Source organism: Strigops habroptila, chromosome 18, assembly GCF_004027225.2.
Source record: "Strigops habroptila isolate Jane chromosome 18, bStrHab1.2.pri, whole genome shotgun sequence".
Taxonomy (NCBI): domain Eukaryota; kingdom Metazoa; phylum Chordata; class Aves; order Psittaciformes; family Psittacidae; genus Strigops; species Strigops habroptila.
This window is the reverse complement of record NC_044294.2, coordinates 3,145,558-3,281,656: the sequence shown is the minus strand read 5'-3', so window position 1 is coordinate 3,281,656 and position 136,099 is coordinate 3,145,558. Positions and strand designations below refer to the sequence as shown.

Sequence of the window (136,099 nt, the reverse complement as noted above, 5' to 3'; positions counted from 1 at the left end):
GCTTTTCCCTGCCCGATGCCTTGATGGCCCGGAGCAGGACAGCAGCTCGCACCTTTTGCACATCCTGCTTGCACTTTTCTACTTTGTCCTGGAGCTTCTTCTGCTGCTCGGGGGTGTTGGACTGATCTGCCTTGCTGTTGGCTTCCCGGGTCATGGCCAGCTTCTCCTCCTTACATGCTAGGTGGTAGGCTTTCTTGGCTGTCTCCAGCTGTGGAGAGGAGAGAGAAGACACATTAGAGGAGCAGTCACAGCTCCCTGCCCATCCCTCTGCTTGCAGGGAGGTGCCACCCAGCTCTCCCAGCCTGGACCTGGCACCCAGAGCTGGAGCCAGGAGATGGAATGGGTACCCCAGGACATGCTGTGCTTCTCACCTCCTTGAGCTTCTTGGCCCAGGGCTTCTGGGCTTTCCTGAAGCCATCCTCAGCCTCTTTGGCCTCCTTGAAGCCTCCCATGATCTGCTTGTGGTAGGCATCCTTCTGCCAGTTCTTGACCTTCTCGAAGTCATCATTCAGCAGGCTGTTCTTCACGTCCTGGTGCAGCTCACTCACCTTGTCTGCCTCCGTCATGATGGCACCCCATGCCTTCTCCAGGCTGCCGTACTGGGGACCTGGGGGGAAGAGGGGACAGCTGAGCATCACCGCACAGCCCTTACCCTCTCCACCTCTACCAGGTGAAGGTGTGATGGTGCACTGGTTCCCGCAGGACCCGGCTGTCCTGGGGGAGCCATTTCTCAATGGCACCTTTCTCGATGAGCTGCCTCCACCGTTTGGACCAGTCGGTGAGCTGCTGCGCGTAGGACTTCTCAATCTTGGCCCGCTCATGCACGCAGTTCATGAGGTCATTGCAGAGACGGTGCCCATCATCGATCCGCTTCACTGTGCGCTTGTAGTTCCCCACCTGGGAGGGGGACGCGGACAGACAGGCATGGGAGCTGTGCCCACACTGCCCGGCTCAGCCCCAGTGGGCCTGCAGTGGGGATGGAGGTGGCACCAGGCACTTTGGGGGTTCAGGGATGGAGCCTTTGCTTTGGGGCTGCTCAAACCCAGCTCTTTTTGGTCCCTTCTATTGCTCTGCACCCCTTGGGGACAGCCAAGGGTGAGAGCTCCAGCAAGAACTGACTTGGATGCCCAAGCCACCATGGCAGGGATGCCTGCAGGCAGCACTTTCCCCTGCCACCCGGGGCCACCCTGGCTGCATTGATGGCAGTGGGGGCCCCATGGGAGCAGAGCATGGCTGGGACTCACCTCCCAGAAGCTGTCGGTCGTTTCCTCTGCGGCCGCCGCTGACTCGTCATAGGAACCCGACATGGCTCCTGGTGCTGCCTGGGGTGTCCGTGCGGGCACTGGGTGGCTCTCGGGCAAACACCAGCCTCATGCACTGCGGGAAGAAGAAGGGGAGTCATGGTGGGGGTTGAGCAGGGGACCCCCATCGCTCCTGCCCACAGCAGGTTGATGGGTCAAGCATCCGACTGCAGGGGGTAGGTAGGGATGGGGATGGTGACGGGCATGGGGATGGTGCCCATTCCAGCCCTGGACCACAGACTCCTCCAGCGCCTGCCACCCGCTTGGTGCCATCCAAACCTGCCCCAGAGCCGCGGTGCTGGGAGAGGACATGGTGGGGATGGCGGTGGGAGCTCACCAGCCAGGGTCATCAGTGAGGGGCTGTGGAGGGGGGGATGCACCACCCAAGAAATGCTCGTCTGGATATTCCACCCTAATCCGTCCTGATCTTCGGAAAAACGGCATCCCTGGAGCATCACGTGGCCCCGCTGCACGGCTTAACCCTTTGCCGCTTTGCCGAAAGCTGTGGCTGACGATGGCAGCTTGTGGGGATAGAGAGGGGGCTGTGGTGGCCATAAGCATCATCGGCATCCCCATCCTGCCCTGGATTCGGACAGTGCTCCCACAGGAAAGCGCTGGCCCTGTCCTGCATAGCACCTGCCACCGGGATGAGGACAAACTAGCCATGAACCGCCCCGGTTTCCTCCTGCTCTGTCCCCAAAAGGGCTGTGGGAGTGGGATCATGATCCCCACACACCATCCCTTCCCCTGGGGAGGTGGAGCAGGTGGTGGGAGACCTGGCCATCTATCCTGCCCTGTGTCTGGGAGTGGGCAATGGGGTGGGAGGCCAGAGCTGGGGGCACGGGGTCCTGGTGACCCAGTGCCCACCCATGGGGAGCAGACGGTCCAAGCTCTCCAGCTGTGCACACAGCTGGCCCCGAGGAGCCTATGGTCCAAGGCAGGACATGGCCGCAAGAGGATGGAGGGCTGAAACGGTTACTGGAGCGCGGCACAGGGCTCACTGTGCTGGAACTAACAGGCCCTGGCAGGGATTTAGTGATATAACCAAGGAGGCACCAATCCTGCCCGCCCTCCCCAGCCAGTTAAAAATAAACGCGTGACTGTCCCTCGCTCAGCTGCCGCGACGCTGACGGAGGGGGGACCGCAGCGATGCACAGCGCAGGCAGCAGCAAGCGCCAGCCTGGCACCCACCGCCCTCCCCACCCGACACAGACACCCATGGGCCGCCCCGGCGTGCCTGCAGCAGTGGCAAAGCACCCGGCGGCGCAGCTCCAACAGCACCCGCAGGGTGCCACGTGTGGCTGCCCTTCCTGCAAGCCCCGGGCATGGTGCAGCACTTGGCACCGGGGACTTGGCTTGTGTCTCTGGTCTGTGGCTCTTCATTTTGCTGCAGAGGCTGCGTTGGCAAGGCAAGGGCATCCTTGGGGTGACAGCCCCCATGCTGCTTAGGGCTGGGACAGGGACCCTGGGGGGGGAGCTCATCCATAGCTGAGTGTAGTGCCCTGGGATCTATGGGCGCATGACCCGGCCCCAGCCATCCCTGAGGCACTGCGGGACGTGGCTGCCACAGCTCCTGCTCCTCGGTGCCACCTGGTCAGAGCCACAGCCTGGGGGTTATTTTTGGCTCTGCATCACTCCCCAGCTATTGCTGCTGCCTTGTCGCTGCTCTCCTGCCACACACCCCCTGTCGCATGCGTGTGCCCCCTGTGCTTAGGCTGCCCTGCGGCACACACCAGCCCCGCGCCCGCTGCCGCAGCCCATCGCTTCGCATCAAGGCGGCTGCGGTGATGCCCGGTGCTGGCAGCCGAGCCGAGGGGTGGCGGTGAGCTGCCAGCCCCAGCCACGCGCTGCTGCTCGGGCACCCTCGGCCAAGGGGGCTTTGCAGTGCCCCCCCTACAGCCCCATGTTTCCACGGGGCTGCTGGAGAGAAGCCGCAGAGCATTTGGCATCAAGTGATGGTGAAGTTTGCCCCAGCTCCTGCGTGCCCTCGGGTTGCTCCCGCAGCAGCCGCCCCCCTGCATCTCTGTCCCCATCAGCCTGCTCAGTGCTGAGCACTGGCGCAGCTCATCTCACACAGCTCCTGCTGGCGTTGCAGGGGGGGTCTGTGCCCTCCATGGGGGCCAGGGACACGGCTGCCGACCCTGCGCAAGCAGGAGGTGCTGCAATGCAGAGGGCTGGTGCTGCCGACACTGCGGGCACCAGAGCTGCCCGTACCCCACAGCCAGCAGCGCCCTGTCCCCACACAGCCCAGGATTGCTGTCCCTGCCCCTGGCAGAGCAGCTGCAGAGCTTTGGGCCAAGCACTGCTTGGGGAAGGGCGAGTGGGCCCGAGGGGAGCAGCAGGGCCCCCATCTCTCCCTGCTCTCTCTGCCTTTGCCACAGCTTTGCCTTAGCCATAACACCGCCGTTACATGTGCAACCCCCAGTGCAGTGGCCTTGGGGTGTGCTGTCAGATGGGGGTGCCCCATCCTGGGCTCTGGGGTCCCCAGTGAGGTGCCAGGCACCAGCCCCAGCCCCAGGGATGCTGCAGCCGGGAGGCAGCTTGCTCTGCCTCCAGGTTTTTTTGGTTGCCCTGGCCCCAGCATCTCTGCTGCAGCCAAAAAGCAAGGGATGGGGATGTGACACAAGGAACAGGCAGCTGCCTGAATGTGTCCCCATCCTGCCTGCTTGCACATTGACTGAACCTGGTGGGGACCCAGGGCTAGAGGGGCTGCAGAGCCTCCTGGTACAGTTTCTCCTGCTGCAGAGAGCCCTTTGCCAAAGCAGGATGGTGGTGGATGTGCTGCAAGGAGCACCCTGTGCTCCCATCCCTGTCCCCATTCTGTCCCAAGGCAGGAGGTTCACACTTTGCACTGAATGTGAGAGGGCCGGGTGCGAGCCCTGCTGTAGGAGGGGAGCCAGGGAGCAATCACTGGTGAAAGCAGCCAGGGAGAGGGACGCCCCACTGCGGGAATCACAGCAAGCAGGAGCTCCCTGACACCAACATAGCACAAACCAGTGCAACACGCGAGGCTCCTCTGGTGCAAAGCCCTTCCGCAGCCGCAGCATCCCGACACAGAGCCACAGGCCAGCCAAGGGCTCTGGCTGGAGCACATGAGCTGGGGATGGGAAGGTAGTCTGCTGTGTGCTGTTGCCTTGTAGTTACCCCGGCCCTCCCAGTAGTAAAGCCAAAGCTCAGCAACTGGAAAGGACCCAATGATCTGAGCTGGTTTGCTTGCAATCAAACACTGGGACTAACCTGGCCTGTCAAATCAAACCATCTATGGGGCTGCAATGTGAAAGAGTTGCTGCATTTTTGCTCCTTTTGTAAGCATGAGGCTGAGGATGAATGCAGGGGTTTAGGGGAAGAGAGCCAGGCTGGGGTTCCATGGGGAAGGTCATTGCTCTCCCTTATCTTGGTACAGGGCTGGTCGAGGGTCTGTCAGGGAGTGCAGCACCAAATGCCACCGCAACACATCACTGCTATGGCCACATTAAAACCGTCCATGGGAAAGACAAACGGACTAGAAACAGCCAAAAAAGCCCAGGGCAGCCTGGCAGCAGCATCTCCCACCGCATCGCGGCAGCTCTGGGGCTGCCGTGCTGCTGCATCAGCTGCTGGTGGTACCCGACCTCAGCACTGCATCCACTGCAGGCACCAGCGCCTACGTGCTGCTCCCGTTGTGGCCAAGTACGGGTGGGTGAGATGCCCCTGGCACGGTGGCAGGTCCTCAGGCAAAGCTGGTGACACCGATGCACTCTGCAAGAGGCTTTGCAGCAGCCGGAGCTGCCGTCTGGTTTGCTGCTCAGCTCTGACCTGGCCGGGTGGCTGAGGGTTTCCCACCGGCACAGGGCTGGTACGTGAATCCATGGGGCTGGAGCAAGGGAAAGCCTCCCACAGGGCTGGCGAGGGTGGCAGCAGAGGGGGTTAGCTCTGGCATGGCTGAACTGTCCTCCCCCTCCGGAGCCAATATGGACCCTGCAAGGAAACGGTTAAGCGGGTGCTGCTGATTCACGTTGGCACCGGGCAAGGAGGCAGGAGCAGGAGCGTGAGGAGGCAGGAGCTGCGAACCCAGGGCTCAGGCTGAACAGCCGGGAGGGTCGTGAGCGGCCAGATCACCCGTCCTGCCCCCTCATTATCAAAATGAGCCCAAGGCCAGGCGGGAGGTGAGCCTGGGCCCTTCCCGAGCTGCCGGCTCCATGCAAGCAGGCTGCAATCAGGGCCTCATCCTTCATCCCCTGGCAAAACCCTTCCAGCTGCTACACAAACAGGGTTGGAGCCCTGGGGCAAACAGCCAAATCCTGTAGCCAGAACCGCGGCCAGATGGGAGAGGATGGGAGTCACCCACACGACGGGTGCTTCTCCATGGGATTTAGGCCAGGGCAGTGCCGTGGGGCTGGTCTGGACTCGGCACACGCAGTTGCTGGAGCAGTGCACGAGGTGGCTGTGAGGGCAGCAGGTCCCTGGGGGTAGCACATAGGGAATGGTGGGAAACATCTGGGAACCACTTCTCCAATGAATCCTGCGTGGGATGCGCCTGTGGCGCCTGCCTTTTTCCAATTGGGGGTGCCTGCGCTGACGAGGGGGAGCTGAGGATTGGAGGGGGACTTGCCAGGTCAGGGCATGCAGGCTCCCCAAAACCAGAGTGTTTGCAGAGGCGTTCAGTGAACATTACACGGGGAGCCACATGCAGATGGAAGGACACCACCTCACCGTCTGGGGTGGGGGCCACGCTGCCGGGTTGCAGTAGGTGGGAGATGCATTTCCTCCAAGCCCTGGCAGAAAACAGCTTTGCATTTCATGTGTGCTCTGCAGAGACCTTCCCCTTCCTCCTGCACTCCCCAGAGTTACCCTGCTCAGAGCGCAGGACACCCATCCAAGCCTTCCAAGGATTTCATAAGCCTTATGCAAAGATTTCTGGAAATATGCATGGCATTTGCAAGTGCTTCTCTCCAGGGAAGCTGCAGCCCAGCTCAGGTACAGCTGAGGATGTGCCAGGAATGTGGACAGGCACCACAGCAAGGTGCAGAAGCAGGATTGTCAACCCCATGCATACGCTCAGGCCTGGGGGAGATGGGGCTGAGCCTCAGCTTGTAGGGTTTCCACTTGCTTTCCAACTCTGCAGCCTCTCTCAGCCTGCCACCTTAGCTTGCCACTGTAAACAAGGATGCTCGGGCTCTCGAGCGGGGATTTTTGTGGTCCCAGGGGCAGGGTTTAGGCAGAAATCCAAATATGAGGTTTGCAATTAAACCAAGAAGTAGCAAACGATGGTGGCGGAGTATACGGCGGTGCTGTCCCCTCGCTTCCGCATCAGGGAGGGGGGACATTAGAGTGTCTCACACTGGCACAGGAAGGGGGTGTCCCATCGCCTGTATCTTGGCAGCTCAGACCCAGGGCTGGCAGTGACAGGAGGCAAATGGGGCTGCCAGGAGCAGGGCGATGAGAAGGGACGATGGGATTACAGCTGCCCGTGGTGGGAGGAGGAGACGTGGAGCCGGAGGGGGCTCAAAGAAGGGATGGGAAAGCGCGGGGGGGGTCGGGGGATTGGAAGGGGAAGAGCAAGAAGGAAGCTAGGGTGACAAGAGGGCCATCGGTGATGGAGTGAGGCACTCGTTTGGGCAGGGGGACACAATGACACTGACAGCACAATCCCCCCCATCATTTGCAGCTGGGGAAACTGAGGCACAAACCCGGGAGTGCGGTGGCGGCGCAGAGGGGGTGTCCCCTGCCCTGGCACCCCAGGAGGTGCACAGGCAGGATGAAGGTCATGTCCCCCCCGCATACCTAGCTTGCAGAAGGGCCCGGGGGACACCGTGTCCTGCGGGGGGCTGCAGGGGGGGTACCAAACCCACACAGCGCTACCCGGCCTTGCGCAGCATCCCCCCCCCTCCTTCCCCACATCCCCGCAAGGGTCCCCGGCGCGCCGCAGCCCCATTCCCACCCGCAGCCCCATCCCCACAGGGGACCCCCGGCACCAGCGTCCCCTTCCCCCCGCAAAGCCCCGCGGGGGACGGCGCTTACCTGGGCCGGGGCCCGGGGCTGCGCCGGGCTCGGCGGGACGGGCCGGTCGCGCCGCTCCGCTCCGCTCCGCACCAGCCGCGGGGGCGCGCACGGCCGCGGGCACGCGCCCTGCCTGCAGCCGCCCGTTGCCATGGCAACCGGGATGGAGCCGCTGCCCGCAAAGGCTGGAAGAGCCGCCGGGGGAAGGCGGGGGCGCGGGCAGACCATGGCCCGCACCTCGGGGAAGAGCGGGGGATGCTCCACGCTGCACCCCCGGCCGAGTACAGCGCCCACCCACTACATGGGGTGCTGCGGGAGCACCGCGGCCGCTGCGGGCCGCAAACGGGGTCCTTCCCCCTCAGGCTGCACCGCCGGGAGGCTCTTTGGGGAGCTGAGTGAGGGTACCGCCGGGGTACCCTCGTCCTGCTGCTCCTTCGGCCCCTGTCCCTCCTGCACAGGACAGGACAGAGCAATGCGCTCCCTCCTCTGCTCCCCTGGGCGCTCTGCCACCTCCATGGCCCCGGGAAGGGGGTGCAGGGAGGGATTTAGGGCTGAGACGCAGTTTTTGCAGGAACAAACACCCCAAAAACGCCTTCAGAGAAGCAGCCGGTGCCGCCTCCTTGCCAAATGTGCCAGCTGGGAAAGGCTGGCAGGAGAAGCAGAGACTGTCCTTTCCACCCAGCAGGGCTAGGGAAGGGGTGATGGGGTGATAGGGGCTGCACCCCCCAAAGGCTTCTTTGAGGCCATGGAGCCAGGCAGCTCCCTCCCTGCTGCCATCTGCCTCCTCCTGAGCACAGGGGCTTGTGCCTGGGGTCACTGGGGCTTGGCACAGGATGCAGGTCCCAGAGTGGAGCAGAAGGCTGGAGCCCTCCTGCCCCACGGCTGGGGCTGCTGGGGAGCCAGGGGGATGCAGGTGGGGGTGCAGACAGGCTCTCCCGCTCTCAACTGCCCCAGTGCACCGGGTCTATGCTTGCCCCAGCTCGCGGGTGATGTCAGGGAAATTAAAAGCCAGCAGGAGGGGAAAGCTTCCAGCCGAGTAACCGAAGCCACCCACAGAAGCCACAATAATGAGGCTGACGGGGGCCGCTGCCGCCAGGATCGGGTTGCCCAGAGAATGTGACCCAGCCCCAGGAGACTCCGACGCCGGCTCAGCTTTCCCCTGACAAGCGCCTTCCACAGCTTAATGAAGCTCGGTGCGGCAGAAAGGGCCCCGAAATATTTCATTCCCGGCTGCAGCTGGCAGCAGTGCGTGGGACCACAGCAATGTGATGCTCCCCGATCCCAACATGGGAGCAGGCATAGACTGTGGTGGTTCCTGCCGGTGCCAGGGGATCTTTGCCCATTGGCATTTCAGAGCAAGGAACTGGAGGGTGCTGATCAACTGGGCATCATCCTGCGTGCAAGGAGTTGACAGTTCTCAGCGCAGGGTCGCTGCAGTGCAGAGGAGCAAATGTTCTTGGGATTTGCTCTTCAGGAGGGTGACAAGGGGGCCTCAATGATTTGGGAGGGCTTTCCAGTGCTGATAGCCCCATTGCCACCAGCTTTGTGGTAGATGTGGCCCATGCAGGTAGGACTGACTCATGTCTCCTTCCCCAGCAGCTCAGTGCTGGTAGCAGGCAGGAACCTGCCTCCAGAGTACGAGGCTCTTGCAATGTCGGCTGGTTCCTCCACCACAAACTCGGCCACGACAAACTTTTCCCTGGCTCTCGCCATCCCATTGCTTACTACTCCTCACGATAAGTCATTTCCCCTCCTATAAAATAAGTTTCCTTGTGGGAAGCAGCAGCCAGTATTGGCAGGAAATAAGCCCTGATTTATCATGTCACTTGCCACTCTGAAATTACGGCTCTGTGAGCACCATGGCAAGCTGAGAGCAGCAAATCAGCCCACACTGTGCTCTTGCGGCTGCCAGCAGCCTGCCTGCGCAGCAAGCTGGTGCGGGCAGGGGAGGAGAGAAATGCCACCAGCTATCAGCCGCTCTGCCCATCACCCGGCCACAAATACCAGCTTTTACATGAATAACGGGGGGGAATTTCAACAGGGGCCTGATCCCATCTGCCTCCCCAGCAAGGAAAGCAAAATGCATTTCCTAAACCACGGCAGAGCTCTTGGTTACGGTGCTTTCTGCTGAGCCGGCTGGCACTGGGAGCAAGGGGAAAGCCCCCAAGTCCATGGGTGCTCCAGGGAAGGCTGCTTGGGGTGGGGGGCAGAGAAGGATCCCAGCATCCCGCTTATCCTGAGCCCATCCATGGCCTCCCGCTGCCCCTTCCCACTCGATGGCAGGGGCAGAGAGGAGCATTACGGCATCTGGCTGCCCTCGAGGCTTATGGGGCCGGATGGGACCAGTGCCCCCGTGCTCACCCCATGCCCAGGATGTGCCCCCACCGCGGATGTGCCGCCGGTCCCAGGAGCCCTCTCGGGCTTGCTGGGAGAATGCAAGTGAAGCTATTTTGCATCTCTAATTAGCAGTGAGGATAATTGGCCGCTCTGCAGCAATCAGACAGAAAGGCAGCCATTGTGGAGGGCCCCAGCGCGGGGCAGGTGCTGCCAGACACCCAACTCCCACCAAAACAATCCCCTTCTTGTCTGCTCATGACCGGCCTTGGGGGCATCCCCCCGAGCCCTTCCGGGGAAGGGGCTGGGGACGGGACATAAAGGCTCTATTCATCCTGGGATGCTGCGGGGAGCTCGGTGCGGTGCTGGGGCCTCGCTGCCTCCTTCCCCCCATGCCGTGCCACGCTGAGGGCAGCCAGATGCCGGCTCGGCTCCTGCAGGAAGCTGCCGTTTGGATGCGGCCTCTCCCTATCCAAGACTCATCTGCAGAAGCCCGGGAGGGTCCTGTGTTTGCCTTCAAGGTGTTGCACAAACACCAGCTGGTTTGGCCACCCTGCCGGGACAAAGTCTGTCCCTGGGCAGAGCTGCTCGATAAGGTCTCCTCCTTCTGCCTCCCGTGCCAGAGGAGCCCAGCTCCATCCCAGCCCTGGCACGGGGTGGTGCCTGTCCTCAACCAAGGCTGAGGACACAGGATTTCTGGAAAGCAGGATTCCCACACAGGGCCAAACCCAGGCTTTGGCTCGCTGTAGGACGTGGCCCCGGTGCAGATGCACGTTACTGATGTTCCCTTTCTTGCCCTGCCCCTGTGCACGTCATTTGTTGATGCCTGCCAGCTGCCCAGGCTTGCCTTCCTCAATCCTTTTACAGTTAAACCCAGCTCCCGTCCTGCTGCAGCCCCTTCGGTGGCCACACACACAGGGAGAGATGGAGAGGAGGGGGCAAGTCATGGACCAGTGCAGACTCCAGGCCAGAGTCAGCACCATCAGCAGCAGCCGAGACAGTGGCAAAGAGACCACAAAACCCCAGGAAGTGGAAAGGACCCCCGGGGTTTCAGGCAGGGTTTTGGGATCAGGCATGACGGGAGCCGCAGTGTGGCACCGAGTCCCCGTTTGGGGCCGGTGCTGCGGTCTCCTGGCTGTGCTGTGGCAATGGCCTTGCTCCAAATGCGTGGCTTAGGGATGGGTTTGCCTGGGGAAGGCGGTGCGGGGCCGATGGAAGCCAGAGCAGCCCGAGGGGCTGCCGGGGAAGCTCTAATCCGTTTAGCAAAGCGCTTGCTTTGCCATTTCCGAGGCAGGTGCCAGAGGAGATGCAGGCAGAGGCGGGCAGTGCGGCAGGACAGGCGGACAAAGGCAGCAATCCCGCTCCCTGGGATGAGCCGGGAGATGCATTCCTCCCGAGAGTTGCTGCAGTAACCCAGGGGCTGCTCCTGCCCCCAGCTCTATCCCTGCTTTCCCAGAGAGGGTGAAAAGAGGCAATAAAATGGTAGCAAAGCCCCAGGACGGCACGGGCAGCTCCAGCGCCTTGGGATGTGCTGCGTCCCTCCTGCCCCAGGGCTGCACCAGCTTCCAATTCTGCCTGGGCAGACACAAAACACACAGGCACAACCCTGGAGGGAGAGGAGATGATCCTCCCCCAGCCCCATGCACCCCACAGGGACCCCACTGCTCCCTGCAGTGGTCCCTGCGACCACTCTGCTCACCTTAGTGCGGTCCCAAAATCACAGCTCTAATGCCCCGTGTGCCTCCAGAGCAAACACCCCGGCGCAAGCGCGGCCTGGGGGGGTGAGCGCTGGCCCCTGGGGAGGCAGAGCCCCCCGGCAGCGCCCAGGCTCAGCCTAAGCCGCCTTGCAGAGCCTCAGCTCCTGCCAGCTGCCCCAGTGCCGCGGTGCCGTGCCCTGCGGCTGAGGGGATTAGGGAGCTCTGGGGGGGCTCTGCCATGAGCTCGGCCTCAGAGCACCCGGGAGCTGGGCAGGGGCTGCTGGTGCAGCTGAACCCCTTCGACCGTGGGGCTTGGAGCAGGAGCCTCGGCTTTGCACCGGGTAAGACGATGTCAAACGTATCCCAGAGAGGTGAGGGGGGGATGCCAGCCCCCAGACCTGGCCACAGGCTGTCCCTGCTGGGGTCCCAGCCCTTTATGCATCCGCGGGGGGCTGGAGGGACCCTACGCCCAGGGCTGAGAGTAGCTGATCCACCAGCGGTGCCAGCCCCAGCCTGGCAGGGCGAGCGCAGCCCTGGGGCATCCCTGGCCCCACAAGTCAGTGTGTGGGGCCAGAGTTACTCCCCGAACCCCCCCGGGAGCCCTGGGTGGGCTATGGGGTGATGGGCACAGCGTGCAGAGCAGGGCCATGCAAGGGCTGATGTGTGCTGCGTCCCACAGCCCCATGGTGCCACCTCTCGTGACACCCCAGGAGCTCTGCCCCCCGCCAGACCCTCGCCAGACCCCCTGCCTCTCGCTGCCGGCTCACTCCAGACTGTGGGTGCCCTGGGAGGCGCAAACAACCGGGTAGGACCTGTGGGATCCACAAGCGCCTTCCCACCCGACGGAGACGCCGCAAGGCCAGGAAGAACAGGCGAACCCGAAACTGGGGGACACACACACTGGAGATGGATAGCGAGCCCCACTCAGTGGAACCCAGCAGGAGTTGGAAAGTGCCTAAATTAAGCCAGGGAGCTGCTCTGCTAAAGTGGGGTTCATTTCCCAACAAGCGACCATTGGCACAGGTTAGGAGCCCATTTCAACCCCCCCACCAGCCAGGGACCACCGGAGGAGACTCAGGGCGACCACACGGTCATAGCGCACCGAGCCCCGGCATCCCATCGCTACCTGGGGACAGTGCCACTACCATTCCCGTGTGTGCCAGCAGCCCTCGCTGCAGCAAGCCCCGGCCAACCCACCGATGCCAACCTCCCGCCTGGCCCCAAACCTGCCGGGAGCCGCACCTTTGGTACCTTTGGACGTGGGGAACGCGGCAGAGCGGGGCTGGCGGTACCTTTGGACGTGGGGAACGCGGCAGAGCGGGGCTGGCTGCCTCTCGCCGGGGCTGGCTCTGCACATCGGTAGGAAGGTCACGGCAGATGGGGAGGAGGGGGGTAAAGATCAGCATGGAGATTAGGGAAGCATTTTTAGCCAACCAATCGCCGCCCCCGTGTAACGACTCCTTGGCCGCACAAGGTGAAAACGCGACTGTGGAGATGGAGATGGATGGGAATAAGCCAGGAGCCCCGTGGGGCCCGGCTGGCGGTGGCGGCGAGGGGGTCTCCGTGCTCCTCTCTGGGTGTTCATCCCCTCCTTGCCCTGCAAGCCTGCCTTCCGCTCTCCCCAACCGGAGGCAGGTCGGGGGGTGCCCTGTGGCAAAGCTCCCCTGGCTCTGGGGTGTTCGTGGGGTGTTCAGACCTCCGAACAGGGCAGAAGCAACCCTGCTCTATACGGGGGGACATTGCACAGCGTGGCCCTAAGGGAACACAGCTCTGGTCCCCCCCTTATCACCCTGCCTGGAGCCACCACGTCCCCCCTGGCTGGGGGGCTGCCCCCCACCTTCTGGGGGGGCATTTCGGGGCACGAAGGGGCACTCCGCGTGGCTCCAGCGAGCTCCGAGCCCTTTGCTTGGGTGTGTGAGTCGGGCAGGGAGCAGCCCGGGGCGCGCCGCAGCCGCAGCCCGGCTCCAAAGGGCACTGCCACGGGGATGGGCTGCGGCGGCGGCCGCGGCGGAGCAGCGGGCACGGAGCGGGACTGCCCCCCGCAACACGGCCGGAGGGAGGGGAAGCCGAGGCGGGGGGATCCATGGGGCTCCTCGCCCCGGTGCCCGGGGTGCGAGCGGGCAGTGCCCCATGGCCGGGGGCTGAGAATGCGACACGATCGCGGGGTGGGGGGGGAAGACGCGCCCGTCAGGCACCGCGGAGGACACCCCACGTCCCATCTGCGCGTTCTGCTCAGGCACCGCCGCGGTCACCCTGGTCTCCAGGGGACCTTCGGGAGGCCGGAAGCGGCCGCGCGGCGCATGCACCCTCCTTTCCGCTCCTGGGGCCGCCGCCGCAGCCACGGTGAGGCCGCGCTCGGGGTCCGCATCCGCCTTGTATCGGCGCCATCCCGCGGCGGCGGCGCGGGGCCGCTGCTGGGCAGTGGCGGGAAGGCCTGGCCCGGGTCCCCCGCGGTGCGATTTCCGCCATCGGAGGCTCCGGGCACGGGTTTATGGGGCGGGAGCAGCCGCGGGGCGCTAGGCCGCGGCGGGGTCCCGCTCCCGGACAGCCAGGCCTGGGCGCTGGGACGGCGGCGGGAGCACCGGGGGTTCCTCCTCCCCGAGCACCGGCAGCGCGGCCGTTCCCGCTCCTCGGGTCAAAGCGTCCCGTTGCCGGCGCCCAGCGCGGAGCGGCGGTAGCAGCGCGGGTCCGCGGCACGGTTGTGGGTCTCGGTGCTCTTCCAGACCCCGCTCCGAGAGGGGAGTGTGAGCGGCTTCCCCCCGTCCTGAAGCAGGTGGCTCGGGTCTGGAGCTGGAACAAGCCTCCCCCTGAGCTGCAGCTCTGCCGCGCTGTGTCTCGGCTGGTAGCAGGCAGCTCGCAGTCTGTAACGCGCTGATGTGGCTTGGTGTGAATGTGCAAACGTTCCGATTGCTGCTTCCCTGCACAGGAGAACCACGGGAAGGGATGCCCGGCAGCTCAGGTGTCGAAATTTGGGTGTTTGTCTTTCCTTACAAACTAGCACCGTTGTTTTGTTGCTTGAGGTAGACTCCTGAATGCGTTTACTTTCAGTTGGCAGCATTTACTGTCTGCCTCTCATCTCTTGTTTAGATGTTGATGCCCAAGAAGAACCGAATTGCCATCTATGAGCTCCTTTTTAAGGAGGGAGTGATGGTGGCCAAGAAAGATGTCCACATGCCGAAGCACCCCGAGCTCGTGGACAAGAACGTGCCCAACCTCCATGTCATGAAAGCCATGCAGGTACGGAGGCGAGGGGGGGCACGCCAGAGTGCTCCCTACCTGTGAACCACCATCATCAGCCATGAGCAGATAAATGCTGTCAGAAGCATTGGCTGTTTCTTTCCTGTGACAGTTATTTCCCATTTTCCTGATTTTTGTCGTTTGTTCTTTGATTTATCATCCCCCACATACAATATTTTGTGGATCCGCATTTCTAGTTCCATTTCTGAAGCTGTGTGTGTGGTAGCCTTGTGTTTTTTCACAGGGTAGAAACGATGCTGTAATTTAGACCTGTGCGTGTGAGCTTTTATCTGTTCCTAAATTCTCATTCCCCACACCCCCCCCTCTGAGCTCTTGTGCTCATAAAAACATCTGGTGAGGGTGTTGATCAGAGGTGTTGAACGATGATTGGGCTCAGCTGTGAAGTAACGGAGAATTCTCTCTCTAGTCTCTGAAATCCCGAGGTTATGTGAAAGAGCAGTTTGCGTGGAGGCATTTCTACTGGTACCTGACCAACGAGGGCATCCAGTACCTGCGCGATTACCTTCACCTGCCCCCTGAGATCGTCCCCGCAACCCTGCGCCGGAGCCGCCCAGAGACAGGCAGGCCACGGCCCAAAGGTGAGCCGAGAGGGAGCTGTGCTCGGGAGGACAGGCAGGTTGAGTGTGCTGGTGCAGGTGTAGTGCAGAGTCAGCTGAACATCAGCTTCCGGAGCCGAGCAGTTTCTGTTGTTGTGATTTTTGGACTTCTAAACATGAACACATTAAGGAGATGTGTAGGTTTTATTGCTTCATTATTTGGCACTCATGGCCACTGGCCTGCTGAGAGGGGGCTAAGGAAAGCTGTGAGACTGACTGGGTGAGCTGCTGTGTGTGAGAGACTTGGCCTCTGGTGACACTGGTGCCTGGAAGAGCAGGCCCCCTGGAACTGCAGGCTCTGGGTTGAGGCACCACTTGGTTCCTAGGCATGGCTGAGGTCTGGGATGAGGGATGTCTCTGGCTGCTGGGGCTTTTCTGAAGTGGTTCTTGTCGTTTGGGAAGAGCCTGTTGCAAACCTTCCCTGTCGTTTGGGACGGAGGATGGTGTGTGTGTGTGCTGCCCACCTAGCGCAGCGGGAGCAGAGAACCTTGTCTCTGGCTGAGTTATACTTAGGAGAACTGCCTGGAAGGCTGGTGTGTAAAAGTTGAGTGGCTTTGGTTGGGGTGGGTGAAATGGGGAATAAACTTGGGGTGCAGGATTCACTGATGGAGCAAAAGCCAAGTGCTGGCTGCTGGATGTGCTTCATGTGGGAGTTCAGGCATGGTACCAGCGGGCAAGTTGGATATCCACAGTTCTGGCTTTATCCTGTGTGCTTTTGGGCAAGTCCCATTATTAAAGCTGTCTTCTCTTTTTTAAAGGTTTACAGCAAACACGTGTGATTTGTTGGGTGTGTAGTTGGTTTTGATTTCTTGGTGGGTTTTTTATACCCCAAAGTGAAGGACATGGTGGTCATGCAAGCAGATGTGCTGCTGATACAGACTTCTCACTAGCCTGCAGCTGCCTCTGCATGGGTGCCTCCCTGCAAAATGTCTTGTAGACCCACCTGCAGATGGCTCAAACCTATTTCCAGAAGGTTTTCTGCTTGCAAATAGCAATATTAAATGATAAAAGTTTGGGTTGCAAACCTGCCTGTCTAGGCCACACAAGGCAGAGGAGTCGCTTTTTCTTTGGGGGTGCATGGTATTGGGCTGTGAATGGCTTGTGAACCGTTTTGATACCCTTTGTGGTGAGCAGAGTCATAGAATAGTGCAGTATAAATAAACTTGAGGTGGATGTGCTGAGGCCACCATGCCCCTTGGTTCAGTTCTGAAGAAGTTACTGTGTTCCTAGCTAGTAATTCAGAGTAGGAAGGATGATTATGTTGCTTGTATGTGTTTAGAGATGCTCTGCCAAAACCCTTACACTTGGTTTTCCTGGTTTCTTCTGTCCAGCAGCAGAGAAGAAAACACCACAGTGCAGAGCACGGGTAGTAAAATTGGTCAGAAGATCTATGGGGAGATAAAAACTGGAAACTTAGAGAAAGGGGGGAGAAAATCGCTGCAGCTGTGGTGGGCAGAACAGCATTGCCAGGATTCTAGGGGCAAGAAATGTTTCTTCTCCTTAAAGGCAGGTGATAGTAGGTTTGTCTGCCTTGTATGGAGTTACCTCTTGTGTTTACTAAGAATAATGTCGTAGGATGTCACCTTGCCCTTAAAGAAAGACCCACTCTCTGAAGGGGAGCCCTGCATGACAGAGCTCTTTCTGGCATACAGTAGGAGTCCACTCTTCCTGCTTCTGAGCTATGTCATACCCCACTGGCAAAGTACTGGATGTTGCACTGGGGCTGGAGGCTGTGGGCACAGGGTGCTGAGGAGTTACCTCTGTTGCCTGCAACTTGTTCTTTAGCCTAACAAAACTGTAGCATCATGTGCTTCAAAGGAAAGAACTGCATTGGAATGAGGAAGATGGTGGTTTCTTTGATCTCTGAGTAGCTTTGGATGTTACCAAATTTCTTCTTCAGATGCTGTGTTTATCCAACAAGCTGCAGAAATTGCGTCTCCAGTGGGAGTGAGGGGCTTACAGTTCTTGGCTGAAACTTGCTCAGGGTTTCTGCAGAGAGGCAGCTTCACTGCGCAGCATTGCAGCCCTTCTCAGTGCAGTGCCAGTGACCTCACGTGGTCCACACCTTGGCAGGGTTAGCTGGTAGGGCTGCTCAAAGTGGCTGTTTCTGTGGGGATCACCTGGCTGCAGCAGACTAAGAGTCACAGAGTGTGTGTGCATGGTGGTGCAGAATCCATGCTTCTGGGTCTTGCTTGACCTCTTGGGGTTTTGGGGCCTTTCCTCTACTTCATGCAGTGCTCCTGACTATCTCCAGTAAGGCTTGGTACAGAAGCTGGAACAGTTAGTCTAACACAGGTTTCAGACTCCTGTGTGTTTGATATTTGCCATTTGTTTCTGTAACAGATGTAATTGAACTGTTAGAAATGAAGAATGGGCAGATGTGAGGTTTAAAAAGAACTCCAAATCCATTGGCTGGAGGGTTTGCCCTGATGGTTTAACCTGACAGAAAGGAAGGATGTAGAAGCCCTTGTAGGATAATTTAAATCTGTTTGCATATCAGTGGGTGGTGTTTCTCTTTGTAATGAAAGCATCCATTATAAGAACTGTTTTTTTATGTAGGAAAACTAGTGCCTATAGTATAAATGAAGCCTGTAGAAGTGCATGGTTCATGTTTCTTGCTGCATGTTTAACCCTGCTGGCAGCAACCTTAAATGTGTTTTACCCTTGAGCAGGAAGACCTCAGCCTGGTGCTGTGGGAGCCTGTTTGATGCTGAGGGTGAGCTCTGGAAGAGTGGGGTGGCAGTTCCACCACGGCTGTTTCTTTCTCGCAAGTGTTCTGTCTGATACTAATCTGAGGTTACATAGATCATCTCCTCTTAGTTTTGTTAATCTATTCCATTGTGGAGGATTTGTGATAGCGACACTGCAGCTGTATTGTAGGCTGGGATCAGAGTGTCACGCGGTTTGACTGAGCTGGGAACAAGCTTGTTGGATGTGACAGATTCCCTGATTTTTTGTATTTCTGATTTTTTTTAATCATCATTAATTTTTGGCCCTTGTTTGAAGACTGTTGAGATAGTGCCATAAATCCATTTTTCACATTATTTCACTTCAACCCAAGCACAGGCTGGTGCTCTTTGCCAGATTTCCTCCTTAAAGTGAAGTTTTCCTTATTGCATCACTCTTTTGTTGAGGTTTATACACACTGAGCTGTCCCAGCTGCAGCTCTGCTGGTAGATCTAATGCTTAACTGGAGGGCTCTTTTTCCACCTTGAGATGCAGGGTCACCAGGGAATGAGCTTGTGTCCTGGATAAGAACTACATTTGATGTTGCTGGTTTAACTTTCAGGTCTGGAAGGAGAACGTCCTGCACGCCTGACTCGGGGAGAGGCTGACAGGGACACGTACAGGCGCAGCGCTGTTCCACGTGAGTGTCCGTCCTCTTGCTGGGTGAACATCGGGCTGACCCTGCTCTTTGTGCAGCTTATCTCTCTGGGAGAATTGTCTTCAGTATTGGCCCCTTTTCAAGAAAAATAGGGGAAAATTAGACTTAGTGCACCATAGGCACTTGCACAACAGTGCACCTGCATCTGCTCATAGATAGGAGTCTGATCTTGAGTTTTGTCAGGCTACACCATGGGCTCTTCTCTGGGGTGGTTTCAGTAACTCCTTTAACAGTCTCAGTAACAGCAGTTTTACTTGGCTGTATTTAGCCTCAATTTTAGTCATCTTTGGTAAAGTTTTGATTCCAAGCAGGAGCACTGCACTCGGGGAGTGGATTCTTTGGTTAGTGACTCATTCTTCTTTTTCTTCAGCTGGTGCAGACAAAAAGGCTGAAGCTGGTGCTGGAGCAGCAACTGAATTCCAGTTTGTGAGTATTTGCAGTCAAGATTTGCTTCCTTTATTGAGACTTTGATTAGGAGAAACTGGCTGGGTGATACCTGCATGCTCTTCAGTGTGGTGCTTCTCATATATTTGGCTCTGATTGTTTAAGAGAGGCTGGCAGCTGTGCTACCCTTTATGCCCAGCTCCCTTCTGCATTCCTGTTGGGGAAACTATGTGGTGGCTGTCACACTGCTGTGACAAGAAGCCAGTGACATGTTTGAGAAGCAAGCTGAGCTCTGTGGAGGAAACGCATGATTTCAGGCTTCAGAAATGGAAGAGTTCTAGACATGATCCACTGAGCTGTTTAGGATGGGTTGGTTTTGTTCTTTGTATTGCTCACCTGGTTAACCTGTGTCAGGAAGCTAGTCTCAGATCAGAGTTAGGCTGTGCTTGGAGCAGGGCGTACCTAGCAATGTAATGCAGAATGAAGGAAAGACAGTTAGCTCATCTGTGATGTTGGTGCTTCTTGCTGCTGTGTGTTTGCCACTGTCACTTGCTTAATACGGTGACTTCTAATGCTCTTCCTTTTCTGTTGCAGAGAGGTGGATTTGGTCGTGGACGTGGTCAGCCTCCTCAGTAGAACTTCCTGCTCATGTTTTGTGTATAATAAAATAGGTGAAAATGCCACCTGAGTTGCATCACTGTGTCTTAATTTAAGTGCATAGATCTGGAGCTTGCGTAGCAGAGAAGTGACTCAAACCTCTGGCATGTGAAACAACAGTGGTGAAATAACTTGTGATTAGACAAAAGGTTATAGGGAGGGAACTTTGTAGGTTTGGTGGTTGCTGGTGTGTGGAGGTGTTAGTTACGGGGGAATGAGGAGCTTTGGTTCACAGCAGCACTGCAGGCAGTTCTACTCTGCCCAGGAAGATGCTCATTTCTAGTAATTCCAGTGATGCAGGAAAGCAGGGCTGAGACACTGCTGGTTTTCCGAGAGAAAATTCAGCCGTGTCAGCCCCTGTGTGTTGGACACGAGCAGTGCAGGCAGGCGAGCGCGTCCTTTATCCCAGTTCTGGATCGCGGCGCTAATTCCTTGTGGCTCCGGAGCGGTGGGTGTTGGTGACAGGGAGGCGCAGGGCAGGCGCCCTGCAGTGCGCTGCCCACCAGCAGGTGTCACTCGCTGGCTAATGACGGGTTGATGCTAATTGGGCATGGGTTTCTGTAACCCGGTAAATGGTGTAATATCTTAGATGCGAATCCAGGGGGAAGGTAGTTTGTTCCAGCCCTGGTTTGGGATGAGGGAAATGGTGGGCATGAGATTGGTTTATTATTATTTCTTTCTGGGGGAGTTGGAGGCTTGGGTGTTCCAAATCTTTTACCTGATCCATCTGCCTCCACTGAAGTTTGTAGATTACGATTTAGCTAAACCTAATCCAGACTAACCACCTGAATCTCAGGTGACTGGATTTAGCCAGAATGCACTTCACAGCTGAGCTTTTCATGGGAATGTGCATTGAAGAAGCTCTTTTTTTCAACTTTGCTAGTAAGCTGCTGGGTTGTCCAGGTTTACTGGGGCTTTTTGTTTCTTATTATTTTATCCTCCAGTAGAGCAGCAATGTTTACTCTTGCTAGTATTCATTTAGAGTCGTGATTCTGTTTGGAAAGCAGTGATGTGTTAAGCAAAACGTTTAGCTTAATGGAAAAGTAGGCAACTATTTCACATCACTGGGAGTATTCCCGCGTGTGGTGGTTGGTATGAAATGCTACCTATTTTCTAAAAGAATATTTGACTTATTAAAGGGAAGGTTTAAAGGGAAGATCCAAATGAGCGAGTAAAAATGGCTTTTGTTTTGGGGTGAAGAACCCCAGTCTAAATAGACTCTTCCACAAGGTAAGTATTACCTCCACAGTCTTAATCTGCCAGTCTCTGAACCTGCTGCTGTGGGGTAGAGAGGGGAGCCCCTCCTCATCCTCCTGTGAGTGTTCAGCCACCTGAGCTGATGGGGGACATGTCTGGCCATGGCACTTCCTTTCCAGAGGGATTCTCTGCTGGGTGCTCTCTGGTGGGATCCGGACCTTTGTGTTCCACCCTGCACGGAGTCAGATTATAAAGGCTCCAAGTCCTACCCTCTGTGTCTGTCTCCTGTTGTGGAGCGGAGGATGCTGACGCCAAACCAGTGCTGGGCAAATGCTGTTCAGGGACGTGCTCTCCTTGGCCAGGGTTTTCCTCCTGGGGGAGCACACAAAGCTGGGGCTGTGGCACCCCTCGACCTGCGCCTGCTGCCGAGTCCTGAGGGGGGTGTCTTTGCAGTGGGGTGATGCTGATCCTGGCTGCTCGGCCCTGGAGTGCCTGCGGTAGTGGGGGGCCATGCAAGTGACCCCCCCTCCCCGTGATGCGGCTCGGTGCAGAGGACCTCCCCGCGGTTTCGGGGTGCGGAGCCCGGGGGCTCCCCGCCGCGTCCCGTCCGTCCCCCTCCCCCGTTTTGTTCCGCTCCCGCCGCGGGGTACAATGGGACCCCCGTAACCGCGCTCCGCCACTGGCGTAAGCCGCCCCCCAGCCTTGCGCAAGACGGGCATTCTTCCCTTCCCAGCGTCTGCGCGCTTTGCGTAGCGCCGCTGTCAAAGCGGAGCCATGTGCGCGGCGGACTCCGGGGGCCGGCCGTGTCCCGGCGCCTTTTGCGTAACTGCCAGGGCGCCCAGCACGCAGCCGCCCGCGGGCTTACGAACCGCCGTCTTATTCTCGAAGGCGGCCTGCGCCACTGGCGCAGAGGGCTCGCGTCGAGGTGGAGGCGTGGTGGCGCCGTCTGCGCGGGGGGGGGGGAGCGATTCTGGAAGCCGAGCTGCGCTGTCTGCGTGGCGGGCGCGCCGTGAAGCAGCAGGGGCTAGTGGCCACCTCCTCCGCCCGGCGGCTCTACGCCGTTTGCGTAGCGTGCCCCAAGATGGCGTCGCGGTCGTCGTCGGCGGTGGCCGGAGCGCTGGCAGCGGCGGCGGAGCGGCTGGAAGTGAAGGGAGGGATGAGGCGGGCGAAAGGCGGCAGCGCGTAGCGGGCGGCTCCCGGCTGCGGGAGACAGAGCGAGACCGAGAAAGAGACTGTCGCGGGGAGGCGGCCCCCCCGCTCCGTGCCCCCCCCCTCCTCCTCCTCCTCTCCCCGTCCTTCCCCGCCCGCCCCTCGCGGGAGCCCCGGCGGGTCCTGCCCGCCCTCGCCCTCTAGGCCGCGGGCCTCGCCGCGCTCCGGCCCGACCCCGCCGCCCCTCGGAGCGGAGGATGATGAAGCTCAAGTCCAACCAGACGCGCACCTACGACGGGGACGGCTACAAGAAGCGGGCGGCCTGCCTGTGCTTCCGCAGCGAGAGCGAGGAGGAGGTGAGGGCCGGGGGCCGGGGCAGGGATGGGGGGCGAAGCCGGGGCCCCGCAGCACTGGGGGCCGCTGGGGTGCGTGATTTGGCTGCAGCGGGGCTTTTTCCTTCTAGGTTGAAATGAAGCGTCGCTGTAAAAGTTGGTGTTTCCTTTTCTTCTTTATTTCTCTCCTTTAAACATGAGAAAAAGGCTTAGTGAAAGGCTCTGTGTGGTGGGGTGGTGGAACAGTCTGGTAAGGAGCGCTGTGGCACGGGATGGGGTTTGGCAGCGGCGTGGACCGACCACGCTGGCAGAACTTCAGTCCAGCACATCACATGAGATGGGAGAGGAAACCTGACCTTGGATTTATAAAAAGAAACTGGGATAAAAGGGGACTGATGGAGTGCCAGAAGTTGCTGTCCAGAGAGGCTTGGGAGGAAGTGGGAATTAAAGGTGGATTGGTTAGTTGGAGAACAGCTGTGTTGCTAAGATGTTGTGTTGTCCGTGAAGTTACAAAGAGAAACTTCACTTGGACGTGCAATTTTTCGTTATCCTTTTCGTTTTGATATCCCCTTTTTTTGGAGGGGGGCTTGGAGGGCTCATGGCCATGCTGCTTCTGGAGTCAGGTATACTTCATTGACTGGTTCCTGAGTGGCTGTGCTAAAGCCTTTGTTCTCCTGATTATCATATTTGTAGCTACAGGAAATCGGAAGGGAATGCAGACAGTTCACTGCAGGAAAGTAAATTACCATACTGTCCAGTTATTATTTAATGTGAGGAAGGAGGCTTGACAAACCCTCTGTAGCTGTGCTGTCATGGTGAAGTGTGTCAACATTACAAGTATAAACGGTCTGAAATGAAAACAGTATGTTTTGGTGTGGTGTTTGTTATAGCTGGTCCCTTCCCACTGACTTTCAGGAAATTTATGGTACTTTGAACAAACTATGAAGAAGAACATAATCACATTGTGTAAGGGCACTGGAACTAACCAGCATGGGTGGTTGAAGGCATCTGAGTTAGTGGGGTTTTACGCAGTTTGTGAGGCAAATGTGGCAATTCTTCTCAAGAGTTAGATGTTTGACCATGTTTGATTACAGTGTGGTTGAAGATAGAAATGTAATTTTAATGGTTACTCGATGCAGTCAGCCTTTGACTTGTGATTACTCTTTATTTTACAACATCACACGGGCTTCAGCTTACCCCGTGTCTGTTACATCTTCTGGGCAGTGGAACTGGTGTGCTGAGCTCTTATGGTGTTGGTGACACAAAGGTTTGTTAACGTGGTGGTTTCACAGTACTGACCAAAGATGGTTGAAGAAGGAAAAGTAAACTCATTCCAAAGAGCCATGGAGGCTCTCGAGCATCATTTTCTCCCTTGAGCTTTGCTCATGGTTGATGTTTGGCCTTGTCTCTGATCTCCCCAGATCATCAGCTGCTGTGTTGTAGTGTCCTGTGACACATGAAGGAGCATTAACTGCTTTGTAAGTGGTGCAGTATGGAATGTAGACTGATGTCCCAAATACATGTGCTGCTTTGTAAGTGAGCCACAGAAATGGTGAAGCAATGAATGACAGTTTTGTTTTATGTCGAAGTGGCCTCCTGAAGACATCACACAGCCTTCCAACTGCCGTATTTCTGTAGGGTCTCTATGTGTGTAATGCAGAGCTGAAACTGCATCCTGTGTTCTCATCTCGCCGAGTGGACTTTTTCAACAGATGCATTTCAGAACGTGACCATCGAGTCACACCGAATGGGCTCCCTTCACAGATACTGCTCTCGATCTTGGTCAAAGGGTTGAGAAGCCATTTAAATTATGCTTGTATCAATTACTGACATCAGCAAGCAGGAAACCTTGATTTTTATTCATTTATCTTTCTCATTATTTCTTACCTTTCTTCTAATTTGTTGGCACTTAGTTAAACTTTAATTTGAGAGAAGCCTACTTGTCTAATCTTATTGCTCCTTGCTCTTTTTCAATGACAAGAAAGGTGTTGCCTGTACACATTTAATTATATACTTCAGCATGTCTATGGAAGATTTCTTGGTTGTTGGGGTTTTTTTTTCTCTTGGAGAATAATAACTTTTTTTTTTTTGGTGCCAATTGGTTATATTGGTTACTTCTGTTGGTTATATTGGTTACTTCTGTTTAAGTAGAAATTGAGATTTATTTGAAAGGCCTCTCCAGAGAGGGGGGAAAAACCAACCCCAAAGTATGTTAGTTACAGATCTATTAAAAGCTTCCTGTTAAAGAAATAAATAAGTAATGCATGTTTTGATAAAGAATTTAAACTTGCTGTATTAAAGTAGTATTTTTTTCCTAAGCTGTTTCTGGTTACTTTTAAGCACTCAAGGAATAGTAGACCTGAGCTCTTGAGTTTCTTTTTAATTTCCTGCTATGAATTTAAACCTCCACAAGTTTTCTCCCTTTGTGAAGCCTGAATTAGTTCCTTAATTAGATAATTTTGAAGGAACGAGAAGAAATAAGAAGAATCCTGTTTACATTTCCAGAGCAGGCTTTTTCTTTCTTTTTGGGTGTTTACCCCCTAACTTTCAGTTCATCAATTTAATTTACTTTACCATCTTAGCAATCGGTGGAGACAAACCAGCATGTCTTTGGTTAGGATGACCTTTGCAAAGAAAGGTTCTTAACGTAATAATACTTACTTTGATTCTTTTTGAGTTTCTAAGTGCTTTAGTTTTTCCTTATGCTGCTGGAGGTTGCACATTGTGTTGAGTTTGGAAGCTCCTACTTTTGGACATGAAAGAAGCTCTGGAACATTTCTGGAAGACCAAGCACTGGCTGAAAAGGTGTCTTTGTGACATATTCCTTTAAAAAGCAGTACAGGGAGAATTCATTTAAACATGAATCTCAAATAGAGCAAAAAAAAACCCCAACATTTCTTAATTGGCCTGTGTGGAAAAAAATCTGCATCTGTGTTGTTTCCTAAACAGCAAAGCCACTGCAGTGTGGTGCCTCTTTGGGCAGGAGGGAGAACAGGGGAAGCAGCGGGATTCATTCAGAGTGTGAACAGACTTCAAAAGACCTTTTGGCAACCGAACACCAGGATTCTGCTATTTCCATCTTTTAGAATAAACTCCCTTGATATTTGCTGCTTCTGCAGAAGTGGGGAGGGAAAACGTGAAGATCAAGAGATCCCAGCCTTGTGTTACCTCCGAAATCACTCCTCTTACTGCTTGTGATGTCAGTGCCTCTCAATATTGCTATTATGGTGTTATTTTTAAATAACACAAGTTGGGGTTTTTTTTTTTGTGTAGACCAGCTGTTTCAATGAGGAAATGTGCCAGAAAATTTCACTGATGTCTTACTATTAAGAAGCAGATGGAAGCCTGCTCCGCGGCAGCATCTCTGCTTTATACTTTAAAATAAATCAAAAGGAACCGTTTGGCTTTAAGTCCCGCACTGGTCCGGCTACAGGTTTCAGCATGCCTGCATTGTATCTGGTGAAAGGCCAAGCTGCTCATTAACGACTGGTATTTTTAAAGACTTTTTTGAAGGAAATGCTTTGGAAAGAATAGGATCTGGGGTTGGTCATCTTTTCTTAATTGTGAATGAAATCTAAATTGAGAGGAGCAAACAGAACTTTCACACAGGGCCTGGTGAGCGCCAACACGCTCATCAAAGCTACATTTATGTAGCCCCACAGCCTCGGTTGGGGAAAGTAATTTGAATGCAAACAAACCTTTTTCTTCTTGCTTCTGCTGGGTCAGTTTTAAACCAAGCTGTGATGTAATACAGCAGTTCTCAACTTTTGACTGTGGACTCTGTTGATGGTCACACAGTGTTCCTGGGCCATCCTTTGTGCGTTTGCTCCAGTATAAAAATAACAATAGCTAAACCCACTCAGAGTACTTCAGTGGTGGGATATAAAGGGAGCCCACATCGTGTGGTCGTTGTACTTTCCATGGAATACAGCCTCAGAATCTCTGTTCCGATGGCTCGGCTTGACTCTGTGTGTTCCCTTCAGCTACATAAAAGGGTTGTGGTGGAAACCCAATTAAAGTTCTCCCTGTCTGTTGCTAACACATTACCACATCTCCAGTAGGATATAGCCAGTAAATATTCCTCTTGCTTGTGCTTCTCCAGTTCCTCTCAGCTGTGCCTGTAGCAAGTTTCCTCCACCAGCAAGAGCATACACCTCTACAAAACCTAGCTTTCATCTTAAAAAGGGTTTAGCCTTTTCATGAATAAACAATTTTAGAAGCAATTCCATGGTCTCTTGTACTTTCCCAAACTGAGAAAGGATGAAAATTGTTAAACTTTCACTTAATTTCCTGGAAGCTGTTGTGAAACTGGAGAATTGAGTCAGTTTTGTTCTGCCACAGCTCAAGCAAGTGATGAATATGGAAAGAGGAGGGAGCGTGCTCCAGCCCTGGTTTGCTGAGGAGGACCCGGCAGCGGTGGCTGCTGTCGCTTCTCCTCTGCAGAACCCATCTTTGACAACTTCATCTCGGGTTCATTTACTGCCTGATCAGAGGCTGTAGCTGGTTTTCCTACCTGTCCTTCCTCGCTTTGTGTCCTGTCTCCCCTCTTTAGTGGGTGTTTGTTTTGGTTTGGTGTTTTAAATCCCATGCTCCGTTCTCTGACACGGTTCATCTTGGCACCGCTCGGACATGCTGCTGGAGCATGGAGGCAGGTACAAGCAGTTGGGGTGTTCCAGCAGGGGCTGCTGCCAGAGGACCTGTTTTTAGCATGGATGGGGTCTCAAGTTCTGGAAAAGCAAGTCTTTCTCTTCGCAGTTGAAGGAAAATAGTGGTATGGTTGGATTTTATTCTTATTTTATTGAGATAAGGAAAGTCTCTCCTGGTTTGGACATACCTCTGTGTGCAGTTGTCCGCAAAAATTGGACAGAACAAAACGAAGAAACTCTCAACTCTACCTTATGAACTGTGAATATCGGTGTTCAGGGGCTGTATGTAATACCCAGCAGTTGGGAAGCAGGTGCTCAGTCCCTTCAAGCAGTGGTTGTTCTTCAGTCCACCGCAGACACTGACTGCACAGACCTGTCAGGACCTTCCACATTTTGTGCACATTTATATCGGAATTTGTGGCTGTCTTTGTTGTGCAGTGGATAACACACACTAACTCTTTGTTCTCAGCCATTTCATGTTAACATGTGAAGTTCAGAGGGATACAGTTACCTACTGGGTAGGTTTTTTTTTTCCTTAAGATGCTTCTGATGGTTTGAATGTTACTTTAATTCATCTTGACTTGGGTGGTTACTTTTTCTTGTGTAAATAACATGTATTGATGTTACGCGTAGAATTAACTACTTACATCTGAAAAGCTTCTTGAGTTTGCATGGCTGTAGGGTTTCTGCATGTTTTATTTTATGAATAGGACTTGTTACTCATAGAATCATAGAATGGTTTGGGTTGGAAAGGACCTTAAGATCATCCAGTTCCAACCCCCCTGCCGTGGGCAGGGACATCAAACCAGTAAGTGTATAATACATATGCAACTGCTGGCATCCAGAGTCATTTGGTCTGTGTAAAAGGCCAAAATACTCATTTATTGATCCCCCCTTATTAAAAAGGGCAGTTTAGAAGCAGGCATTCCTTCTGGAAAAAATCTGCCTGGATGAGGTGTGTAAGTACGAGTGGCCAACAAACTGACTCTGGCAGGCAGAAACGGGCTGCCGGGGTTGGGGTCTTTCACTGGGAGTGCCTCCTTATCAGCCCTTTGCTTCTGAAACAAGTGGCTGCTGGTTCAGGCTTTTCAGCTGTTTCCTCTGTCTTGGCCCTGCTGTGAAAGGCACGTTGCAGATAATGGTTTTGGTTATCTAAACCATAATTCTGATGGAGGGAGAGGACTCCGGATTGTGTTCTTCAGCAAGTGTAAGCAGTCATTCTAAAGTCACAAGAAAACTGTAGTAACAGCAATATGACTGTGGTGTTTTGAAGCCAGAGCAGCATGTGATGATTTATGATCTGTTATTCTAAGTAGCAGCCTAAAAACCAACAGAACTTTTATTTTTCCTCTATGGTTATAGTATCGTAGGTGCAATCAAAACACTTGAAATGACTTGAACTTCTTCCAGTTCACCTCTTACTCCTGTTTCAAACTTGTGCTTTACTGTGGTCGAGTTCTGTAGGACGAATACTTTCCCCTTCTAGCTGTTGCCATGAATTCCCAGCCTCCAGTTTCTAGGTACCACGTTACAGGTTAAATCACATTATGCCATGGAGCAAGGTGTGAGTGAGTGTGCGTGTATCTAACACTTACCTAAGGAAACGTGTCCTGCGAGGACGTGCTGTAATGGTCAGGAAAGAGGGTTTTTATTGTGGCCTGCTGTTGAGGTTGTGTGTATTCCTGTCTTAGCTACTGTTGTGTTTAAAGCTGGCTGAAGCCTTGCTGACCACAGGCTGTACTTGTTACTGCTGTGTGCTAACTCCGTCACGTGCCCTGAATAGCAAGAGGGTGGGAGAAGCCTTGGCCTACGTGTTTAGACCATCCTGCGTTAGCAGTTTGGCAAAGCCCGTGTTTTGTTGTAGTGTAATTGAGGCTGTGTTTCTGCAGTTAAATGAGATTAATTTTTGCCTGGCTTTGCTAACTGCAGTGTCTCTTTTCCCCTCCTGTTCCTCTTGAACTAATTTGTCAGCGTATACTCTTCATAGTGTTTAAAAGTGGTTTGATGTGGTCAAATCGAGATCCCAGTTTTGTTAGATATAAAAGCATTAAGTGCAGTAACGGGATATTGGGATTGTGAAAACGTTTGTTAACTTTGAGTAAAGCATGAAAGGTCTTTATTATGCTGGACACAGAGCTGCACTGGCTACAATATCCTGCCTGGTCATAGGGAGAATTGCAGAGTCTCCAGCACTGCTCAGCTCCAAACTCCTGCATACAGAGACTCTTATTAAATTGAACCTTTCAAATAAAGACAGATTGTACAGGCAAAAATCACTGAAGTCAGCCATCTTCTCCCCCAGTCTCACTATAGCATGTTGTGAGACGTTATTTTCTTGTAGTCTATGTTCTGGTAAATAATGCTGAAGTGTGAAATGAGTTTAAATGTGCTTTAGTCACTATGCAAAATACATTTTGTGGCTTAATATTGATGGAAAGCACGAAAGAAAGTGCAGAGGCTGTTTCAGTAGCTATAGATTGGCTTCTGGCAGCAGGATGCTGGCTGGGCCAAACCCCATGTATTTAACATCTTGTCTTGTGTTTCTTACTGACTCTGCCAGCTCGGTTGTCCTTCGGCTGGCGCGTGTGGGTAGGACTGGCTCTGCCTGGAAGTCTGGAAGACAGCTCATTCTCTAACAACGTTGTGGCCCATCTTCTAATAATGCTGTAGCCCTTTTGTCTTTGCTGTGGAGCCTCTTTCTAGGAATCGTGTTCCATACAGCGTAGCTACTCTTGTTTTATTTATGGGTGGTGGTGGTTGTTTAAATCCACCATAGCATGAAAGAACCTGGGCATCCCTCAATCCCTGTTCTGTTAACTGGGAATGAATTCTCCGCCTCATTTTGGTTGCCTGGTTTCTGCTTTGCAGAACACCATTATTTCTGGGTGAGAAAAAAAGAAAAGAAAAGGACAAAGCCCAAACCAACTGATGTGCATACAAAGGTTTGTAAGGAGTTAGGTCGGTCCCAGCATTGTGTGTCAGGGACTCCCAGATTTATCCAGTGACTAACGCTTTTCCCTTTTCCCATGGAGCGCCGAGGTTTGCGTGTGGCGCTCCAGGCAGCCTTCAGTCTCTCAGCATGTTTCCTGTCTCCTCTGGGGAGAACTTGGTGGGCAGCTCTGGAGTTGTTTGGATTTGTGTGCGCTGCTTTGAAGGTTGCTTACCATGAGGCCACAATCCAGCACTGTTTAGGAGCCCCTGCTGCAGACTTCAAACTCTGCTTATTTTTCTAACCTTTCTCTTACTTGTTTGATCCTGCGTGAGAGCTGCTTCGGAGCTGCCTCGTGCCTTGCCACAGAGGCTCCTGTTGCTCATTTCCCTGCTTTGAAATGACATCATTGGCTTTCAAATCCTGGAAAACAGAACTTGGCCACGTGACATGATACCTGCAAATGCTGTTCCAAAAAGACTGCAAGACTTGGCTCCAAAATCTGCCCCTAAACCCCTTGGAAGCCAAGAGGCTCAGTCGCCATCTTAAACACAGGTGCCTGGTGAGAATAAAATGGAACATGAACCTTCCTTTGTGGTTTGGTCTGAGATAAAAAAAATAAGTCATGTCATTTTGGGTGTATTTTTTTATGACTATTTTGATTAAAATCTCTTCTTTAGCATATATCCAAATCAGTGATTTTATGTAATAAAGAAGTTAATGAGCAAAAATGGAGATATCAAGGACATACAAGGTGGTCCTTTAAAAAACAATGTACTCTTTATAGTTAGGATTGGAAATTTTCAGTCTGAGCAATTGAATAATGGGGTTTTTTTGTCATGTTATGTTATAAAATGAATGTAGAATTGCCATTCTCTGTTTTGTCCTCTTGGTGTAAGTTACCCTGATGCTATGTCCTGTGTTTGTTCTGAACTTAGAAGATAATTCTGGCTTGGCTATGGCAGCAACACGAGCTATTACACCTCTTCTGTACCTGCTCAGCTGGTATCTTTCCTTCCCCAGGTATTTTATGGTTGCCCGTTCAGCTATTGGGGGGAAAGATTTCTGCAGGGGAATGCAGTTCTTACCTTGGGGACAGCATTTGGGCTTTTGGAGAGAGGTTGTTCATCAGCACAGCTCATTTTACCGCCTTGGGGGCGGTTTGTAAAACATTTGAATGATGTTGTCTTGTGAGGAGGGCAGGTTTGTGACCACCTGAGGAACCTGAACATACAGGAGTCTATGGGACCAGATCAGATGCATCCCAGAGTCCTGAGGGAACTGGCTGATGTCGTTGCCAACCACCCTCCATGATATTTGAGGTGATGGCAGGCAGGTGAAGTCCCCGGTGACTGGAAAAAGGGGAACACTGTGCACCCCTGTTTACAGAGGACTGAAAGGAAGACCCTGGGAACTAGGCCCCTTTGTCTTGGGAGAGCTCATTGGTAGCAATATCCTGTTTAAAGTTGTTTTAAAAGAATGACCTTGTAGGGCATGTTTCCTGCTCTCTCTTGATGGGATTTCCTTTTTATTAAACAGGAAATAGTCTGATTACATAGAAGTGTGAGAATGACAGCTTTTTCCTTCCCAGTGAGGGTTGTTCATGTTAATTCTATTCAGAAAATGCTCCACTGCCAGAGCAGCTGAAGTTAATTTACTTTGCCTAAAACTGCTGTTTACACCTAAAAGTTCCTACTAGTGTGTTGCTAAAGCATTGTCTCAGCCCCAGCAGTCCAGCAGGCTTTCCTGTACGAGTCTTTGTGCAGGGATTTTCTTAGCAGATACTTTTTCTCACAAGTGGAAGGTGGCAGGAGTTCAATGGTGTGAAGTGTGCTGTGCTGGGTTTCCAAGATCTGTTTCTACAGCTTCTTCTGGTCTTTTTTTCCTGGTTTCTTTTTTCTTCAAGCTGGAACTCTGAATTGACATCGGAAATGACAAAGATGATGCTTCTTTACCTGCCAATAAAACATACTTGAAATGTCAGTTACTTTTCTTTCAACTTTGTCCTCAGAATCGCCTGCTGACATGAAGTTAGGAATTTCAGTGGAAGCTTTTCTATGTGCACCTCTGGTAATGGGTCAGGACAACATAAAAATCCAGCCCGTGGCACCCGGCTGCAGGCTGAGCCGTGAAGGCTCTGAGGATGAATAGTTTCCATTCCTTCTTCAGGCATGGCTATTGATCACATTTCATATGGGTTGGATGGTCGGGGGAAAGGAATTCAGTCTTCCTCTGGAAGGCCAAACACTATGGGATGGTACTATGAAGTAAATGCTGCTCCAGTGCAACCTGAGCCAGAAGGTACGTCAGGTAGTAAGCATCTCTGTTGGGCAACTGCAGAATTAAGGTGGCCCATTTGGCTTAATTCATTTCTAGTGTGCATCTGCCTTAGTTCAATAGATTGGGGAGCGCTCCGGGATTGAAATGGAGTTGTTTGGTAGATGATGCTTCTTCATGCATTGCAGGATTCAGGTGTAGGGTCTGACTGAAGCAGGAAGAGGAGGCTTTGAGACACTGTTGGTGGTGAGATTCACAGAAAATTGCTGATGGGAGGAGTGCTGACACTCGAGAACACCGAGTTCAGTTCCAGGCTTAGGAAAGGTTAGACCAGCAGTTGCCAAAATGTTTGTCGTGAGCTCTCTTCAGTTTCTGCCTTAAGCTTTGCTAGTCCTGGTTTGAGAGCCTTGGTTCAGACCCCCACAAGTGCCCCTTGTCTCCTCACCCTTGTGTGTTCTACTCTGTGGCCCTCCTCTTTCCCCTGCACTGAGCCTGGTCTGGGTGGCCCTGGAGAAGGAAAATCACATTGAAGGGTGGTCAGTTGGCAGATGAGCCTTTTCAAAAGAGAAGAAGAACTGGGAAACCCTGGAAATCCTGTGCTTGATTTCACGTCACAAGTTCAATTTTGAACTCTGTAGGTAGGTTTCCTCATGATAATTAGTGCAAATCTGTTCCTATCCTACTGGTAGATCAACATTGACACAGCAAAGCCTGGGATTTAAGTGTCTCGCACAGTCTAACTTCGAAATGTCTGGAGCTGTTACAGCTGGCCAGTAACCTAATTGGACTGGTATGTTGGAAAGTTTCTGGAGCAAGTCGCTTTGCCTCCAAGCTTTGTGCCAGTGAAATTATGAAGTATAGAACGATGCCTCTAATGAACAAGCTTTGTTCAGAGAGCTGAAAACCAGTATTTGGTTTTAGTTTCCATCTCTACTCCTGGGTGTATTTCAAGTAGATTTAGTAAGCCCAGCGCCTCGATATTCTTTGGGGAAAATTTTTAGCTGGTTGAGATTGTTGGGGTTTTTGTTTCTGGAAGACGACGAAACAAAATCTGAACTTGTACAGAGCAGAATTGCACTGGAATAAAACGTGTTTCAAGGAGAACTGCCACAAAGCATGCTTATGAAGAACTACCCCTGTGAAAATGGTTGAACCATTTTCCTGATTCAAAAGTCTCTCCTTCTATGCAGTGGTTTAACGTAGGGTTCTACTTTGTTTATATCTCACTGAACGACCTCATCTAAAATAAAACTACCCAAGTGCTGCCTCCAGAGCTGGGCTCTGGTGCCTGCTGCAGAAGAAGGGGCAAACAGGGAAGTCGAAAATTGTTAAAACAATTGCACATAAATATTTCAGTGGTACCAATAAAATTAAACGAAGGTTCCTCTGCGAAGGGAGGAGGTGCTGAGCAGCTTCTGTGCCATTTGCACTGTTGCATGATGTGTATCCCAAGCTGTCAAGACTATGTGTAGTGACTTTGAGTAGTGAACTCTTACACTGCAAGTGTTGTGATGCTCTATTAAATAGCAAATTGTTTCGGTATGCGGAGGCATAATTTATTCTGCGACACATCGGAGCAGTGAGGAGGTAATGGCAGAAATAATTCCGAGGGTTGGAGTGCCGAGGTGTCCCTGATAATGCAGTTTGCACAGCTGTCTGAGAGGGGCTAAGGAGGTTGTCTTGGGAAGAGCGCAGTGTTCTCAAGGACTTCTGTTGGCTTCGTGGTGTTTGGAGGTGTGGGGGAAGCAAAACCAACTCCTCCTCCGCAGGCAGGCTCTGGAGTTCACACATAGCTGTGCTCTGCTCCCCGCAGGTGCTGCTGGTGAGCAGTAGTCGTCATCCTGACCGATGGATCGTCCCTGGGGGTGGCATGGAGCCCGAGGAGGAGCCCAACGTGGCCGCGGTGCGGGAAGTCTGTGAAGAGGTGAGTGTGGGAATGGGAGGTTCTCAGTTTTGTTTTCTCTGCGTGAAGATCAGTTTCTTAAGAAGGCTTCAAAACACAGCTGGGCTTTTGTGGAGCTGTGTAATACGTAGGTAGGAGGTAGCCAAAATTCGTGATGTCTTCATGGTCTTGGGGTTTTTTTACTTGAAGCCGTTTCAGAAAGGAGATAAACACAGATCAATAGTCTCTATGGGGAAGGGTCATTTTTCTCTTAAAGCTGATAGAGCAGTTTTATTCTGCATAGGGAATTCAAACGCAGCAAATGGCAGCTGACTACCTTGTATGTAAAACATGTCTTCAGAATTCTGAAGATTATCAAATTGGAGAAATGCTTGAATTTGGAAACTATGAAAAGATTATATATGGATGACCAAGTAGGTTCACAATTATATAAGGCAGGATTAAAAATGCTTTCAAGAGGGTTATAAATCTTTGTGCTGCAGAACAGAAATCAAGAGCTAATTGATGGGACTTGGGAGGAAGCTTCTGCAGTGGTGGCTTTATTCAATTGTCTGGTATAGGAAGGTTTTTCTCTGAAGTCTTTGGAAGTACCTCCTGCTGTCTAACAAAATGCTGAATATTTGGGCCTTTGGACTAATCTAATGTGGCAGTTCCTGAGTTGTGTGTTTCTCTTCGGGTATTTTTATAATCCAGGAGTTTCCCAGAAAGATACGAACGATTACAGAGTCAAAAGTTGCTTTGGGGTTTTTTTAAGTGTCTTTAGGTCCCTCTTAGTATTGGGGATCTCTGCTTGCAGGTTTTGTTTCCAGCCTGTAACACAGCTCCTGCTTTCTTAGTAACTCGGCTATCTTACAAACACGTTACCAGCCAAAGTGAGTTGAACCAGAACAGTAGGAACACTTTTAGCTTCAGACTCCTGCTTTACCACGCAATCATTGCTAATAATTAAGCAATTTGATACAGAAGTCAAGGGTTCATTCAGGAGATGCACGGCTTTGCCTTTCAAATCCTTCAAATAAATGTGTATCAATGCTCCCCTCCCCTTGGAAGAGTCGCTCTCTTTCCATGACAGCGGTGGCTGAAAGGAGGCCTTGGCATGGGCTCAGCCTGCAGCGGAGAAACTGGTTTGGGCTGGCTCAGATAATCCCCTCTGGCTCAGCTGGTGTTCCCTGGCTCACGTGGACCGGTGCCGAATGAGAGTGTAATTCAAACTGTGGCAGCCTGGCAGGGTTGAGTCATTCCCAGCGAAGCACCTCTCTGCTGAGTGCCGCTCCGCACGCAGTAAACACGGAGCGCTCCAAAAGCGCAGGATCAGCCCAGCTGCTAACCTCAGTGGCACCTAGTCAGGTGGGGATGTGAAATGGAGCTGTGGGATGCTGTTACACGAAAGGCTTTCCTGAAAGTGGTCTGCACAGCAGCAGCCTGTCATGTGTGTAAAATCGCTTGAGCACTCGTACAGCTCAATGGTTAAGGCTGCTGACAGAGGTGGGGAGCATGAGGTGGCTCGGAGGTGTGCAGAGCCTTCCTGAAATAGGTTTGTGTTCCAGGACACTGCTTACATCTACACACAAAATTATAGTGTATACAGTTGTCTTAAACTCGGGGATGTGCATGGGGAGGGGAGTGTTTGTTATATTACAGCTGTAAGGGACTTGTGCAGCCAGTTGCCCAGCTTGAGCTATTGATTTGGCCAAGGAGGTGTTTTAGGAGACTGCTGGGCAACTGATGTGCGTGCTAGCTGGGAATCCTTGCTTATCCTTTCATGTGAATTTGGCTTTTCAGGTGGTTGTAACTGAGGCTGATCTCCAGTAGGTTTGATGTCTTTGCTTCTCTCCTGGGGACAGGCGTGCCTGTCGCTTGCAAAGGAACAAGAGGTTAGCTGAGCAGGAGGAGACTGCTGCTTGTGTTGGCAGAGGGAAAATCCAGTTTCCTGTGTGTCAATGAAAACAAAGTAATTTTTATCCTAAAAGGAGGTGTTTTGCATGCTGGTCAAAGTTGTGGAAGAAATTTGTGGACTTTCTTTCACTGGCTTTAGTATGCCTTTTCCAGTTTTTAATAAGAGACAGTTGGGAGAGCTGTATGGACTCATTACCCTTTCAGTTGCTTGTGGCCTTTGACGATGACAATAGGCTGGGTTTTCTCAATTCATTCTTTTGTGCATGGTATGCATTTTCTTTTTAGAATATGCTTTCCTAAACTGAGATTTTTAACTTGTGCATTCACTGTTTTCATGTTACCGTGTATGTATTTGAGTTTATCCATGTTATTGCTGGAATAATTGTCATGTAAAGAAACCTGACTTTTCCCTCTCTCTGATTTTCAAAGTTTTAGAAGATGAAAATGGAATATTGATTCTGAGTGAAACCTGTGATCCCTCTGTCCCAGTTTGAGTTAGAAGTCCTTGTCCTAGTTTGATGTAGTCCTTATCTATATTAATCTGTACCAGCAGAAGTATTAAAGTAGACAGGTACCAACACTTGTCATGCTTGCTGTTGTTGGCATAAAATCTGAAGTGACTTGCGTTCTTGGACATTGTTTTTAGGCAAAATGGCAGTAGACAAGCACGCTGGCTCTGAGTGAGAGCAGCCTTGCCAGCATAAACCCACTTATTTCTGACAGATTGTTGAAAATGATGTGGTCAGTCTTGCACAGCTGGAAACTCCAGGTATGTTCTAAGGTTACCATCAAGAACCGTGTGCCCTTTTAAATCAGGTGTTACTGCCAATGTAGCACATGTTTTGCTTCTTCATTCTTGGATTTTTTTGCTGTTGCATTCTCTCCCCAGAATTAGTTTCATGTTAGGGTTTTTTTATGGGGGTGAGCCACTGGTGAAGAACATGTTTTAGAAATAGATGCCTTAAATTAAACTTATTATAGAGTGACTTTGAAAAAAGCCTCCACACTCATCTGTTAAACCCAGAGACGTTTCATTTTGCACTTACAGCATCTTTCACATCCTGACCTTTAAGTACTTAGTAAATGTCAAGTTCTATAAAATTACGGGAGTGTTAGTCATGCTTTCTTCATGGGAATCAAAAGCCAGATAAGTTCTGTGATCAAACAGGCAATTGATGCCAATATAAAAAATAGCCCTTCATGATAGTACTTTGATCTGGTTGCGAGATCTCTTCTTTTCCCCTCCTAAACATGCTTTATAAATACTCTTTCCCTTTCACGTATTTTGTTAGTGATTTAGAATATGAATATTAATGTCTTTCAGTGCTAAAATAGGAGAAATTTTTTAATATTGTGAAGACCGTGGATAAATGACTGAGATGATGATGCTGTACTCTTCCTAGATTTAGTAATACAGTGCAAATAGTGGTCTGAATTCACTACTGTCTGTTACCCTGTACTTGAGCTTCATAAAAACGAGGGCAACATCTTAAAGTTCTTTGTCATGGTATTTCATTTCTATTTCACAAATGTAAAAGCATATATTGGTTGTAATGCGGTAAAGAATTGGATTAATAATTATAGCCCTCCCTGAAACACAGTAGAGACAGCAAGAAAATTTGCCTGGCAGGTCTGTAATTGGTGGCTTTAGGACTTGTCTGAGCTAGCAGGCTTCATGGGTGTGATTTACTGCCTTCAGTACTGCAGGTATTAGAGCAAAGATCTGGGTGTTTTACCACAGTCGTCTTGCCCAGCAGTAATCTGTAGTAGATGCAGGCTTTGAGCCTAATAGAGCAAAGTAAAATAGCTGAAATTCCAACCCACATTTTCCTTAGCTCAGATGGAAGGAAATAAAAGCTGTCCCTAGGAACAGATGGTGTTGCTGCAGGCTGCTTTTTGCATCTGACCCAAACTTATTTTCAGCTTTGAAACCTGAACCTGCTGTTCTTGGATGTCTTCTGTAATTTTTCTTTATTAAAACAAGTTGTTCCATGAGCAGCAGAACTAGTAAAGCTTCATTTCCTCCAGATTCTTGTTGCTTGTCCTGAACACCCATCCCACCCCTCTGGGCGTGCGGCAGCGGTTTGAAGCCATGTGTTTTGGGGCAGCTGGCTGTTACTGTGCCATCGGAGCCAGATCTATCTTTTCCTCCAGTGAGGTCTGCCTTGGATGCTGGAAACGGGTTTGGATCTGCAGAGCAGTGGAAAAGCAGCTCATTTTGCAAGCTTCCTTTTATACCTGAATGTGCCTCTTCCTAGGGAATGGTGTTGATGGATTGATTTGCTTTATTCTCACACCTGCAGATAGAACAGTTGGTGCTGGTTGGTTCGTTTAACAGCATCCTCCTAGGACATGTGTGTATTCTGAGGACTGCAGCACGGGCTCTGCGCTTGGTGGGGGAACATGTGCCCAAATAAATTGTGCTGTCTCTGCCAGACAGTGTTGTGTCCCACGAGGGCGGAGGATTCTCAATCCATTTACTAATGAGGAGAAAATTCCTGAGTCATCTGGTGCAAATTAGGATTTGGGTCCAGCTCTAATCCTGGGTGAGCCTGTGACTATGCTTTGAACTTGTCAAGCAAATGCTCATTCTCCTGCAGTGGAGTCAGGAGGATGCTGAGGGCTTGGCCCATAGCAAAGCAGGAGCTATGGAGCTGGCCCAAAGAGGAGCCTGGCAGCTATAGATCATTTTCTTGGATGTCTTGAGTAACTTTCATAGTAACAACTTGTGTGAGAATGTCAATTGCGCTTCCACGTTCGTTCGTTCCACTGAACAAAGTGTGTGGTGGCACAGAGACTGTGACTTTCCTATTTGTGTGTGAACAAAGTGCTTTATCAATAATAGGTGTATGACAATCCATTCGGGCTGTGCTGGATATCCTGTATGTTGTCTTTGAAATCCACTATACCAGTAAAATAGAATGAGAGCCATTGGATTCCAGCATGTAACAGCTGATGTGCTTTGCAGTCTTTGATAAGGACTCTCTTTATAAATTCAGCCCAGTATTTGTTTGAATCAAAGCATTAAATTATGTCACCGTTTACTACTGCATGTGAGAAATTCATATGTGAGGAAAACCTTAGCACTTTTCCGAGTTGTCTCAGTGATAAGTCAATGTAATGTGATTTTTCCTACAGCGCATGTTTGCCTTGGCATTGCTTTTTGTGCCTTTTTGGATGAATAAGACCAGGCAGAACAGAGAGGGATCCTAGTTTGCAGAGAGAGTGTTGTTTCCATCACCTCTCTGTTTAACCAGAACGAAAGGAAGGGCTCCTCACCTGCCTGTATTACTTCAAGCCCAGTTTTAGAGCTGGGAATAGAGTGCTTGGGAGACTGGTTGTGCAGTATCCATGCTTAGTTTCAAGGCTGGCTCGTTGCCTGGAGATAAATTTGTTTCTAGTCAGTTCACTAAACCATCACCACAACATCCCTGGCTTGTGATTCTGTGCCTTTACAGGTAAGTAAGGAGAGCAGAAATTCAGTAGCCTTCTCCAAGAACAAATGAAGCGAATTGGCTTAAAACAGTTATTTACCTGTAACATTTCATTACGTTTCACCTTTTAATGTATTTGTGTATGTATTTTGTGGAGGTGGAAGCCTTGTGTTCCTCTGTGTTACGGCTGGCTCCTTGAGACGACTGCTTAAAAAAATCATAAACAAAAAGCCCCACAGTTTGAGGAGTCCTTTGAATGAAATTCATTTGAAGTATTTGCCTTCCAGCTCACTTCTGAGAGAGATTAGTCCAGGTTAGCAGCAGCAGTTGTGCAGATGAGATGGAACTGCTCACCCGCAAAGGTCAGAGCCAGCTCTGTCCTGGGTGCTCCGGGGTGCGCATACGCGCAAACGCTGACCTTCATGGAATTGCTCTTTGACTCCAGAAATAGCCTGGTGGTTCACAGGCAGCGGTGCACCTATGGGCTGAGCAGGATGTCAGAAATACTGATGAGACAATAAATTTTGTGTCCAAAACCAACATAAAAGATTCAGTTGAAAAGCTCCTTCCTAGAAGCAGAGAGCAAGGAGCATGTTACAGAAGGGATTCGAGATTTCTAGGAATGCTTGTAGAAGGGGAAGCTGCAAGTCCTTTTCACTTGGGGCAGCTCTGCCATCAGCTATGGCAGCCAGATTTACCTGCCAAACGCAGCTGGGTTGTATGCCAGACTGTGTGTGTTCTTCTAGACCAGTGAAGTGGTGGAGCAAAAGCTCACCTTGTCTGTAGGACTTAAGTTCCAACCATTTACAGTCGGAAAAAGAAAGGAATGTAAATTACTGGGGGGAAAAAAGGAGGAGTCTGGGGGCAAAGAGTGGGAGAGCATTTTGTACACACGCATGATGCAGCACCAGCGAGCAGAGATGAGAAACAGCACTTCGAGAAGGTGACTGAGCCACAGCAGGGTGTGGATGTATAAGAAGTGACAGAAAATGAGATAAAGCTTGTAGATCCTTGGTAGTATGCAAACAGAAGACAAAACTGTTGCTTAGATCTTCTCTTGATTTGTGTCTGTGCTCAGAAGTCTTTCAATGTGCGTCTGTGTTTTGTGTTACATCAAAAATAGTCTTGCTCCCGTTGCGGAGGCCGCATTCCAGCATTGAAAGTATTTTGTGTTTATATTGGCTTGCTTCAACCGTGTGCAGGACACCCCTGAAGTACCTTGTAGCTGTTGTCTTGCTTTGATGGGGTAAATGGATGTCTTATACATGCTTCAAAGGGATTTTCTTAAACTATGATTTTAAAGGGGTAGAACTGCTGAACCCCAAAGCGAATTTTATCCATGCTTAGGCTATAATAAACTTTAGAGCTGGTCCTGATCATTCAGAGTATATTGGTATGCAGCTAGTAACTAATCATAGAACTTTCTTTTCCTCCCCATGGAATTAAAAATAGTTTGAATATAGAAAAAGAAGGAAAAATTCCTGGGAATTCTTGCATGGTTGGAGTTTGTTCTGCACTTCTGTCGCTTTTCTTGGGACCATGTTGTTTTAAGATTAAGAGAAATTTACGGCATTTGCTTCCTGCCCTAAAGGAACTGCTTCTGCACAACAAATAAGGGAATATGTACTGACACAGATACCTGTATTTGTATGTTGTTAAAGCATGTTTCTTTCTCTTTGAACTTTTCATAGGCTGGAGTGAAAGGGACGTTAGGAAGATTAGTGGGAATTTTTGAGGTAAGTTTCAGACCATGGAGGCTGTGAAATTTTGATGTAAGAAAAAAACTGTCTTGGAGCAAAACTCACTTCCTGGCGTGCTGTGAAGTAAGCTGGATAACTGAAAACTCCCCATTACATAGAACTGGCTGCTGATCTCTTCAGGGATACCCATCATCTGCAATTTCCACTCCAGTTGCAGTCACTGGTGTTAAGCCAGTGTAACAGGGAATGTTTCAGTGCCACGGAGCAGCCAGGAGCAGTGCTCTCCTTTGTTCCTCAGCACCCACTGTCACCCATTGCCAAACCTGTTGCAGATAGATACCCGCAGCGTGGTATCTATCCACCTAATACTGCTGTACACATGAGGAACTAGGCTTTTTGGCAGCAATCCCTATTAATTACTTTCAGACCTCTCATTTAAACACAATTTTGAATGTCAAAGAACGAGCTGTAGTGTGAGAGCAACCACACATAAGGTACCACAGCATCATCACAAGGCAGCTCGCGCCTTATAGTCACCACGTGCCCACCTGCCTTTTCTCCCTTGGTAGTTTTGTCCTTTCTCTGTTCCTTTTGCCTTCTAGAATCGGGACAGGAAACACAGGACATATGTTTACGTACTTATTGTCACAGAAGTGTTGGAAGACTGGGAGGACTCTGTCAATATTGGTAAGCTGTTTGTGCTTGCTAGCATTAACTGGTTTGATGCAGACAAAACACAGCTTAGCATCCCTCTGGGAGCTGCAATCCTTGTGAGAACAGCCAAGAAAAATTATAGTGGTGTATCCTTTGGTTGCTTGGGGAAAAAAACCGTGGTCAGATTGATGCTTTTGTAACCTCTGTGACCCAAGAGAAGTCAACTCAGCTGTACAGCTGCCTCTACAGCAATTATGTATTTAATTCTTGCACTTTAAGATCCTAAGCCAAGAGCGTGAAAAGCTGTCCTTTCTAAGGCTAGAAGAAAATACATGTGGGCAGTGTGGATTAATCATTCCCTGTTATCTTTCTGAACTCTTTGCATTTAAATCAGATTCCCAAATGCAAATGGAGCTGTTGTTCCACATGAGGTTTGTGAGTAGTGCTGTAGTGTCTGTGACTTGACTTTCCTCACGCTGTGTGTGGAAGAGTTTTTACGGAATGAGTAAGAAATGAGTGATGTCCACCAAAACCTGAGGTTCACGTGCAGATGGATAGAAATTTAGTGGTGATTGGTGTGTGTGTTGTTGTGGATTGTCTTAAAGTGAGTATCTGACTTGAATAGAAATTAGGGAAATAGGAAAATAAACGTGGGGCTTTTAAACTAGGAAACACAAGACCAGTTTGTTTGGACTGTGGATCTAGTGCCCTAAAGAACTACCTGGCATGGGGACAGAGGAGCCATCAGTGTAGTGTTGGGAGGAGGTGCCCGGGGTAATCTTGAGGAAAAATTTCCCAGTGTCTTTTGAACTGACACTTTGCTACACAGTGAAATGATTCTTGCCTTGTTGATGCACGTGATAATGATTGAAATCTATTCAACAGTAACGTTTAAACATAGAAAGCATAACTTTGTTTTACTGCATCTCCTGATTTTTCCTTTACTAACAGGAAGGAAAAGGGAATGGTTTAAGATAGAAGATGCCATAAAAGTTCTGCAATACCACAAACCAGTGCAGGCCTCGTATTTTGAAACCTTGAGGCAAGGTTGTTTGGCAAACAACGGCACTCCTGTCATGACCACGACGTACTCTGAGAGCTCTGTGCCTGACATCAGATGACTGAAGACGATCCCTGTGAGAGAGATTTCGAGAAACAGACTGAAACATGGATTTCCCTTCCCCGTCCCCTTTTTCACATGCCTCCTCTCTCAAGCCAGGCATGGGCAGCAGCCTGTGGCACAGCAAGTGGTGAGAGTGCTGCAATTTAGTGCAAGGTGGGATTATTACTATTTTTTTTTTTTCTTTTTGTTGGCTTTTTGGCTTTTTTTTTGGATCTGTATTTTGTAAAATACATTTTCGTGCATGAAGTGCCCCTTTCCCGTGACACTGCTTCCATGGCCTGGTGAGCGAGGCTGCCAGTCTGGCCTCTGCCTTGTGTTCTGAAGTGTCCCGTTTGTGTCAGCCCAGCCATAGCCACTTCTTTTGGGGGTTTTTTTTTTTGGTTTTTTAATTAAAAGACTTCAAATGTGAGATCAACTCTTTTAAGTCTTAGTCTGTACTGTCAGGTGCTGTTCCGACCTGTGGGGGGGTCACTTTCAGCGCATATGTATAAACTTTTTTTTTAGGTGGAGACTCTAACATTTTAATTTTTCAGGAATCGTTTTAATCCTGGTCTGCTCCTGCAGGAAAGGTTGGGAATTAATCTGTTTTGCCTTTTGTTCTTGTTTTTTTTTAAAACTACACGTTCTGTGACAGTGCTGGTGGCTGGGCCAGTTTACTCCCCATTCGGTATCTCCCAATTCAGTGCAGTGACACTTGAAGTTGAGGGCAGAGTTTTCATCACCTGCAGACATCCCTGCTGCTCCGTTGCTTCTCCTACAGCTTCTGCCAATGTTTCTGCATTTACATCAAAAAGGAGTTGGTCTTTCAACACTTGGCCAAAAAAAAAAAATGAATAGCCTCAGAAACGCTACGATAGAAACTGAATTCATTGTCTGTGGTAGGGATCAGGGATTGAGTGGGGTCAAAGCCTGACAAACTGGAGCGTCAATCACCAATGCTGTCCTGCTGATCCTGCTGCGTCCCGCTGGTGTCTCCTCTTGTCCACATGCCTTATACCGCGTGAACTGGATACCTGTAACTTGTGCTAAAGCGTCGGGTTGTATTTACTGAGTGTTGCTGCACGAACCCTCGGCCGGGTAACCACGTTGCGTCCCTGAAAACAAGTCCTGGGGGGAAGAATTCAGGTCTCTTGTCCTGTGGGTTCTGCAGCACTTACAGTTGCACCATGGAGCATGCTCGAAATGTGTAAACTCTCCCCCCGTGAAAGGTACAGCTGACTCCCGAGCAGAATTGTTAGTTGGAGAAGTACATTGTTTAATAGGATAGTTTCCCTGATGCATTGGCACACTTCACATTATTATTTTTTTGTTGTTTTTATTGATGTAAGTTTCATGCTGTCTTGATTTGCCAACAGTGTTGTCTAGTTGGGAAATAAAGGGGAAGGGTTGGGACTGGGAGGTGGGTTGGGACAGGTACAAGTTTTGGGAGGGGCATTAATTAATCCCTGGCTTGGGACAAGAAGGAGTTGCTGAGTTCAGTAACTTCTCCTTTGTCAGAGCAGAGCCAAGATGTGAAATTAAATCTGCAGTACTCTTTTTTTTTTCTTTTCCCTTTTTTCTATTTTTTTTTTCCTCCTTCCCTCCCCCCCCTTTATTTAACAAAAGAATATTCTAATAAATACTCACTGTTCCAGAGTTTTTCTCTCTTCCCAAGAAGCGCTCACAATATGAAAATCTGATAGAAATATCCATGGAGCCTGGGACAGGGGGGAATGGTATCTTTGCTGGTTTGGCAAGAAGCTGTTCATTTTAAGATCCTGTTCTGTTCCTTTACTTGTTCTTGCTTTCATCAGTGTGGAGTAGCAAGGCCAAAAGCAGTGCCAGTGATTGCTAACATGAAAAACCACGCAGAAGAAAAAGCTGAGGCATTATTCAAGAAGTAGCTTGAAACCGAGTGTCTGGAATTGAGCCTAAATTACACCAGTTCAATTCACTTCAACTTAGAGACGAATGTACAATACTTGCTTACTCTGTGCTGATCGGCCTGAACCAAACTCTCAAAAGGGCTTGAATATTGTATCTGGAAGTGTACAAGGAATTCAGACAGTCACCGAGCCGTGAGTGGCACCTAACACAGCCATCTACTGCCTTCGATTGAGTTTTTGTCTTTACTGTACAGATTAGTACGTTGAAAATGCTTTGCAACAAAACAGCTGGTACTCCTGAAAGAGTAACTGCAGTTTTAATATCAACAGCATGCACAGTTTTGTTTTTAAACTAAAAATGTTTTTACAGGGCTGTTAAACTGACAATTTAGGGTAGAATATTGTTAATGACTCGCTAATGGCTTATTTGTTTGGGTCAGAAAAATAAATTGTGCCAAGAAAGTGTTTTAATGTGGCATGGATTGATGCTGTTAACACAGGGACATGGAGTGGCTGATATTACGCCTTCTTAACTGGAAATAGCTCCTGGGGTAGAAATAGCCTTTATTCAACAGATGCGACTTTCGGAACAGGCCTTAGTCCTGTGCTCCTTGAACCTCTCTCTGCACCACACGAATTCCCTTCTTCCTCAGCATCTGAGGTTCTTCTCTAGTAACGGTGTAGCTGCATGCCCTGGCAGTTCAAGCAGGTTTATCCAACATGATGTTAAATTGGTTTGGGACCGACAATCAAACTACCTTTTAGTGACAGAAGAGTTGTTCTGGGCTTCGCGGACAGACTGGTGCCTGCTTGATGGACCTGCTTAGGGCTGCTCTCATGACCAACTGCTAAAAACCCTGTAGGATTAGACTTCAGCTTCCAGCATTGCTAAAACTGGTGCTATATTGAGCTAGTGTTGGAGATAGTGGGATTCTTACCTCAAACGACATAGTGTCTAGCCTGACCCCTCGTATCAAGCCATTACAATGTGTCTCAGCTTCTTGTTGAAGAATAGTGTTCTTAGTTTGGCCTTCACGTTGCTTTGATCCCCGCGCTGGTGTGTGCTTAGCTATAACTGAGGAATACCCCTGCTTTATTTAGGCATTCTGCAAGTTTGCAGCGGATTTGGCAAAGTCACCCCTCAAGTTGCAGGTCTCAGATGTTTGTCTTGGTTCTCTGAAGTCTGGTTTGGGTTAAATGCTGAGTGTGGCGATGCTGCACAGCCTCCGTTTGAGGGCTGCTGTTAATTCCCTTTTGGCACACCTCTGACCCCTGGGGTCTCATGAAAACTTTATATCCTCTGCAGCTTCTTAGGGGTGATTTCTCTAACAAGATCGCTTTTCCCTTGCTGCTTTTCATGCATGTGTTCATGGTATGTACAAGGACACCTCACTTGATACATCAAGAAGCAAGGCTGCCTGCGGTCGAGGAAGAGGGGGAAAATTACTGGCCCTTGAAACACTCAAGTACTGGATTTCTCTATGCACCTAAGTGTCACCTCAGGGTTGCAGGATGAGTGATGAAGTAAGGGGGAAAAGGGAGACCGGCTGCTCAGCGCAGGGAGGTTCTCTGAGGAGCCTTGATTCACTTCCCTCTCTGGTATTGTCAACGTTAGAAATCCTCATGTAGTAGAGTTGCATCCGGCCATCTGGGACCTTAATGGGAGAAGTGTGCTCGGCGCTGAGGCACCGCCACTCACCGGGATGATCTTTTAAACCTCAAAGTGCTTAAAATCTGTCGCTCTGTCACTGGAAGCGTTTGACAGACCACACTGGATCACTGCTGTGGCAGGAGAACATTAGCTGGTGGTTTAAGCCAATGCTGGGTAGTGGGTACACCATCATTTGTTGAGTCCAGCCTGGGAGCATGAGGAAAAGGAGGACACCCCCAGGGTACAGATGTCTCCAGAAGCTGTTGCGTGGTTCCTCCAGTAGCGTTTGTCAGATCCTGAATCTTTCTGATGGTCTGGAATGGTGTGTGGAGCTCAAAAGGCAGGTGACGTCCCTCTGCAGAAGGGTGCCAGCTGTGATTAAACTTAGTGGAGCTGAAATTGTACATGTTGAGCTCTAGGAAGTCTCTCAAATAAGGTTTTGGGATGGTGGAACAGGGATTTCGATGCATTGGTTAATGTCAGCTTAGAAATCACGTGCAGCAGAAAACATACAGCACCTTTGTCTTGAGGTGGTTACTATAAGATGAGGTCTGGGTTTCAAAGGTGACTTTGCTCATGCTGAGGCTTTTCAAAGGCACGTTTCAGAAGGGAGAACCGTTGTTTAACAAATATTTTCTATTTGGGGAGTATTTAATAGGTATTTTATCTAACAGGTATGCCACGTGGCTGTGCATGGTGGTATTGGTGCCTGGCTGTGGTAAGACACTGCTGGGCCCAGGAGGTGACTCCTTTTCTTGGGAGATGCCTAGAGAAGAGTGAATAAAGGGATTTTTTTTCCCCATTTCCCTGAAATCTGGCATTCAGTCATGTTGAAGTACTTTGCTCACTTCACAAAGATGTCCTTTGGTTTCCTCACAAAGCTGGATTATTTAATTCTAGACAATAGTTTATTGGCCATAGAGAAACTTGGTATTGACACAAAGCCAGGGGAAGCTTGTACCTCCTTGAGCTCTGCACAAGTGTTTCTACTTCTTACAGCACTGGCTGTGCTCTCTGAGGGTGAGCTTTGGCCAAGCTCAGAACTGCAGTGACTTCATGGAAGAAATGAGTGTTTGGTGTTTCCCTCTCCAGGTTTGGCATTTGCCTCTCCAGGTACATTTGGCAAAACATTCTTTTGAGTTAATGGCTACTTTGCAAACTGAAAACGAGATTGATTTTTTTTTTCAAATTGAAAATGTGTTTCACTTTGGTCTGTAAAAGCTCTTGAGGACTGAGGCAGTGACAGCCCAAGGGTGCAGGACGTGCTGCAGCCACTGGTTGCTGTGCCGTGAGCACACTGCATAGGGTAGTTGTTACTTGCTCGTGATTTTGGGCTCTCAGAACAAGGTCCGTACCCTCGGAGGGGTTTTACAGCTGAAGTGTTTTGAGATAAATCTATCAAAGAGAGAGTGTCGGGATGAGGCTGTTCAGTAAGTGTAGGGCTGTTGCATCACCTGTAGTAAAAAGATCATTCCGAGGATTCTGACATTTGTGTTTAATGCTGTTAAACACAGCTGAAGTCATAGACTGGTATTACTGATAGACCTCGTTAGCCAGTAACTGTAATTAAAACCGAATACAAGGCAATAACAATAGGGGCTTTAATGGAGGGGCACTTCAGAGTGGTTTGAGTTTTTAAGCTGCCAATCGGATAGAGAGAGCGTATCTGGCCTGTCAGTCTTGCTATTTTATCCCCCCGTCTCTTGCTGATGGTCAGTATGGTAAGATGCAAGAAGTGCTTGGGAGTGGCTGTTGGTTCTTGATAGTAAACCTGCTGTGATTTAATGGAGTTCTGTCTGTGTTATATGATAAGAAACTGTTAGATGTGAATGCTCTGATGGTGATGGCCTTCAGTCTCGCTGCTGTGGAGGGAGGTAAGAGCTCTAGTTTGTGGGTTGGAAAGGAACAGTAGTTCAGGCATTCACATCAGCTTTCATACTCAGTGGTGGACATTGTGTGCGCTTCCCAGATTTCTGTTGAGCAAGAAGGCAGTTTAGTTCAGCGTCATCTTGAATGTGCCTTAAAGCAAACTCTATAAACTGAGAAATTAAAAGGGATCGGAATCTGCTAGTGTTGCTTTTTCCCTTGTGCAGACACAAAGTGTTCAGTGGCTAGAAATGTGGGTAGGGAATGTCAGGAATCCTCGGTTCTCTTCCCAGACTGAGCACGGACTTGGGGCCTCTGCCTCAACTTATCCATGCAGAGAACGTGTCACCATTTTGCAACACACTGGGTGCTCAGGGGAGCAGCTGATTTGGAGCTGCACAGGGCGAATCTTTGCCTCTCCCTGTTACAACCATTTAGAGTCTCTTGCTCGTTCTCAGAAAACACTGTTTTATCCCGGGTTGATGTTTTGTGCTTTTTCAGACAGCCGGATGCAATGTTTGTACCTGCACAAAGCATCCAGTAAAAGCAAACGTGGGTGATGTGGCAGTTTGTGAAAGATAGGTTTGGGTGTTTAACTTTCCTGGAGTGGGTGCTATGGCTGGTGCTGGCTCCTGGGAGCGGATTGAAATCTGTCAGGCACTTTAGCCACGCTTGCATCAAGAAATGATATTGTTGCAGACGCTTGTTGGTGTGAAGAGCTTTTATCTTACAAAGATACTGAACAACTTTGTACCCTGCCTTTAAATGACTCTGTCTTCCCTCTCTGCTCTGTGCTTCTGCTCAATAAGATAGCATCATCTAGTGGCTGCACCACAGCCTGGGGTGCAGGTGACCTTGCTCCTGGTGTACTCTCATCTTGTCTCGGTGTTAGAGACTATAACATACATATATATGTATCTCTATATATGTGATCCTCGCTTTTCTCAGTGTTAGAATGAATTGAAGACAGAGAGGACTTTCAGCTTCAGTGGTGGAAGGTGGTGTGTAGATATGTGATTTACTGGGTGGTAGTGTCATGAGGTCTGTACATAATCGAGAGAGATGTAGGTGAGTGAAAAAGAAAACTGGATTGAAGATGTATTTAGGAGATTTATAAAACCTCTTTTTGGTGCTAGTTGATAGGGGTTTTTTTTCCCTTTTTTTTCCTTTTTTTTTGTGGGAAAGTGAGAATGTTGAAGTTACACTTGAGAAATTGACTCTAGAATTGCCTCAGAATTGGGAGGTCCAAGAGTGTTTGCTGAACTTCTGTATGTCCTATTTGATATTTATTACATCAGAAGATCTGGAGTGATCACTTTGCATTTCCCGCTCAGCCTTCCCAGACGCGCTGTCCCCGGCAGCGCTCCCGAGCTGGGCGAGCAGGAGCCCGGTGCTGGTCGGAGCAGTGGGATAAGTGATCACCCTGTGAAGGGCATGGCTGATGGCAGCAATGTGGGTGCATCTGCTGTGGCTCCTCCATCCCTTGTGGAACCGGGACACCTCGCGATCAAAACTGTGGGGCTGTGACTGTCTCTTCATGTCTGAGCTGGTTCCAACTCAGCTTCATGACCAAGGGCAAGACTTTCATACCAGTCAAGGTACTGACCTGCGCCGGCCTCGTGCGTGGCAGCGCCAGTGGGAGCAATCCCGAGGGAAAAGGTTGGTTGGTGTTTTAAAGCCTTGCAGATACTTTTCCAAGTCATTCGGTGCCCAGGCCTGGTGGCAGCAGCAGAGGTGGCGAGTGATCTCCTGGTGTTTCCTGCTCCTGTGTGATGTGGTGGTGGCCATTGGGATATCTCAGTGCGGGCTCCTGTGCTGCTGCTGCCGCCCAGCTCTCACGTGGAAGCATCAGTGAGTTCGGAGGAGGAGAACTGATGTAGAGAACAGACTTGCTAGTTTATTAGATTAAAAGAAGCTTGAGATTTTCAGTGAGTTGTAAATTAAATGCTCAGTTCTCTGTGAATTCTAGATGGTTTTGGACTTGTAATTCCCATAATCTGTTTTGGTTTATTTTTCTGGCTGCAGTCTTCTGTTCCTCACTCCAGTGCTTTGTGTTTCTAATCTTCTGGTAAAGTTAACATGTGGTTGTTTATTTTTTTTTAATGATACGTTAAGTTGAAACGGTTTGCAAAAACACTTTACAACTGCAAGAGCACTTTGGAAATCTAGCATTTCAGCTGATGCTTCTTCTTTTTCTTACCGACTTGGGCTTATTCTCATTTATGAAACACTGTTCAAAGTCAAACGCAGTCAGTAGAAAGGAACGTTTTGTTTTCCTTGAGGCTCAGAACTTTGTTTGAACCTATGAATAGTGCAGGTGCTCTCTTGCTCCTGCTTAGTCTTGGCTGGCCGGTGTAGCTATACCTACGTACTTTGGACCCTGTTCACTCATAGTGTCTCCACAGAGACCGGGGGGGCTCAGTGCCCACCCCACACTCAGCTCTGGTATCGGTACAACCCCCCCGTCCCTCTTCTGCAATGAGTCTTTGGTGTGTTTTGAGGCGTTGACGGCGTGAAGCCGCGCTGGTGTTGGGCAGCTGGCAGGCTGGTTCCTTTCTCAAGGTGTCTGTGTGCGTGTGTGCGTGCGAGGGGAGGTCGTCGCTGTCTTTAAGAGATTTAAGAAAGTGAAAAATGAAACTTGGTGGGTGCAAGTTCGACAAGCGTAGGCTGTAATCTAGTGCCAACCAATAAACACGCCAGTATTTCACACACAGCTCGGCTTGCTGCGTGGTCTCTCTTCTTCCCGGCGCTGTTACACACATACCCGAACTTGGACATCAGGCACTAAAGTGTCACTGGAGGAGAGAGCCCTCCCTGAAGTGCCTTGGCACCTTCAGTCTGGAAAAGAAAATCCGGAGGGATCTCACCAGCAGCCTGAAGCTGAGATGGGCTCGTCTGAGCGGGGAGGGCACCGTGCGGTGAAACCAGGGTGAGTTTTAAGGCATAGTCTTGTTCGGACGTTTCTAGTCCTGACCAAGGGCCTCGTGGAGCAGGAATGGTCCTGACTCCAAATCTGCTCACGTCTATCTCACAAAGTCCCTTCCGAGAGCCCCTTGCTGTGGGAGAGGCCAAGTACACACTGACACAGCGAGAGCTGGGCTGGGTGCTGCGAGGGGACAGCGAGGGCTGGAGATGGCTCCATGTGTGTGCACACAAAACGCATGGAGCACGAAAGCTCTACCAACGTCTGATTGCTTTCCCAAACCCCATGGTCAGGCTCAGGGTATCCCAAACCCTTCAGAGGTCTCATGCCCTCCCTGCCTGCTGCGGCAAGTGTGCCATAGGAACTCTGGTGTGTATCTGCAAAGTGAGTGTGTCCTGGTTTGGAAGATACATCTCTTAACCTTCCTTTGCAAATTCCCTTTGGGATCTGAACGCTACCGGGCTCCTCCTGCCCCGCATTATTGCAATGAGGGAAACCCCTGGGTCGTGCTCGATGTCCTCACATTTGCAGCACGGAGCTGAAGGCAAGGTTAACCTCTGGTGGGCCTGGGGCTGGTGCTTCCCCAGCCTCTGGTTGGGTGAGCACTGAAGGGATGCGCGGGCTGGAAATCCGGCTGCTTGCTCTTAGCTGCTTAAATGGAGCTTAGCAGCTCAGCAGAGCTATCCCCAGTTATCTGTTGGGGTCTGAGCAGAGGAAAAGAAGGGGCTGGTGTCTCTCACAGCAAGTTTTGGAGCAGAAATACCCCGTGTCACTATTCTAGCTCATCGTCTGCTAAAAACCCGCCTTCCCCCCCAGTCACGAAGGTGCCGCATCCCCAGGATGAGTTATGACATTGCCCTCAGCATCCTGCCCCACCCTGGGGGTCATTCTGGGGAGGTTTCCGCAGGGATGAGCAGCTCCTGCACTGCCTCAGCTCCCGCTTTGTCCCCATCTGGATGCTCTGGGCAGCGGTGGATGGGGAAAGAAAAGAGTCACCCGGAACTGGGCGATGCTGTGGCCATGGGAAGGGGTTGTGTGGCTCCAGGTCTGCTCCCACGGCTCCTCCAGCCGGGCCGGCCGCATGCTCCTGCTCCCTCGCGCTCTCCAAGGACTTTCCTAGAAATGGCTGGATTTATTTTTAGCCGGGAGGGGATGGATGTGGCGCGGCAGGAGCTGCCGCCGTGCTCCTGCGATGCCTTGCTCGGGTGTGAGGCTCCTGCGTGCCAATGGGTTTGGGGACTGGGGGCCGCTGTGGCTGGTTTGGGAAGACTGTATAGAGCAGGGAGGGTCAACATGGACAATGGGAGCAGTCCCCCCAGCTCTGCCTTTTCCCGGCTCCTCTCTTCCACCTCATTTCACTTCTTGTTTTTAGCTCTTAGGAAGCAAAACGTGGCTCCTCGCTCGCCCGTGCCTCCTGCTCCCAGGGTCTGACCCACTTAGTGGGGCCATCTGGTCCCAGCGCAGGCAAAGCGGATTAGCCCCACGGCCGGGATCAGGGCTGGGTGCCGCCACCGCCACGGGTAACATCGCCACGGGTGACACCACCGGCACCACCACGGCCCTGTCTCCTCGTCCTCTGCCTGTAGCTCCATCCATGCGTCCGTCTGTCCGTCCAGCCATCACCTGCCCAGATGTGCGCCTCCCATCCCTTCATCCCTCCATCCTGCGTCCATCCGCACACCCGTTGCTGCCCCCCCCTCATTTTTCACGGTTTTTTTTTTCCCCTGTTTTTAATTTTCCCATTTTTCCTTTTTCTTCCCTCGTTTTTCCCTTTTCCTCCTTCGCACCCCCCCCCCCCGACCCGGTCTCTGCTGCCCCCTACCGTCCGCGCGCTGCCACTGCTCCGCCCCCCCCGCACCCCTTGCCCCGCCCCGCACGTCACGCGCCGCCGCGTGGGTTCCGGGCGCGCGCAGGTGGGGCGGGGCGGGGCTGCGCGCGCGGGGATGGGGGATACGGGGGGGGGGGGGCGGGGGTCGCGCGGCCGGGTTCGGGGCGGGGGGGGTTGGGGGAGGAAGCAGAACCGGGGCAGGGGGCTGCGGGGCTCGGCCCGTGTTGCGTGTTCCCCCCCCGCGCTCCGTGTCCCGGCCCCGCCCCGCGGGTCGTTACCGCCCGGTGCGGTGGGTTCTGACCGCCGCTCGCAGCCGTCCCGCCCCGTGGGGCCGGACACCCGTGTCCCCATGCGGGCAGGAGCCGGCGCTGGGCTATGAACAACGCCACGGCCCCCACGGCCCCGGGCGCGACGGGAGACTCGCTGGTGGGCTATGTCCTGGGACCCTTCGTCCTCGTCACCCTCCTCGGCGCTGTCCTGGCTGCGGTGAGTGGGGTCGGGGCGGGGATGGGGGGGGGGTCCGGGGCAGCCGAAGCGCCGCCGGGGGCCCGCTCACGCCTTTCCCCGCAGGTGATGTACATCCAGAAGAAGCGGAGGTGAGCGGCGGGGTGCGGGCTTGGGGGGGAGCCCGTGCGACCGGGCCCTGCTGAGCCACCGCACCCCCGCCAGGTTCGACCGGCTGCGGCACCGGCTGCTGCCCATGTACAGCTACGACCCGGCTGAGGAGCTGCAGGAGTCCGAGCAGGAGCTGCTGGTGCAGGCGGAGGACGCCCGGGTGGGTTGAGCCGCTCCTGAGATTCGGGGCTGGAGGGGTTGGTTTTGGGGTCGGGGGGGTTGGTTTTGGGGCCGGGTACAGCTGCATGGGGCGTTTTCAAGCCGTGCCCAGCGCTGCTGATCCATCTTTTACGTGAGAAATCAGCGTTAAGCAGCACCGCGGGTGCTTTGGGCCCGGGTGGGGGCCCACGGTGCCGAACTGCCCTGTGGGAGCATCTCTGGGAGCCAGGCGAGGGTTTGGGCATCACCCTTTTGGGAGGGACGGGCTGTGGTGGCTGCTGGTGGCTCCTCCACCCGTCCCGACGCTGTTTGGGGTTGCTTTGCCCCTCTGGGTTGGGGCTGGGGCCATCTCCCCCATGGCACTGTGTGTTGCAGGTGGTGCCTGGCTGGGGGGGGGCTGCGCCCCACCGACCCCTACGTGGGGACTGGAAGGCCTGATCCTGCTGCAGAGCTGGGACCAAATCCTGCCTGCAGGACCCAAGGGAGGAACGTGTCTGCACCGGCACCGCTGCCTTCACCGCCTGCCAGGAAGGGCAGGATGTACCCAGAGCAGTGTGGTGATGCCGGTGGGCGCTGCTGGGAGCGATCCTGGGCCACGAGCACTGATGATAACGGGTGATCTCCCACCTTGGCACCGATTTTTGCTGATTTCTTTTGCTTGAACTGCCCCACCAGCCCCTTAGAACACCCTGAGCGGGGCAGCCGGGGCTGGCACCTGGCGCGGGAGCAGCCGGGTGCGGGGCTTTGCGGGGCGCGGGGGGCACGATGCCTGCGGGGCAGCAGTGCTGGAGCCAATAAAGGTGTTTCTCTGCACTTGGCCAGAGCCTCCTGCATGGGGCAGGGAGGGTTTCAGCAGCACGAGTGCTGCCAGGCCACAGGCCAGCCTGGAGGTGTCTGCATTGTGTCCCCACCACAGCAGTTTGGTAGCAAAAAGGTGCTGAGGGTGGGAGTTCTTGGGTGGGGGGCAGCAGGGTTTTGCCTGTTTCTGTTCCCATTGGCAGCTCCCATCCATCCCTACGGAGGATGACTCCACGGATGGCACCATCAAGGTCCTTTGGAGAAGGTTCTATATGGAGCCGCTGCTCGTGCCTGTGTGCATGGACCAGGGCAGAGGCGTCAAACATCCATAAAATGTTTTATTCAAGTAACTGCAAAGAGGAAACCAAAAGGTCGTTAACAGTGGAACGAAAAGAAAAAGAACAAACCAACCAAACCCCAATTTTCTCCCACGGGGGCCGCCCGGCACCGACCTCCGGTCCCGCTGCAGCCGCTGTGCAGGGAGCGGCGCAGAGAGGGAGCATCCTACAATCCCCATCCCACTGCAGCCGCTGTCCCAGGGAGCAGCAGAGCAACCTCGACTGTAAAATCAGCAATTAATTAAAACAAACAAAAAAAGCCCAAAAAAAGGGGAGGGAAAAACAAACCAAAAATACCCCCCGGCCCCCAGCAACACCCCGAGAAAGGAACCACGGAGCCAGCGATGCCCCGGCAGCCGGCACAGCAGCAGCACGTGTGTGAGTTCAGAGAGTGGAACTTAAATATCCAGAGGTAGTTGTGAATGAAAGGAAAAAAAAACAACCCAAAAAAGTACTAAAAAACAATTCTCTATTTATACCAGAACCGATGGGGAAAGGGGCTGCCCTGAGCTGGCCCCACTTGGGACCCCCGGGGACGGGCACCGAGCCCCGGCGGCGCTGCGGGAGCTGCTCCCACACACATGGAGCAGTTGCCCAGGACTTGGGGGGGCACAAGGGGAGGTTTGCCTGGGGTAGCAGCAGGCCGGGGCGAAGGTCTAATCCATGTGGGGGTCTCGCCTTCGCTGACCCCCTCATCTCTTCCCTGCAGGGTCCCTGGGGCAAAGCCCAGCGCCCGCTTTGGATGGGTGAGATCACTGCATTGGGGGAGCAGCAAAGGCAGGGGGTCCCAGCCCCAGCTCTCTGCCAGTCACCCCCTTTGCTGGTGGGGCTGCCCCATAACCCAGCACTGGGGAGAGGGGGGAACTGGGGCGGGTGCCCCCCCCGGGCAGGGGGCTGTGGGGGCCACCCGGGTTGGGCCATTTTCCAGTGCTGCCGTTGTCTGAGGGTGAGGAGGGAGTGGAGGAGGGAGGAGGACAAAGCCAGGGCCGCGCCGTGGGTTTCTCCCCATCCCTCTCCCTTGGCCGCCGGGGACACAGGACCATCAGGCAATGAGGTAGCGCCGGTTCGGGAGGTTTCACTGCTCCTCCTCGGATGACTCCTGGGAAATGTTCACCTCCTCTTCGTCCTGCTGCTGCGAGGCAAAGGAGCGCGATCAGAGCGGGGCAGGGGGCTGCAGACACCCCCCATCAACCCTGGATGAAGGGCTCACCAGGCACATCACACCCCTTGTGCATCCTCCTGGACTGGAGGACTGACCATTGCGGGTTAAATCCCAGGTAAGAACCCCCGCGGGTGGGCTCAGTGTGAGGAGGGAGCCCCACACCCCGATGTGACACTGCCTTGTCCCCAAGTGCCCCAGGGCAGCCGTGAGCATCCGTGGCCCCACACGTGGTGCTGAGTCAGGGCGAGTGTGAGCGTGAGTCAGCGCCGGCCCCGCTGCCTTCATGGAACAGCGGCACACGGTGTCCCCGGCATGAGACGGGCTTGGTCGCACCCTTGGGGGCCCCAAAACAATCCCTGGTTCTGTGACACCGGGGCAGGAGACCCCAGAATGCAACCCCGGGTCTGCAGCACTGGTTGGTCTCAGCCCTCTTTGCCTTCCACAAGGAATTTAAGTGGGAAAAGGGGCAAAACCTCGCATAAGGCAGAGCAGCATCACGCTGAGGATGCTCCTGGGTGGCTTCTGTGTCTGAATTGTCCATGGGGATGTGGCACAGGGCTGGGGACAATAGGATGTGCACATGGGGAAGGGAGATGAAACCTGCTCTCAACTGTCTGGGTGACACTTGTGGGTGCCTGCTAGCTCCGTGAGGCTGTAAACTGGGGGGGGGGTGGGGAATGAAATTAAGGGAGGAAAGCACAAAATTAGAGGTGACCATAATGCACAAAGGGGTGGCTGGTGCACACGCAAAGGGCCAGGGTGGAGGAGGAGGGGAAAAACCCACTCACCGATTTTTTGGGCCGTCCTCGAGGTTTTCTCCCTGGTGTGACTGCGGCTTTCTGAGCAAATTGGGGGGAAAAAAAGAGACATTTGGGTCAGGCTGGGGCCGGCCCCTCGTCCCCGGGATGCTGCTGGGGGTGGGGGTGTGTGCTGGTCCCCTTCCTCCCACCCATGACTGCCAAATTCATCACCCCAGTGGCATGTCCTGGGCCGCAGCCAAGACCCCCCATGACTCATGGGGTGGGCGCAGGATGTGAGTCGCATGTTTTGCAAACAGGTTCCTCGCTGGTGTCCTCACGCTGACACACACAGTTCCTGCCCCCCCCTCCCCTTCCCTGGGGGCCAGCGCCAACCCCCCCCCCCCCCCATCCCCCAGAGATAGATCTGCCCCAAATTGTTTATAATTGAGCTCAAAACGGAGCTTGGCCGGAGCATCCCCCATCCCCAGCACCTACCCTGCCTTTCGGGGTGGCCTTGTTTTTACTGCCCTTCGGCCGTCCGCGGGGTCTCTTGGGGGTCGGGGCCTCACTGGGCTCCTGCTGGAGGGAGAGCAGAGGGGGGTGTCACTGTAGATGGGGGTCCCTGGGCAGGGATGCGTGCCCGCAGTGGCTCCCAGTGCACCAGGACACCCTGGGATGCTCCAGGCTGGGAGTCCCATTCTCCTCAGCAGAGATGCTCTTGCACGCGGTACTGGGAGCACTGGTTGCACTGGGTCAGGAGCCAGGCACAGGCTGCTGCGTGTCCTTCACCCGGGCTCATACGTGATCCATCCCACCCGGCATTAGCAGCTTGGCTTAGCCCATGGTCCCGGCTGGTTTCTTGGCCCCGGACCCCAGCTTGGTGCCGGTGCTGCTGCCTGGCAAAGGGAACCTGCCAGTCACATTTGCTGCAGGGAAAAGGTGCCCAAACCCCCCCTGCCCCGGGGAGGGGACTGGAGGCAGTGGGGGGGAGTTTGGCGCTGTAAAGGCTCCAGCAGCATCTTATCCCTCTGAGCAGCTTTTGCTAATGGGGCTTTAATTAGCCTGTCTGCAAAGGCAGGTTCAGGCTGGGGTGGAGCAAGGGGAGGCTCCAAGCCCTTCCCTGTGCCAGGAGCTCTGTCTGGGGTGTTACAGAGCTAAGGGGGTGTGAAGCCCCCTGGGAGGGTTCTGAGCAGCAGGAGGAGCTGCCCGAAGGGAGGTGATGGGGGCTCATCACAGGCATCCCCATCCCTGCCCGGGGGATGCTGCCTGGGGTGCAAGTGGGGGAAGTTTCTCACTGCTCTGTAACATGGGGGTACCCGGCTCCGAGGGCATCGCCGTGGGCAGAGCTGCCCGTTGGGGTCCATCCCCACCTCCCGGGGAACCCCATGTACCTGCGGCTTCTTCCTGGGTCGCCCCCGGCCCCTCTTCTCCGACACGTCCTTCTCCCCCTTGGAGGCCAGGGGCTGGCTGGATTTGGCGCTGGATTCGCTCATGGTCCTTCCAGCAGCGGCGAGGAGCAGGAGGCGGAAGAAGGTTGGTCAGTGATGGTTTGGCCACGCTGGCCCATGCTGTTCCCTCCAGCCCTAACCCCGGAGCAGGCGGGTGCTGGGGGCACAGAAGTGACTCGTGGAGCTGCAAGGGATGAGTGGAGCAGCCGGAGCCTCCCGTGGAGTCATGGCCATGCCTTGTCCCTGCCACCCCCAAGGGAAGGATGCTCGGCCCCCCCCAGCCACCTCTGTGGGGATAGGGGTGGCTGCGGGGTACCAGCACAGACAGGAGGTGACAAGGGCCAGGGTTCCCCTCTAATAATGCCTCTCAGAATTATCATTCAGCTGAAATGAGCAGCTTCTACCTTAGTCCATCCCTTCCCAGAAGCTCGCCTGCATCCTGCTCCTCTCCCTGCATGGATTGGGGACCAGCCCGTGGTGGGGAAACCAAAAGCATCACTAAAAGCTATGCCTAGAAGAGACCCCACCTGTATTTTTGAACCCATTCAGCAGTGCCACACCGTGGGGCGCAGACATTTCTGCCCCAGAAACACAGAGCACCTCAGGCAGGCAAAGACCATCCCTCCTGCTGCTGCAAAACTGCCCCGGCTGCGCCCGTGTCCCTCCTGCCAACAGGCCTTTGGTCCCTGCTGCATGTCCCATGGCACGATACCCACTGCATTAGCCAGTGCCCCGGTGCTATGGCAGCACCCCGGGGTCCCCAGCAGGTATTTGGGGAGCAGCAGCTCGGCCCATTCCCACAGAGCCCATTTGCTTTCCGAAAATGGGGAGAGCGGCTCCAGGTGTAATCTGGAGTCTTTGAAATCCCAGACCTGCTGCTGGTGCCAGCCAGTTGGAACAGGGTGGGTGGTGGCACAGCACTGAGGGCGTCTGGGCATCCCCATGGGGGTCCCAGGGCCCCACATGGCTCCAGCAGCCCTGCTCCCCCCACCCTGCCTTGACACCCAGCCCCGCTGCACCCTGACCCTGCTCCTGCCCCCCAGCTGGGTTTAGGAACAAGGGTGCCCCAAACTGGGCTCTTGTCCAAGGGACACTGGGCTTTTCCCTTCCCTGTGAATGTTCCAAAGGGCTGGATGTCCTTCCTTGCTCATAGGGAAATCCCACAGAGGGAAAGGCTCCATCTTCTCCCCTCCACTTTGATGCTTCCCCAGGGGCATAGGGAAAACCTGCTTTTCTAGAGCTGTGGAGCCAGTTCCACACCCAGCTCCCAGCGCAGGAGCCAGGAGGATGGGCTCCAGGCTGGAACGGAGCAGGATTGCTACCACAGCCTTGGTGATCCTGAGCGCAGGGCGCCCACTCTGCTCCTCGTTTGGGTGACTGTGGCCATGCAGGGTGGGGGGGCACCTGCTTGGGGGGGTGATGTGACGATTCCCAGCAGTAACGTCCCCATCTCACTGCCCATAAGCATGGGGCTTGAAGCTGTCTGGGAGAACAACCACAGTGTTGCTCTGGGATGGATGGAGCAACCCCCCTGAGCCACCTCTCCCTGGGGATGCTCTGCGTGCAAAGACGGAGGCACTCTCCCTACTTCTGCCTACAGGGTTAATAACCCTTAGTTTCGAGCAACTGGTTTCAATTTGGGTAGCGTTAGAGCAGCCGGGACAGCGCTACCGGGGAGAGCGGGGCTGCGGGGGGCAGCCGGGGTGCGAAGTTCCACCCCCCAGGGGATGCTGAGCCCCATGGGGATGGCTGGAGCGGGCACAGGCGGTGCCAGGAGCCATGCTCAGACCTTCGAGGCGGTTTACAAACCACGCGTCAGCTCCTGCTCCCCTCTGGAAGTGACTCACGAGTGCAAAACAACAACAACAGAGAGACAGAAACCACGCTGCCGTGTAAACACCCCGAAAGCATTACTCACAGCAGCCCTGAGTCCTTCAAGGGGTCTTTTAGACAGAAAAAGAAGTATGGTTTAGATTTAGGAAAGAAAAACGCCGTTTGACCAGGGGCTGGGACGGGTTTGTCTCTTTTTAAGTCAATCTTTGTCAGAGGAAACACAGCTTCCGAGCTGCGCCGTACCCTATCCCGAAGCTGGAAACAGATGGGCCCAACGCAGCCCCCACTGCTCCGTGCTGGGACAGACACGGCCCCACGCAGCGGCTCCAGCCGGGGATGCTGAGGGGACCCTCCCCGCTGGGTATGGCCCCCGAGCCAGAGCCTGCTGCCACAGTAGTTGGTGCTGGGGAAAGGATGTGCACATCCCGTCCCTCTGCCACCTCCGAGCTCCCCCCAGGGGCTCCAGAGCTGAAATCAGCCCCGGGGGCCAAGGGCTCTGTGCCCTGCTTCAGCAGAGGGGGATGAGGAGGAGGATGGAGCTGGGGGATGCTTCTCTCTCCCACCCCAGCACCTTCCCCGTCAGCACCCGAGGGTGGCCCCAGCTCGGTGAGATGCTCCTCAGCTCGGCAGCACCTGCCTGGCCCTGGGTGCATCCGAACCCCGCGGATGGTGCCGGGCACACCGCGGGAAGCAGTTCCAGCCCCGCTCGTGTGCATCGAGAAGCCGTATGGGAGGGAGGGAGGGACGGAGCAGCAGTGTTGCCATGGAGGAAAGGAAGCAGCTGAGAGAGAAACCTTTCCACGCAGGGAAGAATCAGCCGGAGATGAGGGCAGGGGACTGCCAGGCTCCTTGAGGCCGAGAGGGATAAATCTGTGCAAGGTTTGGAGGTGGAGGGGCTACATCTGCCTCTGGATCGATGGAGTTGGGGGGAGAAAAACTCCTCCCCTCTCCATCCCTGTGGATGGTGAGCTGCCGGACTCTCCTTCCCCAACCCCACTGTGCGCTCCACGACTCGAGCTGGGCCATCCTCAGCGGCCACCTCTTGCACAAGCATGGTTTGGGCTGCAAAAGAGCCAACCTGGCCCCTCGGAGCGATGCTCCTCGCTGCCCCTGGGCCTGCTCCTGCCTCCCCCAGCCCGCCCGCGCTGGCTTACGCTGCTCTGCGCAAATAACCCCATAAATCCCCCGCTCCTGCTCCTGCCACCTACTCTTAGAGTAAACAAACCAGCCCAGGAGAGGCAGGAGACAGGCGGTGGCTTAGATCTTAAAGAAAAAAAAGAAGAAATCTCTTCACGCCCAGGAAATCCAGCCCGATTGCAGCTGGAGAAGGATCCCGGCCGCACCTCCTGGCAGAGGGAGGACGGGAGAGGGAGGAGGGGAAGGAATAGTGGAGCAGAAGTTGAAGAGCCTGTTCGGCAGGGGTGCGAGGGCTGGGAAGGGATGTGCGCGGCTCCTCATTAGACAAACCCTCCATGGGGCTGCTTTGAAGCCCCCCCCGGCCTGCTATTAAGGAAAGTCTTTCTCCCCCCCCCCCCCTTCCTTCCTGGGCATGCATAATAAAAGGAAGTGATAAAAGAAAGGAAGGAGGGAGGTGGGGGAGAAAGAAAAGAGGCAGGAAGGGCACCATCACACGCTTTGTGAAGACCCTGTCCTGCGGGGTATAATAAAGCCCCGGGTGGAGCCAGCCCTCGGTCACATTCCACCGCCCACCCCGCGGAGGGCTGGGTGCGGGGTGCGCAGCCTCAGGGTCCCGCAGCGTGGGCACTGCGCGGGGGGGCGTGGGGGGTGTGTGTATGGTGAGCCCCCAGCACCGCAACTTTGCACCGACCCGCGCGTGTGTGTCCGTGCGTGTGTCCGTGCGTGTCCCCGTGCGCCCGGCTCGGCCCGGCCCCTCGCACCGGCCCCACGCACGGTCCCGATCCCGCACCACGCACCGGTAGCGGCCCCGCGCACCTTGCACGGCCCCGGCCCGCCCCGCACGGCCCCGCGCACGCTGCGAGCCCGGGCGGGGGCCGCGACCGCGCATCACCGGCACCGCGCAAGTGGAGCCAAAGTACCGGCGCGCCGGGGACCCCCGGCCCCCCCCGCCCCGCCAGGTGCATCGCACTATTAATACCGATAATTAATAACAACAATAATAGCGAGAGGCATTGCGGAGCCGGCCCGCGGCACGCACACGCGCGTCCTTGCACATACCTAGCAAACCGGGGGCGATCGTGCACAGCATGCGGAGGGGGGGGAGCAGAGCCCGGCTCCCCCCTCCCAAGCACCCCCCGGCCCTCCCCGCACCCCCCGGAGCAGAAAGGAAAGAGGAAGGCCGGCACTCACAGTCAGCTTGATCTCGGAGCCGGGTGCTTGGGGTGGGTTTTTGGGGGTGGTTTGGTGTTTTTTGGTATTTTTTTTTTTGTCCTGGCGTGTCTGTGTTGTGAAGAGAATTAAACCCCCCCCCTCCCGGCGGCTGCTGCTGCTCGCAAATGCGGATCTGAAAGGAGAAGGCAGAGAGAGAGGCTGCGACTCACACACGCATCCACGGCTCAGCCAGGCCCCCCTCTTATTTATATAAATAATAAAGGGGGGGGGGGGAAATGCTCCAGGAGGAAGGAAGCTGGGTCAAAATCATTTGCAGGAACGAGGAAAAAAAAAGGAAAATAGGGAAAAGGGAGGGGGGGGGCGGGAAGGGGGGAGAAAGAGGGGGGAAAAAAGGAGCGAGCTCCCAGCCTTACTGGAGGGGATCCAGCTGCTAAAAATAGCAAAATCACACTCGAAATTAAATAAGGGCAACCAGGCTAAGGGGAGCTTCCAGCCCTTGCGGAGCGGGGGGAGGAGGAGCCCGGCTGCATCACGGCCGGGGGCGGGCGGCGGCGGGGCCGGGACCGATAGGTCCGTTCAAAGGGCTGCGGCGGGCGGGCGGCGGCTGCTCCCCCGCCCCGAGCCCCGGGGCCGGCGGAGGGTCTCCCGGGGGGATGGAGGCAGCGCCGGTGGCGGATGGAGAATACACCCCCCCAAGCCGGGGATGCTCCAGGGATGCTCCTGGCGGGGCCGTGCTGGGGGCGCGGGTACCCTGATCCGGCTGAACGCCCCTGGCAGAGCGGACAGCGCTGTTTGGGGCTGTCGGGGGCGGGGGGCAAGCGCCCGCCGGGGCTGTGCCACGCACCTGCTCCAGCACCCATGGGCAATGCATGATGCTCTTCCCTTTCGCTGCCTCCCCGCCAGGTTAACCCCCTTCTCACCCCCGCAAAAAGTCTCCGGTCCCCATCTGTAGGCACTGGCGGTGGGTGCTCCATCCCTGGGACCTCCCAGGCCCGGCTGGGTTTTGTTGTGATATTTAGTGTATTTTTGTATTGCAGCACCATGGGAAGCTGGTGTGGAAGTGAGTCCTGCCTGCTCAGCACCAGGGGGTTTCGGGAGCTGGTAAGCAGCCCAGGGGCTCTCCCTGGGGTTTAAGCAGATGGAGAGGTTGGTTTGCAGTGAAAGAGCTTTATTCTGAATTCCTGTGATCTGTTTTGGAAGTGGTTTAGGGCAGTCTGGAATAGGAGTTGAGATCAGCTCTCCAGGGAGGTACCCCAAAACTCAGACCCCACTGTGTCAGGGGCAAGGTTTTCCAAAGCATGCCAGGCACTAGGGATCTCGTGGTGGGTTTTTTGATGGATACAAGGAAATCCAGATCTCTTCTCAGCGTTGAGGCTTTTCCCCAAACTCCTGCAGAAACTCCAATCACAAATTTAATAGAAACTCCAATTTAGGTGCTTTTGACTATCCTGACATGAAGGGTCGAAATCTGGAGTTAGGAGCTGAACTTTAAACTGGCTGAAGCTGGATTTAGGTTTCAGGCAAGTTTTTATTAATAATAATAATAATAATAATAAAAGCACCTTTAAAAATGTGAAACTTGGAAGTATCAATATCTGCATCTGCAAAACTGCTTCAGCCGGGAAGGTTTACGATGTAAAAAGGAACAGATCAACCGAGCCAGGCTCTTGGCACTGGTTTTGCTAATTTTTATTTGGATTTTTCAAATCCCCTGCAAATTCCCCTGACCAAAGCACAATCAAAGCACTGTCCCTTCCTGATGATTAAAAAACAAAAGCAAAGAGGGGGGAAAAAAAACACCCTGTGAGAACCTGACCTGTTTACAAACGCCTGCACAAAGAGCCAGCATCGCCCTGCTTGCACTGCTGCGTGCTGGAGCTGAGCCTGGCTCCAGGTGCCCAGCTCAGGAGAGGTGGTGGGTCTCCTCCACCCGAGGGCCTTGCATCCAGGCAGGGGGTTGTTTGCAGACCCTGAGTATCTTTCATCTTTTTGGCCCAAATCAGTGTTCCCCTGGGTTTGGAGGTGCCAGGGTACCCTCTGTCTGCAGCAGCCCCAGCCCTGTCCATGGCCACACTTGGGCTTCTTCTCTTTGCCGTGGGCCTGGCGAGGAATTTGGTTTCTGTCCCTGGCAGAGGCTCGTTGTTATTAATATCCCTCGTTATTTATTCTGCAGCAGCAGTGAATGGCTGTAACCAGAGAGCTGAGAACAACCTGGGCAGCTCTTTCTTGCTTTGATCCCTGGAACTTTGGGCAATTCCCCACTTGATGAGGCCATACCAGAACCCCCCAAGCCGGGTTCACCTGTGGGGTGACCACTTGGTCGTTAAAGCAAAACAGTGCTGCAGTGGCTCCCCGAAACTAAAGAGTGGTGCTGAGATGCTTCCAGCAGCCGTCAGCAACGCTCCAATGGGAAACCAGCAAGCAACTGTGTGAAAGGAGGGGCAACGGGGAAAATAAATGGGGATTTGGGGAAATGGGATTGATTTGGTGCTCAGGGTGTGTTTGCCAGGCCAGGAGGACCCAGGGGATTTTGGAAGGAGCCTGGCAATGCACAGCAGTGAGGTCTGCACCCGCGGGAAGGGGGCTCAGGGCAGCATTCCCTCTGTTAAATAGGAGGAATCTGTGTGTGTGCAATGCCTGCACAACAAGGTGAGGAGCAGAGCGGTGCAGGGCACTGGGATTCCAGCAGAGCCCAGTGCTGGGCCCAGGGCTTCAGGTCAGGAAGATCATTTTCACTTTTGTTTTTGCAGTTTTCCTGAGTGAAAGCCTGCACCCGGTGCGGGTTCACGGTGAGACCAGAAAGTGAAAAAGTCTGGAAGCAGGGAAACAAGAAGGGATTTGTTTCCCCCCTCCATGGCCACTGAGCCCAAAGCAGGGGATGTCCCCAGTGGGGGTGCTTACAGGACCAGCCATGGCAGGAGGGAGGACGGGGATGGGGCCTTTGTTTCCCCTCCCGGCTTTGTTTCCCGCTGGCCCCATTGATGAAGTCCCATGTGGCCAAACAGCCCCAGACCCACCCTGAAACTGTCCTTTTAACTTGATTAAACAGCTCCTTCCTTCTCCCCCACTGAGTAGATTTAACACTCACCCGAGGAGTGTTTTCCCGTAGCCCTATTCCGGGGGCAAATTCCTAAATCACCTGATAAATTATAGGCTTAATGCTGCTGCTTTCGAGAGCGTGAGCCCTGAGTTTGCAGGAAATGGTGATGTCAGATGGCGGGTGCACATGTGAATTAGTGGGTATCCCTATTTTTCTTTTAGCCAGTGTTTCAGGCCTGGAAGGAGATCTGATGGGGAAATGAGTGCCTTGTGCTTAGGAAAGCTGCACCTTTGCCAGATCCCCAGGAAAAGAAGGTGCTTGAAATCATTCCCTGCTGCTTCAGTTCAGCAAGGCTCTGCAAAACTGCAGGCACTGATCATCTGCCCTTGTGGAGAGGGGCGTGGAGGGCCAGAGGATGGCCCCAGGGAGGAGGACACCTCATCCCGGTCACTGCCACTGAGCCCCGCAAAGCTGCATTTAGGATTTGGGTGCCTAATTCCTGCTAATGTCCCTGGGAAAGGGGAAACTGGATCCTCAAATGCAGCTCTGCATTTGGAGAGCTGGAAAAATCTCAGCCCAGGTTGTTGGGTAACTGCTGTGGGCTAATGAAGAGCGGGGTGTGTTTGTCACCTCCAGAGCCCTCTTGAACAACAGTTAATTAATCCGGCGGCTCTGGGCCTTGCAGGGGCTGGTGTCGTTACCCTCATTGCACAGATGGGGAAATGTGTGGCTCAGAGGTGGGGTGGCTTGTTCAAGAGCACATTTCACCATCGCCAGTGTCTGCTCTGCTGCTTGGATGCACCGTGTCCCTCTTAGATGCCTTTACTCAGCATTGCCGGGATTTTGCTGGCCAGGAAGGTTTCATGCTGTGCCTGGAGTATCCCCCTGCACTGCCCTGGTCCGGGCTGCAGAATGGGGAGTGTTTACTGAGGATCCTCCTTCTGCACAAGCCACAGGCAGGATCCAGCACACTCTGAAGCTGAGTTTTCTCATTTCCAGCATCCTTGGGTTGGTAGAGGCAGGGGAGCATGTATTTGGCTCCTCTATATAGAGGAGACTCTCTCCCTGCAGCCTCTTGGATGCTCCTGGTGTCTCTGGGGAGGGGACACATCTCAGGGGCAGGATGGTGGCAAGGTCTGACCCAGGCCTGGGCTTATCACTTCAGTCGTGTCTGTCTCTTCCAGCACAGGAAATGGCTGAGCTCGACATGGCCGGGATCAATGTTCATGGCACTATAGGACCAAGTGTCACTCCAGTCACTGCAGGGATGAGTGGAGACCCCTCCATGTTTCCACCCATTTCTGCTCTTTCTCTGCAAGATAAGTGGTGGCTGCACAAGCAAGAAAGCTCTGCAGATGGGTCCGAGATGATTAACTGCCTTCATTAATTCTTGCCCAGTGCAATGCAGTGAGCATTGTGTTTGCCACGTTCCATGATTCTTTCTCAAGGCACTGCAGGGCTGGACTCCTCCTCCTGGGAGGACATCTCCAGTGTGGAGCATCCTGAGACCACAGCCCTCGGGAAAGGCTTTCCTGAGGTTTGCCACATCCTGACAAGACAGGCAAGAACAAATGCTCTTCCTCCAAGAAGCAGAAGGACTTGCTCAGCTCTTTGCAGGAGAGGCGGTAGTGAAGCCAGGCACACAAGACCCATCCTTCCTCCCATTACTGCTATCTCGGAGCTTGCGTGCAAATCCCTGCTGAAATATTTATTACCAGCCACAATCAATGATTAGCCCTCAGGAAAAGATGTTTCTGACGGCCTGCTCCTCTGTTTGCTTTCGGAGGGTGGGATGGGGCTAAGGCATGTGGGTTGTTGAGAGCCTGCCCCCCATCTATACCCAGGGGGGGCTGTGTCCTGGGGAGAAGGGCTGCTGGAGGTGGACGTGGGTCTCCTTGGAGCACAGTTGGAGGGGATGGAAGGGAAGATTACGCCTTACGCCTGTCTCAACCCTCCAGCGTTGAGCGGCCCAGCTGACCAAGAGCGTGGGTGCCCTTTGTGCCTGGAAAGAAATGGCCAAATCTTCCTGGACCAAGCCAAACACGTCGGGTGCTGTCTTGTTTTGAAAGCTCTGCCGGGAAGTCACCCCTGGGACAGCTTGGCCGCCTTGGGCGGGAGTCACAAGGCTCATCCTGGTGCTGCCAGGCGCTCACCGCACATTCCCCCCCGCCTGCCCCTCTGGACATGGCATTTTGTGTTTGCAACAGGGAGGCACTGGGAGCCACATCCCCTGACTCCAGGAGCTGCGGATTTAGGGAAGAGCTTGTCCACTTGGCCACAGTGTGAGGCAGCTCCGGCCATGCCATGGGAACCAGAGGTGAAGCCACCCCCATCCCTATTTCACAACGTCCCTGATGGGAGGACAGAGGCTGGGGCAGGCGCAGGCACCCTGAGCGGCGACCAACCTGTCCCTGTCTCATCCTTCCTCTTGTTCACAGTCTCCAAAAAACCTGGCTTCAGTGGTGTTGAGCTGCTGCCCACTTCCATACTGTGGGGCTTGGGCTTCAGACCCCCTTGATTCCAGAGACAGGTTTAATTCCCACCCTCCTTTAGTAAAAAAATGGGATTTGCTTTTAATTTCCTGCCTGCAGGAGCTGGGCTCAGAGGGGCTCACTGCCCTGGCTTGGTGCTGCCCAGGCCTGCAGCATGTCTAACCTCATATATGTAAACATAGACATAAACCTCCCAACACACAGCTCAGGGAGTGCTGGTGCAGGGTGAGCCGGACGAGCCGGTGGGGCTGGAAAGTGGCTCAGGCGGGGACGCTGCTGCCATGCCCAGGCAGCCCCCCCTTGCCTGCACGCCCTGACCTGCCGGTGCCCGTGGGGACGTGTCCCTGCCGGTGCACCCGCTCGGTGTGGCAGGGGCTGCATCACCTCCCTGAGCCCATCACCTGCAATGGTGAGGATGCGCTTAGGGTGCTGCTGCCCAAAGGGAAGGTGTGTATGGGGAGGGTTGCTTTGGCTCAGGCACCCGAAGGTGGAGCATCCCATTAGTTTGGAGGGGCCACTCGGTGTCCCGCAGGAGGGTGCCCCGTGCTCTTGGGCCACCGGCCGTGCCACCTCCCGGGGTGGGCTGCTGGGCTCTGGCTCTGGCAGGGAGCTGGGATGCTCTGGGGCTGCGGCTACACTGCGGTGCACAATGGCCTTTTGTCTGCGGGGCTGCCCCAGGAACATCCCGATATCCCAGTTTCCCAGTAACATGAAACCTCCTCGGGGCTGTCTCCATGAGCACAAAGACTGGGGCTGCTGCGGGGGGGCCGCTGCCGGCATCGCGCACCAAGAGTGCTGGGGCTCAGGTGGGTGGTAGCCAAGCCGGGTCCTGCATCCATGGCTCCTGATAGAAAGGGAGTGGCATAAATCAGGGCACCACCAGGAACGGAGCTGTGTGCCATGCCTGTGTGCCATGCCCATGGATGTGGCCAACCTGTGCTGGGGGATCCAGCACTTTCCTCACCCTGGGGCTCCTCACCTTTAGCTTTAGCCCCACCATTGCTCTCAGGGGCACCCAGGGCACATGCTAGAAAGTGAGTAAATACTTGTGGGTGCTCCCTGGAGCCCCTTTTCCCTCTGCAGCCCCCACCCAGCCTGCCATGGACTGGGGCTAACAAAGAGGGGTAACAAGGCCAGGCAGGAACCTCTGTAAATCATTAACGGGGGATGTGGTGGAGGAGAATGCAAAGAGGCCATTACTTGTGGACTTAGGTCTGGCTCATACAGGAATCTGATTTCTTTTTTAATCAAGGTATTTTATTGCGAGTGGCACATCAAAACCGAACAGGGCAGCAGAGAGGCTGGTTGTGGCCACAGCATCCCGGTGGGGTGGCAGGGGCAGCGTGGAGGGAGGTGTCGCAAGGGGCGGGGGGCACATGGTGCAAGGGGTTTGGGGATGCACTGTAAGGGGCTTGCAGGAAGCTGAGGACCTGTGGTGCAAGAGGATGTGGGAGACACGGTGCAAGGGACAGGGGACATGTTTTTCCTGCCCTTCCCAGTCCAGGACTCTGTCCCCTGGAGGCTCCACAGGCGCCGTGTGGTGGGTAAGGAGCCCCCCAGTTCCCCAGGCAGACGGCAGCTCCGCTGCCCTATGCGCAGAGACCATCCATCCCAAGCTGTTCCCAGTAGGCACCAGTTTTGTGCAGGGCCATGTCCTGAGCTCATCCTCCCACCCAGGGCAGCACCTCACAGGACACTCATCAGCCACATCTCTTGGCACCTCGTGTCGTTTCCATATTTCCCCCTGGAGGGGTGTTCCCGGCAGTGCCCCCCATGCGGGTGTACGGACGCAGGCACCGTGTACTTGTTTGCTCCGGGTTGCGCTTGCTACCGGTAACCCCGAGTTCACTGTGGCAAAGGGGATGTGCCGGAGAGGCTGCTCCTTGTCGGGGCTCCAAGAAAACACTTTTCCCAGCCAAATTCTTTGACACTTTCCCTTTTACTCAGCTCCAGTTGGAAAAGCATCGAGGACCGAGGGACTTCCCTCCGTCGCGGTGACTCAGGTAGTGGTCACGAGTGACTCAGCCGCTGGCGGTGTCCCCAGCTCCGGGGGTGACACAGAGGCAGGGACCGGAGGTGGGGGGGGACATGCCGGAGGTGACGGGGAGGGGGACGGGGACAAGCTGGCTGTGGTGTGACAAAGGGAGCCGGGGCAGCCCTGCTCTCTGCTGCGGATGCCGTGACTCGTGTCCTCCTCCACGGGCCGGGGGGGTTAATAACCGCTTTTGATGGAGCGGGTGACGGCAAGCGCGGCGGCAGCACCGCGGTCCCCTGCTGCCACCTAACGGGGACCGGCCTCCTGCAGCGGGGCGGGCTGGGGGGACGAAGCCCCTTCGCGCGGCCATGCTCCGCCGTGGGGTGCGGAGACCCCCGCGCTGTGTCCTCCCTGCAGCCGGTCGCACACGAATCAAAAGGAGCATCCCTCTGGAGCGGTGGGGTGGGGGGGACCTGTCCTCCGGCAGTGAGGGGAAACTGAGGCATGCGAGGGGCTGGTTGCGCTGTGGGTGGAAAGGGACCGGGGTGTCCTGCTGCTCATCCCTGCTGCTCATCCCAACCCTCCTGCCGGGTCAGCTGCACCCAGCGCGGGGCTGGAGCTGCGGGAGCAGTGGATTGAGCCCAGCTGGGAGCCCGGGAGGTGCGAAGTGCGGCTGGTCCCTGCTCCTCAAAAGCAGAGTGTGCAGGAACCAGCCTTGGCTAGCCTCTGTGCTGCAGCCTGTGCTGCTGGGGTTTGTGCCCTCCTCCTGCCCGCAGGCATGTCCACATGATGAGTCTCAGCATCCTTCTCTGGGGAGCGGGGTGGTTCTGGGGCGGGCTAAGGATGAAGCTGGGCAGATGTCCCTGCATCTTCCAGCTTGCCTGTGGCAGTCCCCATAGGGGCTTGCTTGGTCCCCTGAGGACAGGATGGACAGGGGATGGTGGTGGCCCGGCTGCAGGGCTTAGCTCTCCACAAACTGCTTGCTTTGCCCCGCAGGGACCGCAGCGGCAGCATGTTTATCCCTAGCAGGGGACGCCCAGGCATGTGGCGTGTCCCTCGCCTTGCCGTGTGGCTGTCCTGTCCCTGGGGAGGTGTGACACCCAGCCTGGCCAGAGGATTAGGGCTGGCTATAACGGGCCGGGTGGTCACTGGTCGTTCCCGGCTCCGGTTACACGGCGCCTGGCCCGAGCGCTGCCCGGCGATGCTGCGGGTCAGCTTTCAAATGGCACAGACATGCTGGAAGAGGAGCAGAGCATGGAGGGAAGGGGTGAGGGGCTGGGAGGGGGGTTCCACAGGGCTGGAAGCCACCATAGGGCTGAGCATCCTACTCCTCTGCCCCCAAACCTGCAGTGGGGGGACCGGAGTGTTGTCACCCCTGTGGCCCCTGCCCGGGATGGTGTTCCCACATGGTACCTACTGGCTTCATGGCTTCGTTGCAGTGGGCAGGAGGCTTCTCGTGTGCTCTGGTCCCTTCCATCCATCACGAGAGCAGCTCAGTGGGAGTTTGCAAGGCTGTCACCCGCCTTCCCAGCCGGCTCCGGGGCCTGATTAATTGCTCGCTTAGCAACTGCTGCTCTGTATGTAGGTGCTGGAGCCGGAGAGGCGCGTGTGAGTCTTTCTGTGGAGCATCACGACGGCGCAGGCTGGGGGGCGGCTTGGCGTGACTCGGAGCGGCATTCCCACTCCAGATGAGAGGCTCCAGGGCCCCTGTGCAGGGAGAACACCCCTAAACCAGCCCACCCCCGGGCTAGCACCCCACCATCGGCCCCTAAATAGAAGCATGTATTTAACGGGTGCCTGGAGGGTCCCTGCTCCACAGCATCCTTGGGGAGAGTTCTTGGGGTGCATCGGCTGGAGGGGGGGTTTTCCCTCAAGGTTTAGGGAAGGCTCCTGGGGAAGGTGCTGGGGACGTGACTTGTGTGGCACCATCTGTAATGAGGGTCATGGGAGACGGGTTGTGCTCATGCTGTGCAACACCCTTTGCATGCGGGGCAGGAGGGGACAGTCCTTACCATAGCCATGTAGGGGGGGGGTGTTAGGGCAGTGAATTGCCCCAATACCTTCCTCCCTTTCCCCCCTGGCCTGAAGGGAGCCCAGCACGGCTGGATGCATCCCGCCGCATGGCTGCAGTGAGGACGGCGGCCACAGGAAGGCACTGGTGGATTTTGTTGGAAGTCTGGAGATGTGAGATGCTGAATCGAAATGTGGGACCCGAGCGCTGGTGTGGGCTGGGATATGCGGCAGCCTGGGGGTCCGGCTGGGGGTCCCGGCTGCTGGCACCGCTCTCGTGGGACCCATTCATCGCTGCTATCGTTGGCTTTTGATCCTCGATGCAGATTTCTCCAGATCATTTTTCCTTGCTCTGTACAAACCATCTCACCGTGCTGAGCCCCATGTAACCCCCATTCCCTGCTCTGGGGTGCTCTCTCCTCTCCTCCCCAGCACCGAGCACCCTCGGAGCCGAGGAATGCACCTGCCTTTGTCACCCCTCTTTGTCCCAGGGGATGGGAGCTTTGTTGGACCTTACCTTGCTATAGGCAATGCACCCCCTTGGCACCCCTGAGTGGGATGCAAGGGAGCTGTGCTGCCCTGGCATGGCTGGAGCACCCAGTTCTGGCTTTGGCTGCTGCAGGCAGGTTGGTGGTAAAGGTTTGTTGGTTTCGGGTGGTTTTTTGGGTGCTTTGTTTGTTTATTTTTAATTGGCTCATGGTGTGAGGAGCTGTGACATCTGGGCCATGTTTTATTACAGCACATGTTGCACTGGGCAGGATGCGAATGATTAAACACATGCTGCTGCCTGCCCAGTCGGTCCCTGAGGGGTGGTTAAAGGAACCCTCCATCACTAGGCTGGGGGCTCTGCTTCAGTGTGGATGTTCCCATGTGCTGGGGAGATGTCCCCAGACCCACCTGCCCCAGGGGTTTGGTGCCTGGTGGCTGCGGAGCACATCTGGGTGCCAGTGCTGGCAAAGAGAAAAAGCAAGCAGAAATAATACTGCTAATAAAGGGTTTGAATAATGTGCAGCTGAACGGGGCCAGGGACCTCTGCTGAGCTCTGCAAATGGAGTGAAGTATGAAGGAGCTCTTCATTAATTGACCAGCATCCAAATTGTGAGCAGGAATGGGATTTGGGCCTGGGGCAGGTGTGTATGTACAGGCATGTTTGTACTTACAGGCACATTCAGCTGCATGTGGGAGTGTGAGAGGAGATGGCTGTGACTGGGATAGGGCTGGATTGCATCCAGGGGGATACTGGGGGAGTTGGTCCCTTCTGGAGTGGCTTTGTTGGTGCAAAGTGATGCAGCCATGAGGATGGGGAAATCTCTTGGGATGCAATTTTATGGTGCAGGATCCATCCCACCTCTTCCCAAGCCCTTTAATGCCTCTTTCAAAGCCGCTTTCTTGCATGGGGAATACATGCAGATGCTGGCTGGGGGGGCCCTTCCTGGTGCAGCCCCTCTTGTTGCAGCATCTGGTCTATGAGGAACATAATTACTCCTGCAAAGGCAAATCTGTGCCAGCCCTGACTGCTTGGTCACACTCCAAGGAAGACAGTGTTTCCTTGCAAAGTATGAGGCCATGAATATTTTATGCCCAAGGAAGATATTTCTTTCAGGAGGTTGTTGCATGAATTATGGAAAAGTTGGGAGGAGAAGATGGGTGTTGTTTTGATGGGGTCAGCTCCATGGTGGAGGCTGCCCTGCTTCCACGGGGCTTTGCTTGCCCAGGGTCTCTTTCCCAGGGTGGGGAGCAAGCTCTGCCCCTCGTCCCCCGCTGCAGCAGCAGGCAGAGCATGCTGGAGGAGCCCTTGGTGCAAATCCATCCCAATTTGGGGCATTTTGCTTTCCAGCAAAGGAGGTTGGGGCACGCAGAGTGAATGAGGCAGTTTCTGGGATGAGCACCTTTAGCTGCTGGCTTGGAGGCCTTAGAGAGGGGTCCTGCCGCTTCCCCAGGCACTTGTGAAGCAACGCGGTGCACCCTCACTGGCCTGTTCCGTGCTCTCCTTGCTTTCCCCATCTCCTGTGTGTCCTCATGCCTGGCTGGGTGCTCGAGATGCCGATGCTTGGTGCTGGGCTCATCCAGCCCCCTGCAGTTTTCCAGTGCTGGTCTCTCCCTGGTGGCTCATGGCTGTTCCTGGCTGGGAGCTGGCAATGAGATGTGCTGCTCTCAGGTCTACCCTGTCGCCTGCCTATATCCTGCACCCTGAGCCTGGCTGGTCAGGAAAGAGGAGAGGGTTAACTCTCCACACCATCAGTGGCTTTTGTGTTGGTTAATACACAAAGACATTCCTCTGATTTTCTTGTTGGTGCAGAGGGAGTATGTGCCGTCTGGCTGCCACAGTTCATTTTACCACCAAATGTGCTGTCTCCTTCCTTTTCCTCTTTATTTTAATTCTTCATTTTAATATTTCCCCCTTAAAGAAAGCATTTTCAGCTGCCAAGCATCCCTGCAGGTAGAAAAACCTCTCCTCCATCCAACTGGAAGTGCACATAGAGCAGTCTGCCCCCTTTCCTTGCGAAACCCCCCTCCGTGTTAAGGTTGGGGCTGTGTCCCCAGGATGTTGCACTCGGGACAGGGGAACATCTCTGTCTTCAGAGACAAAAGGAAGGTTGGTCCAGAGGAGCAGGGCAGCATCACTGGGACCCCTGAAGCTACACGTCAGGCTCTTGCTGCCAGATGAAGGTTTAAAAATAAGATGAGAATAAAAGCCACCCCTCGCTGTCCCCAGCCGTGCTTCAAGTTCAGGTGGAAGTGGCTTCTGCTTGGTGCAGTATTCAGCCTAAAATGCATGGCTGTGCTAATGACACTACTGTGGCCAGTGCTGTTGGCTTGTTGGGCAGCTCCGTGTCTCAGGTCCTGCCCTCTGTCCCCCCGGGATTAACAACCCAGTGTCTTTGCTTTGGCAGCAGGATGGTGGCTTTGGCCAGAGCTGTATATCACCAGCATCTCCAAACCTGTGCGCCTGTGGGATGTGGGGTGATCTGAGCACAAATGTGATGAGTTTGAGCCATGTCTGTGGTTCAGGGACAGGTCCTGCGCTCTGTGGAGCACCGGTGAAAAAAGGTGCTGAAGGTGCACAACGAGAGATTTCTAATGTAACATTATGCTTCAGCTCTTTGTGTTTCTCTATTGTTTAGATCCAAAATCTGGAGTAAGCTCTTGCCCAAAATAGCCTCTCGCTGCTCATCCCTGAACCTGTGCCATGTGAGCCTGTGCTCTGACACAGAACCTCCAGAACCAGGGAATCAGCCTATTTGGCTGTTTGTTTTTTTAAGGACTGTTTAGAGGGTTTCAGCTCTGGGGAGGGAGGGCTGGGTGTCAGCAGGAAGGTGCTGCAGGGTGTTCACTGCTGCTCAGCCTTAGCCAGAGAAGCATCAATGATGTTTCATGCCAGGGCCAGCTCCCACTGCAGAGGGCTGCTCTTGAGACAAGAAACCTGTCCTCCTCCATCTTCCCTTTTCCCCATCAGCTTTCTCAAGAGGATGGGAGCAGCTTGGGACAGGAGGAGACTTGGGTCCATTGCCAGTTTTCTCTGCCTCTGGGTGAGGGCTGGCAGCTTGCTCATCCACGCATCCCAGTAGGGAGGGGAGGAAATCAATGTGCCTTGTCAAAGCGTTGTGTGTGTGTTCATGGACAACTCTAACATGTTTGTCTGGAGATGTCCCAGCCCATCCCATGCTGGTAGTGGGTAAAATAACTGTGATCTTCATAGCACCAGGTCAGTTGGGTTGGCAGCTTGGGTTTGAAGGAGCTGGCCTCTGCTCAGGGTGCGATGGGGTGCGATGTGGGTGCCGGCACGTGCGATGTGGGTGCCGTGGGGCTTCTCCTTGCTGGCAGTCTTGCCGATAGGTGGAAGTGTTGTCGAGGAGAAGAGCTTTGGTGCTGCCTGACTTGGAGCTCAGAGCCGCGACAGCCAGGCAGGAGGCCTTTGTCCTCCTGAACCACGGAGGCAGTGAGATACAAAGGGGAGTTTTTAGGCTGCATACACCCAGGAGAGTGGAATAAATCCTCGACAAGAGGCTCCGATGTGGCAGCTGGAGGAGGTTTGGCCGGGATGGGTATTGCCACAAAGCAGCGGTGCTTGCCGAGGATGTGTGCTTCATCCCCTCAGTGCTATGGGGATGGGGGAAGTCCTCCCTTGGTCCGGCTGCTTGGACTCAGTTGGGATTCTTCTGGGGGTCCCACATCAGCCAGGTGGGATGCAGGTGCCTGGCAGGACTCTGGGATGCAGGAGAGACACTGGAGGGGCTTGGGAGCCCCCAGTGTTAGTGAGGAGTGAATGGGGGGCTGCCAGGGAGCTGACACGGCTGCAGCAGCCTTCCTCACAAGGAGGAGTTGTCATCACTCTCAGCCTGCAACCAAATCATCCCTCTTTCATTGCTAATTCCTCCCCGCAAGCCCCGATGGGCTTCTCCCCCCGCTGCATTTCTTTAAAATGCAACTCTTTCCACCAAAATCCGGTTAGTCATGAAATATATAATGAGTTTTATATATATTTTAAATGGTCTGACATTCAGCATCCCATTATCCTCACTCCTCGAGAGAAACATGGACTCGCTGTGTGAATGTTGATCCAATAAGAGTGCGGTCGGTACCATTTTTGCTCTCTGAAATATCTGTATCTATTACCCATATTCATGTGCTGTTTGTGTGTAGGAGTCTCTTTCAGAAAGAAATCAAAGGCTGGGTTGTGGCGTTTTTTTTCCCTTGGGCCTGCTATTTAGGTATTTTTTGAGGGCAAGATGAATTATTTTGTTGCTTGGCTTTGTTTTGCAGTTCTGTTGATGCCTTCTGTAACTCCCATCCCTGGCTCTAATTGCCCAACGCAGGATAACTCAATGGCTTTTGAAAGCAGCTCATGCAATTTCTGCTGGTACATGGCAGTGGGGGGGTGAGCCCGGGTCACCCTGCTCAATAACCAGCCTGAATCACCCTGCAAACTTACAGCAGAGACTTTTCCTCTTCCCCATCCTCTTGCTTAAAGCTCTTCTCTGCCTGACATCAGTGAAAACCTTCCCTTTGCTGACATAAAAACCCCCAGGGAGCATGACAAAAGTGTCAATGTGTTCTTCTTCCTTTCTTTTTCCCTCTTAAATCCTCCTCCTCTTCTCTTCTCTTGCAAACGAGCTTTTTGTTTCCTCCTGTGTCACTGAACACCGGTCAGGAGGCACTGACCAGCCAGAGCCCATGTTTCTCCCCCAGATAAGTGGGACACTAGGAAAACATTCACAGCCCCCTCTTCCTCTTACCCTGCAAACTTATTTTGTTTTAAATACACATGAAAATAGCTCTTGCTGCAACTCTTTCTTTTTAATTGTGTAGATATTACACCTAATTACAGTTCTATTAATATTTCACTTTGAATTAAAGATTTATTTTCCCCACCCTTCTATCCAGGAGGGAATTAAATCCACACCAAGGCAATTACAGGTGCTGGCAATGGATCCCACTCTGCCTGTCTCTGTGGCCCATGAAGAGGAAGGTGGTGATTTGCCCATAAATTATTCAAAGTCCTTCTGCAGAGCAGAGCTGCAAAGTCCAGTCCATAACGTGTGGTTTCATGTTTTCCTATATTTAAAAACAAACAATAAATTAAAAATGGCAAATCTCCCTGAAGGTGGCTTTAGCAGTGGACATGGTGACCTTCCTTGTTGGAATGGGGCCCGGGCAGTGGGAGGCTGGATGCTGTGTGGCCGGAGCGGTGCCTGTCTCCATGGACTGAGGGGGCTCCACGAACACCAGCACCTCCTTCCTGGGGTCTGCCAGCCCTAGAGGCTTGGGGAACACTGCTGGGGGCCCTGGAGAGGCTGGAACACCCTGAAATCCCTGGATGGACTTGAACATGGAGCTGGGAATTGGCTTGGGGTGTACACCTCCAACCCCGGAACAGACAGTGACTTGTTCAGTTCCTCTTGCCTTGAGCCTGATGAAGCTGTATTGATCCTGCGGAGGACAATGCTGCATCCATTTGCTGACAGTATTGAACTCTCCTGGAGTATTTGATCATCTCTTGACCCATGTGCCCAGGCTGCAGCACCAGTGACCTTTGCCGAACTGCTCATGGGGTAAACGCATTAACCCTGTGCGTGGGCTGCTTCATGGTATATCTGGGTATTCCCTGTCGGTCCCTACCCGTCCTGCTCAGCCACTGGGGGAACCTCAGCAGCGTTGTCCAAATGTTAATTGTGTTTTGATTTTCTTGATGGTGACACAAGTGCTCTGATGATATTTTGGCTTCTGGCTGATGGCAGGAAGAGGGGTGTAAGAAGGGGAGATGTGTGGCCCATGAGGCTCGGAGAAGACGAAATGCTGCACAGTAGAAGAGCATCCCCCAAATCCCTGGGACTCTGCTCCACAAGACTGGGTGGGGGGTTGAATGGTGATTATTTTCTATCAGACCCAGGGGAGCAGTGAGCACCAAGCATCTCCAGGTAAGCAGGATGCTGGAGCAACGCAGGTGATGCCCAGACACCTTACCCCAGCCGTTCTTCAGGACCTGGGCAAAGCAGAGCAGGCACTGCCTTGCCCTGTGCTGCCAGACCCCAGGCTGTGAGCGGGATGCCCTCATTTCTTCCAGAAGGCAGAGCACATGTCTTTGAAATCCCTTGGGAGCTCAGGGCTTCACCTAACCTGAAGCAGAGCGCTTGACCTCAGGGTGCCTCTGAGAGCTGCTTTTGGCAAAGGGATTTGTTGCCCAGTTTATCCCACGGTGGCTGAAGCCTGCTCAGCCCTGGCTTGTGGGTGACCTGATCTTTGAGGCTTGAAGCAGTGGCGGGGGCTCCTCTCCTCCCAGTGGCCCTGGGCACTGACGGGCTCACACCCCCTCCTGCCTTTGTGCCCTGCATTATGCTGGTCCAAATAGCCCCCTTGGGTCACCAGGTGATCCCAGATGTGGGTCCTTGTTTGGGTCTGGGGGGCTCGCCCAACCCTGTTGCAGTGTTTTAGCGGCTGCCTGTGGTGGGGACAATGTGGCTTCTTGATGTTCTGACCCCCCACCCACTGCTCTGCTCCCTATGCAGTCCTTGCCCCCCTGGGAGCCTTTTGGAGGTAAGTCATGGACCCCCAGGGCAGGCAGACACTGGGTGAAAGCCGCTGCCCTGGAGCCCTGCTTGAGGACAAGAGGTTGCTCCTGGTGGGACAAAATTGCAGCTAAGAGCTGGGCTGTCACCATCACCCTTCCTTGTGTCCCCTCCCCATCAGCCACAGCACCGAGGTTTTTTTGCTTCAGTTCCTGGCATGGATGAGGGTTGCACACCGTGTGTGCATGCACTGTGGGGCTGGATGGGGCTGTCCCCCTCCCGGGGCTGCGCTCCCCTGCACCAGAGCAGAATAACAATGAGAACTGCTCTGACTCTTGCTATAAATGAAATCACTGCAACAGCCTGGTCTCTCCGCAGGAGACAGTGCTCTGGCATGATCCTGTGAGCATCTGAATCCATGGGAATATGGCCACTTACTTATTTTAATGGCAGGAGGATGGCTGGCCAGCTATTCAGGCGGGTGAATCTTGCTGGAGAGCGCGTAGCTCCTTGAAAGGCTCAGCCAGGGCATTGTGCTGGGAGCTGGGCACTCCTGAGTGCTTCTGGAAAACCAGATTGTCTCCAGCCTCCTAAACAGGACCTGGGCGACAGGGCTGCCAGCACCCAGCCATCTGCAGCAGCACCCTTCCTGTCTGGGACCTGGCTGACCCCGCACCAGGAATTTCGCTATTCCAAGCAAGCAACACAAACCAACTCTTAGGGAAGATGAGGCTGGAAATGTGTGTTGGAAGGCCTGTACTTTGCTTTTTGGTGCTCAAAGGGGCAGGTGGAGGTGCAGAGAGCCCTCCCTGCAGCCAGATCCTTCCTTTGTGTGCAGGGATCAGGGTCCCCACAGGCTGGGTGCCGAGAGCATGCTCCCTAATTGCTCCCGTGACCGATTTTCTTGCATTCATTATCATGATGGATCAGAGCAGTTAATGTGTCAATGGCCATTACTAGGGGGCTGTGTTTGCTCTGGATTAATGAATCGACACACCATGACGGGCTCCTCGGAGCTGCCTGGGGCTGGGGGGTGATTTGGTAAGGAAAGGAGGTGATGCATGAGCTGTGCTCCATGAGCACGTGTGGGACATTGGCATCGTTTCATGGGAGGCTGACGGGAAGGGCAATGGCTTGGAGTGAGAGCCTCCTCCTTTGTCACTGCCCTGGGGAGCTGATCCCACCGTGTGGAGGGGAATTTTGGGGTGGCAGGGCTTGGCAAAGGTTGATGTGTTTGCACCTAGGGGAGCTGCTGTGGGCTTCTGCAGATACTGAAACTGGAGGCTGTGACCTGCGAGCAGCTCTTTAGTACCGCGGGGTCTGGAGGCCCCAGACTCTGGTCAGTCCTGCTGCTGTGCTCATGGCCGCGATGATGGCTGTAGGCGATGGGCAGGGAGAGAAGGACGCGTACAAGCAAAATACGTCTTGATGCAAAGACCAGGAGGGGAGAGGTGCTGGGCCAGCAGGGCATGAGAGGGGCCAGGATCATCCGCATTCCCGCCGGCCGGGACTTTTGCAGCCCCTTTGTGCCAGGCGGAGGGGGATTTGAGGGGCTGTAGACCCCTCCCCGCGCCGGGAGCTGGGGCCGCGTGCGGGGGGTCCCCCGCAGCCTCCCCGCCGCGGTGCGCTAGTGCTTTAAAAGGCTGGCAAAGCCGGCGGCGGGCTTCCCAGCGCCTCTTCATGCAAAACTTCCACGGCCCCGGCCCTCCTCCCCCTCCTCTTCCTCCTCCTTCTCCTCCTCCTCCTCCTCGCCGCGGCTGCGGTGCGCGGAGCGCGGCGGGTCCCGCCCGGCTGCGGCTCGCTGGGCTCCCCGGGCCGGGGCTGGGGGCCGCGGCTGCCCCCGCCGCATGCCGCAGGGTCCCCCCGGGGTGCCCGCGCCCCGCCGGGGCCGGAGGTCGATCGCGGCACCGGGCAGCGGCCGCGGGCGGAGACGGGGTCGGCGGCGCCGCCAACTTCGCGCTGCCCGCGGGTAAGTGCGGGGCGGCGCGGGAGGGGCGCGGAGCACCCCCGGGACCTTCCTGACGGGGGTTTGGGGTGCCCCCTCCTCCCCATTCCTGCGGCCCCCCTGCTTCAGCCCCCCCCTCCCGCAACGCTCCAGCAAATTTTCCTCCTTTCCTTATTCTTGTTTCGGGGGGGCTGCGACAGTCGAGGCTGCAGCAGGGAGACCCCAACGAGCCCCAGCCCGTCGTCTTCCCACCCCGGGTGCCCCCTACCTCCCCGCGGCTGCGCCCCGGCTCTCCCTTCTCCCACTCGTGGCATTATTCGTGGCTGTGGGGCTGCCCCTCGCCTCCCGCGCCTTGCTGAACCCCGCCGTGGGGGGCGCGGGGAGACGCTGCTCCAGTCCCCAAGCTTGTCCCCAGAGGTACCCATGGGCTCCGGGGAGGGAGCTGGGGGGCTGAGCGGGGCCGGGAAGGGGTTTACGGCAGGAGGCACCGGGCAGGGGCTGGTGGCTGTAGCTGAGCCGCAGGCGGGTGGCTGCCCTCGTCTCGCCGCAGCGGCCGGGGCCCGCAAAGCCCACTGCAGGGGCAGAGAGCCTGGGCTTTGCCCAGGTCAGCGGGGAGGGGGCTGCCCCTTTGAGCTTGGAGGGGCTCTGGGGGATGCGACCTTTCCCCGGAGCTGGAGGGACCCCGCGGAGGCAGCCCCGGTCCCGCTCTGTGCGGGGACACGCTCCCGGGTTTGTTTTCCTCCCCGTAATGCTCTCTTGCTCCTCGATGCTATTTGGGAGCGCGGATCTGTGCAGCTTCGGGAGCTGCTGGGGAAGTTGGCAGCCGTGGGAAAAAACCGGAGAACTCTCCCACCGCCTGCCCGGGCACAGCCTCGCCGCCCTTCTCCTCCTCCTCCTCTTCTTCCTCCCGGTGTGATGAGTTTGCCGTGCTCTGCCAGCTGGCGTGTTTTGCTGTATGTTTTGGGGAAAAGCCCGCTGCCCTCAGTGGCGGCTGTGACAGAGGCTGCGGAGTGAGTCACTGCCACCGCTGCTGCGGGTGACCTGTGGCTTGGGGCTCGGCAAGAGGATGGCATGAAGCCGGGCTCGGGTGACCCGAGGAGCTCACCGGCAGGGCCTGGGGAGGGAGCGAGCTGAGCCGATCTGTTGAATGCAGTGAGGAGCTTGGAAAAATGCCAAGAGAACTGCCAAAAGCAAAAAAAAAAAAGCTGAATTTCCTTTGCTCCCTGTAACCAGGGATTTATCTGCTGGCGCAAGACCTTCCTCCCTGAGCCCTGCTGCCTTTCGTGCTGGGAGCCACGGTCCGATGGGATGTGCGGAGATCCTGGCTGCATTTGGCCAGCCTGGTCGGGCCGGGGGGATGCAGTGCAGGGCTGTGGCGGTGGGGGAGTATCTGTCTTTGTCAGGGTGGTGGGTCCCCATAGGCAGCAGTGGGCTCCAGCTGTCCAGGGCCGGGGGGGCACAGGCAAGCCCGTTTTTGGGATGGCAGCAGGTGCTGGGCTTGGGGTGCTGACCTGCACCCCGGGGTGTCGGGGCAGCGGAGCAGGAAGCTTCAAGGTGATTTTACAGCAGGAACCAAAGCTTGGGTGCAGCCGTGGCCCGGTCCCGCATTCCAGGGGCCAGCATCGCCCTGCGGAAGAGCCTGCTGGCTCCCCAAAAAAGAGCATCACGTGCTTCAACTTTGGCATCAGGCAGGAGGAGGATGGATTTGTCAGCTCAGCCACCCCCTTCCAGCTCTTCCCAGAAAGGCAACGGCTTGGAGATGTGGCAGGTCCTAATTATAACATACGCAAACCTGCTCCTGCCGCCCTCCCTGGCTTTCGCACCCACTGCGGGCATCATCTCTTCCTCTCGGGCTTCGTGTCTTGTGGAGGGGTTTCCTCTGAGGAGTGCTCCAGTTTCCCGCTGCACAAAGCCCGGCTCAGGACGGGGGTCTCTGCCCCCACCGGGCGCTCCCTGGGCTGGTTATGGGCAGGGACTCGTGCTGCCAGCCTGCGGTCTCAGGGTGTAGGTGTGATGGGAGCAGAAGCGCTGTGCCGTGCCACGGGCACCGCTGGGGACTGGCACTCAGGCTGCGCTCGCGCTCCGAGCCAGCGTCGTCCCAGTTTGCAGAAGGTGATCAAAAATTAATTGTGGGATTTTGCTGCACATGGCAGGAGTGGGGATGAGTGCCGGCTCCTTCCTTCCCTCCGGCCTCTCCCGCCTGGAGCTCTGTGCCTTGGCTGCTGGCACAGACCCTGCACTGCCTCCCGCAAGGTGAGCCACTGCCATTGCCGCTTGCTCCGTGGCCGGATCCTGCTTGCCTTCCCCTCGCTGCTCCATCTGGTCCTTTAAAGTGAGGGATTAGCTCTGGCCTGCTTGGTAGCAGGGAGGGAAGGGAAAGGAGGGAGCTTGCTTGCGGTTAAGGATATTATATATATATCTTGCATGATGAATATTCCCCGGGTCTGATGGGAGCATTTTTCTTTGCTCTTCAGCATCCTTTGGGGGATGCTCAGGGGCAGCGAGGAGGATGGTGACACCCGGCTTCCCCCCTGTGGGGCTCTGAGCCAGGCGCTGGCAGGACCTGCTTGCAGAGAGGTCGAGTCAGCACACTGGTGATGGACTTGGGCTTATGCAAGCGTTGCAATATTGGTTTGAGCATCGATTGAGGAATTCCTGGGGGGAGGCTGTGTCTTGGAGCATGTTGGGTGGGTTTTGATGGTAAAATCTGGGGTCTCTGCTCACCGCTGCTTGCTGAGCCGCGGTCTTGCTTTTTCTCCAAGCGAACGCTGAGGTACTTGACCTGAATACTTAAGGTTTTGCCTGTAGAGAGAACTTAACCCGACGTCCCCTCTCTCCGTGTCAAAATTCTGCTGTATTTCGTGGCGCTTTTGCAATGAAAAAAACCCAGGAGCCAAAGCAAACTTTCCTGTTATTGCTTCAAGGGGGGGGAAGAGCAAGTGTGCACTAATTGGGATATTGTGCTGGTGCCGGCTGGCCCCGCTTGCCGGAGGAATTGCAGGTGGGGAAAGAAATGGCCTTGATTTTCAAAGAGCTGCCGGCGAGTCCGTGGCTGCGTGGCAGAAGCCGGCACAGCCCTCCCAGTGCTGGTGCTGGGCTGGGAGGTCTCTGAGGTGGTGGGCTGATGGGTGACCGGCTCCTTGGCAGCTAGGGATGGGGTCGTGCTGGTGAGTGCTGGGCGCAGCCTCTTGGCCGCTTATTCCTGCGTCTTCTGGACCCCATCACCGGCTCAGCTTCTGCCTGGTTTAACAAGTCCAGTATAACTGGATGGTCCCAATGCAAAACCAGTGAGTGTCCTGGCTCTGAGCTGGGAGCCAACAGGTCCTGTGCAGCTAAAAGAGCCCGGTCCTGTTGCAGGCAGAGCTCTGTGGTCCATGGGAGCAGGGTTTGCTTGGAGAGGGGTGGGATGCTTGGGCCACCGTGTGATAAGCCCTGGCTGGGATGCGGATAACTCACCTCCCGGCTTTGCCCGCTGCGGGCGGGCGGGCGGTGATAAAGCCGAGGTGATAAAGCCGGTGATTAGCGCTTAGCGAGCGCTTGGGTTGATGGCACATGAGACGTGAACTCGCCTGCCTGCAGCGGCGCGGGCTCCACGAAGCTAATGGCAGTAAAATGACTTGGTTTTGACTGGGAGTCCTGCAGGGAGTGGAGCGAGGAGAGAAATGGGCCGTTTCCTTCCTTATTTATTTATTTCTCCCTCCCACGAAGGAGCTTTTTCATTGCTGCGAAATCCCTGCGTTGGGGGGGGGGGGGGGGGGGGCTCCAGCAAAGAGCCCCCTGTACTGTGCAGCTGCAATGGGCCAGGTCTCCTCTGCCTCCAGGACTGGGCGCTGGGGATGGGTCGGTGTGATTTAGGGGTCTCTGTGGGCTGTTTGCTCCCAGGGCTGTGGCAGCACCAGGCTGGGGGGTGACCTGGGCACTTGCCTTGGCTCCAAAGCTCTGGGTGCAGCCCGCTGCGTCTGGGGCTGTGTGTCCAGGGGCTGCATCCCGGTGCCTGTGAGCTCTGCGGGATGTGGCGAGCCCGGACTGTGTCTCGCTGCAGCCCCGTGGGCACCAGTGCAGGGTTCGCAGGGATGCATGGAAGAAGGATGGGAAGGAACTGCGGAGGTGAAGCCCGGGATGGCCGGTGCCTGTTTCTGGGCACTGGAGATGGTTTTGCAGCAGGAGCTCAGCGTGGCGCAGGGGAGTTTTTAATCAGTATTTGATTTCTTGTGCCCAGCTGAGCCTTTGCCCTCGCCCGATCCAGGGGCCTTCATGGATGGCGATGCCGGTGCTGGCCGGTGGCTTGTTGGCATGGTCACCACTAGAGGGGAACAGGATGACACCGAGTAGGACTGGCCTCGTGTCCTGGAGTGCTGGGGACCAGCAGGGCAGGGACACAGCCTGGGAGCACTGCCTGTGGCCCCCCCGGCTCTGCAGCAGCCCTGTTAGATCGTTAGATCAGTTGGGCTCAGGCAATGTCCCATGCCCAGGTTCTGGAGATCTGCTCTGTTTGATTAGTCCTTGCACCGCTTTCCAGATTACAGATCCAGCTGTGGCATGGCTGGGAAGAGGGTGATGGAAAGGCATGTTCCTCTCTGATGACACGCATGTGGGAAGTGGGAGGAAGCAGCATTGCTCCTTCCTTTGGTGCTGTGATAAGCAGACATTTATCCCACCCCATTATTACCACCTTGGGGTGCGTGCCTGCACCTGACTTGTTGCAGTGGTGCTCCCCTAGAGCTGTGCAGATGGGGCAAGAGGGCTGCTCTGGCCCCTTGCTGCCTGTAGCATGTTCCCTGCTGTTCCCTGCTCCATGATCACCTGCTGTTGGCAGGTGTCTCCTTCCAGATGTGCATCTCCTTCCAGATGTTCAGGACCCACTGGGTGCATCCCCAGCATGGGTGAGACCAACATTTGGGCTGCGGCCGTGAGGATGCTCGAGGCAGGAGGGTGACTGGGGGGGGGAAGAGGATGCTCATCTCCTGCCCCTTCCCAGTGAGCCTCAGGCCGTTTGCAGCACAGGCTTGCCAGGTAATTCAGGCTGCATCTCCCCTAATGATTCAGTGAGGGATTCAAACCAGCTCCTCCCTGCCCCCCCCATTATTTGCGCTTTCTTCTTGCCTGCTGTGATATTTTTACCTTCAGTTCGTTCAGATTATATGATCAAAGGAGGCACAAAGGGGAGAGAACACAGAGGAAAAGGCTTAAAAGAAGAAAGGGAGAAGCTGTGCGCTCTGGGGGCACTGCCAGCTCTGCCGGAGCTGTCGTGGGCTCCGAGGACTTTCCTAGGAGCGAGTCCACATGGTGATCATCACAACCTCTCCGCTGGGCAGAGATGTCACAGCTCCAGGGTGTGGAGGGTGTGAGGATGCGGGAAATGACCTGATTTCAGCTGGTGCGAGGCTGCGGTGCTTGAGCATCCTGGGGTCTCCCCATCTTCTGCCTCCTTGCCACAGGCAGAGCCTGACCCGCTTCCAGGCTGTGGCAGGAGCCGCTTTCCCCTGCTGGTGATCACGAGGTGGCTCTTGCAAAGGAGAGGCACCGTGCAGAGGGTTGATCATTGGTCCCCATCCGTGTGGGTCTGTGTGCGTGGGGCTCTCCCGGTGGTGGGGAAGGTTAGGGCAGGTGGTTGTCGCGCTGCAGCACTCCTAAACTCCTGCCTTTTGAAGCAGAGCTCGGCACTGGGTAATTCTGGCTGCTTAAAAGCCCTGGCTGTCAGAAACGCTTTGGAGATGGGCCTTCAAGTGGCTCCAGCGGGCAGGGATGTGCATAATTTATGGAGGTGAGTTGAGGCAAGGGTCCTCCTTGGCTGGGGTGGCTGCGGAGCTGGGAACCTCCTCCGTGGTGTAAAGGGGCTTGGCACTGCCGGCTCTGGTGGGCAGCACCCACGGGGCTGGCTGAGGATCCAGCCCAGCAGGCACAGGCTTGGGTACCAGGCTCTGCGCTTGAGCTGAGATTCATTTAAGCTGCTTCTTTGGTCTTGCTGTTGCAGCCCGTCCTGCTTGGGGAAATGCATTTGCCTGCTCGGCTCTCCTCTGCTTTTTGGTGCCTTGCATTAATCATGTGCTGCATCCATCAGTAGCTGCTTGGAGACAGCAGGGATGGGCTGCATGGGAGAGCCTTCCCCAGAGGCGAAACTGAGGCAGGGGCTGTGCTGCTTGGGCAGGGGCAGCTCCATGGCATGGGGAGATGGATGAAGGGCTGTCCTGCAGTGATCTCGGGCTCAGACTGTGGCAGCATCCTGTGCCCACTCGAGTGGCTGTGTGGTGAAAACAGAAGAGGCAGTGGGGACACAGTGGGTTGCAGGAGGATGGTCAGAGGTAAGACCCCACTCAGCTGCAAGCAGGGGGCTTCTGCAATGGTGTGAGGCTGGGACAGAGGGGCTGTCGAGAGGCGCTGGGATGTGGGTTAAGATGCAGCTTGTGTCCATGGGCACAGCCCTGGGGCATCTCACTGCTCCCATTGCCTTCACCACCCATTTCCCAAGGGACCATGCACTCCCTCCTTCCTCCCCCATGGGCACTCAGCTCAGGGTCCGAGGGCCTTTGCAGCCCGATGCTCTCAGCACAAAGCTGACAATCCGTCCTTGCCACTTTTAATTCGGGCAGACCCTCAGGTTGCTTGCGTGGGGCAGCCAGGAAGCCAAACTCCTGCCACAGCTCGAGTGAGCCCTCGGTGCTGTCGATATTTGCTGCTGGAAGATGTCGATAATGGATCTTGCAAGGAAGCAGCTGCTGGTTCAGGAATCAGTGGTCTGAAGGAAGAGCGGCGGGATCTGCAGTGCTTCGGGTGGCGATTCAGATCCGTAGTGCTGAGTTTCGGCAGCGCCTGCCCGGGTCGGCTCTTGCTTAAGCCACAGATGAGCTCTGAGCCTGCTCGGTTTGTGGAGCTCAAGATGTGGGGACTCATGGCAGGTTAATAGAAAACTGCACCAGGAAACAGCCCCGGGTCCTTCAGCCAGTGAAGGTGGTGCAGGGAGGAGGCTTGGGGAGATCTTCAGCCTCAGGCTGCTTTGCTGGGGCAGGAGGTTGTGCCTGGCTGGGCCATCGGCTGGGACAAGGAAGGGGATGCTCAGGGGAGGAGGGGCTGTTTAAACACCAGGTTTCTCCCCATATCAGTTCAGGGTCTAAATCAAGCTCAGCTTTAAGGTGGCTGCTTGGCTCCTGTGCTCAGCTGTGCCCTGGGGCAGGAGAGGTGCTGTGAGGCAGGCAAGGATGAGGGCTGTGGGTGCATGTGGTGCCCCCTCTGAGCGCTGTATTGGGGTCTGTCCCACCCTGGCAGCTCCTTGAACAGGTGATGGGGTTCCAGGGCCTCCCTCCAGCCCCGAGCTGGCCACCGACCTTGGTGCAGAGCGAGCTGGGTGCTCCTCACCAGCCCCTCTTCCCGGATGCAGTTTGGGCTGAGCCAGCGCTGCTGCTGTGAATCAAAAATCAAGTGAATTCCAAATCTCTTTCTTGCAGTGACCCCCGGTGCTAATTTCTGCTGGGCTCCCTGATGAAAGCCCAGAATAGCTGATGCTTTTTTCATGCTCCTGCTTAATTTTCTCTCTCCCTCCTGTTCCCCCATTTCCCCCCCTCTAGGGCTCTGGAGGAAGGACCCGAAGCTTTGCTTGGGCTTATGTTTCCATCACCACATCTTGTCCCGGCGTAGCCATGCAGAACCCGGCACCCTCCTGCAGCCCCGGCCTCCAGCAGCACCGGGGGGCCAGCACCACGGGTGGGAGCCGCTGATGGTGCTGTGAGCGGAGCACACTGGGAGCCATGCCGGGAGCCGTGCCGCCCGCCCGCGCCAGCCGCGCTCCCTGACTGCTGCCGGTCTCGGCTCGAGCTCTGCCCCAGCACGGCGTTGGCGATGAGCGGGGGTTACTTTTGCATGGAGCGTTTCTCCTTCTGCCTCCTCCTGAGTGCCTGGAGCTGGGGGTGGGCGCCCGGGGGTGCCGCCAAGCCCAAGGGCCAGGGCTACCCGCACATGAACTCCATCCGCATCGACGGGGACATCACGCTTGGGGGGCTTTTCCCCGTGCATGGCCGGGGTGTGGAGGGCAAAGCCTGCGGGGAGCTGAAGAAGGAGAAGGGCATCCATCGCCTGGAGGCCATGCTCTTCGCCCTGGACCGTATCAACAACGACCCCGACCTGCTCCCCAACATCACGCTGGGCGCCCGCATCCTGGACACATGCTCGCGGGACACGCACGCTCTGGAGCAATCGCTGACCTTTGTGCAAGCCCTCATTGAGAAGGACAGCACCGAGGTGCGCTGCGTCAACGGCGGCCCCCCCATCATCACCAAACCCGAGCGGGTGGTTGGTGTCATCGGTGCCTCCGGCAGCTCTGTCTCCATCATGGTGGCCAACATCCTGCGGCTCTTCAAGGTAGGGCTTGGTGAGGGTAAAAATAACCACTGGGTGCAAGCACGGTGGGTGTTGCTGCCGTGTTTCTCCGCGCGTGCCTCTTCCTCCACGGCTGGGGGCAGGCAGTCTTTAAAACTCTTCTCCTGCCTCCCCCAGGTCCCTGGGGATCCCCTCCTCCATCCCCCTCCAGTGATGACACTGTTAGCAGGAGGATTTTTATCTCTTCTCCCCCGGCTTCATGGTGAGGGGGGATGCTGATGCTCCTGCTGTCAGTGGGGCTGTGGGAGGGAGGTTGCATTGCAGGGAGTGGGAGTGGGGTGGGATAACTTGGGCTGGAAGGGACCATGGTGGGCTCAGCCCACTGGGGCCATCGCTGGGGTCAGACTGGGCTGCTCAGGGCTCCGTTGTGGTGGATCTTGTAAACCTCCAAGGCTGGAGAGGGCCCAGCTCCCTGGGAGCTCCCCGAGGGTTTCTGGGGTGCAGCCCTTGCCCCTGTCCCTGCCTGTTACTTGAGGGGGTTTGGCTGGTCTGCGGGAGCAGTGTCACCCAGGGGGTGATCCAGGGGTACCTTGGTTGTGGGACACCCTTTGCCGTCGTACGAGACACACCAGGCACCTCCCTGTGCTGTCACCTATAGACCAACGCTCTCGACTTGCCTACCTGGAGCAGCTGATGGAGCATTTCAGTATAGACCACCCTGATGCTGCGTAGGGGGTGGCTCCATAAGGGGCTGTGGGTTTTACTCCCAAAATGTAAGGGTTTGGCTGGGGAGCCGCAGGGTTGCTACATTCACTGCTGGGATGAAGGCAGCTATTGCTGAGGGGTTGAGGACGGCTGTGACCGCTCTCTGCTCCAGCCCAGGGGACATCAGCCAGGCTGGGGACACTTGTCCTGTGCCACTGGCGTGGGGTGTGCAGTGGGGAATGGACACTTGGGGCTGTGGAGGGATGATGCTCTCCCTCCTGTTCTCTGTGCCAGCTGCAGGAAAGCCAAGGAGTTTATAATTACTTCCTCCCTCGCTGTGCATTTATTTATCTGCCGCAAGGTCCCTGGACTACAGAATGTTTGAACAAGGGCCCCCTCCGCAGCGAGAGGCAGGGGAAGTGTAAATACCCTGTCAGCAGCTCCTGTGCTGCCCCTGGAGTGGGTCCCAGCGCCCCGAACTCCTCTGTTCTGCAGGATTGGTGCCATTTTCCCTCTCCTCTCCCTCTGCTGGCCTGGTGCACTGAGAGCGCTGGGTGCCCTCTTGGGAGGGCTGGAAGCTGTTAGTGAAGATGGAAAAACCAGATTCGCTGATGAAGTTTGATTTTTCTGGGTCCCCTTCTTTAAAACGTGTGAATGTTCCAGGCGATGAGTGAGAGGCTGTTCAATAATTAAAATAATATAAATTAGAGGGAGCGGGAGGAACTTAAAAGCTATTTGCTGAGACAAAAAAGATTGAATGCTTGCGGTGGAGAGGAGGAGGGAGGCAGGCAGGCAGCAGGGAAGGAGGCAGGAGAGTGACAGCTGGAGGATGGGGGGTACCTACACTCTTTCTAGGTTGTTACTTACTGGTTTTTTTCTCCTCCTTCTCCTCTAATTTTGCTCTTTGGGCAAAGCTGCTGTGACCTGTGCAGGAAGGATGCTGCTGAGCTCAAATACACCTGTGTCCCAGCCTTGCAGCCAGGCACTGGTGCTGCTGGTGGCCCAGTGAGGGCATGTCTAGAGCCCTGTGTGCCCCCAGCAACTTTAAAATCCAGGCTTGATCTCAGCCCAGCATGACAGTGCTCATGGGTGGAATGGGCAGGTAGAGAATGAAGGCATCAAATTCCCGAGGAAGGGAAGATGCAGGATGAGCTCAACCCTTCCCAGACAGCAGTGAATCCCTGTGTGTGGTGAGGGGCAGGTGTACTCCCTGGTGGTCCCCAGCACAGGGACATCATTCCCATGGGATCTGGGGTCTTGCTGCACCTCGCTGTGCAGAGCATGTTCCTGCAGGAGCTCCAGGACTCGTCCCCCTGCCACAACCTGAGAGCTGCTGCTGCTCTTTGTTATTCAAATAGTGGGTTTATGGCAGGGACATGCTTAAAATGAAAATAAGGCAACTTCCATTTCACGCTGCCGCTGACCTTTAAGCGCGGGTGACTCCGCTCCGAGGTTCAGCAAAGCGTTTGCCTTGCGGGCGCCGCTGCGCAGGCAGTTGCCTTTGCCCATTCCCCGGGGAATGATGCTCGCCAGAGCTCTGGCTCCTGCTGTGTCCTCGCAGCTTGAGGTGAGGGTTGCTTATTGCTCGTGTCCCCCTCAGTGCCCTTGGTGTGATGCTGGTGTGAAGCGCTGGGAGCCGAAACAGGGGGACCCGCTCTGGATGCTGGGAAAGCACCGGGGCTGCCTGCCCTGGATGGGGTTTGGTGTCCCCTCCCCGTGGGGCAAGGGGAAACGTGGGGACATTCCAAGCGCCCTCTAAGTTCTTTGAGGTTTATGCTGATGAAGTGGTTCTCGCCGGGGCTGTAGCACATCCAGCAAGCTGTACAGGCACAAAATCAATTGGAAAGTCCAACAAGGCAGGAAGCAAACAGCTTCCACCCAGCCTGGTGAAGCACTCACACCACTGCGCCCATCGGATCATCCCTCCCCTCCCTTTGCTCCTTTGCCCTGCTCCAGCAGCAGTAGGTGGGTCACAGCAGGTCTGCATCCCACCATGCAGGTGCTGTAGAGCCCTCGCTGGGAGGGGATCACAGCAGTCCCCACACCTTATCCTTAGCTTGGAACAGCCCCTTCTCTACCATGTGCATGGTGGTGGTGGCTGCTGTGCCCCAGGATAGTGCTGTCCATGGATCCTCGCCCCATCCCATGTTCCCTTCCGTGCTCCTTCCCACTCCCCTCCACAGCCCATGGTGCTCCCGCGCCAGTGGTGAGCCTTTGCTCCTCCTGCCTGGGGTTTCTCGCTCCTGTGCTACATAAATAAATAACGTGTCCTTCGTTAGATGCCACTGCCTAATTAAAGCTGTACATCAGTGGAACAACTTGCAGATGCGGCATCCTCTGTCCAAGCTGGTTTCATCACTCCTCATAGCTCTGCCTGCAGAAAAACCTTCCCCCAAATCCCCGGTCTTGGCTCTCTGCGGTAGCATCTCTCTGGCGTCACTGAGAGCTTTCTGGCATGCTCCAGCTCCTTCCCACCTCTTTCTGTTTAGCTCTTCAGCCCCAGCTCTACTCACTTTCTCCTGAACCACCACCGTGATGATGGTGTAAAAGGATCCAGGTCCATCCCCTGCAAATGTGATCCCAAGAAGGCTGTTTTGGGGTCTGGGGTGCATTTTTCAACCCCATCCAGAAAGAGCTGTGACCTGACAAAGCCCAAGCTGGGGTGAGAAGCATTGACATGGGCTCAACATGTGCCAGACACTTTGAGGCACTTGTTTTCTTCATGGCAGTGGGTGCAGCTGGTTTTTTTTAGTGCAGGGGTGTTCTACAGCATGAGTAATTCACCTAACGCTAGGTGATGCCCATTGCATGTGTGGGGGGAGCTGGGGGTGCTCAGCGCTTGTGGGCATGGGATATTTTGGGGCCGGGTTGCCATGGCCAGGGTGGAATGTCCAGAGCTGGGCCAGGCCCCTGGTGCTGGGCCCCCCAGGCTGGTGTCTGCTCCCTGCCATGGGGACTGCCCGGAGAATTTGGGGACGGTGGGGCAGGAAGGATGCTGCATTTGGCACCACGCTTCCCGCTTGGTGGGTAAATAACCTTCATGAAGCATTCAGCACCACGCTTCCCGCTTGGTGGGTAAATAACCTTCATGAAGCTAAGAAGGTGGAGATCAGCTGGGGGACACTGATTAATCACCCACTCCTGCCACTTCATTTTCTTGTTCTTCATTGGGTTTATTAAACAAATTGCAGCTGCCCAGCAGCCCCACAGCGTCGGCCCCTGGGCATGGCATGGATCAGCGAGGAGGAGCAGGAGGCTGAAGGCAGGGAGGCAGCAAGCCTGGCAATGCAGAAGGGCAGCATCTGCAGCTCTGCACCCCGTGCTTTGCTCTCAGCTGGGATGGGAGCTGGTTTTTGGTACAGGATGCAACCACCCTCTGGCAGCACCAGGGTTTTCCACTGGAGCTGCCTCCCTGGCGTGGGAAGCTGGGTCCACCATGAGAAAGTTTTCTTTCCTGTAGCTGGTTTTACATCTGCTGCTGGCACCCCCGGATGAGCCGTCTCCTGTCACTGTGAGCCTGTGCCAGGGCTGGCCGGGAGCTCTCCCACAGCTGCTTCCCAGTGCTTTATTTCTTGACAAGAGCCAGATTTATGGAAGGGACGGAGCAGCCTGTGCCTGGCCAGCGTCAGCCCTGGCGCTGGAGCTGCCTGATTTACACGCTTGGTTTAACGGGTCATGGCAAGGGGAGCCCGCTGCTCCCTGTGTCACCCCAGAGCGCTGCCTTGCAGTGGCATTGAAGCTGAGACACGGAGGAATGTTATCGGCTCTGCAGCGTGTCGGTGCATGGTGATCTCTGAGTGATTTGCCTGCCCTGTGCAGTTGGAGCAGTGTGTCCCCACTCCCCTCCATTTTCAGCTGGGGAAACTGAGGCACAGATACCTGGTGAGCAGCTCAGGCTCTGCACAGTGCAGCATCTTTATTGCTCTCTGAGGAGATGCCAAAGGCTGGATCCTGTCGTGGCACTGGATGGGGCTGCAGCTCATTCTGTCCCGATGACAAGGCCCGGCCATCTCTTGTCAGCCCCTTAGTTCCTCCAGCCCCTGAGGTGCTTTACGCTCTCCCTAATTAAAAGCTGCCGTCTAAATGGCTCGATGATGGAGATTCTAATTAAATCAATTCCATCTTGTCGGTGAACCAGAGGTTTGCATAGGATATGCATGAAATTAATAATTATGGTTAGGGAATTAGCTGCTCCTGACCTCGTTTCTGGCATGGAGGGGCTGGTGCAGGAGCCCCTTCTCGTGGGGATGCTCCTGACCGGTGTGCGTGGCTCTGGCTGTGCAATGGTCTGTGCGGTTTTTGGCTCCTTCCCTCCTGGCTGCTCAGGCAGATGTTCACATTGATGGTTTAAGCCTCAGTGGGGCTGTGCTGAAATCACAGCCTTTGCCTAATTCTCCCCCATCTATCTGCCACCGGTAAATGCTGCACCAGCTCGTAAGCTGGTGTTAATGAAATGGGTATGAAATCCAGGGGCTTTTGCAGTGCGTTTGCAGTTGATCACACCAGTCCATTGACCCAGGGCCTGGGGGGAGCAGGGTGACAATCCCAACCCCAGCTCCTGCCTGTTTTTTTTACCCTGAGGGACATTTGTCCAGGTTGGGGGTGCTTGCAGATGATGCTAACTCTTGGTTTTTGGTTCAAAATGGGAGGAAGGAGGTTGTACCCCTGCCCTGGGGCTCCTCCCCACTCTTGATGGGACAAGAGAGCCTTGGGGTGCAGGGGAGCTGGTCCCACTGGTTTCTCCACCACCACCACCACCTCAGTATTTATCTCAGGCTGGAGATGAGCCAGGCAAGGTACCACCAGTGCCCAAATATGCAGCTGAGATATGCTTCCAGCTCCCCCTCCCCACTGCATCCTTCTTTCTAAGAACCTCGAATTCCCTGCCTGCATTTTGCTTTTATGAACCTAAAAAGACTTTTGTCTTTTATCTGAGAAAATAGCTGGTGCCACGAGTTGGGCTATTGTAGACCAGGAAATCAAAAAGGCAGAAGGAGAAAAAAGGCAGAAGTTGTCTATGAAATGGTCATTTGGGAACTGGTACTTTATTTTCACTTCCATCCAAGGCAGAGGAGTGAGACAGAACTGTTCTTTCTGTTCATCTGTTAAAATATAGCTTTCAGTTTGCAGCCTGTAGATCAACAAGTATTTTCTAGGCTTCATTTTCCAGCAGGGGTTTGAGCAGGATGGGCATCCGGGGTTCAAACCCAGCCATGCCCCAACCATCTGAGCTGGGATGGGATGTGTGGCAGCCTCCATCACAGGGCTGCTGAGCAGGCAGGGATCTGTTTAAACCACTCTGCAGAGAAAAAACATCCTTGGGAAAGGATCCTCTGGAAAGGCAGGATTGCATCCCTGATCCTGCATCTCCTTTGACACGGGCACCTCTGCTTTCCGTGCCCATTTGCCCTCGTCGCATGGGCATGTTACATGTGCCCATCCCAAGCCTCCATGTCCATCCTTTGGCCAGCCTCGCTGCAGGCAGGGAGGAGGCGAGAGTGGGATGAATGATTGCCCAGAGAGCGCCTCACCTACTGAGCTGAATTCTAATCAAGCCTCATGCACCAGCTCTGGCCGCAGATACCCCAGGAGCAGATAGCAGCCCCTCGGAAAGGAGCACAAAGCAGGCTGTCACAGAGAGTAATCCTATTTGTGCTTTGACAAAGATTCTTTCCTTTCCCTCTCCTTCTCCATTTCTCCCTTTTTTCATCTTTCATTTTGCAGGTAGGTAGCAGGGTGACTGCTCCTTTCCAGGGGCCTCTTAGCATTCAGGTGGAGTCGTGGGTTTATAACACAGGTATTGCATTAATAGAGAGAGAAAATGGGAGTGGAAGAGGGGAAAATAACAGAGAAACAAAGGAGAAGCTGTAAGGTGCAGCCTGGGAGAAGGAATGGAGGAGGATGGAGTGTGTTGTGAGAGCTGGGAGGGCTGGGACACCCAGGAGGGTCCGTGGGGTAGCTCTGATGCAAGTCTCCCCATCCTTGGGATGCTGCTACCCAGCCAGGCTCCCAGCAAAGAGACTTGATCTTGTAACACCAAATAGGATTCCCACAGACCCCAAACCTCTCCCTGTCCCCTCCAAGCCCACCCAGGTGTCTCTGCTGCTGGGAATGGACTAATTGCTTAATGGAGAGTGGTGATGGCTGAGGCCAAAGGCAGCCTGAGCACAATGCAGGTGCCTGCTGAGCCTGTGGGATTACTGGGATCTGTTGCAGTCCCTTGTGGCTCCAGCAGTGTTTGTGCTCCTGAAAGCTGTGATTACTGAATTATTTCTAAACTGGATTAAAGGGAGCAGGGGACGGGAAAGCCCTCTCGGAGCTGGGGATTGCTGTTGTGCACCTGCTTGCTCCCAAGAGATGGGGTGGTTTGGAACTGGTGGTGCCCTGGGCTGTTCCTCCTCTGCTTTGTCCTGGCATAAAGCAGCGTCTGCAGGAAGGCGAGAGGGCAGCGGGTGGCTGGACCCTTCCCAGGGCTGTGCCAACTGCAGGTAGAGCTGCTGCTGTCTCTGCAGCCCCTCTCTCTTCTAGCCCTTCTGATTATATTGCTGCTGAATTTAAAAGCTTGCCCAGCTTTTGGGCAGGACTCTGCTAGCCCTTGCCTGCTCCCAGGGCAGGTACCTGCTAGTGCGGGATGAGAGGATGATGGTTGGGGCTGTCTGGGTATCCAGTATGCCTTTGGTAGGGAACTTCAGGCTGGTAGGGAGAACCTGGGCTTGATAATTTAATAAGCCTTTTCCATCTTTAAGATAAATTAAGATCTGTTATGTGTTTTGGAGATGTAAAGTGCTGTGTAAGTGTTAAGCATCGCATGATCCTGCAGTACTAAATCATTCTAATGTACTGTGTGAGGTGCAGGAGCTCTGGTTAATTTAAAGGGCTTATTTATGGCTTGGGTGGACAGGACCTGGCGAGGTGGGGCTGGATCTGTCCTTCCTGGGGCAGAAAGCCAAAGGGAGACCTTGGCAGTGCTGTCCAGGGCAGAAATAAGGTTTTCTCTTTGGCGTCTCCCATGCTGGGCATGTGTGATGCTCGGGAAACCCTTCTAGGGTCTTGCTGAGTGCCCCCGAGCTCCAGGCAGTCCCCAAGCCCCAGAGTCTGACTGTACATGGAGCAGGGAGGGGGGATCAAATCAGTCAGGTAGGCAGCATGTCACGTGCAGAAATGAAAGCTTGGAATGCTCTGAACGTCTCCCTGCAAAGCCCAGGGCTGCCCATCTCCTTGATGGACCTCAAGGAGACTTGTTGGTGTCTGCTCTGCCCTGGGGCTGGTTTCTTTTCTCCCTTGGGAGATCCTGGAGTCCTTCTGACTAGAAGGATCCCCACCAGTGTGGTGAGATCACCTCTTTCTCCTGATGCTTTGTCTTTCCCCACTCCATCCCAGATCCCACAGATCAGCTACGCCTCTACCGCGCCGGACCTGAGCGACAACAGCCGCTACGACTTCTTCTCCCGTGTTGTCCCATCTGATACCTACCAGGCCCAAGCGATGGTGGACATCGTCAAAGCCCTCAAGTGGAACTACGTCTCAACCTTGGCCTCGGAGGGCAGCTATGGTGAAAGTGGTGTGGAGGCCTTCATCCAGAAGTCAAGGGAGGATGGTGAGTGGGTTTCGAGCTCGGCATGGGCTTTGGAGCAGGTGAGGCTGGACAAGAAAAGGCTATGGATGGGGATGGAGGGATGCCTCTGGTTGGGCTTCTTGGCCTGAGCTGGGATGTGGTTGTGGTGTGTGAGCAGGGGTGGATGGCATAGTTTGGGAGATGACCCTAGCACAGTGAAGATTTTGGGGCTGTCCTGCTGATTGCAATGGCAACGTGGTGTCCGTTTGATCAGGACCAGCAATCCCAAGCTACCTCTGCTCTGCAGGGCAGGTTGCTTTATTGCTGCTGGATCCTTTCAGAAAGCATCTCGACATCCCATTCCCTGCTCACCAGGAGACCTTGGATCCACCGAGCTGGTCAAACCCTTTCCCTCTGTGGCTGAGCCACAGCGCTCGGTGCATTCCAGAAGAAAAGATTTTTATAAATACTCTCAGGTTTTGACAGAAAATAAAAGTTGACACCAATACCCGCATTGCCCAGTTTGAGTGGAGTTATCCCTGAGGGCAGGTGCTCTAATTTGCCTATAGGTTTTGGACAGGCAGAAAGTCCATGCTCAGCAAAACTCCTTGAGAGGATTTGTCTCCAGCCAGAAAGCATTTTGCTGACGGGAGCGCTGGGATGCTTAGGGGGGATTAGCAGCCTCGGGAGTGGTAATGAGCCTGTGGGTACCCGCTGGTGGCCAAGCACCAACCTTGGACCAGCTGCGATGGATGAGGAGCCCTGGCTATTGCTGTTGTGGATGCTATTACCATGAGCCTGAAGCCTCCCTGAGACCCCGCAAAGGGATCGGCACAGCACCAGGGTCCCTCCCGTCTCTGGCATCACTTCTGCTCTGCAGCATCATGTGCACGGGGTGAGACGGGAGCTAAAGAGTGTTTTCTGAGCCAGTTAAAACCCTGCAGCGCACAGGCTGCTGCCTATTACTGGCTTAACTGTATCTGAATGGCACATTAAGTTCTGGCAAAATCGGTGGGACACCAGCCTATCTGGAGCTAGTCAAACTGTGTTATGGCCTTATAAATGGATAAAGGGAATAAAAACTTCTAGGTGACGAGCTCCTAATCAAAGCCCTATAAATAGGAACAGTGTTAATTCTGTCTCGCGCACACGCCCTGGAACTGGGAACCGGCTGTGCTTTTAATATGCAGAGAAACCCATCTGGGGATTCAACCTGGAAACTGCTCTTCAGGATTTTAACTTGAAAAGCAGAATATTTTCATGGAGCTGTGGTTTTGCAAGGAGGAGTGTGTGGGGATGCTTTGGAGTAGGCGGGTGTGATGCTTGTTGTACTCTGGGTGCGCTGCCTGCGTGCCCTGTGATGGGGATGCAGGTGTGAGCGGTGCTGGGTTGTGTCACATCAGCTGGCTGTGACAGCGGGTTGCTGCAGGGCATATGTGGATATGCAGATGCAAAGGTGCTGTTGGGTGTGCATGGTGCCAGCAGGTCCAGGGGACTTAGAGAGGTGCCCTGGGGAATGGGATGTCCCATGGAACGGCTGTGAGCAAAGGGCTGCATTTGTGGCTCTGCGAACAGCCTCCCCACTAACCCTACTGGGGTTTGTGAAGGCTCACAGCAGCCCCATCTGGCTGGTGGTGATAATGAGATACTCATCTGAGTACAGGAGGAATAAGGGAAAGCAGTCTCTTATTTTGGACCAGGAGGGCATTTTTGCATTATCTTTAGCATTTTTCCACCTCAAAAAGGGAGTTTCCTTGCCCATTTGGGCCAGCAGGGTGCCCGGGGCAGGATTGATGGGACTGCTGGGTGACACAGGGAGGTGACAGTAATAACGGATACAGCAGCTTTCCTAGCCCATTCCTGGCCCTGTTGTGTCCTTATCCCACAGCAAGAGTGGCTGGAGGTTGCTCTGCACCCCCATCTGTGGCACTGGAACCTGGGGATTCCAGTGTGGGGATGCACATGGCTGGGAGGAGTGGGTTGGTGCACAGGCACGATTTGAACCCATGTTCCTCCTTCATAAAGCACTAGTAAGGAGCATTTCTTGTGACTGGAGCCCACCACAGCATGAGCACTTCTTCGAGATACCTGTGGTTACCGCAAATCCTTATAACCAGATGGTTAATGATATGACAGTGTAATTGCAGAATAAATGAGTGTACATGGAGTCAGAATGCACGCGTATTAATCCAGGGCAGAGGCAGTCCTGTAATTTGTGTATCCTCATAACCCAACGATTATGTGCATTAGTGATAATTTAGTTATCAAAAAGCATAATTCCACTGTAATTGCGGTATAACAGCGGTGTAAGTGCAGCCCATGCATTATCAGCAGTAACACCACTGCAGGAATACGGTTGTTTGTCAGAACCATCGTGTATCAGCCCAAGCACTTTTAGGTACCAGCACAGAGCCACTGGCAATGGGTCCATCCCCTCTCTTACAGCCTGTTTGTATATGCCGGGCTCTCGTTTGTGCTTCTCTGGCAGCATAAAGGGTCCTGTGATTTATTGCTGCTTCAAAGAGTCTCCAGCCATCGAATTGATGTGAAAGGGCTACCAGTTGACTGAGGATCTGGCCTCTGCCAAGAGCTTGACAGCAGTTTGTGAGGTGTTGGAATGTCCCCACGCAGGGGCATTTACCTGGGGCAAGAGGCAGCCCCTGCCCTGGAGGCAGCGCTGGCTCTGCTGGGGGGTTTCTCACCCGACCCCAGGATCAGGGTGAGCATCTTTCTGCTCTCTCCCCGAGCCGCGCTCTGCTTTATTTCTCATGCCAAGCCTGAGTCTTTGGAGTCAGTTTTTATTTCCATCAGGCAATAATGCTCATTGCTGTAGTTAGCAGTTAGCATTCAAGCTGTTTGCTTTCTGATGCATTATCAACTTGACCTTCAGTTTCAATTTTTAGCAAAGCCTCACATTCAAGCCTTCGCTGTCGCAGAGGAAAGCGGTTCTGCTCAGGGCACAAACCAGCCCCCTCCGCCAGCGGGGGGAGAAGAAACTCACCCTGGGGATGGGTCATTCTTACAGCCGGGGCTGGCCCTGTGCTGCTGAGACAGCCTGGCCCGGGTGGGACATTGCATCTTATATATTGCAATTACCCTGGCAATTATGCTGTTGGCCCCTGGCGATTGCTGGTGGCTGCACTGATGCCCAGACAGTCATTACTCACTAGAGCCATAGTTTTTTGGGTGCTAGCATTGCAGAGACGTTAAGTCTGCAAAGGATGAATTTTCTTTGGCCATTTTAAAATGGTTTAAGTGCTCCCCCAAAGCATCCTGCAGAGGCAGTGGATGTCAGGTGTGTTTAGATTTGGTACCAACGTGCAAGGCAGGGCCAGCATTTGGGTGTCCCCATCTCCAGCCCCTCTAGCACAGCATCTCCCTGCGACCCTGCTCCATGGCATCCTTTCAGTGGATGGACAGACACATCTGCAGCCTTTTGGCTCTGCGTGCATTGACATCTCTGCTGTCGCTGAGCTCTTGGAGATGAATTATTAGATTTATGTTTATGTAATTTAGCTGGTGAGCACGGCGTGTTATGCCATGCGTCGTAATGTGCAGCACTTGGGTTTGTGAAGAGGGTAATATTTCCAGCCAAATGCAAGACTCCTTAGTCATGTGTCTGGATCAGTTTTACACTGTCATTTCCCCCGTCTATTGTTTTATCCTTCGCTGAGTTTTCTATATTTTTATTTAAGAGGCTGATACATATTTGTGATGCATTTGTTCATCCCCATGTGACATTCACGGCTGTCTCTCTCTGGTTTTAGCTGGGTTCATTACTTTTGGTTGATGCATCAGGATGCTGCCCCCCAAAAGCCGCTCCCAAGTCTTAAGGCATAAGGAAGCACAGAATATATGATTTTGAGGCAGATCTGTGTGTGCAGACATTTCCGATCCTGGTTATTGGCTGGCCTTGGGGAGTGCTATTGTTCTGGGTCCCATGGATGTCATCCCCATGGGACAGCTGGGATGGATGGGAAGATGATGCTGGTGCGTACCTGCCTCTGGAGTTCCACCTCCCCCAGCAAAGCGAGTGACCTTCACCCCGTGAGACCGAGGTGTGACCAGCAGTAGGGCAGAGCAGGGCTGGTGATCCAGCTCCCTTTCATCCCTGAGGATGCTGTTCCTGTGCAGTCAGCACTCAATTACCGCGGCTCACCGAGGGTTGGCATTTGCTGCCGCCGTCTCGGCTCCCCAGCCAGATCCTCCCGCTCAGCAGCCAGCACAGAGCTGGATGTTGTTCCATGGCATGATGCCGAGAGCCTGATGTGTCCCTGCGCTGTGGGAACGCGGGGGTTTGGGTGAAGCTTTTCCTGTGGGTGTTTTGTGTCTGGTAACACCGAGGGTGGTGGCATCTCTGTCCCCTCTGGGGCTCCAATGGATCATCTCTGAGAGGTCCTTTCACAGCGTGGCTCAGGAAGGGTCCCTTGCGCTAAATCATGGTTATACCCATCCCCTGAGTTTCTGTGCTGGTCTCTATCATCCCACCCCCTGCCCAGAAATTAGCTCCAGCTATTGCTGGATGTGGCACCTTTTGTGCCGGATGGGGCAGCTGGAGGTACAGGTCTGGTCACCAAGGCTCTGCTGCCATTGCCACTTTGGGTCTTGCAGGCTCCTCAGGGGCAGAAACCATATTTCCTGGGTTATTTTCCTACTTCTTTTCTCCCCCACTGCTTCTTTTGGTTTTGCTACTGTCAATGCTGTGTACACCAATACAACCTGAATTTCCTCACCTAAAATCCTTCCCTGCCCTCGAGCTGTTTGCTGATGGATGCAAAGCGTGTGGCAGGCTGAGACTGCGGCTCCTGGGCACTGCTGCCTGGGAAAACACTCACCCCAGGCCTGGAGCTCGTGATGCCTTTGCTGGCTGAAGTCTGCCTGTAAATAATGCTGCCCTCACCTCTTAACTCCGTGCCTTGTTTCCACATCCCGCAGCGCTCACTTTGTGTGGTGGAAGCAGGGAGGGAGGCGAACAGGGATGGACAAAGGGGAGCTGTTGGTTGTGGTTGAGGCTGGCACAAGGGCTCTGGCTTGCAGCCCGGGTCGATATGTTGCTCTTTAGTATTATGGTGTGTGGCAGGGGCTGCCTGCGGGTGACCCAGGCTGGGTCATGCCAGGCAAATGCTGGCAGCTCTGTGGAGCCCCCACTGAGGTCAGGTCTGAGATGGGATGAGGAGGGAGATGCGGCCCTTGGGGATCGGTGAAGCAGAGGCCATGGATGTTCTCTGTGATGTGAGCTTGGGTCAGGAGGGAAGGCTGCAAAATCTTGCTATAAACCTCCCCCAAAATCCCAGTCTCCTGGCTCTTCCCAGTTCAGGGCTGGAGCAGGGTGAGGGAGATGGAGACAGCCCAAGGGGCAGCTCACCCACAGAAGCTGCAGGAGCTGGTGGGGCTTGACTCACCTGAGTCCCTGGTTAGGTCTTTAGCAGAAGATCCTTCCTGTGGTGTTATTTCCTACATGAGAAACCTGAACTTTCTGCTCCCCGTTGTCCTGCCCAGGGCCCTAGGCTTGAGTTGAACACTTGCTTCTTTTCTCCTCCTTTTCCCCTGTTACAAATTCATTAATTACTGATTTAGCCCAGCAATGCAGGCAGCTGAAAAGCAGGCTCAAATTGCTCAGATTGATAATGTCTGATGAGATTTCAAAACCCTGAAGAGCAGTATTTGAGCTGGTTCCAGGGATGAGGCAGGCAGCAAGTGCCAGGAGCCTCAAGTGATGGGGATGTGTGATGCAGAGCACGACACGCAAGGAGGGACCCACTATCCCCAAAGTGGGGGCTGCAAAAATGTAGGGATCAGGGAGCTTCCATCACTCCCTGCTTTGCATTCCTAGGAGGGAGGGGGTGAGATGCCCACCTTGGAATGAAGTGCAGGAGTCTATGAGCTGAGATCTGGCTGTACCAGGGGACACACTGTGGGTGGTTTTGCGTGACAAAGGAAGGTTGGTCTCCCCAGGCTCACATGAGCTGGTAGTGGAGGTGCTTTGCCATCAGTGGGACTGGGACTCATAGGGTGTTGCAGTCCCTGTGCTGGATAATCTGGATATCGCTGTCGTTAGGGCTCTGCCACAGCAAAGGAGAGATTACAGCCACGTGCAATGGCACCTGGGATGGCTTGCCAGCACTGCTATTATCCCTTGGCTCATGCCATGACACGGGGCCGTTTCCCCATCAGCCAGGCTTGTGTGTGGGTACCTGTGGGATGTAGGGAGCCTTCCCCACATTGCAAAGCTGCTTGTTGCTGCAGTGTTGAGGGTGGATGGGCAGATGGATGAACAAGGTAAGCCCTCACCTGTGTGGGACATCCTGTGCTTCGTGGTTACACCAAAGCGTTCCAGTCTCACAATGGCGCAGGAGCTCTGCCTCCACGAGGGCACAGAGGCATGTCCCTAATGACTTCTTCTCTAATGAGTTGATTCCTGGAGGCTTTGAAGTGATATGAATAATGAACCCTGGGGCAGGGGAGCCGCCTGCTGCTCGCCAATTAAGACTCTGGGCTTGAGAATCTCATTTGAATGCTGGGGTTAGGAAGGGGAGGCTGGAAGCACGCAGGGGAGCTGCGCAGGTACTGCTTGCAGAAGGCCACCGGGGCCGCTGTGCAGAGCCTGGTCCCCTCCTTAGGATGCCCGGGGCTGCCCAGGGAGGACATCACACTGCGGGGGACATGGATGTTGTTGTCCCCAGCATGGTTAAGCCAGGCCCCCCTTCTCCAACACCCCAGGACCGTGCTCAGCAGCTACCAGCTCTGCGGGAGCCCTGACAGCGTGCTCCCTGATTGTTGGTGTACAGCAGCGAAAGCTTGTTAGATGCCTGCAATCAAGAGGGTGCTTCCCACAGCTCCCACCAAGCCTGTAATGGTGGAGATTAAACCCCAACCTGTGTTTGACAACATATGTTAACCACACCTCAGTGAGCAGAGTCCCCAAGGGCCCCGGCAAGTGGCTGGCAGAACCATGGGGATGCTGGAGGTGGGGTCTGAGATCCTACTGAGCTGCGGGGATGCTGGTGGGATGCTGATGGGAGGGATGCAGCCTTGTGCTTGAGGATGGTGCAGGCAGCAGTTTGCTCCAGGGTGGGTATGATGTGTTCCTGTAATGATGTCCCCTCCATTTCACTCTCCTTGTCTATCTATCTCCACTTCCTCGGATGCAGGCTGCTGAATATTTCATCCTTGGGTCTTCTCAGCAGCCTCCCAGTGAAGCTGCTGGCTCTGCCACCATGGGACTGGGCTGCAGGGGCTCCTGGACCCTGGGGCTGCAGCTCTGGGTGCCTGGTTGCTGCCACAGCCCACGGGAGGTTTGGAGACTCAAGTTTGGACCCATGGGAGGTTTGGACTCAAGTTGGGTTTTCAAGGCTGTTTCTCGCTGCAAGCACCCTGTATCCTGCGCTGCCACCCATCAGCAATGGCATGCATGGGACCTTGGCTGAGCACCCTTAAATTGGGTGCCTGTCTCCAAGCTGCCCCCAGTATCTTGCTGTGGGCTGTTGCTCTGATCCTGGAAGCTTTCCCCACTATTTCTGCTCCTCTTTGATCCTTTCCCAAAGCTGGGGGAGAAAAGGGGTTCCTGTACCTCATCTCCTGCCTTCTTCCAGAGCCAGACCTTGGCCTGAGTTGGGGAGTGATGCTGCGCCATCCCGCTGGAGGAGGGAGAGTGTCTGCCTCCTCCCCATCACCACTACCTCCTCCCCATGATCTCTGCCTCCTTGCTTTGATTTCTGGCTTTGAAGCAGTGTTTTGACTAAATGGATTTTTTGTGCAAAGACAGCAGGAGCATCTCTTGGCAAATCCCCCTTCCCACTGCAGTGCCGGGGGCCATGAATAATGCAGGCACTGAAAGCTGCTGGAGGTGAGTGGGGCCACCTCCCCCCGACCCCCTTGACCTCTTTTTTTCATTATTAAGAAGATTTCATTAGTTAAGAAGATAGAAACGTTAAGTGGTGTTGTCAGCATCAGTGTGTGGGAATACAGAGCTCACAGACCCTCTGGGGGTTTTTTCCTGGACTGGGTTTGTGTTATTTTCAAGCTTGGAGAGCCTTGATGAGCTTTAGTAAACCTTAGGGCCTGGGTGGTGCAGCCAGAGGCTGCAGACATCCACATCCATCCGTTTTCAACCAGCATCCAGCTGCTTTCCCATGTCCCAATCCCCGCTGGCCTGGCCACATCCCCGCTGTGTGCTCTGTGCTGTCCAGCCGCCATGTTAATAAGGTCCTTACTACATCCTAATTGCTCATATTCCCTGTTTTGTTGCATTCCTCGCTTGTTTGATTTAACAGAGCTGCCAAGTGACTTGGTCATATCTGAATTGCCACTGATTTAGTCTCTTTTCTTATTCCTGGGCCCATCTCCTCTCCCCATGTGTACAAGATAACACATTCACCCAAGGCCACTTGCTGCCTCTGCAAGTGCCACAGGATTCTGGGGGTGTTTGAAGCCACTGCTTGGAGCGAGGGGAATAAAACACGTGTGGAGCACCCCAGTGCAAAGCTTTGCTGCTGTCCCAGGAAAGCCTCAAACCTGGGTTTGCTCTTGCCGTGCTGGGAAGGGGCCAGTGGTGCAACTGCCATGCGCACGCCTGGGACCCCCGTGTCCCTGTGTTACACATTCAGGAGTGTGCACGTGTGTGCACAAGCCGGGAGCAGAGCACACGCAGCACAGGAGCCTCACGGTGTTGGTGGCACACGGGTATGCGCTTATGCCAGCCCGGAGCTGTTGCTCCGTGTGCGTGCACCCGCCCGCGCTGCGCCGGGGCTTTTGGAAGGTTCTCGTGTTTGCAAACTGCTGCTTTTGTTGGATTTTCTCCTTTTATTGCCATGGAAACTGTAATTAAGCTGCACCGGCTCCTTAGCCGGAGCGCTGTCTCTGGTGGCACAGCCGGTGCCACCCTGGCCTGGCTGGGGCTTGGGGGTGACCGGGGCCGGGTGCCCCAGGCAGGGCTGTGCCCATCCTGCCGGCGCTGCTGCTGCTGCCCATCTCGCCTGGCTGCTCTGTCTGTCCGGGAGTCTGTTTATCCAACTCCCTCCTCTCCATCCATCTGGCTCCCCATATGGGAAACAAACAGTAAATTGGCCCAATTTCTTACTACAGGAAAGGGAAAAGAAACCCCCCTCTCTGTGGCTGCGGAGTGTGGAGCTGGGGTTGGGTGATGCTCCCCCGGTCAGCAAGTGTTGGCTGGGGGACACTGTTATCCCCAACCTTGCAACCTCCCTCCCTGTGTGCTCAGCACCCATCGCATCCTCCCCCCTCTCTGTCATTTGGCTGCAAGTGGTCAAATTATCCCAGTTTCCCTCCAGCCCTGTGGGAGGGAGCGAACCCTCCCATCCTGGAGCCCTCCTTGGTGCCTCTCCCCATCCCTGCTCCTCTCCAGGGCCATGAGCTGGGAAATTTCTCCCTGCCACCATGTGCTAATTACTCTGACCTTTGCTTAAGCGGGGATCTTTTAGTGGCAGGGAGGTATCATCCGTGTCATTTACTATGCAAATTGAGACCATCAATTACATCCAGAAGGTCCCACAATGTTTAATTTTCTCTCCCATCTCTCTTTTTTATTGACATCTGCAAAAATGCAGGAGCAGGAGGGCTCTGGCTTTTTTGGAGCTGGAGGCTGGGAGCCCAGCAGCCATGTGTTGGGGACTCTTCCAATTGTCAGCTTCCCCTTGTCTCTTTTAATTTTAATTAGCTGCTTTTGCAATTGCCCTATGGAAAGCTGGGCTGGGAGCCTGGCCAGTGCTGCAGGGATGCTAATGGAACTCTTTGCAGGCCCAGGCTGCTGTCTCAGGGTGGAGGGTTTGTACCAGGGCTGCAGCCCATCGTCTCCACTTCCCATGGGCTGTTTCTGCCAGAATTTGGCCATTGCATGTGCAGAGCTGGTCCTGTGCTGGGATGGGGCTGGTGCTTGGAGCCAGCTGGAAAACCCTCTGTGATGCCGGGATGGGACCATGTGTCTGTCGAGGGGGACAGGGTGTGATGTGCTTGTGGCTCCAGATGGCAGGTACTGAAAGGAGTGGGTGAAGGCAGAGCTATGGAGATGTGGGATGGGAGGGGAGGCAGCACAGAGGGGCTGAGCTGTGGGGCAGAAAAGGGGTGAAGGCAGCTATCTGGGAGAGGAGGTGTAAGGGGAGGGTTTGGGTACATGTCCCACAGGGCCGGGTGGTGGCTGTGGGGCTCTGTGAGTGGTGCTGAGCCCTTTGCCTGTTGTGGGGCTGTCCTGGGGCGATGTGGACTTGGAGGGTGTCTCAGCACGGGGCTCTCTGTGCTGCAGGGGGTGTGTGCGTGGCCCAGTCCGTCAAGATCCCGCGGGAGCCCAAGCCTGGAGAGTTTGACAAGATCATCCGTCGCCTGCTGGAGACCTCCCATGCACGGGCCGTCATCATCTTCGCTAACGAGGACGATATCAGGTGCGGAGGGGCCACGTGGCTGGGGGGGGATGATCTTCAGGGCACCCACAGCAAGCTCCACGTGAGCCCCATGCACGGTGCTGGCTGCAGTGCGGGATGCTAATGGCAGGAGCCGGGCACAGAGACAGGAGCCAACCACACCTGCAGTGTGCAGGTGTGTCTGCGACATGGTGTATCCAGTGTGGTGTGGATGTGTCTGCAACAGGGTGTATCCAGTGTGGTGTGGATGTGTCTGCAACAGGGTGTATCCAATGTGGTGTAGATGTGTCTGCAACGTGGAGCAGATGTGTCTGCGACATAGTGTCTCCAACATGGTGTAGATGTGTCTGCAACATGGAGTAGATGTGTCTGCGACATGGTGTATCCAGCGTGATGTGGTGTGTCTGCAACATGGTGTATCCAACATGGTGTAGATGTGTCTGCAATGTGGAGTAGGTGTGTCTGCAACACGGTATATCCAACGTGGTGTAGATGTGTCTGCAACGTGGAGTAGGTGTGTCTGCGACATGGTGTATCCAACATGGTGTAGATGTGTCTGCATAGCTGCCTTTGCAGAGTGGCACAGATACGTCTCCAGTGGGAAGAGGATGCACCTTCCAACGTGGCAGGGACCCACCAGAGCTGACATCAAGGTGGCTGCCTGGCATGTTGCTGCCACTCTCACAACCGCTGCTGTCACGACCCGGCTGCTTCATGCTGCTCCTGGGTGGGTCAGAGCTGGCGTGGAGCCTCGCTGAGCACCGCCTGTGGCAGGATCCAGACGCTGGTTTTGCTCTGCTCTGCAGCTCAGCTCCTAGCATGGAAGAGGAATGGGTCCTGGGGGGCCTTCGGGGACTCCCCCTGCCTTGTCATTTTGCCTGCCCGGCGAGGCTGAGGATGCAGCCAGGCTTCGAGGTGATGAGCTGCTCTGCAGGCGAAGTGACGTCTTGCAGCTCCTGTTGTTTATGGAGCAGAATGATTCACATGGAACTACCCCTGATTTCTTAAGTATCTAATTTATTAATCAGCAAACATTATGTAAATGTGGGTAAACTGCGATTTTATATCAGTTTACATCAGATGTTCGAATGCTCCAAGTTTCTTTTTTCCTTCCTTAATAGAAATGTCTGCAAACCTGACATTTACGCGGGTGTGTGGCGAGAAGCGGGGGATTTACCTCGCTGTGTAAATGGCAAGCCCCATTAACTGGGGTTTGTAAATATTTACCCATCCAAATAGGATTACATCCCATGAACAGAGGTTTACACACACCCACCTCACGCCGGGTGATCGTGGGTTTAGCCCAGGCATGGAGATTGCGGATCCTGACCCTCGTGCCAGCTTGGGCTATGAAGCTTGGAAGATGGAGCTGCCTCCCCTGTCACATGCAGGGCCATGCTGCTGGGAAGATGGTCCGAAGATGGTTGTTGCTTAAATTTCTGCCTGGCTTCGATTAGGTGTAAATCACTGATCCCACAGGAATATCTTTGATTTGCCTTGGGGAGATCTGGCCCCGCACAAGGACCATGGGCAGCTGGAGATGCTTGGAGTGGGACATGGGCTTTGCTGGCCTCCCCGTGGTGGGATGCGCATGGAGCGTGGGGCACGGCTGCCTGCTGGCCCTGTGGCTCCAGCACATACCTGCTTCTTCCCATCTTGTCTCCTCTCTCTGCTTGATTTGTACTTATTGTTGTTTCCCCCTTATCTCATGTTTCAAACACCATCTGGACTTGAAATGATCAGCTCCTGCGAGTTGTAAACCTGCCTCCTTGCTGCATGAGAGGACAAAGCTGCCCCGGGCCCCGCTCTCATGGAGCTGGGGGCACACATGAGCCCCCCCAGGGAATAAAGAGCCCTGAGGGTTGGATGCAGCAAAGCACCCATCCACCTACTAAGGTTTTCTGAGCTGGCTGGCACTGGTGGAATGTGCCAGCACATGTGGCTGAGTCTCTGTCCATTGTGAGGGATGCTCAGCAGGACGGATGGCATCTCCAGCTCCCAACTGCTGCCCAGCTGAGCCCAGCAGAGCCCAGTTCAGCTCTAGCCTGGGCACTGGCAGCACTGCCTGGCTTTCTTCCATGGCTTGCAGTGCTGATTGGAGCCGACACCACACATTGCTCTCCACTGCTGCTGCGTTTCCTGCCTGCTGTGGCATAACCTGGTTTTTTTTTTTTTCCCCTAATATTGGGTAATTAAGGGGGAAATTCAATTACCAGTCAGCAAATATGCAAATCATGTGGGAGAAGCAGCCTGCGTGCCCAGGCTGGGAGGACGAAGGGTGCAGGAGCTGAGCAGCACAGTTTGCTCTTGTCTACACATACACACTGGGTTGTGGATGGTGCATGGTGCCAAATGAGTGCCTGGAGCAGGAGATGCAAACAGCACGGTGTCCTGCTCTGTGCCAGTATCCTGCTTCTGTGGGGCTGGACTTGAAGCCGGTACCCCAGCCCCACGGTGCCAGTGCCTGTTGCTTCTCTCTGCAGAAGGGTGCTGGAGGCGGCCAAGCGGGCGAACCAGACGGGACACTTCATCTGGATGGGCTCGGACAGCTGGGGCTCCAAAATCTCCCCCGTTCTGCACCTGGAAGAGGTGGCCGAGGGCTCCGTCACCATCCTGCCCAAGCGGGTCTCTGTTAAAGGTAAGGGGCTGTGCTCGGTAGGTACCATCAGCATGCCCCTGGGTCGGCTGTGCCCTTGAAAGCATCCCCTTAACTGGCAGGTTTTGGCTCTAAAATCATCCTAGAATGGTTTGGGTTGGAAGGGGCCTTAAAGCTCATCCAGTTCCAACCCCCTGCCATGGACAGGGACACCTTCCACTAGAGCAGGTTGCTCCAAGCCCCTGTGTCCAACCTGGCCTTGAACACTGCCAGGGATGGGGCAGCCACAGCTTCTCTGGGCACCCTGTGCCAGCGCCTCAGCACCCTCACAGGGAAGAGCTTCTGCCCAAGAGTTCATCTCAATCTACCATCTTTCAGGTTACAGCCATCACCCCATGTCCTATCCCTACCTGCCCTCCCCAGGTTTCTTGTAGCCCCTTTAGGTACTGGAAGTTTCTCTAAGGTCTTCCCAGAGCCTTCATCTCTCTGCCATCCCAGAGATTTATCCCTTCCATCCCCTCTTCCTTGGGCAGGTTTCGACCGCTACTTCTCCAGCAGGACTCTGGACAACAACCGCCGGAACATCTGGTTTGCTGAGTTTTGGGAGGAAAACTTCCACTGCAAGCTGAGCCGGCACGCGCTGAAGAAGGGCAGCAGCATCAAGAAGTGCACCAGTAAGAGCTGTGGGGATGCTGTGGGCAAGCGGAGGCTCCTGGGTGTGTGTTGCTATATCACACGGGGTGCACAGGGATGAGAAGGCAATGGCAAAGAACCAAGGGCATGTGTTAGAAGAGTTTCCCTTGCTCTCCCCTTACGGCCTTTCAGCTCAGCCACGTCCTTGTTGCTCCAGAACTACCAGCCCAGCTCAAGGCAGCTCTGTGGCAATTAGTTCTCCATGCGGGGTGGTCTCGGTTGTGAGCAGGGTTTTTTTGGACTAAGCATCAAAGCCAGGTGGGAATTTGGGGAAGGCTGGAGAAACACTGGAGCTTCGGCAGCGTGGGGAATGGCGGCGATGCGGGGCTGCCCTGTGCCGATGTGGACACTTGGGTGTTTGCTGGGCTCGTGATGGTGGCAGCTCGTCTAAAAGTGGACAGGAATGTTGCACAAAACTGCTTTTGTGCATCCTGATGCGCTGTGTGTGGTGCAGGAAGCATGTGGAGCCTGTTGGTTGGTGTGCATGTGAAGGCATGGTCCCCATGCAGGGTTTCCAGGGCAGCTCTCTCTCATGCACGCTTCCCCTCTCATGCATCTCCCTTCCCTTGGCCCCTGCTTCTGCGGGTACAAACCCACCCAAGTCTGGGGGATTTGGGGATGAATTCTGCACCATCATGCAGCATTTAGGCAACTGCCTCTTTCTAATCGTGTGCTTGGCAGAAGCACTGTTGTCCTGTGTAAGGCGTGAAGCCACTGGAGCATCCTTGCTCCCTTGCAAGCAGCTCCTGTCTCACTGGAGCAGGCTGAAGGCTGGGCTGGTTGCAGAGGAATGAGGCCAATAGGTAGTGCAGGGTCAGGATCTGGCTCTTGCTCAGCCAGCATTGATGCTGTGGCTGCAGGGAGGGTGCTGCCAGGCCCCCATAGGAGGGTGCCCACAGAGGAGGCAATTTTGTGTTTGCCCATGTCTGATGTGCCCCTTTGTCACAGTGGAAAAGGAACCTCATCCCTGCAGAACCTCATCCTAAGGCCCCAACCTCCTCTTCAACCCCCACATTTTTAGCCATTTCCAGCTACAAGAAGCTTGTGGGGATTAATGCAGTAAACAAGGTAACCAGGGGATCTGTCTTGATGACAGCACTGCTGCCGAGGTGATGCTTGGAAGCTCAAAGAGGTGACATGTTTACCAAGAGATGGGAGAGATTTACTGCCTGCCTGGCACCGGTTGAAAGCAGATAACGACACGGCGGCTCACAGGCTGCATGTGGCAGGACTGGGGACGTTTGTGTGTGTGTCCTCTTCCCTTTGTAGGGATGTCTGTGGAAGTGTGCTGGCAGGCAGATAGATCCAGCCATGCCTGGAAAGTTTGATCATTCAGGGTTGGGTTTTGCCCCTTCTTTCAGTGCTGAGGATGAGAAGGATGATGCTTCCACATCCTCTCCCTTGCAGGCATTCCCCACATGTTCAGCTGATGATCTGGGGACACCTCTGTGTCTCCAAAAGGATTTTCCAGTTCTGTAGCTTCCCCAAGTAGTCTTGTGGCTAATGCATAGGCATGAGCTGTGTAAGCAGCAAGAGTGTGCAAGATAACTTGCCCGTGGTCACGGCATTGGGTAGCTGAGAGCTCCTCATCTTCCCCGACTGCATCGAGAGATCCCCAGCACCAGAAAATGCATGAGCAAGTCTTGAAAACCGCTGATCTCTTCATCTTCATAGTAATGTAACATTTAAACAAGCAATATTTCAGGGCCAAGGTATTAGTGGAGGTGGCTGAAACCACGACATGGCAAATGTCCTAGGAACTGTCTTTAGATTACCTGAATTTGTCAGCAAATAAATTACCTCCTGAACGTTTGCTTGGCAGATAAACAGAGAAGGGAAATAACACGCAATGAAGCAAATAACCTGCCCGAGCGGATCCGTGCTCTCCTGCTTTGCACGGCTTATGAAAATGTCCCTTTTGGGGCTGTTTTCTAGAGGGAATTGCACTGACTTTCCCCATGAGCTTCAAGTTCAGGTAGAACCCAACATGTACAGATAAAAGCTGGTTTTACTTGCTTTTGCATCCCAAAACCCAAACCAAAGGGTCCCATGGGAGAGCTGGGAGGAAGGTGAGGGGTGAGGGCTGGGGTGGGCACCAGGTTTTGGGGCAATTCCTGCTGGCAGCTGCTCACATTATCCCCTAGACCAGCTCCAGCACCCATCAGGACTTGTGTGCCCATCCCCAGGCAGTCCTGCTGGGACCAGGATCAGGCCAGGACCTGCTTTTACAGGAGGATCCTCTTCTTAGCATCCTTCCCCACCTCTAAGCTCCCCCCACTGGGCTGTACCCCGACCTCGCCTGGTTGGGTCCTGCGGGAAGCCCTTGTTCGCACTGGGACAGGATCCTGCCAGTGCTGCTTCATTAATAGTTCACACACGTGCAGGTGCAGACGGGAAGGTGCTGGGGTGCTGTGAGTGGGATGGAGGAGCCGATGGGGTGACAAGGGCAGGAAAACAGGGCATGGCTCAGGGCTGTGTCCCTCCATGTGCCACCCGCACAGGGACTGCAGGATGCTCCCAGGCCCTACAGGCTAATCTTTTTCCAGGAGAGCTCATTAACGGCCTTCATTTAGCAGGGCTAGATGGTGACTCTGCTTTGAAGCAGGGCTGGGGATTTGCCTGTGTGCTCACCTCCGCCTGGCCAGGCTGCGGGTAGATGTCGAGCAGCAACGTGGGCACAGGGGAGAGGAGTTTTTATTTGATTTTCCTTCTTTATTTGTGATTCCTCATATTCTTTCCCCGTTCTGTTTTGCTGCTCACTGGTCTCAATATGAGGTTGGGGGTTTTTTTTTGTGGCACTGGCTGTTTTCCAGCACAGCGTGCCCCAGCCAGGCCAATGGGGAGGATTTGCATGGCTCACTGGTAGTTAAGATGATAAAAGGCTCCTGCTGACTGCAGGCAGGTCATCCCAGCAATGTCTCTGCTCAGCTTCCCATCAACTCCACCAGCTGCCCAAACGGGCACTGTCAGCCCCGCTGACAGGGCAGCTTATGCCCTCATTGCAGAGATGTTTGCAGCAAGCATTCCATGTACAGGGACAGTCCCTGCTACTGGATGGGCTCACCCAGCCCCAAAGCATTGTGCTGGATGCTGGGTGCTGCCGCCAGCACCCATGAGATTTGAAGATTCAGAGGCAACACCTTCCCCAGCTCTCTGGATCAGCACTGTGACTTTGATTAACTCCTACCGAAAGCCAGCCATGTGCTGGGAATTGATGCTAATGTTGTCTCATCCATCGCCTAAGGAGATAGCTGCGTCTGTCCTGTGATGGGTGCCCGCAGAGGCTCATCACGCCGTTGAAAATTAATTATCAGCTCTGTAGAACGATGCATAGCCCTGCAATTATAATCAGCGGGGTCACATCCCTTTTGTGGTCCTAATCCACTGTGAGTTTGGTGGAGATTTATTGTCTCCGTGTTGGGAACAAGCCTTCACTTTCTGCTCTGTGTTGTCCCCTCTGTGCACCAGCTTAATTCCTGTCTGCAAAAGCGGCTGGGGCCTGGGGCAAGGTGCGGATGGAGATGCACAGCCCTGGAGATGCACAGCCCCAGAGATGCCTGCTTATCTGTAACAGCTTGGCTTTGGCACTAGAGCCGGCTTTTCCCACTGTGCTGGGCTGATGCTGCTTGCTGCAAGCCAGAGGGATGTTTGGGAGGCAGGTCCAGCCTCTGCATCCTGTGTTATCACAGTGGGTTGTATTTTACTTGCTGGGACCAACCTATGTGGGATTTGAGGTGACTGCTGAGAAGCTGAGGAGCTGGGATGGGATGAGTCCTGGGTCCTAAGTGCCACCTGGGCAGGGCGGCAGCAGGGCTGGGGCAGTCCCAAAGGCTCAGCTCCCCTGGACAGTCTATTACATCCTGTTTTTCAATGGATAATTATCCTGACAAGATAGAGTGGATTGTCTGCTCCTTGAAAGCTGAATGCAGGGAAAGGCCCAAAGTTGAGGGAGGAGATTAATAGCTCTTGTCAATAATGTGGAAGAAAAGATAACTTGACGGGTTTCGCATGAGTAATCTCCATGTATACAAAAGCGTTTTCATAACTTTGAAGGATGTGCTATAAATTCATCTCCTTGATATCATCTTTTCTTATTGGCCCATTCACTATCCATTTGCTTTAGTGTCCTGTCAGTGGCACGTTTCCCTCTCAGCCCTGCCACAGGGACCTCTGGGCATGTGGCTCTTGGGCTACCCCCATTCAGTGGAGATTTGCTCTGCATCCAGCGCTGGCCTTGTCCCACCTTCCTGCAGCAGGAAAGGAGGGAATCAGCAACTGCTTCTTCCATATGCCTTTTCTGTGCCCATCTGCACAGGCTGTGTGCCTGGTCCCCTGCAATCCCCACCTTGCATCAGGGAGCATCCATGCATGGTGGAGTCAGAATTAGTTTTGGATGCCCTTGCACGGATTTCTGGGGTGGCTCTGCCTCTCCGGAGGAGGAAGCTGTGCCTTCCTGTCCCTGAGGAACTCCTTCCCTCTTGCTGAAGGAGCTGTGGCTGTACCACAGACGCAGTGATGGCTGTGTCTCTCTGTCATGGCATTGCCCCATGGGAGACCCTTTCTTAGCTGTAATTAACAGTGTGCTACATTAATCGGTGTCTTCTGCTAAATGATGAACATGTTTCTTGTCCCATTAAGGGCGGTGGTGACAGGAGGGGCAGGCAGCTGTCACTGGTAATTACCAGATCCCTGCAGCATGCTGCAAGCAGGGATGGCCAGGGAGACTGCAAAGGGCTGTGGGTCAGCAGGGTGGGAGGGCGGCAGGGGGTGACGAGGGGAGCAGAGTGACAGGAGGACAGTGATGGACACTGCCTGGGAGCTCCCTTGATGCCCCTGATAGAGGCTGAGCTGGTGGGAGCTCCTGGCAGAGGAAGGTCAGCCCGCGGGCTGAGAATGAGATGTCAATCCCAGCCCATGTCTCACTGGGAGACCTGGAGTACAGAGATGTCCCATGACACTGGGATGTGACATCCAAAGGGCTCTTGGAAGAACAGCTGGATGCCAGCACCCCCATTTTCAGAACTGCATTACAGGGAGGTTGAGTATTTCCCACTGAATGTGCTTCTTGCATGCACGTCACTCTCCTGCTTGCAGGGGCCAGCTCATGTACCCCAAACCTTCCCAGAGTGCTGCTCAGAGGGGCTGGGGGAGAGCTGCGAAATACAGTGAAACACATCTGCAATGTGGGTTTCGTTCTGGGAGGAGTTTGGTGGTGTTTGAGGTGTGTTTCTGCCCTGCTGCTCCTTCCTGTGGCATGCTTAGGTAGCGTAAGCTTCCCGCTGGGACAGAGTTGCCCTGGCTGGCTGATGGGTTTGTGGGTTTGGGAATGGGCTTGGAGTTTCAGCTGCTTCAGTCCAGAGCAGGCTTGTTTGCAAGGGTTTGGCTGCAGCGGAGGTGTCCCAGCAGGGAATGGCTGGGACATCAGGGAGGTGCAGCCTGGCTTTATGTGTGTCTGCAGACCGAGAGCGGATCGGCCAGGACTCCTCGTACGAGCAGGAGGGCAAGGTTCAGTTTGTCATTGACGCCGTCTATGCCATGGGGCACGCTCTGCACAACATGCACAAGAACCTGTGCCCCGGCAAGGTGGGGCTGTGCCCCAGGATGGACCCGGTGGATGGTGTGGAGCTGCTCAAGTACATCCGCAGTGTCAACTTCTCAGGTCTGTCCGTCCCCGGGGTGGTGGGGCTGGGTGGCTCCGGTTCTCCCCATTACGGGTCACACAGCAGCACCCACCAGTTATTCACGCTACCATTTGGCACCCACCACACTGCAAATACTGAGTGGTTTTGCAGCAGATCAGCAGACGGGGAGGTCTGAGGTTCCACGTCTCCTGGAGCCTTTGGAAAGGAACCCGGCAGCAATCCTGCCCTCACGCTGCTGTCCGGCGGTCTGCACCCCCACCACTGCCCCGCTGCCTGCTCGCATTGGGCTGGCAGAGGTCCTGCTGAATTATGAATCATGCTCCTGTGTCCTTGTCTTTCTTCAGATCTCCTCTGGAAGTACATCTTTTTCTCTGCTCTATCTCCTTAAACATTTTCTGTCTTGTTCTCCTTATTACTTCTATTTATCTCCACACTGCAATCTCCTCTGCAGTGTCTCTTTTATTTATTTTTCCTTCTTGCTTGATTTTTCTCTTCCTTTCATTGTGTTTTTCTGCACAGTTCACTTGATTTAACTTTAGAGCTGCTTTTCTCCCTTTCTTAAAAGAAGCACTAACCTGGCTGGTGTAACCACTCGGTGCCTGGCATTGCTCGCTGGAGGCTGCTGGGGCGGTCAGTGGGTCAACGCCATAAGGTCCTTGCACCAGCATCACCCTGGCAGCTTGCAGCACCCCCAGCAGTGAGAAAACCCACGCCAAGAGGGAAGCATCAAACCAAAGCCCACTTCAACACCATTGCCCAGGGCACCCAGTGCTGGGGATGCTGAGTCTTCCTCTCCTGCAGGCATTGCCGGGACTCCCGTGACGTTCAATGAGAATGGAGATGCGCCGGGGCGCTACGACATCTACCAGTACCAGATCAGGAACTCCACTCCTGAGTACAGAGTCATTGGGCAATGGACCGACCACCTCCACCTAAAAGTAAGGCTGGGGTCTGGCTGGTGCCTGTGGTGTGGCCGTGTGAGGCCCATGCCAAGGGAAAGGTCCTGCAGGTTTCTTCTGCATCCATTGAGCCCATGCAGCGTGTAGCAAACCCGGCTGCGAGCCAGGGAGCCCATGAGTGCAAAGTTTGGCAGCCAAACTTTGGGGGGGTCAGAGGGGAGGGTGTCCCTTGCGGTTCAACCGCGGAGACCCACCATCAGTGTGTGTGACCATATTCCACGGGCTCTGGGTATCCGACTTTGCAGCTCTGGTAAGGGGAGGAGAGGCCAGAACAGAGCAGAGGGGTTTTCCCAGGGAAGGAGGGGCTTTGTTTTGGGTTTCTGGTGTTGAATCTTCCCAAAAGGCAGATGGAGAGCTTCACCGCTCCCTGTCCCCATGCTGGGTAGGCCTGTACATGGGATGTACTGGTGGTGCAAGGAGCTGGATCGGGCCACCACTGTTGTGAGCAGAGGTGTCCCAGGGATGCTGGACATGCCCAGCTTGATGTCAGTGGGGCTGGTGCCATCTCGCCCCGCAGGTGGAGAGCATGCTGTGGCCTGGGGGTGGGAGCCAGCTCCCCAGCTCCATCTGCAGCCTGCCCTGCAAGCCGGGTGAGAGGAAGAAGTTGGTGAAGGGCATTCCCTGCTGCTGGCACTGCGAGCGCTGCGATGGGTACCAGTACCAGCTGGATGAGTTCCACTGCAAGCGGTGCCACTTCAACGAGCGGCCCAACGAGAACCACACCAGCTGCACCCCCATCCCCATCATCAAGCTGGAGTGGAGCTCGCCCTGGGCTGTGGTCCCCGTCTTCATCGCCATCGTGGGCATCATCGCCACTCTCTTCGTGGTGATCACCTTTGTGCGCTACAACGATACGCCCATCGTCAAGGCGTCGGGGCGGGAGCTGAGCTACGTCCTGCTGACGGGCATCTTCCTCTGCTACGCCACCACCTTCCTCATGATTGCCGAGCCCGACTTGAGCACGTGCTCCTTGCGGCGCATCTTCCTCGGGCTCGGCATGAGCATCAGCTACGCTGCCCTGCTCACCAAGACCAACCGCATCTACCGCATCTTCGAGCAGGGCAAGAAGTCGGTGAGCGCGCCCCGGTTCATCAGCCCCGCATCCCAGCTGGTTATCACCTTCAGCCTCATCTCGCTGCAGCTCGTGGGTGTCTGCATCTGGTTCATCGTGGACCCGTCCCACTCTGTCATTGACTACGAGGACCAGCGGACTACAAACCCCCACTTTGCCCGGGGCATCCTCAAATGTGACATTTCGGACCTCTCCCTCATCTGTTTGCTTGGGTACAGCATGCTTCTCATGGTCACCTGCACTGTGTATGCTATTAAGACCCGCGGGGTCCCGGAGACCTTTAATGAAGCCAAACCCATTGGGTTCACCATGTACACTACTTGCATTGTGTGGTTAGCCTTCATCCCCATATTTTTTGGGACGTCGCAGTCAGCAGAAAAGGTAAGTGAGGAGGGACAGGTCTGGCTGGGGGCCCTGTGGGCTGCCAGGAAAGGGGCTGAGAGAGGCTGGCATGTCCTAAGCAAGAAGGGGTCCTGCCGGCTTGGAAATCGCAGTGGGAAGAGTCGGTTTGCAAACCTCTTGCTCTATGGGGGAGCAGAGACTTTCCTGTTTCATTTCTTCCCTCTCCCTCCGGTTTTCAGTGCCCTGTTGGCTGCGCTGCCCCTCTCAAGACAGGGTAGCAGTGGGCAGCAGAAGCTGCTGTGGGCTGGGGGAGGATGATTGCCCAGGGCACATCTAGGTCCCCAGTGTCATGAGCACCATTTCTGCATGGAAAAGGGATGAGGGGCTGCCCAGCCGGCACCTTTTCCCAGTGCTGAGTCGGTGATGGAGGCTGGAGAGATGGTGCTGCCCTCCAAAATCCCCGAGACTTGGGAACAGGGGAGGGCAAGGACAAAGAGAGGGAGCAGAGCAGCCTCTCGGTGTGTTCTCTCCCTTGCTGGGTGTGTGGCTTCTCGTGGCTCCTCGCTCCATGACTGTTTCACTGGGATTTTAATTCACACCCATGTGTTTGGCTGGGCTGTGCAGGGCAGAGCCAAGGGGCTTGGGGAGGAGCATCCCTGCGACTCCAAATGTGACTTAACCACGCAGGGTAGATGAGTACAGGCCAGATAACCCCAGAGGTGGATTTGTGCTGTGAAACAACCTGCCTGTTTGTCTGTCCTCCTCCCCATCCGCGGCTCCTGAAGGGTGGTCCCGGTGCTGGTACCCGCGGGACTGACGCCAGCCTGGATGAAGCTCCATGCTCAAGTGAGAGGGATTGAGAACAAAGAAGAAAAATCTCATGAACAAGACCCAAATCCCCTTTGCCTGCCAGCCAAAACAAGAATCGCATTTGTGTTAAATGCAAACAGCTCACACCTGCCAGCCCAGAGCTGCCTGTGACAAATAAACCTCCGTGTTGCTATTCCCTGGAAATCCCCAGGGTGACCCACTGCCCGGATTCCCTCTGGAGCCATCACAAGTGGGATCACTTCCTCTGAATGTGCCCACTGTGATGCTGAGCTGCTGACACCACGGCTTTTGGAAACACCTACTGCAGAAGGGCCAGGATTGGTTTGCTGAGAGATCTTTCAGCTGTGTCCTGGAGAGCTGTCTCCACTCAGAGCACCAAACCCTGGAGCTCGAGGGGGTTGCTGGGTCTGCGCAGGCACCTCTAACCTTGGCTCAACCAAAAAACCTCTATGAAGCCAGCCCACACAGGCTGGAATTATGAAGGTTTAAAGGAAAAAAATGGAGCCTTTTGCAGCGTTTCCATTTTGATGAGATGGCAGGGGAGATACTAACAAGAAAGCAGGTTTTTTAAGAAATTATTGCAAAACAAAAGCTCCCTTAAAGCCTCTTTAATGTGCTCGGCATACTGTGGGTAATAAAGATGGAAATGATAATGATTGTAGATTATGCGCAAGGTTGCTCACCTCTTCACTGCAGCTTGTCATGGGATAATTTAGGGCTGCCGAAAGCTGGCTGTCAAGCAGCAGTTCGACAATAGGCTGTGCCTCACTTCGGGGGCTTGTAATATGCAGGGCTCCTCTGTTATTAGGCTGCTAACAAGCTGATTAGAGGCGGAAAAAGTGATGTTCCCAACTCCCCTTGGACGCGGCTTGCTCTCTCAAAGCCTGCGGCTGCCACGGCATCCACTGAGCAATCCCAGGAGGGGTTTGTGGTGGTTCAGCTTGGTGCTGGGCCAGGAGGCCATGGGGTGTGCGCTCTGAGCATCACCAGGCTGCGGCTGAAGGACAATGAATGCACTCAAAGGGGCAGCCAGGGGAATCGGCTGCTCAGTGCTGCCCCAATGCTTTAGTTGCTGGTTTGCAGCCATGGGGAGGAAAAGGCCAAAAAGGTGTCGTTACGCAGCCTGCACAGAAGATCTGGCTCTGAGCATGTCCTTGGTGTTTGCATCACGCCGCGGTGGTGCCGGTGCTGCCGGGATGCTCAGGGGCGCATCCCCTGGTCACCGCAGAGAGGGATCCCATCATCTTCGCCCCATTCCTGCAGGGACCGAGGCCAGCACGCCTGCGAAAGAAAAGCTGGGAACATCGACCACTGTTCTCCCCGTAGAGCAAGGCTGGAGATTCGCTGGAGTCCTGAAGATATGCCACAGGGCAGACTCACACCTCCAAACGCTGCCGGCAGCTCTGCCCTGGCTCCATCTGAGCTGCTGATGGTCCGGAGGAGATGGATGAAACCCTCTGTTTTTATTTTATTTTGCTTTACCTTGTGCCTACAACTTTGCATGGAGGTGGCATATTATTATAACAAGTCCCCCAAGCCTTTTCTCGAAAGAACCTCTTATCCCTACCGATCCCAGCGGATTACAGAAATAGCAATAACAGAGGATCTAAAGAAAGAGACAATTTCCTGTGCTGATAAGGCAGCAGCTGAACAGCGGTGTCATTGTCTGGTTCTCTGTTTATCACATTTGCTTTCAGCGAAGGAAAAGAGGGAGAGAGAAAGGAATAAGGACTGTCCAGTGGTTTGTTCAGCGGTGCTGAATGAGGACTAAGTGGGTTTTCCTTCCCTGGCACTGTGGTGGTGCAGAATCTCTTGCAGTGGGCCAGGCCTGGGTTTAGAGGCGGGGGGAGGTTGCCAATTAGTGGCAGAGATTTGCTTTGGGACAAACACAAGCTGTGCAAGACTGTGCTTGGAGCCCGGGCTGCTCCCCTGGGGCCGAATGGGCTCATCCAGCCCTGGGGCAAAGGCTGAGCACAGCGCTGGGCTTGGGGACTTATGTGGGGTCATTTAGGGTGGCTGCAGTCCCTCAATACAGCGTCGTCATCCCGAGTCAGAGACAGGCTGTGTTCTTTGATCCTATCCATGAAGCAGTGGATGCTGCTGCCCCAGGAGCTGGAACTTCTTTGATAGCTGCAGCGCACACCTCAAAGGGCTCTGGGGGAAGCTCAGGTGTTGATAGCAGAGGGGCAAAGTGGGGCCCTGGGTTGGAAACCGATTAAGAGAGCAGGAACCAAAGTTGTGAGAAACGTCATTTTTTGATGTTAACTGTGCGGTGCTTCATGACTGTGCTCAGATTCCAGGCTAAAAATATTTCTCTCTGAGCTGGAAAGGGGCCTGATGCAAAGCTGAGGTTAGTGCAGGCTGCAGAAAATGGGGCTGTCTCTGGCAAACGCATCATTAGGGTGCAGGTAGCCACCGTGGCCCTCTGAGACCCCAAAAGTGCTGCAGGGCTTTGAGGAGGGCTCAGAGATGGGGGAGCATTGGGTGCCTGGAGATGGTGCCACTCGGATCTTGGCAAAGGGAATCCCTATGAGCAATGGAGCCCGACCCGGAGACGTCTGAGCTCAAGCTCAGCTGCTCTTTCCCTCTTTGCTGAAACGCCTCCGAGTCCCGAGGCGCGGGTGGGAGTCGCTGCAGAGGCAGGAAACATGGAAAATGATGGATTGAGAAGTGAAAGGCATCTGCTGGGGAGCAGGAGCACGGCAGGCGGAGGAGATGAAGGGCTGCTGAGCCTCAGCCGTGCCCCGTGGGTGCTGAGCAGAGTTGTGCCCATCTCTGGGACAGGGCTTGGGGTGCCTGGAGGTGGTGTTCCGATGCTACTGTCATTCCCAGCATCCAGGTCACCTGCAGCAAAGTCTGGAGAGTTACAGCAGGTGGAAAAAAGAGAAAGAAGAGCAAAAAAAGCGCAGCTATTCTGGCCCTGGGATATGTTTTGACTTTCCTTGATGAAATGACATTTTTATTTCCATAAGCTGCCTAGATTGACTCTGTGTACACGTAGAGAGAAGGTGGAACAAACAAACCAGCACATGTGACAGCAAGAGGTTTTATTCTGGGGACAAACAAAACTTTTCCATTGACTCAGAACAAGCTTTTGTTGCTTCTTTTTCCTTTTGGGTTGACTTGGAATGCTTTGGGTCCATGTGGTTTGTTTTCTTTGCGCGGTCACTGGGACCTGCGGTCCTGCATGGGATGACAGCCCCACGAGGCTGCAGCCCCCCAGATCCCCCTGGCTCCTCCAGGTCCTGCCACTTTGCACAGCACTAAGTCCCATGTGTGAAACAACTGCAGAAGAAACCCCAGATACCATGTTTTGAGCCATGGGATAAAGCTCAGAAACTGCCTTGAGCCTCCTTCTAAAACCTTGTTGGCAACCTCCGAACCAGCCCCAGCACCTGAGCACAGCTGGAGAAGACACCAAAGTGCACGCAAAGGCACCCGAAGACCCAGAGCCCTCTCCCTGCCCTGAGAGACCCAGCATGAACCGTGTGGTAGAGGAGAAGATGCTGGAGAGGATGGAGCTGTGTGCCGAGAGCAGGGATGCTCATGGAAGGGCTGCTTGCCCAGGCTCCCGTGTTTCTTGGGTGCAATAGGTGGGGTTGAGCATAGGGACGGCGTCTCTTTGCCTCCCGTTGCCCCTGATTCAGATGCCCTCGGCTTGTAAGGAGCCTGCCAAATGCTTTCCATAGAAAAATGGATTATTCTGCAGTCAGATTAATGGGCTTTCATTTTGCAAAACATCTGTCACTGTTAGTCCTGGACAGTGAGCGTGAAATTAGTTTTGACTGCAGAAAGGCAACGTCAGTGTGTAATATGTGACTTACATGACAACAGCCCAGGGAGCCAGATGGGGAATGGGAATTACCTGTTGAAGGGAGCTGGGGGACCCAGGGGTGCCCCGGGGCTGGGAGTGGATGTTCTCTCTGTGTCCATCACTGCAGCATCGGTGGGCCGTGAGTGCGGGGAGGACAGAGGGAGGGTGACAAAGCACAAGGGCTCTGTCCCTGCTGATGTTGGGGTGCTGGTGGGTTGCTGCTGCAGCACACATGAGTGTGTGGGGGGCTTGGCACAGGGAGGCCCCGAAATGCAGGAACAGGCACTGGCACAGCATCCCTGTGTCTGCAGGGGGGGGAACAGTGGAAGTGAGCCAAAGGCCTCTGCGGGTGCAACTTGGCCCATGCAACAAGTTGAGTCTGATGTTTAAGATCCAGTATTGCGACCATTTCCAACCCCGGCTTCCCACCCCTTCACTTATTTAACCCAAACATTTCCATGCTCCCCTGTTTCCTCCTTTCCCAGCTGACCCTCTCTGGATCCTACAGAGCCGTGCTGGGTCTCAGCTCGTGCCCTTGTGTCTTGCAGATGTACATCCAGACCACGACGCTCACCATTTCGGTGAGTCTGAGTGCCTCGGTGTCCCTGGGCATGCTCTACATGCCCAAGGTGTACATCATCCTCTTCCACCCGGAGCAGAACGTCCCCAAGCGCAAGCGGAGCCTCAAGGCGGTGGTGACGGCGGCCACCATGTCCAATAAGTTCTCTCAGAAGGGAGGTTTCCGCCCCAATGGAGAAGCCAAATCAGAGCTCTGCGAAAACCTGGAAACACAAGGTAAGGTGGCTCCCTGCAGGGCTGGGAGCTGGTCCTGCTGGGGACCAGTATAGTGCTGGGAAGCCCAAAGCCCTGGCTCGCCGGTGGGTCATAGCTGTGCTGTCCTCCATGGGCACAATGCCGGCAGCGCTGCTCCTTGGCAAAGGGACATCTCGGCTCCTTCCTGCCCCATGGATTTGCCATCTCCCAGGAGCAAGGGCAGCGTGGGGAGGGATGCATCTCATGTCTGGGGGTCACTCTGCTCCCTGCCATGCCCAAAGCCACTCCAAGGAGGGAGGTGTGCCCTGGTTATCTGTGCTCCAGCCGGGGCATGAGGAGGGTTTCCTGGCTCTCGGCAAGGGAACAGCATCATCTGTCTGCGGGCAGGGGAGATTCCCACATCGTTAGTTTATTCCCACCCGAGAAACGCTGTTTTCCGTCATTGCAGCCACGTAGCTGAGACAGGACATGTCCTGCCTCCCTCTGATTGAGTTCCTGGTGCTCCCATCCCTCCACAGGCATTATCCCATGGGTAACACTGCTGGGTGGTGGCAGGGGAAACAGCACTGAAGACGCTCCTGCTGCTGCCAGTGGGATGCCGGCTGGACACATGGATCTGCTTGAATCCTGCCCACTCTGGGTGCCTGGAGCTGCTCCCAGGAGGGCTCTGCTGTGGCTTCTCGGGAAGGGTGTTTGCTTTGCCTGTAGCTGCTCCTGGAGCCAGGCTGGGGCTAAGGCTGACACAGGGACAGCGCCACCGGCCTCCTTGTAAGAGGCTCGGGAACCCTTGGGAAGCTGGGTGCGTGCCTGTTCTGTGTTTGGGTTTCCAAAACCAGAGCCTTGCAGGAGGAAGAAATGGTTGGAGCCAATGCTGCTGGGGTCCTCTGAGAGGGAAATCCCATCCAGGCTAAATCTGAAGTAAACCCTGTGGAAATACAAATGTTCCTCGTGTTAGCAGAGTTTCTGGGTTCCAGCATCAGTGGGATGGAGTCCAAACAGCATTTCATGGAAAGCCATGATTGTCTTTGTAATCCCACGCTTGCTCTCATTCCATTCTGAGCTATTTAATATCCCTTGGCATCTCCATCGCTCTGTAATGGCTCTTGCTGGCAGTAGCTCTGTATGCGATGTCTCTCTGTAGGAGTCTCTCTGCATAATCGACTCTTTCATCTACCTGTCTGCCTTGTGAAGGGCTTCTACATGGTCAGGCCCACAAACACCCATGCTTTTGTGAGCTGCTATCACAGCTCTGTGTGGTCTGTGGTCCTATCCCAATGTGGCAGTGGGTAGGGATCCCTCTGTCATTCCCATTGTGTCTGTGCAAGAGATGCTCCATGCAAGGCTGGGGGTATCTGTGGGCTCCCCACAGCAAGGGCTTGCCAGGAGCATTCCAGCCTTGCCCTGGAGACTCCCCATGGCATCAGTGTCACAGGCTGTGATACTGTGCATGTGTGACCTCCAGCCACACACTGCTCCTGCCCAGGGCTCTGCTGGCACAAAGGGCTTGGAGGCATGGATGCAGTGAGCACCTTGTCTGGGACCTGAACCCAAATATTCCCATATGTTCTCAGTTGCTTTGAGCATCCTCTCCCGCATGGGCGCAGGAGCCCCTGAGGATCATATATGTTGTTAGCAGGGAGAGCTGAGCCTCCTGTCTGCTGCATCCTGGCTCTGGGAATACGGGAGCTCAGTGTGAACAGGGCAGGCAGCCGGGCATGGCATCAGTGTGGAGGGCAGGAGGCACGGAGGGGTGTCAGCAGGACCAAGGGGCTGTTCTTCACTGTCACTGGCAGGTCACACATCCTTAAATAAACATCAGAGTAAATAATTTGCGGGGCTTTGATATGGGCAGGTTGGCTATGGAAACACCGCGGCTAACCGCTCGCTGTCAGCTCTGATTTCTTAGGGCCTGTGTAATTGTTATCTGGGAACACCAGTCTGAAATCTGCAGCAAGGTTCATTTGTCAGCGAGGCACCGAGACAGAGGGAGAGCTGCTGGGTGTCCCTTCGGCACAGTGCCATGGGCATGGTCTCCACAGAGGATGTGTTTGTGCTGCTTGTGGTGTCTTGGACTTTGCTGTCTGTGCCCATGCTTGTCTATGTCCTTGGCTGGAGGGTGTCCGTGTATTTGCTGAGCCCCGTGGTACCTGGGGACCTCATGGTGGGATCTCTGCAGCACATCGTGCCCAGCCGAGGCTCTGGGACAAGCCAGGGCTCTGCAAGCTGCTGCTCCCACCTCCCTGAGCTGTGGCTGTGGCTAAAAGCAAGCGAGCCCAGAGGCAGGGTGCAGCCCTGTGGGAAGCAGGAGGATTTATTGCTATCTGGCAAAATATATTTATTGCTTTCCTGGCTCCGGGCCTTGCTGTGGCTCCCTGGTGTCAGCCTGGGACACGTGGTGGTTCTGTAGCCACTGTTGCCTCCCCCTCTGCATTCAGCCCCATCCCGAGGGCTGGGGAAGCTGGAAGGTGGCAGCAGGTTTATGTACGTGCCCTGTTCCTCCAGCATGGGCACAGGCATCCTGGGCTGAGGGATGCAGCCAGGTTTCATGCCACCACTGCTGGTGCTGCTGCTCAGGTCTATGGACCAGCGTGCAGGGGTGCAGGCACCCAGCTTGGACCCCAAACCCTGCTCTGCAGGGCTGGAGCGAGCTCAGCTTTTGGGAACGTGGGACGGGTTTGTCTGTAAGAGGTTGCTGAGGGAAGTGAGTGAGAGCCTGAGAGCACATTCCCCATGGCTCATGTCATGTCCTGGAGGCTCTCTTCATGATGAACTGTCTTCAGAGAGTCCCCAGGGTCTGCCATGGGGCTCAGCCCCTCTGCCACACTCTTTGCCCTTGCAGGGAATGTTCCCAAGTGCCAGCACTGACCGATCCATGAGCAAACCCCATGTCACATCACCGCCGGTATCTCCTGGTCAGGTCAGGGTGATGTGCTGGGAGCCAGGAAGGGATGGTGGACTTCATTAATGATACATGTGAGGTTTGTCTCTCTTTCCAGCACTGGCTACCAAACAGACCTACGTCAGCTATAGCAACCACGCGATTTAGCTCCAGTGATCACAACTGCCTGGCATGGAGGGAGGCGGCGGATGCCCCGAGGGAGCCGAGTCACATCCTCATCAGGGGATGCTGGAAGGGACGGGGAGGTGGCAGCGGGGGGGGACACGCTCCTGGTGGGGCCGCTGGGCAGAGCTCCTGGGGAAGATGAGCAACAGCAGCAAAACAAGTACAAAGGAACCACGACAATGACCCGGCGAGCACCGTGAGGGTGCGTGCCTCCCCAGGAGCACAGTCAGACAGGGGGAAGGTGGTGTGGGGAAGAGGTGACGGACTTTGGCAAGTCTTTGGGGTTTTTTTCCTGTATCTTGGCAAAAAAAAAAAAAAACAACAAAAATCCAATACCCAACATTTTCCCTTTTCTGGAATTTGTGAGATTGTTTGTGGTTGTGTAGAACCTTCTGTTTGCTCTTTCTTTTGTTTTTAATCCTCCGTTTTCTTTGGTTCCTGTCTTCCTCCGTCCCTCTTCACTCTCTCTCCCATATCCTACCCAATCCTATATGTTGCAAAAAGGAAAAAATAAATAAAAATGCATAAAACTTAATTTAAAAACAGACAACAAAATAAAATAAGATAAAACCTAGACTGTGTTCAAAGTGCTGATTTCTATAGGTGGTTAATTAATGTATGTGATGACCATATGGATTGAAATATGTCTGCTTTATGTACTGACCAGTCAAAAAACAAAAACACACAAAAAAAAGTTCAGTGCCTGGATGTTTATGACTTATTGATGACTGTGTAGAGCATGATCATTTTTATACGAGGAGATTTCTAATAAAAGACCATGGTTTTGCACTCAGCGTTTGCTGTCTCTCGGTGACTGTTCGTTCCAGGCTCCAGGAGGTGACTTGGTTTTGGCTGATGAGGGAAGGTTTTGGGCGGCCAAGTGCTCCAGGACAGCATGGGGCTTGGTGTCCTTCTCCAGGCCATCCTGCTGCAAACGGGGACTTTGGGAGAGGGGATGAGACAGGGAAAGGAGAGCTCAGCATTCCCCTGGCACAGTGCACTGGGGCACATGCTGTAGCCTGTGTTGCACCAGTGCTCAGGGGTTGGGGCAGGATCTGGGGTAGAAAGGGACAATTCCTTCTCGTTTGCTGTTCCCCAAGTTGTGGGCTGAGGCTGGAGGGATGAAGCAGAGAGAAAGGGAATCTCCCCTTCAGGGGCAGGGCCAGCTCCACCCTCCCCATCAGGACCAACCTGGGTTAATTAGGGAGTTCCCAGCTAATAAAACCAGCTCTTCTTTTCCTTGATTCAGCCTGCCCCTTGGGATGGTGCTGCTTGGTGTGCAAGGTATGTGGCTGCTCAAAGAGTCTCAGATTTGCCTGTTTTGGGGGGGTCTGTTGTGTTTGCTGCCTATGTCTCTGTCCCTGTGCTCTTGGGAAGGGGGAGGCTGTGTTGGTGTGCTGTTGGGTGAGGACAGGGTGTTCTGAGCTCGTTTTTCTTCTGGAGAGCAGATGGGAGGTAGGGAAAAGAGGCAGAGGAAGATGCTGCTGCCTGCCCTGGAGAGGTGTGCTGCCTCCAGCTTTTGGGTAGGTTCTTGCTTTAGGTGCCCAGCAATAATGCTGGTGCTGGTATCCTGGCTTTGCAGGAGCAACTAGGGTGCTGGGATGTCTCCCATCCCTTTCCATGTGTTCCTTCCAGCCTGACTGTGCCCATCTATTCTCTTTTTTGAGCCTCAGTGAAGTTACCCTGGTGTTTTGCATGTTTCCAGACCTATTTGTCTATTAGCCACAGCTCTGGTGGGTCAGCCAGTCTCTGTACCACAGGGAGCGGAGGCCTTGGTGCCCCTGGGGAGCTTCAGCCCCTGATCAGTGCTGGAAAGAGATGTGACTATTCCCAGCTGGCTGGGAGAGGACAGAGTGTGGTTTGAAGACAGGAGTTAAAGAAAGAAAAAAGAAGTGCCATGAAAAGCTGGAAACTTTGATAAGATCACAATTGTCAAAAGAGCTTCTCAGGAGAAAAAAAGCTGCTCCCTTCTCATTGCATCCATCACTGTTGGATCAGATGTGAAATGCTGCCTGGTTCAAAGGGCTCCCAGAAAACCCGTGTTAATGTCTCTGGTGCTGTTTCTGCTTCTGAGATACTGCTCTACTGTTTTTACAAGCAGCTTTCCACCCCAAATTCTGCGTGATAATGACTGGAAAGGCTGATTCTACCTTGATTACAGCATCCCTCTCCCTTCCCTTGAAGTGCCTATGAGGAGGGATGCTCTGAGTCCTCCAGAGGGGCTGTGGATGGGGACTGACAGTGCTGCCTCTGAGCAGATCTTCCAGGCTTGTCTGTCCTCTAAGGGTCCAGGAGCTTCTGTGGCGCATGGTGCAGACACCAAAACTGGACAGGGTGCTGGGAAGAGACCTGGGTTGAGGCTTTCTATCCAGGCAGGGTGCACAGAGCTGTGCTGATTGAACTCTGCTTCTGTAGGTGAATGTACTGGGGTTTTTCACTTGCAAACACTTCTTGAAGATGTTGCTCTGTTTCTCTCTTGTTCTCAAACATCTCTGCCTTCAAACTGCTTCCCTAGCAATGCAGCCAGCCTGGAGCGTGTCCTGCCAGAAAGGTGTGTGGAAATGAGGGTTGTGTGACTGCTGTTGGCAGCCAGCAGTGCACAGCAGCTCCAAGAGCCATTGCTTTGGATGGTGGGGCCTGGCCTTCAGTGGCCGGGATGGCACATCCCAAAGGATGCTTTTGATGCTTGCTTGCTACTTGGGGAAGAAGTCACTTGGCTAAAAGTCAAATGTGGTTTCAGGTGGATCCGTGCTCCTCTCGTGCATGAGACCCTATTTAAACACAATAGCTACCCTGATTTCTTGATGGATCTGGTGGAGTGTTAAATCAAGAGAGTCCTCAAGTGGGTGCTTATTTTGGTTATAAGTGTGCTTTCCAGTGATTCAGTCGTATTCCTTACAGACTTTAGCTTAAATGATATAAAGAGGCTCTTAAACAGATACGCAAAATATTTGCACAAATCCAACCTCACTGGTCTCGAAACAGGATTTTAATTTTCCCCATTTCTTATCAGCTGAAACCTACAGTTAGTGGCAACGTTCCTGGGTGCTGCTGAATGGGCCTGAGTCCCTCCCAGCACCGGGCACACTCCAGCAGCAGATGCGGCGACCTCTGAACATGGCTTAATTTTATACAGTATTTCATGATACAGTGCTGTTTAATTCTAGACACTTATTGGATTATGAAAGCTAATTAAAAGGGAGCAGTCTAAGCAATTGAGATGGATGTAGAGCATCGTGGATCTGAGCAGGCTCTGGTGCTAGTAGCTGCAGAGGTGATGCTGCTGCTGGGGCAGTTTTGGGAGCTCGCTGGTGTCTAGGATCTGGTTTCTGCTTTGCTTAATGTTTTTGAGGGCGGTTCTGCTGCCTGTGGCTGAGCAGGAGGGCAGAGTAGATGCTGATAGACATGAGATTCCTAGTTTCTAGTATTTGTGTATATACATGTTTTATTCTTTTAAATGAGGCACCTGTCCTGAAATCTGTGCTGCTGTTTCTCCTCCTCACCTCCCTCACAACTTAAAAGCACTTGTCTGATTTTTTTCCCCTTATTTCTGTGAAGAGCTGTTGAATTTAAATAGCAATAATTGTCCAAGTTCCCTGAGGCAACCTGAACGTTTCTCACTTTCTCTGGGAATCTGAGAAGTGGGTGAGAAAAACCTGGGCTGGTGCCGTCTCCCTCCATCACCTTCTCACATCTCCCCCTCCTTGAACTTTCTGTTGGCCTTGGCTGCTGTTCCTAGTCCCCAGCTTTCTCCTGAGCTCCCTTCTCCAGGGACAAGTGGGAACTTTTGGGGTCCTGCTTCCCTTTCCATGGGGCTGAACTGGGGAGCTGTGTGTGGCTCCTCTCCCCAGCCCTGCATGGAGCAGCGGCAGCAGCGTGGAACCTGTCATTACCTCTCTTCTGTGAGGCAAATTACACACTTTAGTGGCATAATTAGGCCAACTTGATAGGAAATGGAGAAACAAAACAACTCTGAATTTCTCGGTCTGTTTCCACCTTGTCTCTTGCTCCTCCGTGGCACTGACTTGGGGAAAAGTCTCTCCCCTGCCACATGTGGAGGAAGCCATAGCAAAGCTCTGCAGAAAGCAAACCTGGAGGAAGGGGATGGAAGGAGCAGGGCTGGAGTAGAAAGTGGCTTGTTCCTTGTTCTGAAGTGGGTCTCTATCCAGCTGCTCTCTCACAGGGAGAGCCAGAGTCCTCTTATGGCCCCCCGAGAGCCAAGTGCTGCTCAGAGCAAGGTGTGACTTGCATTTATAGCAGAAGGCAGCAAAGCCTGTGACAGATGTTGCAGTTCATTACGCGGTGGGGGACCAGTTCTGCAGCGAGCGAGTTGAGCTCATTGCTTGTGCTATGAAGCGTTTCTCCCAACAAGACCCGATGCCAGCACCAAACTCTTGGCCTGGAGCATCAGACTCTTGTTGGGCCACTGGGAGCTTTCAGGATGCAAGTGGAGACCTTGAACTTAATTTTCCTCGGCTGTGGGAAGCCAGCACGAAGGCTGGAGAGCTGCAATGGGCACGTCAGTGCTGCTGAGGAGCTGGGTGATGGCTCTGGGTGGTCTCAGGGCGCCAGTGGGTGCCCCAGGGAGAGGTGGAAGCATCCCTAGTTCTGTGGCTGGGGAAGGACCAGCAGTAGCGTGGAGCTGGATGCGCTGAGTGCCCAGTTTCTCCTCGGTGAAGCCATCCCTGTGTCTGGATCCTACAGCCGGGCATGGGGACATGTGTGAGGGTCTCTCCCCAGCACCAATGTTCTCTGTATGGCCGAGCGAGTCAATGGCAGATTGTGTTGAAATCTCACTTCAGTGGCGGAAGCTGCAATTAGCATTTAATGAAGCTTCTAGCTTTTATTTTTAGGTAACCTCCGATTCCCTGACTGTGTAATTTAGTCCTCCATTGCTTGGAGATAATTAAAGTATGTCACTATAATTTGCTTTTTTTAAAAGCCTGTAATTATATTTTTATTGAGAATAAAAAAGGGGGGGGAGGGGGAGATGAAAACAATGTTAGGGGCGGAGAAGGCTTTGGACAGGCAAGAGGGATTTCTTCCAGCTTGAAGGTTTAGGAGACCTTTCCAGGTTGCCGGGTAGACTGGGGACCACGGAAGGGCTCCCGTATTAATGTGGGTAATAGCAAAGTGCAGTGTTTCAAGTGGAGGTGTGAGAACTTTGGGTGTCATAGAATCACGGAATCAACCAGGTTGGAAAAGACCTTAAAGATGATCAAGTCCAACCACTCCTCAGCACTGCCAAGGCCACCACTAAACCATGTCACTGAGGGTCTCGTCTACACTGTTTGGGAACACTTCCAGGGACTGTGACTCCAGCACTGCCCTGGGCAGCCTATTCCAGTGCCTGAGCACCCTCTCTGTGAAGATGTTTTTCCTAATATTCAATCTAAACCTCCACACAGGCCCTGATCATGTTTAGCTGCAGTGTATCTGCGGGGTGTGTGGCTGCATGAAGTACCAGCACTGCTTCTGCTGCCTTGTTTGTGGTCTCAGCATCATTCTCCTTCCAGCACCAGGAAAGGCGCAGCCAAAGCCTGCAGCCTCTTTGTGGGAGCTGCCCGGGATGGGCTCAGCCTGCAGCAGAAAAGCCAAGGTCCCATCCCAGCTCCCAAGCCTCTGGGCCTTTGCGATTCAACTCAAGGCATCTGGTCCCTGTGACAAAACGTGCTTTGCTGATGCAGGGCTGTGGATATGTCCTCCCTGCACAAAAACAAATGAATGGGAAGGGATTAAATGCATCTTCCCAGGCCTGGCAGGACTGTGCTGCCTCTGGGGATGCTCCTTGCAGCTTGGGCCATGTTTGCATCTGTAAATGCTGCTGCTGGGTGTCAAACAACCCTCAACCCTCCAAATCCCCCTGGTGCTGTCTAACACTGGATGCGCCAGCTGCAGCATCCTGCCTGTGTAATGCAGAGCATGGCCCTGGGCCAAGTGTTGCTCCCAGGCAGCCCAGTGGAGCTGCTTCCCTGCAAACTGGTCTGAAATGAGAGTGTGGCCGTTGCGGGAGGAACTGCTCACCTTACAATTCACAGCCTGGAAATTGGCTGTTGGAGGGAAGTTGAATAACACAAATTCAAGATAATTGATTGGCCTGTGGCCAGTTCACAGCCAGAGTGAGCTGAAATGAGTTGGATTGTTGGCTTTTTCGTTAAGTTAGTCTTGCTCAAAAATATGAGTGTTAAGAGGTTACATTTAGTTTAGAGCATATTTACTTCATTAAAACGTTGATCTTCTCTGCTGCAGAGTTCAGATCTGATCCCAGGCTTTATTTCTCATCTAAATGCAAAGGTTTCTTGCCAGAAATACAAAGGGGGGGGGGGGGGGGGGAAGTAAAATAAAATCTTGGTGCTTAGGAAAAGTGATGTGATGGACAGAGCACGGTGCTGGACTGGCTCCGTGCTGGAACCTGCTGTGGTTTGAGCCGACATCCCCAGTGTCATGTGTCCAGCTTCCTTCTTGCCCATACTGGGATGGAGTTGTGAGGGGCTCTCACCCAGTCCCACAGTGCTCAACATGTCCTGGATGCTGCCAGCAGCATCCTGGGGTCCCTGCAGCCACCTCCAGCACAGGGTACCTGTATGCTGGGATGCTGTGGGATTTGGTGCAATCCTCTGCTAGACAGAAGTCTGGAGCTGGAGCCAAAGTGACTTGTGGGAGTCTCTTTGAGCACTATCGGGGTCAGGGATTTATGTGCAAATGTGTCCTTAGGCTGTGCATCCACCCCACAAATGCCTGCTCTGCTGGAGCCTGAGCCAAGCCACACTGTGCTGGGATCAGCCCCTGCAGCCTGTTCGTGTCCCCCCTTGCTGTGCAGAGCCCCCTTCCCCAGCCGGTGTCACACCACTTTCCTGCAGAGCCTTTGTTACCTGCTGGGGATAACAAAAGGAAGGAGCAGCACTTAAAACCCAATAAAACCCACACACCATCATCAGCTTTTGTACTGGTTGCTATGGGAACCCTATACATGCACCGGAAACGCTGGAGTATGCAAATGAGCTTCTTAATTAGTTCTCCTCTGTCTTTCATGCTTGTGGTGCTGCGGTTTGATCATTAGATGAACATGCCACCTAATTATCAGCAGCTTAACCAAACACAGTCCGGGGTGACCCGTGGGGAGGGCAGCATGTCTGGGGAGCTGGCTGCTGGCGCTGGGAGGCTTTTCCAGCAGCTTTCCCACTGGCAGGAGCTGTGGGATGGTTTCTTGTGCCTTTGGAAAGGAGCAGCAAGTGAGGTGGGTCTGTCTCCAGCCTGCTCCTGCCTCGCTGGAGAGGGCTACCCAGATGCTGGGGTCTCCACTGGGTACCTGGAGCAGGACTGAGCGCCTTGTCTTGCTGTGGGGCAGTGGTGGAGTGAAGGGCTGGCTGGAGACCCCAAGCTCCGTGCCATGGGGCAGGTTGAAGTGTCACCCTCACTCTGCTGGCCTCGGGGTTGGACTTGCTGCCTGCAGCGCAGGGAGCTGGTTTTGCAGAGCCAGATGCCAGCTGGGTGCTTGTGTGAGCTCTTGCTGTAAATGCTGTGAGTTTTTCACCAAACAAGCTTCATTAATCGTCTAATAACCGGATTAATTAAGGACACTGAAAGTAAACAGCAAGAATGTAATTTGCCTCTGATTGCCATGTAATTGAGGGAGTTTGGTCCTATTTGCATATGCAGAAAGAGTTGTTGACAGAGACACTGGGACCAAGAAGAAGAGTTTATGGAGGGTGAATGTGCCCTTGGGGTGTGCAGACCCCTTCAGCCATACTTTTTGCTGCCTTTGGTGCTGCCTGCCTATGTTTTTCTCTGTGGTTCTCTGACTTCTTCCAATTAGCCACCTCTCTTGCTATTTGCAGAGCTTTCCGACCTATTTGCTTGGGCAAACATTGGTGCTGCAGATAGACTGGCAGATCAGTTTGGGAACACTCCTGTGTCCTGCAAGACAGCAGAAGTAGCTGGGAAGAAACCTTTCCCTAAGGGCTGTCCTGCTAAGGGTTAGGACCACAGCTCTCCCTTTGATGCTGCTTACTTAGGACTTGGGGATTTTGGTTGTGCTTGGAAGAACTTGCCCTTACAAACCCCAGAGAGCTTCCAGTGCCATGAAAGGAGATGGAGACCAAGAGGTGAATTGGGGTCATGCAGAGAGGAAAGCAGATGGTGTGTGGACTGGAGGCAGAGCCAGGGACTGAATACCAGTGTCCAAGTCCCATACCATCTTGTGCCTCTCGTGTCCACCCCTTGTCAGCTGGTCTTTTTTCCAGCTCTTCTCCCTTTCCCTGCAAGCGCAGACATCTGGATGGTGACTAATCTTCCAACTCTCTGCCTCCCATTAGCCCTGGGTGAGCTTTCTTCTTGCATTTGACCTTGTCAACACTAGGTCTGGGCTGCTTGAGGAATGGGAGTATGGGGTGCTCTGCAAAGATGACTACACAGTCCCTTCATGCACACATGCACAGAGGGGAGAATTCAAAGGACTAATCCCATTTTGGAGAGCCTTAGTGTAGTATTTTTCTCTCTCCCTGACAGACACAGCTTGGTGGAAACCTGTAAC

The 136,099-nt window shown here is 54.2% G+C and overlaps 6 protein-coding genes across 13 annotated transcripts in view; 4 read left to right on the top strand and 2 right to left on the bottom strand.

Annotated features, from left to right (window-relative positions):
- PACSIN1 (protein kinase C and casein kinase substrate in neurons 1) overlaps window positions 1-12,751 on the bottom strand; it is a 17,479-nt gene extending 4,728 nt beyond the window's left edge. Inside the window, exons 1-5 of one of the 3 annotated variants that reach the window (XM_030473032.1) lie at window positions 12,604-12,751; window positions 1,245-1,377; window positions 741-897; window positions 372-607; window positions 53-208 (exon numbers count right to left, since the gene is read on the bottom strand). In XM_030473032.1, coding sequence (XP_030328892.1) covers window positions 53-208; window positions 372-607; window positions 741-897; window positions 1,245-1,307 — 612 coding nt within the window. In that variant the 5' untranslated portion in view covers window positions 1,308-1,377; window positions 12,604-12,751. Of the gene's footprint in view, window positions 1-52; window positions 209-371; window positions 608-740; window positions 898-1,244; window positions 1,378-1,638; window positions 1,745-7,301; window positions 7,405-12,603 lie in introns of those variants that run through there. The other 2 variants (XM_030473031.1, XM_030473033.1) reach the window with 2 other exon arrangements.
- Window positions 12,752-13,550: 799 nt separating this feature from the next.
- On the top strand, window positions 13,551-19,617 carry RPS10 (ribosomal protein S10). Of its 2 annotated transcripts, none has more exons than XM_030473035.2 (6): window positions 13,551-13,654; window positions 14,399-14,548; window positions 14,976-15,147; window positions 18,455-18,532; window positions 18,921-18,976; window positions 19,529-19,617. In XM_030473035.2, exons 2-6 carry the CDS (start codon window positions 14,399-14,401, stop codon window positions 19,568-19,570), a joined length of 498 nt encoding a protein of 165 aa, XP_030328895.1. In that variant the 5' UTR covers window positions 13,551-13,654; the 3' UTR covers window positions 19,571-19,617. The 2 variants fall into 2 exon arrangements, with proteins under 2 accessions (XP_030328895.1, XP_030328894.1); XM_030473034.1 differs by having other exon boundaries at window positions 13,581-14,270.
- A 2,220-nt stretch (window positions 19,618-21,837) lies between these two features.
- NUDT3 (nudix hydrolase 3) lies at window positions 21,838-50,926 on the top strand. 2 transcript variants are annotated; one of them, XM_030473036.1, is made up of 5 exons: window positions 21,843-22,293; window positions 33,935-34,045; window positions 41,046-41,090; window positions 41,657-41,741; window positions 42,660-50,926. In XM_030473036.1, exons 1-5 carry the CDS (start codon window positions 22,195-22,197, stop codon window positions 42,827-42,829), a joined length of 510 nt encoding a protein of 169 aa, XP_030328896.1. In that variant the 5' UTR covers window positions 21,843-22,194; the 3' UTR covers window positions 42,830-50,926. The 2 variants fall into 2 exon arrangements, with proteins under 2 accessions (XP_030328897.1, XP_030328896.1); XM_030473037.1 differs by lacking the exon at window positions 41,046-41,090 and having other exon boundaries at window positions 21,838-22,293.
- Window positions 50,927-53,010: 2,084 nt separating this feature from the next.
- Window positions 53,011-54,555, top strand: SMIM29 (small integral membrane protein 29). The gene is made up of 5 exons (XM_030473025.1): window positions 53,011-53,049; window positions 53,278-53,450; window positions 53,535-53,560; window positions 53,634-53,739; window positions 54,114-54,555. The coding sequence occupies exons 2-5, from the start codon at window positions 53,340-53,342 to the stop codon at window positions 54,174-54,176; spliced, it is 306 nt and encodes a 101-aa protein (XP_030328885.1). The 5' UTR covers window positions 53,011-53,049; window positions 53,278-53,339; the 3' UTR covers window positions 54,177-54,555.
- A 299-nt stretch (window positions 54,556-54,854) lies between these two features.
- On the bottom strand, window positions 54,855-62,910 carry HMGA1 (high mobility group AT-hook 1). Of its 4 annotated transcripts, none has more exons than XM_030473027.1 (6): window positions 62,781-62,910; window positions 62,386-62,539; window positions 58,168-58,273; window positions 57,272-57,352; window positions 56,825-56,875; window positions 54,855-56,006 (listed from the first exon to the last, which is right to left on the bottom strand). In XM_030473027.1, the coding sequence occupies exons 3-6, from the start codon at window positions 58,267-58,269 to the stop codon at window positions 55,950-55,952; spliced, it is 291 nt and encodes a 96-aa protein (XP_030328887.1). In that variant the 5' UTR covers window positions 58,270-58,273; window positions 62,386-62,539; window positions 62,781-62,910; the 3' UTR covers window positions 54,855-55,949. The 4 variants fall into 4 exon arrangements, with proteins under 4 accessions (XP_030328887.1, XP_030328886.1, XP_030328888.1 ...); XM_030473026.1 differs by having other exon boundaries at window positions 57,272-57,355; window positions 62,781-62,893; XM_030473028.1 differs by having other exon boundaries at window positions 54,855-56,003; window positions 57,272-57,355; window positions 62,781-62,881.
- A 17,711-nt stretch (window positions 62,911-80,621) lies between these two features.
- Window positions 80,622-128,361, top strand: GRM4 (glutamate metabotropic receptor 4). Its single transcript, XM_030473525.1, has 11 exons — window positions 80,622-80,860; window positions 88,399-89,188; window positions 97,232-97,448; window positions 107,665-107,800; window positions 110,263-110,417; window positions 110,909-111,049; window positions 116,527-116,727; window positions 117,512-117,648; window positions 118,187-119,122; window positions 124,277-124,523; window positions 127,499-128,361. The coding sequence occupies exons 2-11, from the start codon at window positions 88,670-88,672 to the stop codon at window positions 127,546-127,548; spliced, it is 2,739 nt and encodes a 912-aa protein (XP_030329385.1). The 5' UTR covers window positions 80,622-80,860; window positions 88,399-88,669; the 3' UTR covers window positions 127,549-128,361.
- The last annotated feature ends 7,738 nt before the right edge of the window (window positions 128,362-136,099 follow it).

Excerpts from the sequence above, each read along its gene's own strand:
- RPS10 (XM_030473034.1), top strand. The coding sequence starts at position 14,202 with ATGTGCAAACGTTCCGATTGCTGCTTCCCTGCACAGGAGAACCACGGG. Across the intron at positions 15,148-18,454 it reads AGGCAGGCCACGGCCCAAAG|GTCTGGAAGGAGAACGTCCT; the intron begins GTGAGCCGAGAG and ends TTTAACTTTCAG. Across the intron at positions 18,533-18,920 it reads CAGGCGCAGCGCTGTTCCAC|CTGGTGCAGACAAAAAGGCT; the intron begins GTGAGTGTCCGT and ends CTTTTTCTTCAG.
- NUDT3 (XM_030473036.1), top strand. The coding sequence starts at position 22,195 with ATGATGAAGCTCAAGTCCAACCAGACGCGCACCTACGACGGGGACGGC. Across the intron at positions 22,294-33,934 it reads GCAGCGAGAGCGAGGAGGAG|GTGCTGCTGGTGAGCAGTAG; the intron begins GTGAGGGCCGGG and ends TGCTCCCCGCAG. Across the intron at positions 41,091-41,656 it reads GATTAGTGGGAATTTTTGAG|AATCGGGACAGGAAACACAG; the intron begins GTAAGTTTCAGA and ends TTTGCCTTCTAG.
- SMIM29 (XM_030473025.1), top strand. The coding sequence starts at position 53,340 with ATGAACAACGCCACGGCCCCCACGGCCCCGGGCGCGACGGGAGACTCG. Across the intron at positions 53,451-53,534 it reads TCGGCGCTGTCCTGGCTGCG|GTGATGTACATCCAGAAGAA; the intron begins GTGAGTGGGGTC and ends CTTTCCCCGCAG. Across the intron at positions 53,740-54,113 it reads TGCAGGCGGAGGACGCCCGG|GTGGTGCCTGGCTGGGGGGG; the intron begins GTGGGTTGAGCC and ends TGTGTGTTGCAG.
- HMGA1 (XM_030473026.1), bottom strand. The coding sequence starts at position 58,269 with ATGAGCGAATCCAGCGCCAAATCCAGCCAGCCCCTGGCCTCCAAGGGG. Across the intron at positions 57,356-58,167 it reads GACCCAGGAAGAAGCCGCAG|CAGGAGCCCAGTGAGGCCCC; the intron begins GTACATGGGGTT and ends CTCTCCCTCCAG. Across the intron at positions 56,876-57,271 it reads AGGCCACCCCGAAAGGCAGG|AAAGCCGCAGTCACACCAGG; the intron begins GTAGGTGCTGGG and ends CAATTTGCTCAG.
- GRM4 (XM_030473525.1), top strand. The coding sequence starts at position 88,670 with ATGAGCGGGGGTTACTTTTGCATGGAGCGTTTCTCCTTCTGCCTCCTC. Across the intron at positions 110,418-110,908 it reads CAAGCGGGTCTCTGTTAAAG|GTTTCGACCGCTACTTCTCC; the intron begins GTAAGGGGCTGT and ends TTCCTTGGGCAG. Across the intron at positions 119,123-124,276 it reads CGTCGCAGTCAGCAGAAAAG|ATGTACATCCAGACCACGAC; the intron begins GTAAGTGAGGAG and ends TGTGTCTTGCAG.